At 41.2% G+C, this 144,179-nt stretch overlaps 3 protein-coding genes and 1 non-coding gene across 34 annotated transcripts; 3 read left to right on the top strand and 1 right to left on the bottom strand.

Annotated features, from left to right (window-relative positions):
- Window positions 1-39,684: 39,684 nt before the first annotated feature.
- LOC131231864 (membrane protein of ER body-like protein) lies at window positions 39,685-59,963 on the top strand. 17 transcript variants are annotated; one of them, XM_058228187.1, is made up of 11 exons: window positions 39,689-39,942; window positions 44,199-44,351; window positions 44,712-45,473; window positions 49,429-49,575; window positions 52,405-52,701; window positions 54,078-54,226; window positions 54,287-54,389; window positions 55,865-56,209; window positions 56,384-56,623; window positions 57,616-57,677; window positions 59,211-59,963. In XM_058228187.1, exons 1-11 carry the CDS (start codon window positions 39,795-39,797, stop codon window positions 59,676-59,678), a joined length of 2,874 nt encoding a protein of 957 aa, XP_058084170.1. In that variant the 5' UTR covers window positions 39,689-39,794; the 3' UTR covers window positions 59,679-59,963. The 17 variants fall into 17 exon arrangements, with proteins under 17 accessions (XP_058084180.1, XP_058084179.1, XP_058084178.1 ...); XM_058228196.1 differs by lacking the exon at window positions 55,865-56,209 and having other exon boundaries at window positions 39,688-39,942; window positions 56,387-56,623; XM_058228195.1 differs by lacking the exon at window positions 55,865-56,209 and having other exon boundaries at window positions 39,688-39,942.
- Window positions 59,964-82,229: 22,266 nt separating this feature from the next.
- LOC131230367 (cytochrome P450 709B1-like) lies at window positions 82,230-90,172 on the top strand. Its single transcript, XM_058226256.1, has 5 exons — window positions 82,230-82,536; window positions 85,837-86,060; window positions 87,459-87,709; window positions 88,878-89,265; window positions 89,447-90,172. Exons 1-5 carry the CDS (start codon window positions 82,263-82,265, stop codon window positions 89,876-89,878), a joined length of 1,569 nt encoding a protein of 522 aa, XP_058082239.1. The 5' UTR covers window positions 82,230-82,262; the 3' UTR covers window positions 89,879-90,172.
- A 12,595-nt stretch (window positions 90,173-102,767) lies between these two features.
- LOC131231179 (uncharacterized) lies at window positions 102,768-120,818 on the top strand. 15 transcript variants are annotated; one of them, XR_009164234.1, is made up of 5 exons: window positions 102,774-104,110; window positions 116,752-116,893; window positions 119,235-119,640; window positions 119,815-119,853; window positions 120,383-120,818. XR_009164234.1 is itself a non-coding variant. In XM_058227294.1 (2 exons), the coding sequence occupies exon 1, from the start codon at window positions 103,098-103,100 to the stop codon at window positions 103,827-103,829; it is 732 nt and encodes a 243-aa protein (XP_058083277.1). In that variant the 5' UTR covers window positions 102,768-103,097; the 3' UTR covers window positions 103,830-104,110; window positions 117,380-117,398. The 15 variants fall into 15 exon arrangements, 4 of the variants coding, with proteins under 4 accessions (XP_058083277.1, XP_058083274.1, XP_058083276.1 ...); XR_009164230.1 differs by having other exon boundaries at window positions 102,935-103,166; window positions 103,258-104,110; window positions 119,235-119,853; XR_009164229.1 differs by having other exon boundaries at window positions 102,935-103,166; window positions 103,249-104,110; window positions 119,235-119,853.
- Window positions 120,819-138,796: 17,978 nt separating this feature from the next.
- LOC131232166 (small nucleolar RNA R71) lies at window positions 138,797-138,903 on the bottom strand. The gene has a single exon (XR_009164780.1). It is a non-coding gene; the product is annotated as a small nucleolar RNA R71 (small nucleolar RNA).
- Between the last annotated feature and the right edge of the window lie 5,276 nt (window positions 138,904-144,179).

Here is a 144,179-nt window from a genome sequence, read left to right as displayed (position 1 = left end):
CCCGATCAGACCCAATCCGACCCGATTCGAACAGAACTGATGGTCAGGATCAGGTAACATAATCCAGATCTGAATTATTTTCGGGTCGAATACGGATAGGCCCTGTTCCGAACCGACCCGATCCGGAATCCGATCCGATTAGATCTGATTCGGACCGTCTGCAATTTCTAAGTGCTTATGTATGATCCATCAAACTCCACCAGAGTAAATTTTCTCGTAACTGCAACCCATGCTACAGCGGTTTTGAACAAAACAATGGGTTGAAAAAGCGGTTTTAAGCTTACCGTTTGAAAATTCACACGTATTTGGACTGGTTTAAATTTGCGGGTCCCACTATGATATATATGATGTATCTGTGTTGTCCATTCTAGAAAAACATTATGAGGCATGAGCCAAAAACTGAAGCCGATCTAACACTCGAGTGACCCACACCAAAGGAAAAAGTGGCCCTCAAAAGTTTTTAAAGGTAAGTGTTTGATTTCCTAAATCCTGTGGTGTGGCCCACTTGAGCTTTGGATCTTCCTCATCCTTTTAGACGATGCCTTAATTTCAGTGGGATAATGGATGGACGGTGTGGATAAGACACATATCACCGTGGGCCCCACATGTATTTCACAGCATCATTGGTTTTAGTGCCAGAACAAGCAAGCATCGTAGCAAGCATTTTTACAGTTGTATTTACTATCCATTTCCTGTGAGTTCACCAGTGGTTTGGAGATCAAAGTTATATGGCCCTACAGTGATGTATTTATTATATCTACACCGTTGATTTATATTTAGAGATCATTTTAGAGCATTATCTAAAAAAATGGATCATATCCAAAGATCATCTGGACCACACCACGAATAGCAATAGAGAATGATTTTCAGTGTGGTCCACTTGATAATCAGATCTATGTTATTTTTTGTCTCAAGCCTTAACATGAGCTCGCCAAATGGATGGACGGTTTGGATATAACACATATCCCATACATAACGGCTCAAATGATAACATCAAAGTCATTTTTGTGAGCAACAAGTTACAACAGCTGCGTGTATAGCAGCTGCAGCACCCCGAGCTCCGAGTTATATGAACGACTCAAATGATATCATCTTATATGGGCCCCACAATGATGTATTTATTATATCCATACCGTTTATCCATTTTTCATGATCATTTTAGATCATTTGGGAAAAAAACCCATATATAAAGCTCAAATGGACCACACCGAAAATAGCAATGAGATAATGATTTTCACCATTTTTAACGATCCGAATCGCACTCAATCCGATCTAACTCGGTTTCCCTGATCGAGTCAGGCTCGGTTCGGGTCAGGCCAACCGTGTGCCGGGTCGGATCGAGTCATATGTTCCGGACTCGATCTCGGATCAGATCGGATTCGGGTCAGTTCAGCTAGATTTCGGACCAAATCGGGTTAGCCCCAATCCGATCCGACTCGGTCCAATGCCCACCTCTACCGAGGGTAGTGGGCATAGCTAAGCTGAGTTTGACCCGCTCGTGATTAGGTCCGCTATCAACGCGCCGGGTAGATATTGGCTGACTACTGGCCAGGCGGATAGTGAGGTCTCTTCCACTTGCATGGTTGCACGTCCAGTGGGCGGCGATTATATGTAGAGTGTACTAGACCCTGGTGATGATCTCAGAGATGTTCAGTACTGATACGTGGACTTATTAAGCAAGAGTTGCATGCTCATTCATTCATTCACTATCCACTCGGGCTGGTGGTGCGCAACTATTTGTTACGTATATCTTAGCAATGGTCAGGATTTCGGTTGAGGCGCGCGACTAACCTGAGATCAGGAGTTTACCACATTGAGTCTGACTATCTAAATTTAGGTATGGGACTGGTTTGGATAAAAGTCTATTGTGGTGGACCCCGTAGCCTGCGATACTATGTACTATCATCCCGACTTCACACTCCAGCTTGGTCATTTCATTCGCATCGCATATTGCATTGGATCCTCAGCACATAGCATTTGGTTTACTGTGCTTCTGTATTGCATAACCTAATTAAGGTTGACGGCATTCGTGGACTCAGTATCTGATATTTGGCTTACTATGTCTCCATATTGCATAGCTGATCTACATTGTTTCCTCAGTATATGATATTGGCTTATTATGTTTTTGCATCGCATAACCTGGATAAGGCTGATGATATTTATGAACTTGCCAGCATGTTTTCGTATTACTCTGATATTGTATGATTTATGGATTGCCAGTATTTCCGCTTATTCTGATATTTATATACTTGGCATGTGCATCGCACACACTTTCACCAGCCTCTAAGCTTTATATAAGCTTATGCACGATAGATGTGTGCAGGTGTGTTAGGTCGCAACGGCATTGAGCTTGGAGTGTGCAGTTGTCTTCTGGAGCTTTGATTTTGATATATGTATTTTCCTTTCAGCAATGTATTCAAATAATTATATTAATGGATATGTGATGGTGATGTTGCCTTTATGATTTGGGTAAACTTGTGGTTATGCTTATTACGAGTTAAATGTTAATTGGAAAATCCTCCTTGTAGGATCCCAAGATCGGAATATGGCGTATGAACGCTGGGAGCCGAGAATGGGGTACTACGGAGGCTGTCGGCACCGGATTCGGTGATCGAGAATTTTGTGAGCCCGGTTTCCGAGTTTGGGGCGTGACAAGCTGGCCCATCAATGTGGATTCAGGGTGCCTAAAAGAGAATCCATATCAGCCTCAGAAATCAATGGGAATAGTATCAGGAAAATGAATCTCTCTGCTGTGAATGAAACTGATAATTCAATATCAGCAGAAGAAGATCTTCTAGGAAAGAAAGATGAAAAGGTTAAAGAAGGCCTAGACACCCATTCACCAACCTCGGCTCCTACAATTTCTACACCTCAGAAGAATGCTCTCATGCAACTTTTGGAGGATCAATCAAAACTTGGTGAGAAAATGAAGTCAATGGAAGAAAAGCTCTACTCACTCCAATGGTTAGTGGAACAGATTACGGCACATCTATCATGTTCTGAAGAAAAATACTGCTAATGGATCTTCTTAAATTAACTGTGTATCAAGATTATTTTTGTTTTACAAGTGGAAACTTATTTTGGTATATCGATGCATCAATCTTTCATTTTCCAAGGGAATTATAAGTATCCAATCTTTTGTTTTATAGGTAAATTTATAGTTGATACTTTTGACAAAAGTTTATTTGAAGTTGCATATGAATGTAATAATCCATGTGCATTTAAATGTCATATCTAAAAATATGAAATTTAGTGTTGTATATGCTTCTTCATAAACTTAATATCATTATTTCTACTTAATATTTTTTTGAAATATGATTACAACGCAGCAATTGTTAAAGACAAGGCCAAGGCTCCTACAAGAGGGGAAAATTCCTCCACAAGAAATAATCGCTCATATTCAATTCCGACTGAAATGGCTATGTCAAACAAAGCTGTCCATGACAGAGTAATCAGATCCCTCCTTATTGAACCATATGGGATTGATTTTTATTTAGGATCAATTGGGTGGGATAACCTGCTGTATTTTGGAGGAGAGATCCAATATGATCTCATTCATTAGTTTTTAAACTCCTGTCATGACACAGAGGATGATCCTCCATCAATCAGCCTTAACAACATGAACAAAGTCAATGAGATTACTCCTTCAGTGTTGAGCCAATTATTGCATCTCAGAGTCACACACTCCCTCGACTGATCGTCCTTTGAATCATTTGGGAGTTTGGGAAGAAATAACCCGAGCTTTGTGTGATGGCTCCACAATTCTCCGGAACAAACGGAACTTCCTTTGTTCATCCCATTTGAACTCAACTATGAAAGTAATGCACAACGTTCTGAGTAAAATGCATACCCATGCGAAGTTTTCGGAGATATGATATCTCTTTTTGTTCTTAATATCCTGTATGACATCCTTCAGGGAACTAAGATCTGTCTACCCACTCTTATCCTAAAAAATTAATCCAAGTAGTCAAGGACAATCATTGTACCAACCTTCCTTTCCCTAGTGTCATTTGCAAACTCTCAAAATTTCTTGGGTTGCTACCTACTCATGATACGGTTTATCCTATCGTGTGCTTCACCAAAGAAACTCTACTTCAACTGAATGTGTTTGTAACTACACTTAAGGAAAATCAGGAAAACAGGAGCAGCGATGAAGCTCAAGAAACTCCCATGGCCACTGGCTGGGATTCGTGTTGTACTCTACCTGCACCGAGTCCTCTGTCAGTCAACACAGGACGCCATCTTCGCCAAAACGATCCAATTCGTCTTCTCCTTGACGGAGAGTTGAATATTAAAGCCCGTCTCTGACAATGCAAAAATAGGCTCTCTGGCATTGAACTGCGTCTTAACGCTCTTTAACATACTGGGGAGCATATCATGAAGTTGCTTTTATCTCGACACACTTTTATCCCTCCACATGGAAGTGGATCTTCAAGATGAAGTTATGTTACTATGTTGTTAAAACTGGATAATTTTTTTTTTTTTGGTTTTGGTATGCCCTTAAGGGCTTAACCTTTTTTTGGATGGTGGATGAATCTACCCAAGCTTGGGGTAGTAATTTTGATGAATTTATGAAATTATCCTTTCAACTCATGTTAGATACTCTCTTTATGATCATCTTTTTATCTAACATATGACTTGATTGCTTATGATGATATACTTCCCTACTTAGATGATGATCTTTATGGTTATATCATTATATGATGTATCTATTTTATTCTCTCCCTCTGGATTATCATATTATAAGTTATTGGTTTGTTTCTTGGTAAATCCTTTGCCAATAATTGACAAAAAGGTGGAGAAGAAACCTACCCACCAAAAAAATGTTATTTCTTGCAGAAATTGTTTGTTTCTCTTATTTGCAGGTAAACACTAAGAGGGAGCAGCATGATTTTGTATTACATGTCAAGTCTGGAGTTATAAATTTTATTTTTGATATGTAATCTTTATTGTTTTGGTATGTAATTGGTATGGACCATGACATGGTTATAGGTTAGGTTGTTTTTGTCATACAATTGACAAAGGGAGGGATTGTTAGTGCACTTATTTGTATTCATGTTTGTCAATCACGTGATGAGTTATATCTTATAGTCGGATGAGTTCTTGGCAAATGAAGATTGATGACGCAACTGGAGTTGAAGCAGGAAAACCTACATTGAAGACAAAGAACTGCTTCTGTGATCTTAAAACCTTGCAAATAGATTATCTCAAACCAAATAGGAAAACCCTCATAGGTCATCTATTATAAGAAAAACCCAAATCCATATTTTATATCTCATAGTCTTGGCTTAAACAAGTCCTAAGTTGTTAAACTATTGGAAAAAAACAGAAAAATTTATCCACTGTTGGTAGTAAGAAGGTGTCACCGAATAGCACCTTCGGTACCGCTAAAGATACCTTCGGTGTTACCAAAGGGGCTCAAAACAGTCCAACGAGCTTACAACGATAATTCAGTATCACCAACTGGGTATTTCGGTGACATCGACTGCCACCGACGAACAAAGTTTGGTGCCACTGAAAGAAACTGTTTTCAATCAGCAACTTGGAAAATTTAATTTTGTATTATCGATAGATAATTCGATACTACCGAAGCAAGTTCAGTAGTACCGAAGGTTACTTCAGTAGCATCGAGAACTAGCCATCTTTCTATTCGTTAGAAGCTTTTGCCTATAAAAATGGCTTGTAAGAACTTGCAAAAATTATGGATTAAGGCTATTGAGAGTCACTAGCGCAACCCAAGCTTATCATAAGCCTACCTAGACTCTATCCATATAAGACTCATGTTCTCTTTATTATGATTCAATATCTTAAGAGCATTCAAAGCTCGAACTTATGAAGAACTTGATCGCAAGCCTTCACTAGAGTATTGAGACCAAACCTATAAGCAGATCTTTGACCTCAATCACTCTAGTATATCCATCAGTTGAATTTCTTAGGAAACCTATTCATAACCTTTGCTAGAGATTCAACAAACTCTCATAACCTTAGTCACCTTTATAGGTATATTAAATGCAAGGTTCTAGATCGTGAAAGCTGACCCAACAGGTAAATCCAAGCTACGCAATCAAGGGAGCACTGGGGAGCTGATTTAAGTATGAAAGCTTGAAGATCAAGCAACCCGAGAAGAAACTATAAAAGAAAACTCATCCCGAGCAAATGCTTGTCGAGAAGATGTTTATCATCTTAAGGAAGTACCGGATGAAGTTAAACTCGAGCAAATGCTCCTTCAGAGTAAGCTTGGAAAAGTTCTTTGGCTTCTTAGTCAACCAAAGAGGGATTGAAGTAAATCTCAATAAGATTTAAGCACTTTTAAATATGAGCTTGCCCAGAACTACAAGGAGATTTAGTGTCTCATGGGCAAAGTGGCAGCCCTTAACAAATTCATCTCCCTAGTTATTGACAAGTGTCTTTTGTTCTTCCGATAGCTGAAAGGCAAGACAAAACTAACATGGATCGACGACTACGAGTAGGCCTTTCAACAACTCAAGTAGTATCTAGATCGCCCCCGCCACTTTCCAAACCCGAGCAAGGAGAGTCTTTACTACTCTACCTGGCGGTCTTAACCGCAATAATCAACTCAACGTTGGTACGAGGGATCGGAGGCAAGTAAGTTCCTGTCTACTAAGTAAGCAAGGCACTGGTCCAAGCCGAGACCAGATACCCAGACATCGAGAAGCTCACGCTGGCCTTGATCATGTTTTCACACCGCCTCCGTCCCTACTTCCAGGCCCACACTATTATTGTCTCGACTAATCAACCTCTTCGCCAAGTATTCCAAAAACCTGAAGTATCAAGGAGATTAACAAAGTGGGTGATTGAGCTTGGCAGATTCGATATTGACTATGGACCCTGAACTGTTATCAAAGGCCAAGTAGTGGCTGACTTCATCCCTGAGTTCACCAACACTGAACTCCAGAAAGAACGTGAGGAAACCAAGGAAGAAACCAATGTACGAGCATGGACCCTACATGTTGACGGATCTTCCAACTCTAAAGGTAGTAGGGTAGGGATAATTCTTATAGCACTCAACCATACCTGCACATAATATGCCTTAAGATTTGGATTTCCAACCTCTAACAACATAGTGGAATACGACGCGCTTCTTGCTGAGCTCAAGCTGGCAAAAGCCACAGGAGCTCAAACTTTGAAGATCCACAATGATTTGCAACTCATCGTCAATCAAGTGGCCGACGAGTACCAGGCAAATGGAGAGAAGATGATCACCTACCTTCAGGAGGTGAGAAACCTTCTCAATGAATTCAGTAAATGTGACGTTACCCTGGTTCCCCCAATAGAGAATTACTGAGTCTGGTAAAGCTAGCTATAACGGCCGACGATGACATCGCCAAATCGATCCCAGTTGAGTTCCTGCCCGAGCCCAGCATCGGTCAACCTGAGCCAGCAAAAGTGCTTCCCATGGTCTTGACTCCGAATAGATGGACTTGAACAAAAATTACCTCTGGGAGAACAAATTACTTGACAACAAGCTCGAGGCACGGAGAATTCAGGACAAAGCAGCTCGGTACACGATGGTAGGCAACATCCTTTGTAAGAGGGGATTCTCCTTACCCTATTTGACATGCCTCCGACCCAACGAGGCTGAGTATGTTTTGAGAGAAATCCACGAAGGAATTTATAGTAATCATTCGGGTGGTAGAGCACTCGTCCACAAAATGATCTAACAAGGATATGTGTGGTCGATCATCCAAGAGGATGCCAAGAATTATGCAAGGGAGTATGACAAATGTCAGCGATTTGTTGCAATACCTCAACAACCATCCATGCAGCTGACTCTCATGACCGGTCCTTGGCCATTTGCTCAATGGGGGATCGACATCATAGGGCCACTACCAATGGGCAAAGGTCAGACCAAGTTTATTATCGTGGCAGTAGACTACTTCACCAAGTGGGAAGAGGTTGAGCCATTGGACAAAATAATTGAGTAGAAAGTTATCGACATCATCAAGAAGAATATCATCTACAAATATGGGATTCTACACACTATTATCTCAGACAATGGAAAGCAGTTCAACAATGTACGATTCCGAGCTCTTTATGAAAGGCTTGGGATTCTGAATGCCTTCTCATCACCGTAACACCCCCAGGCCAATGGACAGGTGGAAGTAGTAAACAATATTATAAAAAACTACCTCAAGACCAAGCTCATGAAATCCAAAGGAGCTTAGCTGAGTGTTGAGTGTGAAATATTACATATTTTTTCCTATTTTTACCTTGGTTTTATAAACATGAAAGCACTTGATCGATCTAATTATGCATGTTTTTATGTACGAGGTGATTTCGAGAGCTTGAGGTGAAATTGATGTCAAAAAGAAGATTTATGCTTAAAAGATTACTAAATGAAGATTTAAAAATTTGAAAGTTATTAATGAAGAATTCACATGCCAAATATCCAAGAAAACTAAGTGAGGAATGAAGAGAATCAAAGATTTGAAGTGAAGAAAAGGAATCCTAAAATTGTCTTGAAGACAAACATATTTCTAAAATTGTCCTGAAAAAGCATATTTTAAAACTCTGAGTCTATTTTAGAAAACTATGCAGAGTGCGTAAATTTGAGGTAGTTTAAACTTCGAGTCTATTTTTAAAAACTGCGTAGAGTGTGTAAATTTGAGGCGGTTTTTAGATTTTTCCAACTTTGTGTGAAAGTTAGAGTTCCACAACTATAAATAGAACTCTCTAGGATGCTCCAAAGCATCTTCTAGGGTTTGGAAAGGTCTTAAGGAGCATAGCATAAGGGTAGATCAGTCGCCAAAGAGTTTTTCTTCTTTTCTAGTTTATTTTTCATTCTTTGTTTAAGAGATTTGGTTTCAATCATGTCTATAGTTGGCTAAACATCTTAGCTACGGCTAGGAGGTGAAGCTTGTAGGGTGTTTGGATGATTATCTTGCTTTGATTCTTGTTCTTATTGGACCTCATTGATTTTTAACTTGATATTAAATGAATATTTTCAGTTTTCTATGATTTATTGTGACTCAAATTATAATGGATGTTGTGATAGCTTTGGATATCTTCTTTTCCTGTTTTAAGATTGTGAGATTAGCAAATCTTGTTGTTCACTATCGTCTCTCAGGCATGGTAGGGTGATGGAATCCCTTCCAATCATTACAATTCTCCTCCATTGAGAATTAGGTTAATGAAAAGTTCAGATTTGATTTAAATTGTTTTATCTTCCAATTGGATAGGATGAGACTCCAATTCCAAATATATTCCTTGAATCAATTAAGGTAGCATCTTGATAGTTACAAGTAGATCCTTGACACCCTACTTCCCACCTTTAAATTTATATATTTTAATTAACATTATTCACCATTACTCTCAACTATTCATATTTCAATTTAGATCTTTTTCTAGTTATAGTTCTGGTTATTTTCAGAATATGTATAAGTTTAGTCCCTATGGATTTGACCTTGGTCTTACCGAGTTATTACTACATCACGACCTACACTTGGGGTTGTGAACATCGAAGAGCTACCATAAGTCCTCTGGGCATACCAAAATACTGGTCGAACATTAACAAGGAAGACTCCCTTCTCCTTGGCCTTTGGCGCAAATGCCATGGTACCAGTAGAAATTGGGCTTCTGACTACACACATCAGCTCTTTCAACGAAAGTAAAAATGCCAAGCAGATGGCCCTTGGACTATATCTACTCGAGGAAGAAAGGGACCGAGCAAAATTAAAGATTGCTACCCACCAACAACACGTTGCCAAATACTACAATTCCCAGGTCAAGGTACGAAGATTCCGAGTGGAAGACTTGATCCTCTGCAAAACTTTCCAAAACACCAAGGAACCCGACTACAGGTCTCTAGGACTGAACTAGGAAGGACCTTACAAGATTATGGATATAGCATGATAAGGAGCTTATTGACTTACGGACATGTATGGATAGCCCTTGTAATATCATGGTAGATAGAGCAACCCTGAATTTATACTCTGATCCTTTAGAGATGTGCTTGGCCCACTCCCCTAATTTGGATGATGACATGATTAGGAAGATGAAAGTCATGCTTAATGCTGCACCGGTACTTGGAGTTAATCGTTGGAGGTCATAATTTAAGAAATTGCCTCAAACCAATGTACTGCTTTTATCATCTAGTTTCAAGGCACCGAAGCTTGACTTTAAATCATTACCTACTGATCTTAAACATATTTACTTAGGCCAAGAAGAGACAAGCCTAGTGGTGATTTCATCCCACCTTGAGAAAGAACAAGAGATTATGCTCATTTCTAGTATCGAAGAAGATAAATAAGTCCTTGGGTATATCATCATAGACTTCAATGTGGAAAATGAGCTCCTCTCAACTGAATGCCTAGACTCTTTAGAAGTTTTCTTAGCACACTTTGTAGATTCAAACGATCTTATGATACTAGACATAATGGACGTCTTGCAAGACAATACATTGGTAGTTGATACTGACCGAGGGAATCATTCTTCTGAAGCATCTCCTTTCACAGATCCTGAGTGTTTACCATTAAAGGAGGAGGAGCTGAAAATTGAACCGAAGTCTGAAACTTTAGAATGTGTTGAGACTACACCACAAACTGAGATTTTTTCTGAATTTCATCTACTTGTAATCTCTGATTCACCGTGATATACTAACATTGAAACTTTTTCTGTCATAGGTGAATCATATATATTTTGGATACCTTAGTGGATTAAAAGAAAACTTTTTGCTGAGGTCCATAAATTTCTCTGAACATTCATGCTCCAAGACGTCTAAGCCTACTGCAAAAAAGGACTTTTGGATGATCTTGTTGAGAAACCTACTGAAAAATTTATCAAAATACTGGCCAAAGGAGGAACCTTACTACATGATTAAGTAGTTTTCCATTGTTTTCCTAGTTTAAGATTAGAATTTATTGGCTTTCTTAGGATTAGTTTGCTTTTCGTAGTTTAGTTTAGTCACTAAGAACCACATTTTATTGGAAGATCATATTCACTTCATAAGTACTCTTCATATACTCCCCTTTATTTTCATTGCTCTCAATTTTTCTCTTACTTTTTATGTTTATACATTGACGACAATGTAGATTTTAGATTGGGGGTGTGGACTAGGTAGACGAATCAGTGTTTTCTTATGTTTCGAGCAAAATTTTTGAAAATTTTCAATTTTTCAAGTTAAAAGACTTGTTTAGAAGTGATAGTTTGCGTAATTAAGAATGTTTTAAGTACGATGATAAGATAGAGATTGAACTTTGAATTGTTGGAGTTTGATCAACTGACTAGACTATCACTTGAAGTTCTTTCATTTAATCGATTAAGAGGAAGTTTGAATATCATGTTGATCTAAATCACAAGACACATTCAATGTACTTTCTGTGAATTATACTAGAATTTCTGATTGTTAGTATGTCTATCATTAATAGATGTTGAGAATTAAGTCTAAAATTTTTTACCTACCTTAAAAGATGAAAAGAACCAGTTAAAAAATAGTGGGATCGACAAAAAGGTCATGTATGATGAAAAAGACTAAAATAAATATGAAAAGAATGAATAATCTGAAAAGAATAAAGATGTAAAGTCTGAAAAGAATGAATAAAAAGAGATTGTCGATAAAAAATCAAAACTGGAAAAAGAAGAAAAAGAGGATATGTTTGAAATCAACACTTAACTATTCATTTAATCTTAAAGTGATGATCATGACTAATATTTTGAAATGATAGTATTTTTATGGAAAGTAAGTTGACCTTCACTAAGCACATTGAAAAACTTAATATATGAACTTATGCTCCTAAGTAATTCATATAAAACCTATTTAATTGATTGCTTATGTGATTCGGATCTAGGTTTTCAAAGTTCCACTTTCTCATCTTTATTCTACTAATTTATACTTGATTACACAAAAGATTGTTTTCTAAAAGAGGTTTGCACATTGAAAATTAAGGATATCTTCAGGCATGTTTTGCTCTGAACTAACAAAATGTTGGTTGAGGGGTATGTTGAGTGTGAAATATTGAATATTTTTCTTTATTTATTTATTGATTTTATAAATATGATAGTGCTTAATCGATTTAATTATGCATGTTTTAATGTGCGCGGTGATTTCGAGAGCTTAAGGTGAAATTGATGTCAAAAAGAATATTTATGCTAAAAAAATTACTAAATAAAGATTTTGAGATTTGAAAATCATTAATGAAGAATTCTCATGCCAAAGATCCAAGAAAACCAAAGGACGAATGAAGAAAATCAAAGATTTGAAGTGAAGAAAATAAATCCTGAAATTGTCTTGAAAACAAGCATATTCCTGAAATTGTCTTGAAAAAGCATATTCTGAAACTCCGAGTTTAGTTTGAAAAACTGCACAGAGTGCGTAAATTTGAGGCGGTTTCTAAATTTTTTCAACTTGGTGTGAAGTTTGGAGTTCCATAACTTTAAATAGGACTCCCTAAGATGCTTCAAAGCATCTTCTAGGGTTTAGAAAGGTCTTAAGGAGCATAATATAAGGGTGGATCAGCCGCCAAAGAGTTTTTCTTCTTCCCTAGTTTATTTTTCATGCTTTGTTTAAAAGATTTGATTTTAATCATGTCTATAGTTGGCTAAACCTTTTAGCTGAGGCTAAGAGGTGAAGCTTGTAGTGTGTTTGGATAATTATTTTGCTTTGATTCTTGTTCTTATTGAACCTCATTGATTTCTAGTTTGATATTAAAAAAATATTTTCAGTTTTTTATGATTTATTGTGACTCAAATTACAATAGATGTTGTGATAGCTTTGGATGTTGTAAGGCCTGTATCATAGTCTTTACCATTCCATAGGCTTCCGCGGTTCTCCCGGTCGAATTTCGGCAACTCTCGACCCGTATCCGACGTTTGCGTGCAATCCTAAGCCGAGTCCCGCATATCAAAGTCCGCTCAACTTGAAACTTGTATCTTAGCAACCGCGCCGTCGCCGCGGATCCAACGCCGCGACTTGCACACCGATCAGATACCCAAGCTAGAAGATGTGGGCCCACGTTCATTTCGAGGAAAACACCTCGCGTTGTGAACTTCGAGAGAATTTCTACAACATATCACATCAATCAATTAATCAATCAATCGATGTCAAGTATAAGTCATTCCCCAAGTACATCAACCCATCCCTTCCCATTCCTAAAGTCAACTCTCTCTCTCTCTCTCCACCTATCCCTTTCTTACAACCCCATCACTCCACCCATCACCCATCACACATCACCCCATCCCTTTTCACCCATCACTTCCCTCTCTCTCTCTCTCTCATTCCCTCTCTTCACTCCCAAGCAACAAGGTTCCAACGTCCAACCCTTCCAAGAGCAACAAGTGTGGCCCACTTTCCCACCTTCTCATCTTCCATCTCAACCTTCCAATCACCATCAACCTCCATTAAGTTGAATGCAAGGAGCATATAAGCCTAAGGGAGCAAGGAAGCCAATAGGTGGGTGATCCACCGTTAAATTTCAATTTTTAAGGGTCCACTTGTTGTGGGACCCACTTGATGTATGTGTTGTAATCATGAGGGGCCCCTCCATCATCGTCTCTCTTCTCTCTCTCTCTCTCTCTCTCTCTCTCTCTCTCTCTCTCTCTTCCTCTCCATCTCTCTTGTATGGATAATAATGTGGTTGTGTGTGACCCACCATGAAGTGTATATTTCATCCATGCCATTCACCTTCATGGGACCCACCTAACAAATGTATTGGGTCTACACTATCCAGTCCGTTAGTGGGCCTGGATGGAAGGAAAAATACAAATATCATGTTGATCCAAACAGGTGGGCCACGTCCATGTGGGACCCACCATGATGCTTGTGTGGTCCACACCATCCAGCATCCATGGACGCTGGACATTGCATTACAGTGAAGTGTGAACTAGACAGTGTGGTGTATGATGGCAAAGCAAAAATATTAGCTTTGCTTCAAGCTTTTAGGTGGACCACTCATTTAGGCCCCAGCATGATGTACAAATCAAATCCACGCCGTCCATTCCATTACTCAGCCCATTTTAGGCATTGAGCCAAAAAACGAAGTTAATCTGATTTTTATGGTGGGCTATAGTATAGAAACAAGGATTTCTACCATTCAAATCACCTTGATGTTTTTACCTGCCAAAATATATTGCATATTGGGCTCATTTGGTCCGTCATGAGCCATAGAACCCAACCAGTGGGTTAGATCCTCCTGATGCGGACCCTTCTTGGGTAGAACTATAAAAAAATCAGTTTTCAAAAAAAAAAAAAAAACACAAAACATGCAGCAGCGCCTGCGGCTGCTACTTGTTGCGCCGTGGATGGAAGAGGCAGGGACCCTGGGTCCCAGTCATGGGCCCCACCGTGCTGTGTGTAAACATCAACACCGTGCATTTGGTAGGCCCTCTTTGAGAAGTGGGCCACCCCAAAAATCAGCTATAGGTGGAGCTCAGATGGCCCATGTTACAGGAAATAGTAGGGATTGGACGTTTGCCATTGAAACCCTTTTTGGGTTTTTCACAGAAGTTTTGGTTCATTATGAAATTTGCTTTTGCATCCAGGTCTGTGTGACCTTATTAACAGATTGGACGGTAGATAAACATTATGATGAGCCCCACGTGGGACCCACTGATGTATATATTTCAATCCACACCTTCCATCAGTGTGGTCCCCACCATGAGATATGTGTTTTATCTATGTTGTCCATCCCTATCGGACCCACCATGATGCACGTGTTGCATCCAAGCCGTCCAACCATTTTGAAAGCTCATTTTAAGGCTTGAGACTAAAAATAAGACAGATCTAGGTCAGGTGGGCCACATTTCAGGAAAACAATGGGTTTGAACGTCCACCATTAAAACCCTTAAACTACAGGGTTTGGACCAATATAATATTTATTTTTCCCTCTTAATCCAGGTCTTTAAGACCTTATGATTAGATTAGGTGGAAAATAAACCTTATGGTGGGCCTCTGTGAATTGTTTAAACAGTGAAAATTATCTCCACTGTTACTTGAGGTATGGTCCAAATGATCCTTCAATATGACTCTTTTTGAGTATGTGATAAGGCCCATCTTGATGCATTTGTGGCCCGTTGTTGAGGCCAACCTTGATGTGTATGAGGTACGTTGTTGAGACCCACCTTGATGTGTATGAGGTATGTCGTTGAGGCCCACTTTGATATATATGAGGCCCACGTGATGCGGCCCATTTGATGTATTTGACTCGGCCCATTCAACTCGGCCCATTCGACTTGGCCCAATTGATTGGGCCCATTGTTTCGGCCCATTTGATTAGGCCCGATGTGATGTCTGAGGCCTGATGTTGAGGCCCACCTGGATATATATAATGCCCATGTGAGGCTGCCCATGTGATGTAGTTGGAGCCCTTGGGTCGAGGCCTAATGGGATGTACATAAGGCCCATTGCAATGTGTGATTCCACCATGGTTTATGTAATGATGTTCATGGCAGGCCGTGCCTTGGGAGCAATGATGGTTTAATGCCCACATTGTAAGGATGATGTTGGTTAAATGTCCGCATTATCACTCTCCCTAGGGCCCATTGATAGGCCCATACTTGTAGTGTGTAAGCCGTTCAGGCCCATCTTCGTTATGAACAAAGTCCATCACCATATAACATGTTTAGTATAGATCCATAATTCATGCTCATATGCATCATATGTATTCTTGATATGAGGAGTGACTGATCATAGCATATGCCTTCGGGCAGATTGTTTATGGGCTCCTTAATAGGCGGAGTTACCCTACATGAGAGCATGGTACGTGCTGGATTACTGCATGACTGGTAGTGTGATTCATGCACTTTATATTTGTATGACATGATTATTGCATGCCCTAGTGACATCAGGGTTGTGGCCTCCACAGGCACATCGTAGATGGTAGGATCGGATACCGAAAATACTGTTTCTAGCATCGGGATGCCACAGATGTCCCTGTGTGAAAATCCTTAAACCTGATGGTACCGGAGGATGACTCCAACGTCGAGACCGAGTGGATATATGAGCGCACGAAGGCTGAATACTAGGAGGTCACGTCTCCCACTGTGTCGTGGTCGGTTGGAAAGGGGTGTGGCCTTACTCGCTCGAAGGTAGGGGTATTACTAGGCTGAGTTTGACCAACTCGTGAATGGGTCTGCTATCGACGTGTCGGGTAGATATTGGCAGACTATTAGTCAGGAGGATAGTGAGGTTTCTTACGCTCACTTGGATTGTGCGCCTGGGAAAGGGGTAGTACCATTTAGAGTGTATGAAACCCCGGCGATTATCTAGAATGAGAACTGTACTGATATTTGCTGAGCTGTATAAGGATTTGGATGAAGATTGGCATGCTTGAGTTGCATCTCGCATTGCATGGTCTTGATATGGCCGATAGCATTCGTATCTTGCACTGCATAACCTTGGTATGGCTGATTGTATTTATGTACCCATCTGCATCATTCCACATTACTCTGGCATTGCATTCTAAGCACGTTCATATTATGCACACACTTACATCACTCTCTAAGTTTTCTATAAACTTATGCACGATTGATGCGTGTAGGTGACGTCAGGACGTAGCCATAGCCTCGCCGCAATTGGAATGTGCAGTCGAGCTTTTAAAGTTTCTGTTATTTTCATTATCCTATATTTCCCTTTCATACGCATTGTACTCAAAATTTTTTATCAAAGTGGATTTGTGATAGTATTCTTGTGGTTATTGTTCATGGGTTATGCTTATGGTTATGCTCATTACGAATCAAATCACGTTTGAAATCCTCCTTATAAGATCCTAGGATCGGAACCTGGTGTATGGGTGTCGGGAGCCGAGAATGGGGTACTATGGAGGTTGTCAGCGTCGGATTCGGCGATCGAAAATTTTGTGAGCACGGTTTTCGAATCTGGGGCATGACAGATGTCTTCTTTTCCTGTTTTAAGATTGTGAGATTGGCAAATCCTATTGTTTACCATCATCTCCTGGGCATGGTAGGGTAATGGAATTAATTCCAATCATCATACTTCTCCTTCATTGAGAATTAGGTCGATGAAAAGTTCAGATTTGATTTAAATTGTTTTATCTTCCAATTAGATAGGATGAGACTCCAATTCCAATTGTGTTCCTTGAATCAATTAAGGTAGCATCTTGATAGCTACAAGTAGATCCTTGACACCCTAGTTCCCACCTTTAAATTCATAAGTTTTAATCAACATTATTCACCATTACTCTCAATTGTTTAGATTTCAATTTAGATCTTTTTCTAGTTATAGTTCTAGTTATTTTCAAAATACGTACAAGTTTAGTCCCTATAGATTCGACTTCGATCTTACCGAGTTATTATTACATTACGACCCTACACTTGGAGTTGTGAACACCAAGAGTAAGGCTCGTATCGTACTCCATACCATTCCGTAGGTTCCCGCGATCCTCCCGATCGAATTCCAGCTACCTTCGACCCTTATTCGATGTTTGCGTGCAATCCTAAGCCGAGTCCTATAAACCAGAGTCAGCTCAACCTGAGACTTGTACTCTAGCGATCGCACCGTCGCCGCGGTTCCAATACCACGTCTCGCGCGTCGAGGTGATACCTAGGCCAAGAGATGTGGGCCCGCATTCAGTTTGAGAAAACACCGCGCATTTGCAAGCCCAAGAAAGATTTCAAATCATGTCCCATCAATCCCATCAATCACACCTCATGTCAAGTACACATCACCCCATCCCCAAGCAACCCCTTAAGTCAACACTCTCTTACACAAAGTACACCCATCACTCACCTTTTCACCCATCACACCCATCTCTCTCTCTCTCTTACACCTCTCTCTCTCATCTCTCTCTCATTATTTTCCTCTCAAGCAACCCACGTCCATGGCTCTCCATGGGAGAAGCTTTGTGTGGCCCACTTCTATCTCCCATCTCCACCATCCAAGTTTGATCTCAACCGTTGAAATTGTTCATTTGGAGCTCTAACATGCATTGGCGGAAGAAGGAAAGAGAGATCTTAAGGTGGGTGATTTTATTTGTTGATTTTGATGATTTGAGGACCCACATGTGGTAGGACCCATCTTGATGTATATTTTGTATCAAGGAGGGGCCCATAGTGGCGGGGTCCCTCCATCATCATTTCTTTCTCTCTCTCTTAAATTTTTGTGGCCCACCTAAGGAATGAGTTGTATCCACGTTGTCATGGTGGGGCTCACTTTGCTGTATGTAATTCATTAGTATCGTCCATTTGGACGGTGCCAATTGGAAACCCCATGATATATGTAAATGTCCTAGCCATCCATTGAATGGACGTGGACCCTACCACAACAGCGTGTGGGGCCTACCACGATGGATGTACATCTAGACCGTCCATCAGGTGGGGCCTACCATCAGGTTGTCTGTCCAAAGAGAGGCGCTGGACGTTGACAGCGCTGATAGCCTCACCCTCCCGCACACTCACATATGCATATAATATTATATTACGATGTTATTATATAAATATAATATTTTATATTAAAGGATATAGTGGGCAGCCACTCCCATGTGAGACCCAGGTGAATCGGGACCGTGGATCTGGACGGGCCACCTGATGTGTGCATTTTGTCCAACCGTCCATGCAACTGGACGCTATCATATGTGGGCCCCACCATATGATGTATACATCAAAACCGTCCAAACATGGGGCCTACCATCACGCTGACAGCGCCCAGCGTCTCACTCCCTCTCTCTCACACGTGTATGAGCCCAGCATCTCACTCCCTCTCTCTCACACGTGTATGAGCCCACATCTCACTCCCTCTCTCACGTGCGTGTGTGTGTATATATATATATATATATATATATATATATTTATAATATAATATTATATATTAATAAATATCATGTGGGTCTGGCATGCCATGTACGGCCCCACCATGATGCGTGTGCTGTATCCAACCATCCATCTGTGTGTGGACGTGGGACCCACCTTACTTCATATATACGTGTTATCCACTGTCAGCACGTGTGACAGTGGGACCATCAGACGTGGGGCACACACCGTCCAGCAAGGACGGTGGGATCCACCGTGATGTATGTGTCTCACATCCACGCGGTCTAACAGGCAGTGGGACCTACCCTGATGTACATGTCTCATCCACCATCCAGCAGCAAATTGGGACACTGCTGAATAGCAACGGATTAACACCTACCGTTGGAACCTCCCTGAAGTCATCGTGGACGTCCATGCATGCTATCCACGCTGCCATCCGTTTCTACAGCCCTTAAGGTGGACACGTGTGAAAACTCCACACCGTTCATCCATTTTTTTTCAAATTATTTTAGGGCCTGGACCCAAAGCGGGTCAGCAAGCAGTAAGCAGCTGGCAGCTGGCCCTTGCTGCATGTATTTCATAACCATGCTGTCCAAATACTTGGGGCCCATTGTTAGGTGTGAGGTTCACCACCATGTTGTATGCATTGATCTAGGCCGTCCATCCAATTTTTCCAACTCATCAGGCCGTGGGCCTGGATATGAGCCAGATCCAAATCTCGTTGGACCGCACCACAAATAGTAGGGGTTGACGCCCAACCATTTGGGGCCTCCTTAGGCCCACTGTGATGTTTGTGGGAGGCCCAACGGCCGGCCCACTCCTCTGGGTGGCCCACAACCAGTGGGACTCACAATGATATGTTCTATCCCACCGTTTAGATTGTTGGACCGCCAGTAGGGCCGGGACGCTGTTGGACTATCTGTCTAGCAGTAGGCCGCCCTAATTTCAACCACGTTGTTCACCTGGTGGGGCCCAATGCGATGTGTGAGGCCCAGGGTGATATATGAGCCCATTAGTGCCTGGTGAGGCCCATGTGCAGGGCCCACATGTTATGTATTTAAGGCCCATATGATGGGGCCCACTGTTTGAACCTGAGGTCTATGGGCAAGGCCCATTGTGAGGTATTCGTGGCCTATGTGCAAGGTCCATTGTGATGTATATACGGCCCAGATATGAGGCCCATGTGATGTATTTGAGGCCCATGTGCAGGGCCCACATATTATGTATTTGAGGCACATATACAGGGCCCACCTGTGGTGTATATGAGGCCCATTAGTGCAGCCCATTGATGCAACCCACTTGATGTATATGAGGCCCGATATGATGTATGTGGCCCTTGAGTAAGGCCCATTGATGTATATTAGGCCCTTGTGCGAGGCCATGGGCCCACGATACGTTTGGCTCTATGTTTGCCACTTTTTGGGTGCAATGATGGTTAAATGTCCACATCGATGGGCAATGATGGTTGAACGTCCACATTGTGACCTTTCCTTAGTTCTTGTTAGGCTCGCCCCCATCATTTTCTAGTGGCTTAATGTAACGCCCCGGTTTTCAGGACCCGAGTATATGACCCGTATCCCAAAAACCCGAGTGTTAGCTTTAAAGGATGGTCGAATTCAAGTGTACATTGTTTTTTTTTTCCTTCATCAGAGTAAGCAAATGAGCGTAGTGTGGACAAATCGATATAAAGAAAAATTTCATTATCATTCAAATTTACAAGAAGCTGCCCATAATGACTTATACAAACTAATGTCTCCAAAATTAACAAGTACAAGATTTACAAGAATTTAATACATGAAGAATAGCGGAAAGCATATAAATATAAGCCGTAAGATCACGCAGCTCCTCTAGGTAAATACAGCAATACATCCCTGGCAATTGTACCCTGCTCCTCATCAAGTCTGAACATATATATCACTAAAGCCACCTGTACTACCTGTACGGTTGTATATTTGATGGATGAGTGGCCAACTCAGTGTGAATTCCCCTCAAGATTATACACCGCCACATTAGGTAAGAGATAGTATAAAACATTCAGACAACCAAAACAGAGTAAATGCAGTCTTATTAGGTGCATGGATGCATGAATGCAATCATCGACCCGGGTAAATCATCCGGACGGTCGGTGCCCCAGGAAAAACATCCAGACAGGCAATGGGGTTGTCACCCAAAGATGTGAGTGGTCATCAGCATAACACGCAGTGTAATCGTATGGGCATGAGTGATCCAAGTCATCATCATAAATCGATCGGCTGGTCATTAGCGCAACTCGCAGCGTAATTGTATGAGCATAATGATCCAAGCCGTCGTAGTATGCTATGCATGCATGATTTGCCAGCCCGTTATTAGTCCAATTGTAATCAGCCATTTTAGAATAAGCTCACGGTCACTACGGGGAGCGCAGGGCCCAGCGTAGGCCGACAGCTCGGGCATAATGTCCCATTACCACCATCCCCGGCTCATGAGGCTACCATCTTAGGATGTTTAATGGAAGCCCATCGACTAGTGGCTAATCATATTATAGTATATGGGGCTTACCATCGCATAGTTGCACGGTATAAAACATCGAACCCATATAGAAAAAATACTAAAAATAAAGTTACATAGGGCGATATCAAACAAGCCATATAGGGCAATATCAAACAAGCCACATAGGGCAATTATCAAAATAGGCCTCATAGGGGCGAGTGTCAAAACCATGCGATAAAAGACCATCCTTGAAAACCATTGGACACAACAACCCTGGATGGTAGACCCACATTAATGATCCATTTAGACCACCACTAAATAACCACTAAGTCGAAGGTCCATTTTAATCACAACCAGTCGGGTTACATCCTAAGTATGGGTGTACATTTATAGGTGGGGGTTTTCCACTAATGTACCAGTTTAAAGTCAATAAGCAATACACAAATAATCCACAAGCATGAACAAATATACAGGATGAACATTAAGCAGGCAATATAGCAATTCAATTTTCACCAACTAACACATGTGATTATAAGAGAGAGATATCAATTATAATTTTTAATAAAAACTATAACTTAAGCTAATGAGAAGATGGAAAGCTCAAGGGGAAGAATCGTCACCTTATACTTTGAATCGCCTACTAGTGTCGCTAAGTGCTTGCGCCCTTAGAATCGAATCCTACCACAGATCATAAGCTTACATCATTAGATCCAAGTTCCACGCACTTCCTAGGTTTAAGATCATATCTTAGGGTTTGAGTCATCTATCTTAGGATTTTTAATGTGGAATTAGGGTCTTCATCCTAGAGTTTGGGTTTAGGCTAGATTTTTAAGGTTGAACCCTAATGGTGTGTAATTATTTATAATGTTAATTTAATAGTTATAAAATATTTACTAACATTAGTGTTATAGTTAATATTGGTTAATAATTATTATGATGATAATTATTATAATGATATTCTATCTATGATAAGACAACGCATTAATTTTAATTTCTTGTATATAATAACTATCATTAAAATAGATAATTTACTAATGGTCATGCATCCTAATATTTAATAATCCTATTAATAATGGAAATAGTAACAATGTTAATTTAATAATTAGAAAATAATTGTTAACATTAGTATTATTATTAATATTAGTTAATGTAGTAAAATAATCATTGTAGTGACACTAACGACTGTCCAAAATGAATATTTAGGAATAATAAACAGGATACTAATATTTAATAATTGAAATTTGTTTATAATAACTAGTTTAGCATAATGGTCTACTAATGGCTAATCTTTACTAATATTAATAATCCCAATGACAACAAATGATAATAGTACGTTGAAACATAACTAGAATGGGGGAAAATGTTGACTCACCCATGATGATTCGGTTCGAACCGAGTTGACTCGACTCAACGCAACCGTCCATCAACTCTCTCTCTCCATCTCTTTTATTCTTCCTTCCTACCGCTGGAACCACCCAGCAACGGTTGTCAAACCCGGCCTGACCCAGCCTCAGTTGAGATGAGTTGGTGCGGTGGCTGCATGAAGAGGCAGCGAGTCAGGCTACCGAGTCAGGATTGTGCAGCGAGTTGGTGCAACTCGGCACAACTCAACCCAACTCTCTCTCTCTCTCTCCCTTTATTTATTTATTTATTTATTTTTCTTCTTCTCTGCATTGTCCAGAAACCCTGGATTGAACCTGACTCGAGCACAACCCACCGAGTTGAGTGGTGCAACCTCCCAACCGCACACTCTCTTCTCTCTTTCTCTTTTCTTCCTCCTCTAACCTCCCTGAGCCTCGTCTCATGGGCCATACGAGACTTAGACTAGGTCCCAACTCAGGCCAAACTGGGCCTGGTCAGTGTAGTGCGGCACCCACAGCAAACAGCGTGGTGTTCGCTCCTCCTTCAAACGCTCTCCCTCCTTCTCTCCTTCTTTCGCTTCTCTCTTCTTCTTCCTTTCTCCCATCTTCTTCTCTTTCCTTTCTCACACCCAAGACCCTCATCTGGACTCAGTAGGCTCGACCCAAGCAGACCAGCTGACTAGTGGTGAAATGAGGAAGAAGACTCAGCCGTTAATGGCAGATTCTTCCCCTCAGCTTTCTTCTTCCATTTGACAACATGGGAGGGTCCCTATGGGTGCATTGAAGCTTGGAGGATGGATGGATCGAAGGTTTGAAAGGCTTTCGGTGGTGGGTTCGGGCGTTGAAGGTTGCGGTCGATTTTCGGAGGTAGGGCTGCTAGGGACGGGGCAGTGAACTGTTCATCGTATTTATCCTCTTTTCTTGAAGCCCTAAGCCTCACAACACTGTTGGATGGATGGTGGATGGTCAGGATTACATCCTACAGTCCGGTTTTCGCAAAACTGTGGGAATGAGCTGAAACCGTCCCCGGTTTCACCTGGAACGCCCTAAACAAAATGGATGGCTGTGATAGCACCGGGGTGGACAGCTAAGATTTCGAGAGGAGGGCTCACACGGATCGCCCTCGTGGCAGCAGCGGAATGGGATTTCCATTTTTAGCAATTTGTGTTTGTAGGGCCGATTTGTGCTGTAAACTATGCCCACACACACGCACTTCAACACGTGAGGTGAGTTGGGTTTTGGTGGGGTCCGCTGCCCAAGTCAGATGGACGGTTTGGATCATTGATATGAATGATGAAGGTGGGCCACCTCACATCCCAAACAGACTCTATCCGTCGGCTGTGCAAAACGAAGAGAGAGAGAGAGAGAGAAATCTCTTTTTATGGAAATTGCGGGTAAGACCCGTTTGACTGTGCTGGGCCGACTGGTGCACAGTGGGTGCACGTGAAATGTGCGCATGCAACATTTATGTGGGGTCCACAATGGTGTTTGGATGAAATCCACTCCATTCATTTAGTTTCACAGGTCCAATTAGGACCTTAGGCTGAAGATGAGGTGGATCCAAAGCCCTAGGTGGGCCATACCAAGTGATTCTTGGCCTTAAGTATGGATCCTCGCTGATCCGCTAGTCGGATAATCTTGAATTTGGATGTCAACAGCTAAAAGAGTCCTAGGGACTACTTAAGCTAGAATTTATTTTCAATGCTTTTCATATCATTAATATTATTATTGTTATTATTATTATTATTATTTTTCTAAGTTGTTTATCATTGATTGTGATTTCTACTATCAATGGTTAAAATATCTTAAGGGATCACTTATGTGTCTAAGCACACCATCATATGCTTTTATTCAAATAATATATAAATTTTAATATTAATATATTATCATATACGTGTTATGGATCGCATGTTTATTAGTATATAATTAACAATATATAATATTAATATATATTTAATTAAAATCATCTTTGTATTCCTCAATATTGTTAAGTCATATAAAATCTTATTAAAATATCTAATAAATTTAGTACTCATATTCATAGAAGATATTTAGTACTACATCAGTATTTATAATTCATTCATACATTGTAAAACTATTGTAATGTAATGTTACTTCCATAATATTTATTTACATTAAATATATATACATATCAATACATTTTCATACACTTCTATATGATAAGTAATTTATCAAGATACATCTAAAATTTTCCTTGATCTATGTTTGTGTAAAATATAATAAATAAAATAAATATACTTATTAAATATCATTGGAGCGCCAACGGACAAATGGGTTAACATATGGATGTAAATTGTTTTAACGATTAGATTTAAACTAGGATGCACGTAAATGTTTACATAAGTCTAGCTTATCTTTATACTAAGTTTGGTTATATGGTAACACTCGAGTACTGAAAAGTATGGGGTGTTACACTTAACCCAAACGATTGGGCCCCATTGATATTGCTCGACCCATTATCGGCCGTCCATCTATGAACCCCGCCTTACGTCGAGGCTGATTATCGATCGATTCCATTTGTCGTGACTGATTGACCGATTAGCGATCGAGGTCAATTATCGTGACCGATTTGTCGATTCTGATTATCGATCGATTCCGTTGCCGATTCCGATTGACGTGACCGATTTACCGATTCTGATTATCGATCGATTTTGATTGTCGTGACCGATTGACCGATTAGCGATCGAGGCTGATTATCGTGACCGATTGACCGATTAGCGATCGAGGCCGATTATCGTGACTGATTTGCCGATTCTGATTATCGATCGATTTCGATTGCCGATTCCGATTGACGTGACCGATTTGCCGATTCTGATTATCGATCGATTCTGATTGTCATGACCGATTGACCGATTAGTGATCGAAGCCGATTATCGTGACCAATTTGCCGATTCTGATTATCGATCGATTCCGATTGACATGACTGATTGACCGATTAGCAATTGAGGCCGATTATCGTGACCGATTTGCCGATTCTGATTATCGATCAATTCTGATTGTCGTGGCCGATTACCGATTTTGATTGACGTGACCAATTTACCGATTTCGATTGTTGAGGCCAAGTATCGAGGCCGATTCCGATTTGTCGGGTCGGTTTCAATTGTCGAGGCCGATTGTCCAGACATATAATTATCGATCGATTTCGATTATCATGACCGATTGCCGATTCCGATTGTTATGACTGATTTGCCGATTCAGATTATTGATCGATTTCGATTGTCGTGACCCATTGTCTATTCCGATTGACATGACCGATTTTGCCGATCCTGATTATCGATCGATTCCGATTGTCGAGGCCGATTCCGATTTGTCGGGTCGGTTTCAATTGTCGAGGCCGATTGTCCAGACATATATGATGTACATGCAACCCATAGTTGAGGCCCATTGTGATGTGTATTCGGTCTGTGTAATGTATATGCGGCCTGTGTTTGAGGCCCAATGTGATGTATATGCGGCCCGTATTTGAGGCCCATTGTGATGTGTATTCAGCCCGTGTTTTAAGGACCTAATGTGATGAATATGAAGCTTATGTGATGAGGCCCATTGTGATGCATTGAGGGCTAGGCGATGGAGCCCATTGTGATGTATGTTAGGCCGATGTGAAAAGCCCATCATGATGTGTATTAAGTTCTTGAGTGAGGCCCATGGTGTTGTATAATTGACCCTCGTGTGGAGCCATGGGTACACTATATGTTAGGCTCTATGTGGGCCATTCATTGGGGGCAATGTTGGTTAAATGTCCACATTGTCGAGGTCGATTGCCTATGTCGGTTATTGATACCGATTATGTGATAGCATAACATCATAATACATGCCCATACGCATCATTTGCATGTTTGTTATGAGATGTGGTTGGCCATTGTATATGTCATTGGGCATGTTGTTACAAGACTCCCTGATAGGCGGGGATTGTCTCACATGAGCGCACGGTATGCACATGACTGATGCATGCCTGGATTGTATGACTCATGCATCTTGCATTGTGTGTTGTGATTACTGTACGCCCTAGCGACATCAGGGGCGTAGCCTCCACAGGTATTTCGTGGATGGCTAGATGGGACACCGAAAATTTATTCTACATGGGGTGTTATAGATATCCTTGGGTGAAAGTCCCTAAACCCTCTTGGTTCCAGAGGTTGCTCCAACGTCTAGACCGAGTGGATGCATGAGCGTATAAGGGCCGTATACCGTCAGGCTGCGTCTCCCACTGTGTCGTGGTCGGTTGGAATGGGGTACGACCTTACCTGCCCGAGAGGAGGGGGCAATGCTAGGCTGAGTCTGACCAGCTCGAGGAATGGGTCCGCTATCGACGAGCTGGGCCCGATATTGGCAGGCGGATAGTGAGGTCTCTTCCACTCACCTTGTTGCACGCGATGGGGTGACAATCTGGTTTGTAGTGTAATAGACTCTGGTGATTTCCCAGAGAGTAACCGTACTGATATGTGGACTTATTGAGCAGGAATTACATATTCATTCATTCATTCCTTCACTATCCACCCGGGTTGGTGGTGCGTAACTATTTGTTATATGTACCTTCGCATGACCAGGATTTCGGTTGGGCGCGCGACTAACTTGAGATTAGGAGTTTACCACATTGAGTCCAACTATCCAAATTTAGGTATGGGACTGATTTGGATAGAAGTCCTTTGTGGTGGACCCCGTAGTCTGCGATACTACGTACTATTATCCCGACTTCACACTCCAGCATGGTCATTACATTCGCACCTTATATTACATTGCATCTGTATTACTTAGCATTTTGGGTTACTATGTTTCTGCATTTATATGGCCTAGACGGACTTAGTAGGATTTACATCTTGCATTATACCCTCGGTATCTGATATTTGGCTCTCTTTGATTCCTCATTTATATGGCTGATCTGAATTGCGTACTCTGACATCGTATGACTCATTGGCATACCAGTATAATTCTGCTTACTCTGATATTGTATCTTGTCAGTATTTCTATTTATTCCGCTGTCTGATTCATGGCATTGTATTGTATACTTGGCACTTACCTTGTGCACACACTTTCACCACCCTCTAAGCTTTTTATAAGCTTATGCACGATAGATGCGTGCAGGTGTTATTAGGTTGCAGTAGTGTTGAGCTTGGAGCATGCAGTTGTCTTCTGGAGCTTTGATTTCGATATATGTATTTCCCTTTCAGCATTGTACTTAAATGATTATATTAGTGGATATGTGATGATGATGTTGCCTTTGTGAATTGGGAAATCTTGTGGTTATGCTTATTATGAGTTAAATGCACAAAAAAATCCTCCTTGTAGGATCCCAGGATCGGAATCTGGCGTATGGACGCTAGGAGCCGAGAATGGGGTCTACGGAGGCTGTCGGCACCGGATTCGGTGATCGGGATTCCTGCGAATCCGATTTTCGGGTTTGAGGCGTGACACCGAGGAGCTACCATATGTCCTCTGAGCATACCGAACTATCGGTTGGACATTAATAGGGGAGACTCTCTTCTCCCTGGCCTTTGAAGCAGAGGCCGTGGTACCAGTAGAAATTGGGCTTTCGATTGCATGCATCGACTCTTTCAATGAAAGTAAAAATGCTAAGCAGATGGCCCTTGGACTATATCTGCTCGAGGAAGAAAGGAGACGGGCACAATTAAAGAATGTTGCCCACTAACAACATGTTGCCAAATACTACAATTTCTAGGTCAAGGTACGAAGATTCCGAGTGGAAGACTTGATCATTTGCGAAACTTTTCAAAACACCAAGGAACCCAGCTTCAGGTCTCTAGGACTGAACTGGGAAGGACTTTACAAGATTATGGGCATAGCACGACAAGGAGATTACTGACTTAAGGACATGGATAGACAGCCCTTACCTCACCCATTGAATGCTGAACATTTGAAAATCTATTACTCTTGAGGACTCAAAAAGTCGTCCAACTAGGAGTGCATCGACTGACTGATCTACTCGACTAGAGTGACCTCCCTTCTCAAAGGGGAAAAAAGTGCTCGGGGCATTGCTACCATTTATTTCGACTAGAGCAACCTCCCCTCTCAAAGGGAAAAAGGTGCTTGGAAAGCTACTGTCTTATGTCTACTACTTTTTGCGAATTCTATAATAAAAGAACTTTCCCAAGTCAAGGAAAAAAGTTTCTTTTTATTATCGACTATCCAAACTACGCGGTCGACTGTGGGGGCTTCCCTGGATCCTAGGGAAGAAAGCCCTCCTACTGACTACTCGATCCATTATTAAGTGGTCGGCATACTAGTACTCTACTATAAACTCTACATTGAGAGAACTTCCCCAGGTGAGGAGAAGAGAACTTCTTTCGAATTTTGACTATCGGAGCTATGTAAATCTACCACAAGGACTTCCCTCAATTTGAGGGAAGAAAATCCATCCTACTACTACACTACTATTTTGTGTCACGCCCCAAACCCGAAAATCGGATTCACAGGAATCCCGATCGCCGAATCCGGTGCCGACAGCCTCCGTAGTACCCCATTCTCGGCTCCCAGCGTCCATACGCCAGATTCCGATCCTGAGATCCTACAAGGAGGATTTTTTTTTTTTAAAACTCGCAATAAGCATAGCCATAAGATTACCTAATTCACAAAGGCAACATCATCATCGCATATCCACTAATATAATCAGTTGAGTACAATGCTAGAAGGAAATACATAAATAAAAACTAAGCTCCAGAAGACCGCCGCACACTTCAAGCTCAACATTGCTGCAACCTAACACACCTGCACGCATCTATCGTGCATAAGCTTATAGAAAGCTTAGAGGGTTGTGTAAGTGTGTGCACAAGATAAGTGCCAAGTATTCAATGCAATGCCATCATCATACGGTACTGGAAATACTTGTAATCCATAAATCGTACAATATCGGAATAAACAACTATACTGACAAGATCATGAATTATCAGAGTAAGCAGAAATACTGACAAGCCTTATCTAGGCTATGCGATGCAAAAACATAATAAACCAATACCATATATTGAGGAAGCAATGTAGATCAACTATGTAATTTGGAGACATAGTAAGCCAAATACCATATATTGAGGATGCAATGCAATATGTAAATCTTGATGAGTCCATGAATACCATCAGTTGTATCTAGCCATATAAATGCAAAAATAGAGCAACCCAAAATGCCATATGCCGCGGATATAATACAATATTTAGTGCGAATAAAATGACTAAGCTCGAGTGTAAAGTGGGGATGATAGTACGTAATATCATAGGCTATAGGGTCCATCACAAGGGACTTCTATCCAAACTAGTCCCATACTTAGTTTAGATAGTCAGACTCAATGTGGTAACCTCCTGATCTCAAGTTAGTCGCCTGCCCCAACCGAAATCCTGGCCATTGTGAAAGTATACGTAACAAATAGTTGCGCACCACTAACCCAAGTGGATAGTGAATGAATGAATGAATAAGTATGCAACTCCTGCTTAATAAGTCCACATATCAGTACAATTTCTCTCTGGGATCATCACCGGGGTTTATTACACTCCAAATGGCACTGTCGCTCTCCTAGCCGCACAGTCCAAGTGAGCGTAAGAAACCTCACTATCCGCCTGGCCAATAGTCTGCCAATACCTATCCGGCACGTCGATAGCGAACCCATTCACGAGCTGGTCAAACTCAGCCTAGTATTGCCCCCTACCCTCGGGTGGGTAAGGCCACACCCCCTCCCAACCGACCATGACACAGTGGGAGATGCAGCCTCCTGGTATTCGGCACTCGGGCGCTCATGTATCTACTCGGTCTCGACATTGGGGCGTCTCCTGGCCACGAAGGTTTAAGGATTTTCACCCAGGGACATCTATGGCGCCCGTATGCTAGAACCAAACATTTTCGGTGTCCCATTTGGCCATCCACGATACGCTTGTGGAGGCTACGACCCTTGTGTCGCTAGGGCGTACAGAAATCATAATGCAAGATGCATGAGTCATACAATCTAGTCATGCATCAATCCTACGCATATCGCGTGCTCATGTGAGATAACCTCCGCCTTTCAGGGAGTCTCATAACAACATGCTCAGTGACATATGCAATGATCAACCACATCTCATAACAAACATGCAGATGATGCGTATGGGCATGTATCATGATGCTATGTTGTCACATACTCATAACCAGTATCAACAATCGGCATCGACAATCGACCTCGACAATGTGGATATTTAACCAACATTGCCCCCAAGGAATGGCCCACATAGAGCCAAACATATAATGGGCCCACGGCCCCAAACAAAGGCCTGATATACCACACAGTGGGCCTTACTCAAGGGACACGTATACACAACAGGTGGGCCCTGCTCATGGGCCTCAAATACATGACATGTGAGCCCTATACATGGGTCTTGAATACATCAGATGGGCCATGCATCATGGGCCATGAATACATCACGATGGGCTTTTATCATGGGCCTAACATACATCATAATGGGCTCCATAGCCTGGTCCTCAAATGCATCCCGATGGGCCTCATCGCATAGGCCTCATATACATCATATTAGGCCTTAAACACGGCCTGAATGCACATCACAACGGTCCTCAGATACGGGCCGCATATACATTTCATTGGGCCTCAACAATCGACCTCGATATTCGGCCTCAATACTCGGAATCGGCACTCGATAATCGGTACCGATAATCAACATGTATAAATAAGGCGCGGTCCATAGATGGACAACTAATCAACAATAATGTAAGGATCGGCTTTCGGCCGTGGTTATATCAATCCGACAGCACAGAACCATCTGTCTATGGCGAATGGGGCCCACTTATTTGGGTTAACCCACGAAGAGAATGGGCCTAACAAGACCTAAGGGAAGGTTACAATGAGGACATCTAACCGTCATTGCCCATTAATGTGGACATTTAACCAACATTGCTCCCAAGTAGTGGCCCATGTAGAGTCAAACATAAGGTGGGTCCAAATATCCAACAGGTGGCCTCAAATAGTCATCACAGGTGGGCCTCACACATGCAGCGCGTGGGCCTACGCATCACGGTGGGTCGATACATTGGGCCGCACCATTAGCCTAATATGCACATCACGGTGGGTCGTACCATTGGGCCGCATCAATGGGCGTCACTCCAACAAGTGGGCCGCATCAATGAGCCGCACTAATGGGCCTTATACACATCAGGTGGGTTGCATCAATGAGCCGCACAAATGCGCAATAGGTGGGCCCTGCACATGCAGCAGATGGGCCCCACCAAATGGTTAGTGTGGATATAGAATGTATACATCTAGTGGGTCACATATCCCACGGACGGTGTGAATAAGACATACATCGAGGCTGGTCTTAATGACCTGAAGGTTAGGGTGGAACATATGAGGTGGGCTCTGCTCACGGGTTCCAAATACATTACAATGGGCCCTACCAAATGGGCTTAAATACATCTCAATGGGTCTCAACCCATGGACCCTGATATATATCATAATGGGGTACCTGCCCTGGATGGCGTGGATAAAAATACATCATGGTGCATCCCATCCAAATAGTTGGACAGTATGGATATAAAAACATATATATATTATGTGGAATCCATGTGTACAACGGATGCATCAAGGTGGGCCTCACACAGATGGACTGCATGGAATGAATTCATATGTCACTTGGTTCCACATCCCACGGCCAGAGATTGGGCGGTAAGGATAAATAAATACATCATACTGGCCCACATTATATATGGACGGTATGCTTATTCAACACATATAATAACATATAATAAGGAGGGCCCCACCGTCCAGTAGCTGTTGGACGATGCGAATATAGAGTGCATACATCAAGGTGGGCACCTTGAATGGACCACAAAATACATCAAAGTGGGCCAGACAAATGGGCCACAAAATACATCAAAGTGGGCCCGACAAATGGACCACAAAATACATCAAAGTGGGCCTTCTCATATGATCATTCATACATCAAATGGGCCACACCAATGGCCCCCCATGTATATCTAATGGGCCGCACCCAAATAAAAGTGGTAATAATGATTTCCACCATTTAAGTTCCCAAGGCCCACCATAACATATGTTTTCCATCCAACATGTTCATAAATTAACGTAATGGTAGATGAAGTGGAACAAATATCAGCTTAATAGGAAACTCCCATGGCCCTTGGAAATTATGAACGGTGGACGTCGTTGTCCACTACCTTAAATGGTGGGGTCCTCTTGAACTTCAGATCTGACTTATTGTTAGTCTCAAGCCCGTTAAGACAAGCTTGCCAAATGGTTGGACGGTTTGGATGCAACACATGCATCAAGGGCGGGGTCCACATGAACTATGGATCTGACTCATTATTTATTTCACGCCATGAAATGAGCTTTCAAAATGGATGGACAGCTTAGATACGACACACGCACTATGGTGGGTCCCATGAAAGCCCACCATCATGTATATATTATATAATATAATATAAAACCTATATATATATATATATAATATGTAATATATACAATATAATATATATATATATATATATATATATATATAAATATACACACGCACTCACATCAGCCCCACACGTGGGGTGGTCCCACCGTCCAGGTGTGGACAGTGGCGAGAATAAACACATACGTCATTGGTGGGGTCCACTAGCCGTCACAGTCCCAGGTGGATTTCCACCATTTAATGGAAGTAGGGACACAACTCATAGTGGGGTCCACAGAGTTGACATCTCATAGCAGCTACAGTGATGTATGATCAAATTGGATGGCAAATAAATGCTATGGTGGACCACAGTGATGTACGTGGTATGATCCACACCGTCCGCCTGTTGGAGTGCTGGGCAGCAACCCAGCAGCACAGAGTTGGTGTGCATGACGTCACCAAGAAGTGGGTCCCATGTGGGGCCACCATGTTGTTCATCAGCAATCCAAACCGTTGCTAAGGTCATGCAGACCCTGGATGAAGAGGAAAATAAATTTCGTAATGGTCTAAGGCTGCTGGGACACCAAAAAGGATTTCAATGGCAGACATCAATCACCACTGTTTCCTACCGTGTGGGCCACCTAAGTTTCGGATGAAGCTGATTTTTGGGGTGGCCCACTGCCCCAAGTGAGTCTACCAAATGCACGGTGTGGATTTCCAAAACACCTCATGGTGGGGCCCCATCCTGCCGTCCGTCCGTCCGTCCGTTTTTTTCGCCCGCCAGTAGTGCCTGCGCACGCTGCTGACAGCAGCAGCGCCTGCTGCAGCAGCGTGCCTTACATATTTATTTTTTTTATTTTTGATTTTTCGATGTTTTTCATATGTGGGGCCCGCATTAGGAAAATCCACACCGACTATTGGTCTCCCCGGATCATAACAGAACCAATGAGTCCAATATGTAATATTTTTGACACATGGAAACATCACAGCGAGCCTTAACCATTTAAATCACTTAAAACCAGTGCTTCCTGCATTTATGGCCCGTAAGAGGTTTAGATTGGCTTCAAATTTCGGATCAACGCCTAAAATGAGATGAGAAAAAGGGTGGACGGTGTGGATTGAATCCATACATTAAGGTGGGGCCTACATGAGCAACCCGTCCAAAAAGCATAAAGCAAGCATATATATATATATATATATATATATATTTGCTGCTACACCCACTCTCTGCCCATCTCGCAACGTCCAGCGTCCAGGGACGCTGGACATGAAAGTGTTGATCAAGGTGGGTCCCACGTGTGGGGACACGGCTAGTGGGTCCCATAAGGACGGGCCCACTTGATCAATAGATATTTTGTTTTCCCATCACCGTTAAATAGAGTCTACGTGGCTTGGACAGCCGTGGGGTCTATTTGTTGGATGGTTTGGACATCACATACATTAAGGTGGGGTTTATTTGGGTGGGCCATACGGCCACATCATCATACAACAAAATGAAATAGAGAGGGAGTGAGAGAAAGAAACACTCACCTATCCTTCTTCTTCCTCCCTAGCCTTCCGATGCTCCAAAAATGCTCCTTCAACGGTGGAGATGATAATCCAAGGGTGGAGATGGGAGATAGGGTGGTAGAGAGTGGGCCACACATGGTTCTTCTCATGGAGAGCTTGGACGATTCCTTTCCTTGGGAGTTGCTTGGAAGAGTGAGAAATGAGAGAGAGAGAGAGAGGAGTGGTGATGGAGTGGAAAGGGATGAGTCCTTTTGACTTTTTTGTAAGAAAAGAATGGGTTAAGCATGGGTTGCATGGACTTTGGGTAAGGAGAGGTATGGATGAGTGATGGCTTGTGATGGGATGCACTTGACTTATGATTGATGTGATTGATGGAACATATCGTAGAGATTCCATCGGAATTCGCAAAGTGCGGCGTTTTCCTCGAATTGAACGCAGACCCACATCTCCTGGCTTGGGTATCGGTTCGGTGCGCGAGTCGCGACGTTAGAATCGCGGCGACGGCGCGGTCGCTAAGGTGCAAATTTCGGGTCAAGCCGACTTCGGTATACAGGACTCGGCTTAGGTACACGCGCAAACATCGAATACAGGTCGAGAGTTGCCGGAATCTGACTGGGAGGACCGCGGAAGCTTATAGAATGGTACGGAATAGGACACGGGTCTTACATTTTGAGGCCGACCTATTGATTCTACAATATACGATCTACCACTGTGTAATCAACTTAACTATGTTGCTCGGCCTACTCGCTCTACTACCCTCAACCTACTAAACTATACTCGATCTACTAAAAGTACTCGAGAACATTGTGCATAGGGATCATGACAAAAAATATTCTTTCATTGATAAAAGGATCATTACAAAAAGAAACCCCAAAAATGTTTTCAAATATAAAAGAGGGTGGTAAGGCTCAGTCCACTTGAGGGGGAGGCTGCTTGGCTTCGACCTCGATCGAGACTGGATCTTCAGGGGTTTCCTTGCCCAAACCTTCCAGGTCAAGTTCGGGATATCTTACCTTGGCGTCCTTGAGACACCGTTTGTAACTAAGGCTATAATACATTGCCTCCTCCTTGGCTTGCTCCTTCGAAGCCTTATACTCCTCCGCTGCTGCCACCTGAGCTGACGGGATGGAAGTCTCAACTTCGGCCAGCTCGACTAGGACCTCTTCAGCCTTGGCTTCCACCTCGGCCCGCTCCCCTTCGAACATTGAGAGGCGAGCTCTCAACTCTTTTGACACAACCCATAGACCGGACTCAGTCCTGTGGGCTTCGTCCAGCTGGATCTTCAAAGCTTCTCACTCCTCCCTAGACCTCTGCAGGGCTCCTTGGAGAGCCTTCACTTGGGCCATAACTACATCTCGGGCCGCTATGATGGCCTCAAGCTTGGCAGTTTTGGCCTGAAGGTATGCCTCTGCCTTCTCTCAGTCCTTCCCTACTTGTCAGAATGATCAACGTGTGGCTAAAAGGGCAGGGACGATGTGGGATAAGAAATAAAAGTAGAGGATAATCGGTTAGAATAGTGAAGAAAAACATTAATTCGGAAATGACAAGGAAAGCTAGACTACCTTGTAGAAGGTGGCCAACAAATCAGTTAGTAGGGTCATCAGATGGACGTTCAGAATAGAGGCGATCTCCTGCTCTCGCTCATGTCGAGCTACCCACTAGGTGAGGTGACCCATGTGGTAGCCTGGTGGCATGAGGGCCGACCCGCTAGCCTTAAGGGCCTGATGCTTCAAAGCTCCCTCACTTATAGCAGCTGGAGTCGGCTGTTCAGCTACAGGCCCTTCAGTAGTGGGCTCTGGCCTACCCTCTACAGCGGAGGAGGATCTTGTTCGATGCGAGGATGGAGGAACAATGGCCCTCTTCTTGACCATCATCTTCAGGTTGGCTGGATCAACCCTTAAAGGAAGTTGGATCCTCCTCGCAGGGCAAAGAAGATCAGTCATTTTTGTGCAACACAACACTAAAGTTAGATATGAAAGCATAAGATCCAAGCATAGGAACTTGAAAGGAAATTCTACCATCTACGACTCACCTCTTGGCTCGATCAACGCTAAGCCATATTGGTATAAGGATTAAGGAGTGATCAACGTCCTCCAACTTCTCTTAGTAGCATTTTTCGACTTCATGTGGTTAACTTGGTAAAGTTGTAAGTTAGAGAGTAGGGGTTGATCCCGAGGAAGAGCTACATAGGACATGACTGGTCAGAAAACAAAGCTACAAAACTAGAGAAAAATGAAAAATCTATAATTTGGCTATTTCCGACCCGGATGGGCAAATTTGGTGGGGACCCGAGTCCACAGCCTGGGCACCTAAGCTGCTGGAGCTTCCCATTCTCAAGACACCCAGAACCATTTGTCCTTCCACCCCTTGTTGGAGGACGAGTTCTCAGTGATAAGGGCCTGGCCTTTGTTTTCTCACGTGCTAAAATAATACCAGCCCTGGTGCTTCGGACTGGCCTATGCTCTATACAAGTATATGAATTCATCGGCCAACAACTCGGTAAACCTAAACTAGTACCACATGATATAAGTCCCGAACAAAGCTCTCCAGGCGTTAGGGATGACTTGGCCTGGGGCTAACCTTAGGCGATATGCGACCTCCCAAACGATGTGGTGAATGAAAAGTCGGAGACCACACTGCAATATGACCACATATATGGCCACCTCGCCCTCATGAGGTTGACCAAGGACTTCGCTCAGCTCAGGAGCTCAGAGTACCACAGATTCAAAAATTTGATACTTTGCCCTAACCCGAGCCTGGTCGGAATCGCTCGGCCGTGACCCAAAAGGGAAGATATATAAGGGTTGTTCCACAGTAGGTTGAGCTGCCGCCTTTACAACTGGAGCAGACTCACCCTCATGTCTTTCTGGCAATGGAGATGGTGGTCCGGAAGGAGTGCCCAGCCGGGAATCCACACTCCCCAGCTCAGACTTGTCATGGAACGATCCCGACACTGATACTCTATTAGAAATATTGGACATTCCGATGAAAAGAAACAGAAAATGAAGAGGAGGAAGGGAAGAATGACTGCAGTAGGGGACTCAAAGAAATAGAGCTCGCTAGAGAAGTGGATTCTGACTTACCAAAAATCACTTGGTCTACTGGTCTGGAGGAACAACAAGAGTAGAAAATGCAAATAGAGTGATTTTGGGCTACCCTCCCCCCTTTTTATAGACTCCTTGGATATGAGCATTGATTGCTCGCATTCAATGTCGTAGCCGGAAGAGGCGTTACAACTCAAGCCATCTTCCATGTGGCTGTTGCTGGCTCGCAAGCTGACCCGATTACCGAGGAACAAACATGTGTCTGCACGTTATTAGCCAAGAACAGAAGAGGCGCTTTTTCAACACATGTCTTCTCGAGTGACTTGTCGCGATCGCGATCATTGCCAATCTCCCTCGATCTTCACGTTAACCGCCTTTCTCTCTTCCGCCATAATGATTGACGGGTTCGACCTCTCGACTCCCAATCTCTACCATGCAAGTGTCAGTCCACATCAACTTATTTCCTGAGCTTCCGAAGAGTACTCGGAAGTAGGATGGCTACTGTTATGGGTAAAAATGGACCGACCAGGACAACCAGAATTAGAGAACACAAAGTACAAGTAAAGGAGGTCAATAAGAGCTCGACCCGACAACCGAATATGACCTCCACAAACAACTCGAGCATCAACCACCAGCGGTGGGCTCGGCTCTTGCAGACATCTTGCTATCACGACTAACGAACGGCCATAAGTATCGACCTCACCTACCTCGAATATAGGCACTAACTACGATTGACTGTTCAACTCGGTCTATAGGACCTCAGCCAATCTGACCTGTATGTTGGCCTCGACTATCTATCACAAACTTCTCGGAAGCCGACCACAGATGGATTTCTCTCCTCAGAAGTTGACCACCGAGAGATCTCATTCAAATCAAAAGAAAATCAATCCCTCAAGATATTAGCCGAGGTAGCGCCTTGAATTCTGAGGATGATCCTTTGAATGATACGTAACTACGTGGCAAATTCATTGTCATGTAAGTAAATAGCACCTCACGACTATAAATAAGAATCATGCCTATAGTGAAAGGTAGGCACAAAAACTTTTTTTTTTTCCCCCTCTGGGATAGGCTTAGTTTGCCTGCCCTAACTTTGGTACACAAAGGTTTCTACTATGTCACCATTGTTTGCTTTTGTAAATGTGGAGCAACGTCCGTGGAATCTTCCAGTGAATACTTAAAAAAAAAAAAAAAAAAAAAAAAGCCGCATCAACATTGTACACTATAGCTTTTGATATATTTCAATTTTGGGCTCAGGTAACGAAAAGAAAACTGATGGACAGCGTGGTAGAAAATATTCATCACCGTGGCTTTTGATATATTTCCAATTTTGGGCTCAGGTAACGAAAAGAAAACTGATGGACAGCGTGGTAGAAAATATTCATCACCGTGGGGCCATAGATGCCGGTCATAGACGATGTGGTGGTGTTAGGGAATTCGGATTCGGTAGTGACGCATCCAGTAGGAGGTAGGTACTAGTCGGTCCTGGATAAACTCTATGGGCCTCACCCTGATTTTTTTTTAATTTTATTTTTTCTATCCTTGCCGGCTATTCATATTCCCAGCTCTTATTAAAGCATGTGCCCAAAAATGAAGCAGGGATAATTCTCAAGTCGACCACAGCATAGGAAAGAGTGGTGATTGAGTGCCATCATTAAAAACTTTGCCACAAAAGTTTCGGATGAAACTAATATTTGTGTTTTCACTTCAACCGGATCGTGTGATGTAAATTAATGGACAGGTTGAATGGCAATATACCTTACAGTGGGCCATAAGAAGTTTTTAATGGTGGGCGTTCAATAACCACTGTTTCCTGAGATTTATCTGTCTCATTTTTCGGATCATGCAATAAAATAAGCTGTTCAAATTGACGGACGGAGTGGATAAAACACATGCATGATGGTGGAGCCCACTGCAGTGAAGACGACTGAGATCTCGGTAGTGGAGGGGTCACTACCGAGCCCAAGTCCGTCTTGGGGTCACCGTCATCATCCAATCCGTTTCCGTATAAAATATGGGTGAGTGATGAACTCACATTAATGGGACAAAATTGCAATGTCACGTTTCCACCACTACTATGGGGTAGTCGCAACTCCCAACGACATGCTTTTAATTTATTAATTTATTTATTTCTTTTTATCTTCTTCAACATGTTTTCCCATTTATTGATGTCCTATCGTCTGATGATAAATACCTGTCTCCGCCCACTGCATCGCAACAGAGTTCCTTTCCCGTACATTTCCCACCTTTTCCTTCTGTTTTTCCTTCTCTCGTCTCCTCTGTTTCTTGATTCGAAGAAATGGAAGGAGAGCAGGAATGGGAAGGAGAGGAGTCCGCTCCGACTCTTACACTAAGGACCCGGAAGGGCAAAATGGTAAATCTCGATGCTGCTAGAGTAGAATGGACGGCACAGACTGACCGAAGCGTTTACTTGGATAGAGGTGAAGGTAAGAACAGCACGACAACCGTCCTACTATTTTGAGATTCTAATTTTCTATTTCTTAGTAATGTTAAATGACCCTTTTGCCCTTGCACCACTCCCTGTTTTTTATCCAACCGATCCCGGGGCCACTTTCTGCTTTCAAAAGTTGGGCTTTTGAGTTTCAGCAGTACATATAGATTATAGAAAGGGAAGATTGTAATTCTGTTTATTTATTTATTGGCTGCGTCATGATATTTGGTGCAACCAAACACGTCCTTTTATCTTTTATTGAAATTGCGAAATTCTTCCAAAATGCTAGTAATTTGCTGAGAAATTCATCCGCTTTTAGTTTCTATGGAAATCTAGATCTTTCTTTATTGTTTTTGTTGTTGTTTGTCTCAGACTGAGGATTTTAGCTATAAATTTCAATGGTCTAGGCATTATAGGTTAAAGATCGGTGTTTTTTTATTTTTTATTTTTATTCCCCGGATGTTTTATGGTGCGTTTGGTAAGACCACCAGAAGCTACTTCTGGCAGCTTCTCTTACAAAATAGGAGTTATTCTGAAGTGTAGAATGGCTTCTATTTTGAAATAGAAGCTTCTACCAAACGAACCCTTAGTCTCTGAGGATTATTCAAGTTGTTTCGGTTCTTGAACGGGTCAATTGAGGGTCCGTTTGGATGTGCCAAATATTAGAAACCGATGCCCCTTTTGAGGCCGGATGGGCTGCATTTGGGGCGTCTGTGCTTTTGGGGTAGCAGAGAAAATGGGAATTGTGTCAGGCGTCCTTCCGTTTTCTCTACTCTGGATGGTTATTTGATGAGCTTCTGGTCTGGAGCTTAAATGCATTGAGTATCTGTCTGGTGTTGAAGCATTCCGGTTGCCCTGAATACCAAGTGATACCCAAACAGACCCTCGTTGGAACGCTTGATCCTCTTCGAGAAACAGAGTTATGGGATTATCTTTGAGTCGATATAAATGATTCTGTTTCTTTCTATACTGGGAATAATTACTTATCATTGTGGAGCCCAAGTGGTGGAAACTGAGTCGCAATGATGCTAATGACCGGAGCAGGCAAGTTGACTCCGTTTTGAGCTTATTCATTGTGGTGACATGTTCTAGGTTTCTACTGAATTGTTCATGGATATGGCACTCTCTCATAGGCTTGCACGAGCCATGGATCTATTTGGTCATTGGAGTTTTTGCGGCTATCACACTCCATTGGGTTAATGGATAATCATGCACACACCATTAGTCTATTAATCTGTCAGAAATTTTATTACTGGTTGGAAAACATGAAGGGTCATTTCTTGATCAATATTTATTAATCAGAAAGAGAACAAACACCTGTAGCAGCCCCAGATAAAAAAAGAAAAAGAAAAAAAGAAGAAGCCAAATGTTAAGTTGGGCCACTCAGATCTTCTTTCATTCACAATTAGTCCATGTAATTCCACAGTAACATATATCACAAATCAAACTGTCTTCTTAACTGTAGACTAGTGGGTCCGGTCGTGATTCTTGGGTCTCTCTTTCCAGTATTTGCTCACGAACTCAGCATACCACAAGAATATGGTAGTCTATTAGTGTCTGTTTGAATACCACCCAATAAGTAACTTTTTAACTTATGTTAAGTTAATAAGCGACCTTTTTTCTTTTTTACTTGAGGTAGTTTTGTAAGCACCATTGTAAAAGTAAATGATGAAAGTTACTTATCTTCATAAGTTTGGTTTTTTTTTTTTTTTTGCTTTTCAACTTTTGTTTTTTCTACTTCTTTTCAACATCTGACTTTGCTACTTCTCTCTCTCTATGTGATGGATGGTCTATCTCAAAGGAGGCTCCATATGATGGATGATCAGCATCAAAAGTGGGGCCCACATGGTGGATGGTCCACATCAAAGGTGGGCCCCACATTATGGATGATCCACATCAAGGTGAGCCCACATAATGGATTCTCCACATCAAAGTTAGGCCCCTAAAAATGAATGGTCCACAATTCCACATACAAAGCATGTTCCGCATGATGGATGACCCACATTGAAGGTGAGGCCCAAATGATGGACAATCCATATCAAAGGTGGGCTCCACATGAGGGGAAATGGATGTTGAAGGTGGCCCCACATGATGGACAATAGCATTGAAGGTGGGCCCCATGTGTTGGATGACCCACATTAAGTTGGGCCCCACATAATGGACAATCCGCATCAAAGGTTGACCCCTAATGATAAATTGTCCACCTCCAGGCGGGCCTTGCATGATGGATGGACCACACCATGGATGGTCAACATCAAAGATGGGCCACACATGATGGATGGGCCACACCATGGATGGTCAACATCAAAGATGGGCCCCACATGATAGGTGGTGGAAATTGTAGGAGTGCCACAAATGATGGATGAGCCACATCAAGGTGGGCCCCACATAATGGATAGTCCACATCAAAGGTGTTGTGATGAGTTGCTCACATCCAAGGTGGGCCTTACATGATGGATGACTCACATCGAAGGTGGGGCCCACATGATGGATGATCCACACAAGAGGTGGGCTCTATATGATGGGCGGTGGATATTAAAGGTGGGCCACACATGATGGACAATAACATTGATAGTGGGATTTCCGTGATAGATGATCCATATCAAGGGGGCCCCACTTTAGGACATTCACATCGAAGGTCGGCCCCTAATGATGAACGGCCCACATCCAAGGTGGGCCCCACTTGATGGATGACTCACTTCAAAGTTGGGCGGTCCTCATTATAGATGGGCCCGCATGATGGACGAACCACATCCAGAGTGGGCCCCACATGATGTATTAATGCATGGGCATTTTCACACTGGGCCCGAGTGGGGTCACTTGTTGGATGCAGGGGCACACTTGGGGTGGGTGCGGCCCACGGGGGAGGTCTCGTGTTCGAGACTCCTTACCAGAGGTGATTAATGGGCATTTCACACCGGGCTCGAGTGGGGTAGCCCGTGGGATGCGGGGACACACTCGGGGTGGGTGACCCATGTGATTTTGGGCCCACAAAGGGGGTTCAGCCGAGGTCCTAACCCATGCGATGTGGGGCCTGGGCTATGAGATAAAGGGATTAATTCGCCATACTCTAACAGTTCGAGCTTTTAGAGCAAGTGGTTAATTGTCCTGCATCAAATTGGTATCAGAGTGGGAGGTCTCGTGTTCAAGACTCCTCATTGAGGGTGATTAATGCAGGGGTATTTTCACACTTGGCTTGAGTGGGGTCGCTTATTGGATGCAGGGGCACACTCGGGGTGGGTGCGGCCCACAGGGGAGGTCTCGTGTTCGAGACTCCTTACCAGGGGTAATTAACTTACGATCCAAATGCCCCCTTAGCTTTCTGGATGCATCACGGGGAGATGCATTTTTGTTATTCCGCTTCAGCAAGAGACATGGATCTAGACCCTTCCTCAGTCCTGTTAAGGAGGAAGTGTTGCATGCACAACACTAAGCATCGACTTCCAAATAATTGAAATTTTGAGTGCATGATTTTTTATGGACTGATCTGATTAAAATTGTTTTGGTAACTCTCATTATTCGTTTTCATTGGTATTATATACCCAGCATAATCTCTTTAGTAGCTTCTCTGTAGTCCAGCATAATGAATCACTATTTAATGAGCAATTCCACCTGCAAGCCCTCACCTGCAACCCCTCACCTGCAAATTCTAAAACACAAGCATTCCACACGTGCTAGTGTGGATGTATGCAAACTTGGTTGTTAATTAGGCAGCCACAACAGTAAATCTGCCCAGGCCCAAAACTCATTCTGGTATGCCCTTTCCTGATGGGCCACACATATATGAAGAAATGGATGGTTAAAAAGGGATGACTATTGGTGCACTTTCGACATACATGTGTTGCCCACTTGATGAGTTCACCGGCTTATTTTTACACTGGGGCACATAGACCATGGTTTCCACTGATGTATGGCCTATATATCATGCACATGTGCCATCGGGAGCTTGTGTTTAGCATTTGCAGATGATCTTTGCAAGTAGCTTTCCTTGTGTTTAATTCCAGACCAAGATCAAGTTGGCCTATAGGCTGTCAGTTTTTTTAGATCTGGTCAGTCCTGCATGACATCATCTTTCTTTTATTATTTCCTTGGCTTTTTTTTTTTTTTTTTTTTAAATTTATTGGAGATGATGTCCTTTTAGGTATATATTTGGTGATTGGTTTCTGGTATTTTTCTGATGTAATGAGTTCTATCTCTCCCATTTTGGTATTTGGCGAACGTAAAATTACTTTTGCATTTCTGTGACTGAAGGAATATGGAAGTGTCGCCACTGCACATGGACCTACCGAATGGGAAGTCCTGGCATAGATCATGCTCACAATCATGAAGAGTCTTTCAGAGGGTTGGCGAATGCCAAAACATTATCTCAGCAGGGATCATGTTTTGGTTCACAAAGTCAACAAGGTCAGTAGCTATCGAATTTTCCAAAGCAGAAGATAGCAGTAAACACTAAACAGTTATTACAGCTCAAATGATCCAACTAATTGATCAATATTCTCTACAGATGGCTAAAAATCCATGTGTAATCTTTCATCTTGTTTTTGTTGTTGTTGTTGTTGTTGTTGTATCATAATATGAAAATGGAATTTGCCATCTTCATCGAGTAGAAACTATCATGTCATATTTCTCACTAGTAGTTCCAATGCCATCTCTTGTTTTCCTTTAATCATGAATCACTTCTGGCATGGAAATACACCCATGTTTCTTTCTTGCGGTGCACATAACATAAGAGATGCAAGTGACAAAATGGTTATATGCTTGCAGGTACTGCATCTACTGATGAAAATGGGGGGACAAAATTCAGCACTGTTGGCTTTTCTGCTGGTGAGAAAAACCAAGGGAATGGTGAAGCAGATCTTGAAACAAAGATAAATGGTCTTTCCAATGAAGACAACAATGGAAGTCCAGTGGATATGAGGGCTGAAAACCAGTTAGGTTTTAATGTTAGATACTTGGAAACGGCAAATTTCACTAGCGCCATTGAATCCACTGATAAGAATGTGGCAATGAAATTCCAGACCAACGGCATGTACACTCGTGAGGAAAACCCAGAAACTGATGAATCTGATTTTGCAAAAAAGAAATTTGAAAATCTAGATGGTCTTCCAAATGTAGGCAACCACAAAAGTCCAATGAATATGAAGGCTGAAAGCCAGCTGAATTCAAAATTTATATACTCTAAAGTGTATGGTGAAAATGGAACCACCGGATTTGAGCCTTTTGAGAATGTAATAAGAGCAAGTTCACATGGTAGGCTAGTGCATGGTAGTAAACCAGTAGTAGAAACGGATGTTGAGAGGGTGTTAGAAGAGCAGGATACACACGATTTATACTGTCCTAATTGTAACTCATGTATTACTAAGAGGGTTATTTTACGTAAAAGAAAACGGAGGGGTCAAGATGTCCAGTTTGAGTCAAAGCGTGAAAAAATTGAACCAGTACTTCAACCTGATCTGAATGCTAGTACTGACACAGGGCCTGACGTCTTCAGATGTTTAGCGTGTTTCAGCTTTTTCATTCCAACAGGTATGACTTTGTCTCAAACACTTGTGGCTACTATTTTTATTTATGATTTTATCTTACAGTTTTCGTAGCTGTTTGCTCTTCAATCCTAGAAGTATGGTCTTTTTTGACAGGTGATAAATATCCTTTTGCGGTAATTTATGATATTATTATGACTGAATAGTGCATTACTGCTCAACCGTTCCCATTTGATAATTTAATGCTTCTTGCATATCCTATGGTGTACTAGATTAGAGTGAGAAATGATTGTTTGCGATAGGGCTACATGCTGATATGTTATAGTACCTTAAATTGAAATACATGTACTCACTTATATACGAATGTCACATATGTTTACTTTCAGTCAAGTAGTTTATATTGAAATCCTATATCTTTCAGGACCATTTTCTTGCTAAATAAAGAGAAGTGCAACTTCAGTGGAAGACAATGACTGTGCAGAAAAATTTACAGATTTGCACTTAGTTGCCCAATCCTTCTAAATAGGTGCAGCTCTAACTTTGAATCATACTTCAGACTTGTGCTCCTGCTCCTGTTTCCTACCTATTTAATATTTATACTTAGAAAACATTTTCAAATTAGACACTTCCCCACTCCCGCACATGAACTTGTTGCCGCTTCAGTTCACGCTTCATGCAACTGTAGATTTCCATGAGGAGAATTTGGCTGACATCCATTTAGAAGTCTGTGGGACTAGTTTCCAATGGCATCTCATATTCTCATTTTCTCACAATTTAGTAAATGCAGTGTTGGTAGCTAGCAGATCCTAGATTGTTCAATGATACTATTAGATTGAGTCCAGCACTACCTACTGTACAGAAGACTACAACAACATGGTCTCTTCATAAGAACTGGAGAATCTTTTACATGTGTGTTCACACTAGCCTGTACACACCTCTACATGCGCATGTATACATGTATGTACGCACACAAGTAGAGTGTATACAAAGAGATTCTCAACTATGTTGGCAATGGGTTGGATTCATTCTGGTTGGGCTCAACCTGGGCCTGAATTATTTACTAAACTGGCCAAGAAGTTAACCAGACTCCAACCCCTTTACTAAACGGTCCAAGAATTCAAAGCCAAGCCCAACCCACGAGCCATGAACCACAACACAAACCCAACAAATCTGCTAAGCATATCAATTTAAGCCCATTACTAAACGGTCCAAGAATTCAAAGCCAAGCCCGACCACGAGCCATGAACCACAACACAAGTCCAACCAATCTGCTCAGCAGATCAATTTAAGTCCGTTACTAACTGGTCCAATAATTCAAAGCCAAGCCTGACCCATGAGCCATGAACCACAACACGAGCCCAACCAATCTGTTAAGTAGATCAATTTAAGCCTGTGACCCAACTTGAAACAAATTCTTAGGTCCGTGCCCCACTTAACTCAAAATATTACGTAGTGGGCCTAATTCTCGGGCCCTAGTTTTTAAGAGGTCTATTACTATTTATAAGCTTCTTATGAGCAGATTGGTTCAGGGTCAGCCTGACCCAACCCATTTACTCAATGGGTCTCACTTGGACCAGGTCTAATGCACGCCCTGCCAAATGGGGCCTAAACCCATCTAAGAAGCGGCTTGGGCCAGCTGCCTGTGAGCCAACCTGACCCATAGTCAGCCCTGTGCTCAATCATACTAAAAGAATGCTTGAAAATTCACATTTTTTACCAGTCTCCTTACATTTCAATTTGTAACATCTTTGGGCAGCAATTTGCCCACAAATTGCAGACATCAGCCACTTGTAGACATGGTGAGCAAAGTAAGGGTGCAAACAATGTTTTAAATAGCGGTGATGTGATGCGTAGTGCTCAGCCCTCTATAGCGTGTACCATAAGCTACACGATACTTCTACTTTTTAATTTAAAAATAGGACAAATATAATAAATAGTGAAAAAAAAGGAAAAAAAATATAAAAATGCCTAAAAGATGATTTATTTTATCAATTATAAGCATGTTTAAAAAAGTTATTAGTTATCATTTATCAAAAGCTAATCCACATGTATAAGCCAAATCAAATAATTATCACATCAACAATTTTCTAAGCAAACCACGTTAATTAATAATGTCTAATTGAAACCACAAGTCACAATTATGAAAAGAAATAAAAATCCCATAGGTTAAAAGTATCAAGTACAATACAAGTGTCACATTTCTCAACATTAGAAACAAAGAAAACCTAAAAAAATAATAAAAAACTAAAATAGTAAAAAAATACATTGTAGCTTATGCTATGGACGCTACGCGCAATGTAGCTGTAGCGTACGCCGCAGGGGATTTACGCTATTTGGGATGCTACGTAGCGCTACAGCCACGCTACGCTATGGACGCTATTTGAAACACTGGGTGCAAATTGTGGGTTGGGTCAGGTTGAGGGTCAACTTGAGTCCAACCTGATCTCAAGAGGACCCAACCTGCAACCCGGTCGGACCCGAATTCTAACCTTTGGTGCCCAACCTGATGTCCTCTATACTCAACCCAACCTGATCCGTCCCAAACTCAACGCAACCCAAATACATAGTGATTATTCCCAAGCCCCCCTAACCTGGCTTGAATTTGCTCAACTCGAACCCTTGGGCAGGTTGGTGCGGGTTGAGGGTCGACTCGAGCCCAACCTGACCTCAAGAGGACCGAACCCACAACCCAACTAGACTTGAATTTGAACCCGAGGTGCCTAACCTAAACCCAACCCAAAGTCCACTATGTTGGGCCCGACCCAACCCATCCGGACCTCACCCCAACTGAAATTCATGTGATTATTCCCAACCCAATCTAACCTGGCTGAATTTGCTCAACTCGAACCCAACCTGAATTCAAATCGAGATGGTGTTTTCCAACCTGAACCCAACTCGAGGATCTTGACAACTCAACCCAACCCAACCCAAACTTGGGTTGGGTCAACTAGGTTCTGTTTGACTCAAACCCTAGTTGTATCCCTAGAACAAAATATTTAGAGGATCCATGTGGCAGCAAATGGCTTCTAATGTAACGTCTTCCCAGGAAATATGCACAGGGATCTTATTAAGTTATTTGCTCATGAAACATCGAGTGTGACGTAATTGCAATTCTTGTTCCCAATTTCATGTGTGGAGTTCAGGGTCGGTTTGGAGGTTATGAATGTAGAAATCTCTTGTAGGTTGGTTATAACCATAAGGCGCAATATTCTGGTTTTGTGCTGGATATGGAGGCATCTATCAAATTTTTTTTTTCCCCTCTTCTCGAGAATATGAGAGACGTCTTTCATTAAGCATCTTCTATGACCTCCGATGATAGCATATATGACAAATAAAGACCTCATCGCAATGACACAAAGGTGTGAAGTTGAATATGATTTACAACTGTAAAAGTTTGCAGAAGTCATTCATTGCTGCACTATTTTCATTGGATATGTAGTATCAAGCACTTCATCTTTGATACAATGAATAGAAACACTTGTTCCTCTTCTTTCAAATATTGAAATTACACCAATTTTTGCCCCTTTTCTCTGGATACAATAAATCTGCATCTCTCTCTCTCTCTCTCTCTCTCTCTCTCTCTCCTTATAATCTGCCACACAAATCCCATGACAACTTGTTTAAAAGGAAACTCATTTAGCAAGCTGGAAGATACATGACTTATGAGGCAACTGTGGCTTGCGGTTGAATCAATGCCGTACAATAAGGATTTTGTTCCCTTCACTGGCCTGTAAAAGCGAATTAATCATGTCTGATTTGCTGATTCTCATGAGATCATGCTAGCATCTCTTTACCTGACAAACCACCAACATGAGATTGTGGAATTCTATTTGTAGTTGATTTCTTTTGGATAAATCATGCATCTTATTGTTTGTTATGTTTCGGAGTAACATACATAAATTGGACCCATGTGGTCTATGCATGGAGCATCATCAATTTTGTTATTTTACATGCCTCATTGTATTCTTTTATTGATTAGTTATTCTGGTTTCTCTCAACAGCTAGTGGTTTTAAGTTATTCAGGATTTTTGGAAGAAGTGACGAGGGTGAAAACTTGAACAATCCTCAGCAAATACCTTCTAAGAACTTGAATTGGATCTCCTCTATTCATGAATTTCTTAAGACCAAAAAGGCGAGAAACGAGCCAGGTAATTTACTTGCTGTCATTCTTAATTCATTCTACTCATTTGGGTGCCTTGCATCTATGGGCTTTAAGTATGATTGCATATCCTTCCGCTAATGCTTACGAACCTTAACATGACTTCATCTTCCCTTATTTATTTATTTATTTAAAGGATGTAAATGCATGAATCTACAAACACAGTTTTCTCAGGATATTGATCATAATCTTTCTTCTACAATAATAAAATTTTCTCAGGGATTATGAAGCTTCAACTTCGAAGGAAAAACACAAACGATCAGAAGGATAGTATGAATCCACTTAAGTGATCTAGAAATTAGCAGGCTGTATGATTTCTTGAGTAATCATCAAAGCGTGCATGAAAATAGAAATGTAGAGAATATAGACTAATATAATATGGTTGAGGGAGCAATTTCTTCGTAAAGGTAAAATCATTTTAGAAAAGTGAAATTAGACTTACTTGAAGTTGAAATTTCAACCTTAACACCTCCCAATTGTATGGTGTTGCCCCTTCTCCGCATTCTCTCCCTCACTTTCATAATAGAGAAGCCAAATGTTTTTCCCTACTTGTTTGCCCATACGTAGCATTTGTTTGCTTACAATAGGAAATAAGCTACTCATTTAATAAAAGTTGGTTTGGTAAGCACCTTAACCTTATTAAAAGTACCTTATTAGCTTAAAATTGTTTACAGCCACAAAAAAAAATTGCTTTTTTTACCTCCTACTTCATCTCTCCACGTGATGGATGGTCTATGTCAAAGGTGGCCCCACATGATGGATGACCCACATTGAAGGTGGGGCTCACATGATGGACTGTCCACAACAAAGGTGGGCTTCACATGATGGACAATGGATGTTAAAGGTTAGCCCCAAATTACATGGGTACCGCCTCACACGGGCCGCCCACCCCGAGTGTGTCCCCGCATCCCACAGGCTACCCCTCTCGAGCCCGGTGTGAAATATGCATTAATCACCTCCGGTGAAGAGTTTCGAACACGAGACCTCCCCCGTGGGCCTCGCCCACCCCGAGTGTGCCCTTGCATCCCAGAGGCGACACTCGAGCCCGTTATGAAAATGTCCCTGCATTAATCACCCCCGGTGAAGAGTTTTCGAACACGAGACCTCCCGCTCTGATACCAATTTGATGCAGGACAATTAACTGCTTGCTCTAAAAGCTTGAACTGTTAGAGTATGGTGAATTAATCCCTTTATCTTATAACCCATACCCCACATCTCATGAGTTAGGACCTCGGCCAACCCCCCTAGTGGGCTCCAAATCACATGGGTACCGCCTCACATAGGTTGCCCACCTCGAGCGTGTCCCCGCATCCCACAGGCTACCCCACTTGAGCCCGGTGTGAAATGCGATGCAGGGGCACACTTGGGGTGGGCAGGGCTCACGGAGGAGGACTCGTGTTTGAGACTTCTCACCGGGGGTGATTAATGCGCATTTCACACCAGGCTCGAGTGGGGTAGCCTATGGGATGTGGGGACATACTTGGGGTAGGCGGCCCGTGTGAGGCGGTACCCATGTGATTTAGGGCCCACGAAGGGGGTTCGGCCGAGGTCCTAACCCATGAGATGTGGGGCCTGGGCTATGAGATAATGGGATTAATTCGCCATACTCTAACAGTTTGAGCTTTTAGAGCAAGTGGTTAATTGTCCTACATCACCACATGATGTATGACCCACATCATGATGGGCCCAACATGAAGGATGTTTACATCAAAGGTCGACCACTAATGATGAATGGCCCACATCCAAAGTAGGCTGCGCATGATGGACGACCCGCTTTGAAGGTCGGGCCCACACGATGGATGGTGCACATAAGAGGTGTGTCTACATGATGGGCAGTGAACATTTAAGGTAGGCCCCACATAATGGATGGGCTACATCAAAGGTAGGCCCCACATAATGGATGGTCCACATCAAAGGTAGGCCCTTAATGATGAATAGCTCACATCCAAGCCAGGCCCCGCATGATGGATGGTTAACTTTGAAGTTGGGCCCACATGATGGATGATCCACATATGATGGATAGTACACATCGAGGTGGGCCTACAAGGTCGATGGTCCACATTAAATGTAGGCTCCACACGATGGGTGGTTCATATTGAAGACGGGGTCAAGGTGGGCTAACGTGGGTCCTCACTCATGCCTCAGTGGTAGACTCACAAGAGTTTCAACACGAGGTTATGGGTTCGAATACCCATTGTGGTGAAATCCCATTGTGGTGTGAGTGTGTGTGTGGGGGGTGTGAGTGCCTGTGTAAAAAAAAAGGTGGGCCAACATAATGAACGGTCCAAATCAAGGGTTGGCCCCACATCATGGGACAGTGGATGTTAAAGTTGCACCCCACATAAATAAGTAAAAGTTGCAAAATATTTATATATAAAAAAAACATTAGAAAAGGAGAGGGGAATAAATGGAAGAGATTTAAAAATTACCTATGTGATGTTGGAAACCAAACATACTTTTCTACTTTTTGGTTGTAAGTATGTTGTTTACCAAATAAACTTACTGTTATGGTCATTGTTGCTGTTATTGAGTACCTCTGCCCCCCTCCTAGATTGTATTCTTTTGTGCTTTCCTCTAGGGCAACTTTTGGCTATACCATTAAAAATTTGTTGAGCCCATCATTGGACATTAAATGGTTATAAAGGTTTCTGCATAATAATCCATGAAATTGCTGCATTCTTCTTGCATTTATCATGATTCTTGGTAAGAAACTAGCCTACTCTCCAACTCCGATTATTCCATTACCGCTGTAACATTAAACAGCCCATCCAAGCATTATGGCAATAACTTGACGTTTTTGCTTAATATGTTGATGTAGGGAGTTATGCAGTGCAACATGTTCAAGAAGACAATGTTCAACCATTGGGCCCATCAAAACATTCAAATGGAACTCTATCTGTTCAGGAAAATGAGATTCTTCCATTAATACAGGGAGGTCTGATGCCTGATAAATCTAATGCTACTATTGAACAAAGTGTGGAAGGTGAAATCAGAAAAGCCTTGGGAGATAAAGATGTTATTCTTGCCCTGTCAAGTCAGGAATCTTTGCCACTTGGAGAAACCCAAATTGGTGATGGAGTGAAACTGGATGGTCCAATTAAAATGAATGGTGCAGGTAAAGGACAAGAATATCATGCAAAACATGACTATTAGGATGAACCCAAAGCCACTGTATAGGGTGTAAAAGCCATAATATTTTATGGTCTTGCCTGCAAGTGGTTATGCTGTCTTACATGTAATCGAGGGTGTGGTTGGATGTTCTCCAGATTGGAAGTGGGGCAGATACTTTGGCAGACAGATGGCTGTCCTCCCCGCTGTGTTTGGGACAGCTGGGCTTTCTGGAACCATATGTGGAATTTGATTTTCTGCTGTTTTCTGCCATTGCAAATGTCTCAAGTCCAACCGGAAACTTTCCAGTTATGAATTTTAGAGGAAATCACCCCAAGCCAATGATTGGACCTATTTTTCCTTTAATCACCTTGACTGCTCATTTTGCATATTCTATTGATTGGTTGATTAGGATCGTCTTATGGTTTGATTTTGCACAATGGTCTGTAAAAAGTAGCCTGAGCTAAATGGACAAGTCGGTTAGATGGTTGCCCTGTCCCCTTATCAGATGCACGTAGTTGTACCATAGGCCTAGGATACTAGTAATTTGACGATCTCAACCCAACCCCCTTCCCTATGATTGGTGGCCAACATGGAAATTGCCATTCCTAATGCCTGTTGACAGATCTGTCCTTCCAAAACTGAAGATGGTTGTTGGGCTTTTCCAGACTGCTTGGTCTTTCTGGTAAACCTACTTCACTAAAAGGGGGCATAAGTTGGTTTGTTTATTTATTAATTTTTTATTCATTTATTAGTTGGTTTTTTAATTGGAGAAGTCAAATCTGCATGCAGTGCATTGATTTCCTTATCTTGTGCACTGCACTCAAATTGGACTGACAGAAAAATGGCCCATCTGGTATGTTTGTTAGGTGGGTCCCACAGATCACTTTCTGCTAATCCATGCATTGGACGATCCTACCCATCCAATTGGTGGGATTTTTTCTCTGCAATGTGAACCATTGCCAATATCCTTCTCTATCATCAATTTGTAGGTCAGCTAATCTGATGAGTACCATTGTCAGACCAGTAATATTTTTCTTCTTTGGTCAGTCTACGGTGAGACCCACCCAAAGAATGGTCCAGATCACTGGCCATTGTGTCATGGGTCCAGTTTTTGTGGGAGCTTTCAGTAAGGAGCAGCAATATGTGGCGCACCAAACAGATGACCCCTTACCTATAACAATATGAAATTAGAAAATTACCCGTAGTTTTCGCTGTTTTGCATGGGTTGTATTGGATGCAACAAAATGTCATAAATATCATCATCTCTGTCAGAGAAAGTGCAAATTTGAATGTTCTGTTAATCAGGTGTCTCTAGTCATAGCATGTCTTTCCCTCATGCACAGCTCTTCTGAAGATCACTTACCGATCAAGTTCTGTTAGCTTTATGCATTGATGCAGCGAATAGTATAATACAACGTGTTGAAGATGATCATCCTAACTTGATGGGGCCATCACGACATTCAGAGGAATCATTATCACATGAGATGAATGATAACGATTCATCAATTCAAAGGGCAGGGCTAGCTGAAGTTATTAGTTTCAACAAGGAACAAGTGGACAATCCAGAACTGAAACCTTTGGAAGATGAGAAAAGCATTCCAGTTTCGCCAAAGCCCGGTGCTTTGTTGCATGGAGAAATTGAATCCGACAATGAAGAAAACTTGAAGGGTGTGCCTAAAACAAACATTGCAGGTATGGGACAAGATCCTCAAACAATGCAGTGAAAGGTTTCTATTGGGACCATTTGTTTTCATCTTTTCATGAACCATTGTGGCTTTGTTGGAAGCGCAAGAAATAAATGGCATGTTCTAGTTCTATTATAGAAGCACAATAATTAGGCCATGGAAACTTGAAAGTGCAACTGGGAAGTTTGCTTCTTGAGTTCTTAAAGGAACGTGGAGTGGCTCCTGTCTCATTTCTTGAAGAATTACAGGGTCCTGTTCATCAGCAAATATCGAATTTGCTGATGTGCAGGATTCTGTGCATGTTGGACCATTGTTCAGTGATCCATACTGTTGATTTGATGGGGCCCGCCCTGGATAGGTTATTCCTTTATTCTGGGTTAAAAGATCATCAACCTCTTATCAATAGCTTTAAATAAATGGTTTAGGAGAAGAAGGTACAGCAACTTTCAAATTGCACAGGAACTACTCTGCCAATCTTCCAATCAGGGTGATTTTGGAGGAATCCACCATCCACTGTATCCAATCTCATCAACGGTTTTGGTCATGGAACCATGGTCCCACATGTACGGACTCCTACAAGTCACAAACGTTCATTTGCTTAACTCCATGTCAGGACGATATCTCAATCTAGTTTTGACATTGAGTGTGTTCGAACTTCTCTCTGAAACTGTTCCTCAAATTGTGTTATTCATAAACTGGTATTGGTGCAAATCTTGTTGTTTAAGATTCTTTAGCATTCATGAGTTTATTGTAATTTGGTACCATGCATGTGATCATTCTGTGTATCTTTTGTATTACTAGACATGGGAGAACCCGAAGTGTGACATTAGATTAGTCAAAGAGAAGTCATTCAATTTCGGGGCATGCTCTTGTGGTACTGGTACCACCGTAAGTTTAGGGTGGTACCAGGCATATGTGGGGCCTGAGTGATGTATTAACACCATCCAACCATCTATCAGATGTGTCACCTCAGAAAACCCTTTGCATCTGAAAATCAGCCCAATCCAAAACTTTAGGTGGTCCACAACAAAGGGGGGGAGCTGGCATGGCACGCCTATCCTTGAATTTCACAGGGGCCCTCATAAATTTTCAAAGCAGCCTGAATCTTGGCCTAACCTTTCATCTCGGCTGGATGCAGGGTCTGAATTGCCTTGATTATATATACACAACACGGTGGGCCTCCACACTAATCAACAGTGGGTGTTCCCTCTCTACATGTTCCCTGTTCTGTAGCTCATTTGAGTTTTGGATAAGGCTGATTTTTGGGCGTTGGGGTTTTTGGGAGGCAACGCATCTAATGGACAGGTTGATTCTGTGAATACATCATGGATCCCACATCTTCCTGGTATCACCATAAGCTTATGGTGGTACCGGTACTACTGGAGTGCACCCCTTTGATTTTCGCCTACATCCAGTGTACATCGTGGATGATATATCACAGCTATGTGATCCACATTTTGTTTGTTTGGCATGGTGATGCAGGAGACATTAATATGCAGCTTGTTAAAGAAGATATAGGTCAAGAACCCGTGAACCAACCTCATTACTTAGACAAAATTACGCTAAACAATTGCAACACATTTACTTCGCCAGCACCAGAAACTTCCATGGTAGCAAAAGATCAAAATGGCATTGGAATGCATCGAAAGGATGAATTGTCAAAACCTCAACGAGAGGGGAATAATGCTTTCATTCCATCAATTCCAGGAGTTTCATCGCCTAAAGGAGTTCAGATCGACATTTCAAAACTGGAGGCTGCAGCTAAAAAGACTGATCTTGGTATGAAATGGGCTTTTCTGAAGTCCGTTGTTCACGATTTTGCTATTCGTAAGATGACATATTAAAATTGTATTAAAGCACTTTGATACCATTCTCCCTCTTTATTTTTCTACTGCATAAAACAAGTAGTTTTCTACTGCTTAAGGTTTAGCTTCAGACTTACGAGATTGCTCGATTCGTGCCATCATGTTGCAGAGGATGATACAATACTACCTTTTGTAGCAGGCACCGCTACACCAGCGGGACCGTTGTCATCTCAGAGCAATCAAACTGTTCCTTCTTCAGCAGCACCAGGAGTCTTGCAAGATAGGGAGACCAAAATAGAAATTGTTCAACAGAAGTTTGATGGAGCTAGAACTCATGAATGGGATATCCTAAAAAGCATTGTGTATGGTGGTTTAATCGAGTCAATCACAAGCCTTGGTGTGGTTTCATCTGCAGCTGGCTCTGAGGCTGCCACATGTAAGTGTCTGAGGAAATTTAGTATATTATGACGGTGGGATCTACATTGATTTGTATATATTAGTAAGTAGCCACAAAATCAACTTCTGGTTGAATTTCCATGAATTGCTTTTGTGAAAACTGAAACCCCAATTGCCAGGATGTTGTTTTTCCTTCTCTGCCCCCAAACTAAAGTTAGTTTGTTTCAAGTAGTACTCGAGACAAGAAAAGTTATGTTGGTGGAAATGCTCCAACCATTTGGTTTCAGTCCAAAGGTTTCAGATTAATAGATGTAAAATTCAAGAAACATATAGGATGCAATTTGAACTATGCTATTGACAGAAACAGTGATGCTGAATATGTAAACTCGACCTTCATCTAACCTTATAGGAACATAGTTCAGAAACCATGAAACTCGACTCAACTTGATGTTTATCTAGCTTGGTTTGACTCAAAGACTCAATATTTAATTATTATAAATTGAAAATATTAGGATTGTTAATAGATATTTAACATAAAATCTCATAGAAGTAAATATCTAACTCAAAGCAATAACATTGTTGATACTTCATTTGTTAAGGTCATTGCTTTCTTAGTTGAGGTTAGGGGTTTGAATCTTACTTCCAACATATATTGGTGTCTGCCGGGTCGTGTTGAGTCGACCAAGGCAAGTTATGAGTTTCCCATAGACTCAGCTCAAAATCTCTCTGAGTTGAGTTGACATAGATGAGTTTTGAGTCAAATCTGCGAGTTCTAGAACTATGGTAGGAACTTGGTACTTAGCTCACAATCTTATGCTTCGACATTCTACAGCACATGAATCAGAATGATTTTACTAAAAACTAGGTCATTCTAGTAACTAGTACCCAGAGATAGCTATCTAAGCTTTTGCTTTAATTGATATTGATGTGGTCATTAGGTTCCCTTGCATTTATATTGTTTAGAAAACTGAAGTTTGTTCTTTCTTTCTTGTAGAAAGATCATATACTGTGATTTTTGTTATTCCTTTGCAGTGAATATTGTTGCTTTGGGATTGGCAAATCTGATCGGTGGACTATTCGTGATTTCTCATAATGTGAGTAGCTTTCTATGTACCCATGACTCCAAAATGAATAAAATAAAGGTTCGACAAGTTGACCCAGATTGTTGGACTGGATTAACTGCCTGGCCCAACTGGTTGCACCTATTGACCTGATTGTTCTAACATCGAACAGTTACTTTCCCAAAATGGACTTCAAGACCTGGATTGCTATGGTGCATGTATCCCATCTGGGTTTTGAAACGCTAATTAGTTATCTCTGTTTTAGAGCTTTATCTTCACAGATGTTGAGATTCCTTTCTTGTTTTAGTGATCCAAAAAGTTGATATTGTTTGTGGGTGCTGCTTTGGATGGGCTAAGAACCAAAAATCCCATGGATTGGATTGAATGTCTCTTTGGAAAAATCCCACAAAGAAGAAATGTACAATTAAGAGAGAAAATACAACGATGGTTCACATCCAACCAAGAAAATCCCCAATATTCTACAATTAGGATCTTCCAATATGGGGGATTTTTGTATGTGATTATACGTGATGGGGTATGTGGTATCAATAGTTTGGATCCTTGAACATTGGCCCCACTTGTGCAAACTTACAATTGAAGATCCAGTTTCTATTTCATTTTTGTGTTATCATTTTACATTTATTCTGCAGTGCATTACTTGGATTGCCTTGCCATATGCTTCTTCAATGCCTGAAATTACATAAATAACCTCTGCATTGTTTGTTAGAATCATGGATAGGGGCAGCAACAGTCAGGCCTGGAATTGATTAGGGCCAGAATTTTCAACTGCCCAGGCATTGCCCAGTCAAATTCTGGATTTTGCTGGCCGTTGCCAACCCTAAGCATTGATGGTAGGGAGCTCCAACAATAGAAGAGGAGACTCTGATGATACTTCTGCATGTTATGTTTCTCTGAGCTTCATGAAGCCCACAAGCACCTCTAAGTGCAGCGACACGCTAACCTGGTATCTATGGTCAGTTCTACCATGTAGATTGCCTGGTCCAAGAATCAGGTTGGTCCACTCATCAGGCAGGCGACACATGAACATTGACTGTGGACTTGCGATAATTTTATATTTTATTTTAAAAAAACCATATATGGTTTTTGTACGTCCTACCTTATTATTTGACTGGCCTGATTTTTGGGCCAGCTCATCTAAATGATGTGGCCCATCTGATGCATAGCTTGGATGTGGCTGCATGCTAAGATTTGCATTACCATGTGGCAGACTCTCTTTGGTTAGTTTGTTGCTTCCCAACTCAGTAGTTGTAGCGATGCATCATTACATATGAATTGCACATCTTAGACCTTAGTCACATAATGGCATATTACACATTTCTGGATTTGCTTGGTGTGTTTTGTTGCACCAAATATCACGACTTTTCATGATATTTTAGGATTGCTCATTTTAATTTGGTTTGAAATTTCATGATATTTGGTGCAATGACAAACACTTGTGATCTTGATCCTTTTTTTTTTTTGTTAATACCAAGTTTGAGTTCTTTTGCAAATTTGTATCTTTTCAGAAAATCTGACTTCCATATTCCGATCTACATATGCTTACAGCTTAAGGAGCTGAGAAATGAACAACGTAGTGCCAATGATCAAAATGAACAAAATCTCGATCAGTACCAAGAAATACTTGGGCGGAGAGAAAATTTCTGGCGGCATGTGGTTGTTGCAGTCTTTTCATACATCATATTTGGGCTAATTCCACCTGTGATTTATGGCTTCTCATTCCGAAAGACTGATAACAAGGAGTACAAGCTCATAGCGGTTGCTGCAGCTTCTCTTCTATGCATCGCTTTGCTTGCAATCGGGAAGGCCCATGTCCGAAAGGCGCCAAAGACCTACATCAAAACCTTGTTGTACTATGTTGGCACTGGGATGCTGGCGTCAGGCCTCTCATATGTAGCGGGCCAGCTGATCAAGAAGCTTTTGGAGAAGCTTGGGTGGTTCGACTCCGGTGCAGCTAACCCCATGTCTGTATTTGTGGAAACAAGGTCAATGAGGTCGGGATGGGCATCTTATTGATGGTGGGCTCACTTGGGAGTTGGCTGATCGCAGGACTCAAGGTTGAGGCACAAAATCAAATTGAGTAATGTCTCTGGGCCCATGTCCCTGTCATTGGCAGTTTTAGTCTATGATTTTCACCAACTATTAGGAAATTTCTTTTAATCTGTTCCACAATTTCGTATTTTCTGTTGTATTATTTGGATTTAAAAAAAAAAACCAAATTCGGTGGCAATAGCCTGATATCCTACAATACAGTGGATGTGTGGGAACTTTACACGTTATTTCCTGCCAACAGGTCTCTCACATAGCTGGTTTACAAAAAAGATGTATTGGTTCAAATTCATGTGCTGTGTTTGCGCCTGGCGTGCTGGTTCCAAATGCGGCTCAAATCAAATCAACACTGTACCCCATGTGCCCAAATAAACTAAGAGACCGAAGTTTGTACGGTTTGGCTATTTATTTAGCCATTAATTTTAGAAGATCAGGCCATCTGCGAAGGGGAGGATTTGTCCTTTTAATGAGTTCTTTTTTCCTTCTAGGAAAAAGGACTTTTAGTTAAGTACCGGATAACAATCACAGTTCAACAACAACAATATAAATAGAATGAATAATAATACACGAATTGGAATTACTTTATTAATATTAACAATGACTGGGATCCTTGCTCTTGCTTGGGTGGTAGACTCTCGGGAGTTTCAACACCCGGTCAAGGGTTCGAGTATCCATAGGTGGTGAAAGCCCACTTTGGCGTGAGTGTGTGGGGGTGTGTGTTATTAATTTTTTTTTTTTTTTTTTTTTTTAAAAAAAAAACAATGACTGCTTATAAGCGGATCTTTAACAATTTGTTCGAAAGTCTAGTCGAGAGAACGGACACAGTGAAAAAGTCGGTGAAGGGACAATCTGTTCAAAATCTTGGTTTGGTCAAGAGACTAGACACGTAGTGAGAAAGTTGGTGAGGTGACAATCTGATCAAAATCTTGGCGAGGACTGGGCTCGTGGCAAGATGGTCATAATTCAAGCCATTGCTCTGGCTGTTGGATGGGGACACACCCAGATTGGAAGATCTGAAACCATTGAATGTGGTCTACAAACAGATGGTATGGAGAAACATTTCGACACGAACGGCCTGTGCTGAAGAAAACATAGCACGATAAAAAAAACTGGGCCATGCTAAAGTTGTCGCTAGCCCAACCTGGCCCACCTATTTAGAAGAACTACGATGGATAGAAAGACTCACACCAAGGTTTTTTTTTTTTTTCAGTTGTACATTTCTTTCAAAAACTGTGGCTCACCTGACAAGTGGACCGACCTGATTTCATTTGTTTCGGAAAATTTTAAAATTCTTATTTTATATTAAGTGACTGAGTCACGGAGCCAATTCGATCTGAGTCGAACCGAGTCAATTTCAAGTCGCAGTCTAAGCCGAGCCGAGTCGAGCTTGGGCAAGTTCGGACTCGACTCGAAATATTTTTAAGCTCCAAAAACCAGCTCAACTCGGCCCAGACCCAGTTTCGAACCGAGTTGAGTCGAGTTGAGCGGGCTGACCGAGCTAACTCGGTTCATGTCCAGCTCTAGCTCTATCCAAACCGTTAGTCTGATGGGATTTAAAGTGGATGTGGCATGGACAAATTTACCATTAGAAGACCGTGGTGACCCTTCTAAATTGGTCTTTCTTTGTTAAATGTGAACCATCTGTTCATAGGCCACATTCAAAGGTTTCAGATCTTCCAATCTGGATTTGTCCTCATCCAACAACCAGATCAATGGCTTGGATCACAAAACCATGGGCCCCACAAATCCTGTGCAGCAGCAACCTACAATTTTGTTGATGAGCAGAACCTTATAATCTAACCTCACGTGGGTTGGAGGGAGGGTGATAAGGCTGTTAATGGGCCCTGCCGGCCTAGCTCTAAGCCAAGCCCAATATGGGCCGCTCTCTTATTATTGTTAGGCCCATGGACTGGATTCGGGCCCAAAAATGAAATGATTGGGTACATCTTTAGGTCCACTCACACTATCATGGTCTGGGCTTGGCCAAAATTATAGGCCCATGATCCACAAAGCTGGCCCTAAAATTCAGGCTCAAAATTTGAATAGACCGGGCTTGGACCTGGACCAAATCCAAGCACAGTCCATTCAACAGCCCCACTGATGATGGTATGGAGTAACTTTTCCACGCGAACGGCCCTAGCTGAAGAAAACATAGCCCGATCAAGAAAACGGGCCGTGCTTAGGTTGTCCCTAGCCTGACCTGGCCTACCTATATACAAGCATTTGGATGGATAAAAAGACTAAAACCAGGGTTTTTGTTTTGTTTTGTTTTGGTTATTTATTTATTTATTTTTATTTTTATTTTCAATTGTGTATTTGTTTCAAAAACTGTGGCCCACTTGACAAGTGGACCACCCTGATTCCATTGGTTGGATCTCATATGTTATAGGTAAAAATGGACTGACTAACGAGAAGAGGTCAGCTCGGATATCTCGGCGGAACACGAGGTCGGCCAGCGCCGGTCATGACCAATGAGCTCCTCAATGGCCAAAGAAGAGATGTCGGTCAAAACCACCCCGGCTTCGGCAGCTCGACATACTACCCCCGGGTCAGCTCGGCCTCATCAGGTTTACGATGGTCCCCGCTAGGTCGGATCGGCATCTTCAGGTAGGCTCGGCCTTGTCAGGTTCATGATGCTCCCCGTCAGGTTGGCTCGCCCTCGTCAGGTAGGCTCAGCCTCGTCAGGTTCACGATGGTCCCCGTTAGGTCGGCTCAGCCTCCCCAGCTCAGCTCGGCCTCGTTAGGTTCACGATGGTCCCCATTAGGTCGGCTCAGCCTCCCCAGCTCAGCTCGGCCTCGGCAGGTCGACTCGGCCATAGATCTCAACCTTGACCATTTGCCTTGACTTTATCGGGGGTTCGATCACTTGATCTTATCTTCACCAGAAATCGTGCGAAACGTCCACTGAATGCACGCCTATAATTTAGGAAACGTCTCCACCCACGTAATCAACTCTTGCCTTATAAATAGAGGACCTATCTACAGTAAAAGGTACGCAAAATATGTCGCCCTAAACCTCTCAACATAGCTAGACCTAGATTCCTAGCCTGACTTTGGCATCGGAGGGTCCCCCGTTCTAAAAAGGGTCTCCTTGGTCTTCTTCCTATGTAGGTGCTCGGAGGTCAGGGAAGGGCTGTCCAAATTCTTGCACCAACATTTTGACGCCATTTGTGGGAATGACATCAAAGTTGTTCCTGTTTTACTAGAAAACTATAATGGCGAAAAGAAAAAAGAAAGCTCTAGCTGACATTGCTGCAGTCATCTTAGGTTTTCCTAAATCATATGTTGCAACCATCCTAACTCTTCCCAAATCATCTCCTGCAGTCATTCCAGCTCTTCCTGAATCATTAGCCGAGTAGGGTGCCCAACCTTACCAGCAGCGAGCAGACTCTACTCCTGCAGCGCCCACTCCTTGATCTCGCACCCGAGGCGGTCGATTAGTCTCCTTAGAGAACTGAGTCGAAGCCGTGAATAAAAACATGGATTGACTCATGTAATTCTTGAAGAGACAGAATCTACCCCTCGGTCACTATACAGAGGAGGTTGATGCCACTACATCACCTCAAGTACCAGTCAATTCACAAAGAAACAAGTAACCTTTTGAGCTGCCAGCCCAGGCTCTTTTCCACACTTTGGAGGCAACCACACTTGTAGACTTCGACCTGCGCCCCGTGCTAAAGAGGAAGAGCTATGGAAAAGTTTTCGAAATAGTGGCCTAGAACGAGGGTTCTTGGGAGACAGAGCGCAGGAAACTTCGAGGGTAGATCAACGACATCAGACAAGCCCACCATGTCTGAGTGCCGACCTCAGTTGAGGCAATGTTAGGAGAAACTGAACCACCATTCACCGACGACATTATGACATCTTCACTTTCGCCTAGGTTCCGGATGCCGCAGATGACCCCCTATTCTGGAACCACAGACCTGACTGAGCACATTGAGTCCTTCAGAGTCTGGACGAAGCTTCATGGCGCCTCGGCCCCCGTGATCTGCCAAGCATTCTCCCTGACCTTATTAGTAGCTGCTCAGCACTGGTTCAAGCAGCTGAAGCCGAGGTCCATTAGTTCCTTCTTGCAGCTTAGCAAAGCCTTTTCACACAGTTCATCGGTGGAGGAGATAAAAGGAAGCCGTCAACTCATCTTCTCACGATTAAGCAGAGGGAGGACGAGCTGTTAAGAGACTACCTCATCCATTTCAACGCCGAAGCTGTCCAGGTCGATGCTTATTCTGACTAGATTGCTTTAACCGCCGTGGTGGTCAACCTCAAACAAGGAAAGTTCCTATTCTCTATTGATAAGAACCTACTATCGCCAACCTACTTAATCGAGCTCAAAAATATTCAAATGTTGATGAGCTCTTTAATTCACAAAGAGTTGCTTGAAGAGGAAACAACTTAGTTAAGCATAGGAAGTGAATGAAAGAAGGGGAGCACTCTTCCGTTAACGCCAAAAGAAAGAAAGAAGATCGACCAAGACCAAGACTAACATATCAACCGACTTCCAAAAAGTCACTTTCATTGGTATACTTCCTTGAAAATTAAGTCGAAGTGAATGCTGAAAGAAGTTGAACAGAACAAGGAAACCTGACGACCAAATTGAATAACCAAGCTCAATAATAAGGCTCATCGGCCAACTCTGACCTTGACATCCACTGAAGGATGTATTGACTAAAAGATATGGGAGGCTCCTATCCTGCCCATAGGATGCTGAACGCTTGAAGATCTACTACCCCCAAGTTAGCTCGACCTCGTCAGGTTAGCTCGCGATACTACCAATGTGCTTTCTATTATTCGACGATTTGTACAATAAAAGAACTTTCTCAGGTCAGGGGAAGAGACCTTCTTTCAAAATTTCGACTATCCGAAATGAAAAATCAATTATGAGGACTTCTCTTAGTGCAAGAGAAAAAAGTCTTCTACCATGAATTCTACTATGGAAGAGCTTCCCCAAATTGGGAAGAAAATCTCTCTTTCTACAATCCGAGCTACATGAACTATTAAGGACTTCCTTTAGTACAAGGGAAAAATAGTCCTCAACCAGTTGTCCAACCCTTAACGAAGTGGTCGGGCCACTAATTAGTAACAGTACTTGTACTACGTGATCTACAATAAGAACTTCCCTTAGTATAAGGGAAGAAAGTGCTTTTATCGAGTGCCTGGCCCACTAGCTCTACTCTATCCAACCTCTTTGACATAGGGCATCATACAGTATTAGTCCACGCTACCTTACTTCCCAAGCCCACTGCACGAGCTCAAAAGTAGGGGGGCTTACTGTTATAGGTAAAAATGGACTGACTAAAGAGAAGAGGTCAGCTCGGACATCTCAGCGGGATACGAGGTCGGCCAGTGCCAATCATGACCAATAAGCTCCTCGATGGCCAAGGAAGAGAGGTTGGTTAAAATCACCTCGGCCTCGGCAGCTCGACATACTACCCCAGGTCAGCTCGGCCTTGTCAGGTCGGCTCGGCCTCGTCAAGTAGGCTCGGCTTCGTCAGGTTCATGATGGTCCCCGCCAGGTTGGCTCGGCCTCGTCAGGTTAGCTCGGCTTCGACAAGTCGGCTCGGTCTCGTTAGGTCGGCTTAGCCATAGACCTGAGCCTCGACTTTCTCGGGGTTCAATCACTTGATCTTATCTTCACTCGTGCAAAACGTCCACTGAACGCATGCTTATAATTCTAGAAATGTCTCCACCCACATAATCAACTCTCGCCCTATAAATAAAAGACCTATCTACGGTGAAAGGTACGCAAAATCTTTCACCTTAAAACTCTCAACACAACTAGACCTAGATTCCTAGTCTGACTTTGGCATCGGAGGGTCCCTGCTCTAGACAGGGTCTCCTTGGTCTTCTTCCTGTGCAAGTGCTCGGAGGTTGGGGAAGGGCGGTCCAAATTCTTGCATCAACATCATACAAATGTGCCATGATGGCAGATGCCTTGGGACGTACAGGTGCAACTTGGTACACTACCCCAGCACATACGAAGTATCTTATGGTTTCTAATGATGTACAAGTGGGGCCCATACCGTGGTGATTTAGGCCATTGGTGGGCGTGACTTTGGTGGATCCGGTGGGTGGGATCCCTGAACGTGGGGCCTGCCTTGATGTATGTGCCTTATATCCACATCGTTCATTGGTTTTGAAAACTTGTTTTGGGGCACGATCCCAAAAATGAAGTAGATCCAAATCTTAGGTGGACCATAATACATGAAATAGTGGTAGTTGACCATTAAAAACTTCACATGGGCCACATAAGTTTTGGATCAAGTTTATATTTATATGGTCTCTTCATCTAGGTCTTTGTGACCTTATCAACAGGTTGGATGGAAAATAACCATTATGGTGCCCCATAAAGTATTTAATGGTGGGGATTCATTCATAATTGTTTTCTGTGGTGTGGTCCATGTAAGATTTGGATCTGCTTTATTTTGGGATTTGACGCAAGGATGAATGTGATGAGGTTGATTACCGTCTTCCTCAAGAATAACTACTTTGAATCCACAAAGCATCTCTGGAATCTTCGTAGAGACTTCTCGAATCCACGACTAAAAAACTAAGAAAATAGAAATAATATTCTAAAAAATTCATAAATTGATTGATGAATGAATAAACGAGTTTACACTCCTTTAAATAGGGATACTAAGCCATGGAATAAGTTTTGGAATTAGACTACAACTAAAACTCCTAGAAATCGTGACTTACTATAAATAATAAACTTACAATTTATAGAATTCTTACTAGTGTGCGTGGTTTTCGACCAAAATAATAAGTGTCTTATTTTGCCGAACCATGATGTTCCCCTAGCCATTTTAAGCACTTCTCATGTTGGGCGCAAGTACTCCTAAAGCCTAAAGCCTAACGGATGAAGAGTTATACTAAAACTAAAAATTACTATAAATAGTAAAAATGAAATTAAAATAGGAAATTGATTATCAATATTTCGCAAATTTGGCATGGGCAACCTGTTGGATGGCTAAAGTAGATAGTCCTACCCCATAATCATATATGGTACGTATGATAGCTCATTCCGGTCTACAAGAAACGTCCGTTTTAAGTCTTGACGGTCTGGATTACCTCTATCTTCGATCAGGCCTTTTCTGGTCCATCTTAACCATGAAACTATCCGTGACCCGCTCTACATCAGGATCATACCCTAAAATCAGCCGTTAAAATGGATGGATGGTGTGGATATAAGGCACATACATCACAATGGGCTCCACAGTTGGGTGGATCCGCCCAAACTGCTTCCACTGTTGGGCTAATGCTATTAACATTGGTTGATAATGCCCCTAAATCTACAAAAAGGAAAAACCTAGCCATCATTTCTTTATTATTATTATTATAGATTTTTACCTCAAAATCCCCCAGGAGTCTGTTTCACCAAATAATGCAGTGCTTAATTACAAAAATACTTTCTTTTATTTGTTTTTTTTTAATGATTGGATCTTCTAAAGTTTTGGTTTGTATAATAATAATGTTGATGTGCATCAGTTGGATGGGTTGGATGTAAGATATATACCATGTGGGTCCCACAACTTCGATGCTCTACTTTGCAGTAAAGAAAAAGCAGAGGATAATAGGACAATAATTTAATTTCCCCTCTTAAAAGGTACTGTGCCCCGGAGAAAGAAGATTACAAAAATGCCCATCATCCATTTTTTTAAAAAGTAGTGACAGTTGAGATTTGTGGGTCCATATGGTATGTGTATAAAATCTAAACCATCCTACATATGAGCCCTAGGGGGTGATCGTACCAAAAAAAAATAAATCAGGAGAATCAAATCATTAAATGGGCTACACTTGAATTTGAATGCTTTGAATAATGTAAATTATTTTTTATGAATTGGTTCACCTTGTGATTGTGACTAGATCCTCTATAAGAACTCTATTTAGTGGGCCTTACTGATCAACAGTCTAGATTGTCATTCAGTTGGACAGGATGATTGAGTAGACCAGTGGGCCCACTTTAGGTGATGCGCTATGCAGTTTATCTACGCAGCTTTGCGTATTAGGGCTGGAATGCTATAGCCGCCTTATGCAGACAAAAATTTGAGTTGAAGTAGGATGCTACAATGTGGAGCGCGGGAGAGGGAGAGTTGTGATGAGTTTCAAACTCTCTCTCCACAGACTTTATATAAGAGAACTGGGTCCCCGATCCTATACGATAGTATAATTCGAGTCCCATCTATTGTATTGCAGAGAGGGTATGAAGGAGAGGAAGATCCTAAGCTTTACATGAATTCTGGTATCATGGTATTCTTATCCAGCTTCTATGGCGGCATCTCAGTTAGGTAAACTATCTGACCTCTTGATCACCATGTCCCATGCACAGTTAGATTCGTGGGCCTATTCCGCATATACATTTAAGTCCCACATCTTCATTATATTTGGTTGGTCACTTGGTCATCTATTTTACTGGATCATCTTTGGACATATCTTAAAATTAAAAAAATAAAACCAAAACTCAAATGACATATAGATGACAAGAAATGGTAAAGATTGAATATTGTTCACATTCGTGGTATCACAAAAGTTTTGGATCAGGTTAATATTTTTTGTTTTCAATTCATCCCATTAGTGATAACCTTAAGAAAGGTAGCAAGGTGAACCCTCGAAGGTTTCAACGTTTTTGGCACTTCATTTTTCACTCCTATGGTGAAGCTTACTAGCGAGAGTTTTGGACTTGCTTCATTTTTTGTTCCTAAAATGATCTAGCAAAATGCATGGACGACTGAAGGATTCCTCTGAAGCATCACAGTGCCCTACCTAGCTTAATAAAGTTCCTGCAAAAGGCTTTCTCAGGCCATTGGCGTCTCTATTTCACTGGATCCCTGGTTGCAGGGAATCCGGCTGCCAATTTTGGTCGGTGTACTTTTGGGCGCGCATTAGCTGCTGACAGGCTAAGCAGCGAGACCCGCTACTGAAGTGACGTCACCGAGTTCTGTGGGGCTATTGTATCCACACCGTCCATACATTTGGAGAGATCATTTTAGGTTATGTAGATCTAAGGGACCCCGCCATAGAAAACAGAGATGAGAGTGACGACCACCGTTGAAACCTTCTTAAGGCCCACCATGATGTTTATTTGAGATCCAAACTGTTCATATGTTAACACATACATGGAAGAAGAGAAAACACAAATATCAGGTTGATCGAAAACTTTTGTGGCCCTTAGAACTTTTTAATGGTGGGCATCACTCTCTCCACTATTTTCTGTGGTGGGGTCCACTCGAGCTTTGGATCTGACTCATTCTTTGTATCATGCTTTAATATGATCTATCCAAATGGATGAACCGTATGGATACAAAACATACATCATGGTGGGGCCCACAGAACTTGGTGACGTTACTTCAGCAGCGAGTCTGCTGCTCAACCCGTCAGTAGCTAATCCGCGTCTTGTAATTTTGGATAATATATGCCACGTGTATAGTTTTCATGAGCTTGCGTGTCACTTTGGCATGGTAAGAACTAACGGCTGACCAGTTGCCTCTTCTGGACTCCTTTTTCTTCTCCATTTCTAGAAGACACTAATAAAGACGAGCCAAAGGAGCCTTGTGCCCGTTCTCTTGGCTGTTTGGCTGTCCTTTGGTTTTGTGGTGGACCACAGACATTCAAAGACATATGATCAGTGTGGACAGCTTACTTTTGTACATTTAAATATGTTAGCTGTCAACATCTATATTAGGGTCATTTCTAGAATTACAATGGTAAATAATCAATATTTATTTACAATGAATTACTATGATAATTAAAAACCAAACATTCCCTTAAGGCCATTAATCAAATGGTTAGGATGATATGATCTATTTATATTTTGGACGATTTTACATTTCTAGCTGAGGCAACAACATGAACTGTGCTCAATGCCTGCCGTGTATATAGTGGATAGTGAAAGACTATCCTGCATAGGTTGCCTTGCAGGATTTGATGGTCTACATGATATGGAGACCTTTCGCCCAAAGTCGAAGATGGACGGGTTTACGTTCAATTGGTCTCCTTAATAACTATAAGTAGAGTTGGGCATGGGATGACTCGACTCAACAAACTTGACTCGTTCACATCCGACTCGACCCGAACTGAGTGGGTTGGTAGATCCGAATTGAGTAGATTTCATCCAATCTGAACTCAAACCGAATCGGGTTTGGGTCACCCAGTAACTTGACTCGACTCAACCCAAAATTCAACTCGATACTGACTCGACTTGATCCGAAACACGACTCGTACATATAGACAATAAAAAACCCAAATTCGATGTTTCAGATTTGAGATATTGTATAACTGATGGAGAGGCTGCAATTCTGATAGGTGCACCTAGGTTTTGAGTTGTGATTTCACCCCGTGGATACTTGCTGCACTTGACCCAACTCGGTGCCGACTTGACTTGACTAATTGGGTCGGACTCAGTCCGGATCAGTCCAGGACAAACTCAGACTTGAATCGAGGGTCAGGCATGTTAGACGCAGTATCGAGTTAAGTCGAGTTCGGGTTAGGTCTATTTCAAAACCGGATTGAGTCGGGTCAGTCCTAACTCGGTCCGACTCAACTTAATATCTAGCTCTAAATACAGGGTGTGGAGAAGATCTAATCACTCCTTTAATCCTAAAGATAAGATGGCCCTTGGATTACAGTCAAGGGTTTAGATCATCAAGAAAGCATGCCTAATAGACAAATAGATCATTATTAATTTGCTTCCTATTTTCCTTTTGGAATCCCTTTAGTTGTATGTATCTTATGTGGTATGCCTTTCTTTTTATAACTTCTTAGGGCTCACCATAATGTTTCCGCAATGTTTATTTGTCATCCAGCCTATTGATAAGGTCTCTTAACCTTGGATGATAGGAAAAAAAGAAATGTTAGCTTGATCATGACTTTTATGGTCCATTAATGCTCAGCCACCACTGTTTCCTTTGTGATGCCTAAAAAATCGAGTCTATACAATAACTAGGTATTCGAAGCAAGGGATATCCATGCAAAAAAACTTTTAAAATTTGCATGGTGGCCTACATGATGGTTGGATTGGCCTTATTTTTTAGGTGACTCATTTTCATGGTGGCTTACATGATGGTTGGATTGGCTTTATTTTTGAGGTGTCATGTTTTCATGGTGGGACGACCCTTTTAGAAGGATAATGCTTGATTCTAAGGCACTTAGAAATGGTACACATGGCATGTATTAATTCAAATTAATCCAACTAAACGCAAAACCACCGATCCGAGGAAAAGTATCGCTTTAATACCAACTGACGCAGGGGAGAACATGACGAGGTCGAGCAACGTCTTCCTCGATTGATAAACAACTTGAATCCGTAAGGCAGTCTTGAATCTATAAGAAGTTTCTCGAATTCAAGAGAGAATTAAAAGAACTTCTAAGGAATTTTATTGATAGAATGAATAATAAAAATGAACTAACACCCTTTAGATAACTCTAAACAAATTCTAAAAATGTAATCAAAGAGTCTTAATCAAGCTATAAAATAAATTCAGAAAATTGCATAAATTTCTCGTGTCTGTCGACTGGTTTAGTCGAAAAGTAGAAACAACCAAAAAGTATTCAGAAATTTAAACCGAAAATTTTGTGATTTTTGACCTGTTGACCTAATCTATCGACTTGTCGAATAATATTTCGACCTATCTAAACCGGCAGAAATCAGCCATCAAGTAATCTAGAACAATATTTCAATATTTCGAATAGTATTTCAACTTGTTTAAACTGGCAAAAATCAACCAGCAAGCAATCTGGAATTTGTGGCGGAATTTCAACTTGTTGATCATATTTGTCGACCAATCAAATTATGTTAAATTTTGTCAAATTCTCTTTGGACTTCTTTCGGTCCATATGTGCTAGGAATGTACTTGATCTACCTCCTACATCAGAAATCCACACGGTCATCTATTTTACTAGATCATCTTAAGACAGCCCAAAAATGAAAAAAAAAAAAAAACTCAAATGACATATGCAACAAGAAATCGTGAAGATTAAATATTGTTCACATTCGTAGTTTCATTAAAGTTTTGGATCAGGCTAATATTTTTTGTTTTCAATTTATCCCGCTAGGAATCACCTTAAAAAGGGTAACATGGTGAACCCTAGAAGGTTTCAACGGTAGGCAAATGATCCAACAAAATGGATGGATGGAAGGATATCTCATAAACATCACACTAGCCCTACCTAGCTTCTAGGAAGTTTCTGCAAAAGGCTTTCTCAGGCCATGGGAGTCTATATTTCACTGGATTACTAGTAGAGGTGTACACAAACCGAGCTAGCTCGGTTAGCTCTCTCGACTCGACTCGACTCGAAAAAGCTCGATTCGACTCGGTTCGAAGCCGAGTTGGAGCTGAGTCGAGCTGATTTTTTTAGCTCGATGAGTTCGAGCTGGCCCCAGCTCGACTCGACTCGGATCGAACCTAGCTCGAATCGAAGTCGGATCGAACGAGTTCGGTGACTTGGTTACTTTGATATTGATGTTGCTCACCAATTGTTTGATGAAATGACTCAAAGAAGTGTGGCTTGTAGCAAGGAAGGTATGAATATGAAACCAACATCCTTTTTTTCTTGATTTTTATGTTGCTTAGAAGGTGTTTGATAAAATACATGTAAAACCATTGATGCTGTTTCAAATACAATGAGATTTTGAAGGTGTAGTCCAGGTATTTATGAAAATACTGCAATGGTAAACTCGGCTCGAACTGCTGATTGAACCGAGCCAAGCTGACCAGTCAAACTCGAGGACCCAGCTGAGGTCAGATTGTGGCCGAGCCGAGGCCAGCCCGACTCGGTTCAACTCGACGTGCACCCTTAATTACTCATTGGTTGCAGGGAATCCGCCTACCAAATTGGTCGGTGTAACTTTGGATAATATATGCCACGTGTACAGTTTTTATGAGCTTGCGTGTCACTTAAGCATGGTAGTTGCCATGTCCGCTCATCTGGGCTCCTTTTTCTTCTCCTTTTCTAGAAGACACTAATAAAGACAAGCCAAAGTAGTCGTGTGCATGCATGTCTTAGCTGTTTGGCTGTCCTTTGGTTTTGTGGTGGACCAAAGACATTCATCCACGTATCAGTGTGGACACAATCAAGACATTTGTTAACGTGCCATGTGTGGATGTGACAGTTTCACGTCGTTGAATTTATGGTGATGGACTGTAGTGGATTTAACTTGATCCGGACAATTAGATAACATGGTTATATATTCATGAACCAGGACATGTTTTTAGAGTAAAATGTAATTGATATCTAGAAAATGGACAGTTGAACATTTTTATTTCAAAACCATGATTTAAATGCTGAGATGGTCTGTTTGGCCAGTGAAACTTTCATGTGATCAATCTGTTCTTTTATCAGGCACAATGACTCATTTTCGCTGTGGAATTCAAAAATCATGATTATCTAAAATTTAGGTAGGTCACACCATAGGAGAAAAAAAAGAATAGCAGGTCCACTAATAGTTTTATTAAGGCCCACCATGATGTTTGTTTAGTACCATCCAATCCATTCATTTAGTGTGCTTCATTAAGATTAAGGATTACCCAATAATCCTAATATTCATTGAGTGTGCTTCATTAAGATTAAGGATTACCCAATAATCGTAATATTCGAAAACTCGGGTGAACCATACCCTCAGAATTTAGCGGTTTTTGTATAATTGTAAACTGAGCGAGTGTTGAATCTGCCTGATTTTTTGAGTTTAGGGTCAAACAACTGGTGGTCTACCAGATGGACGGAGTGGATTTTATGCACGTTAAATCGTTTCACCATGATAGAGAAAGTTATATGCAGCTTACTCCAGTTATTTTGATAAGCAAAAGAGACTCTATCCAGCTCGGATTTGATAGTGACCCCTTTCGTGCCCAGCTGGGTACCGGAAAAAAACGCCATGGGTCCCACCATGATGTATGCGCTTTATCCATGCCATCCATCCATTTGTCATATCATTTTAACACATGAGCTCAAAAATGAAGCAGATTCACATGTCATGTGGACCACATCGTAAGAAATAGTGATGTTTAATTACCCACCATTAAAAACTTCTTAAGGGCCACAAAAGTTTTGGATGAAGCTGATATTTTTGTTTTCCCTTCGTCCAAGTCTACATGACCCAATCAAAAAAGGTTGGATGGCAAATAAACTTAGGCTCTCAAATAAATTTTGACGGTAGGCATTCAAGCACCACTATTTAATATGGTGTGGTCCACCTGAGACTTGGATCGATCTCATTTTTGAGACCATTCCCTAAAATGATCTGTAAAAAAAAATGGATGGATGGCATGGATAGGACAAATAGATCATGGTGAGGTCCACAAAGCTTTTCCAGTACCGAGCTGGGCACTAGATGCATCACTATACCCCACATGCATAGGTGTACTTTGACAATTAATAGTCATGACAATTAAAAATTAAGCTAATAAATGTTCTAAGTTGTGTCGTCCAAACCCTAAATGCTATCTATACAAGCTCACCCCAATCATATGCAGAGGCCAAGTTCAACAAGGAACTTCCTCTTTCATAACTTTGTTTTGTCGATTGGGGTCCATGATTGCTCTATCAAAGTCATAGCTTGACATCACATCATTGATGGAACATTTTTGGAATATCCTCTTAGTTGGTCAACTCTAAGCTTATGATTACTGGCTGTAAATTAATTAAATTGCATAGTAAAAATGGAAACAACTATGCCTTGGGCAAGCGAATCAAAATAACCAAAATTGGTTACCTATACGGTAAGTCACTGGAGAATTGCTGAACTAAATCTTTCACATGTTACACCCTTAAAAGAAGATAAGAGATGAAAAGAATTATAGGTTCAGGACATAACCTATTTGTATCGGTGTGCGATGTATAAGAGTTTAAAACCCATCAAAACTCCTCATCTCTTATGCATCATATGTAGAAACGTTTTCAAATCTATACAAAATATTGTTTGTATATCATATAGTCTAAGTTCACCACCCATTGCACAATTTGAAATGATCACAATTTTAGAGAGGCCCACTAGTATACCTGATCATACCATCCAATCTTTATGTAGATCCAAACCATTGATCAAGTAGCCCCACCTTATAGAAGTTTTACATTGGCATCCAAATACATGGTTAAAAAGAAATGCAAGAACAAACTACATTTAACGAGGAAAGTCCACAGGTTTAATGACTAAGATCATTCAATTTAGGAGAATGGTACTCTATCCATGATGGGGCCCAAAGATTTTAGGAGAATAGTCCCTCCATAAATGCTTGGATAGAGCATTTATGGCCCCACATCCACAAAGGAAAAGGGTTTCTTTTTAAGGAACAAGGTTAACAAATAAGGAACTCATCCCCTCATAAGCATAGTAATCATAAAATAACCATCTCCCATAAATGCTATCCACATAGCTAGCTATGACCATAAGTATTTTAGGAGAATAGTCCATCCAAGATAGGGGCCATCTGATTAGTGGCTTGGATAGACTAACTATGGCCCTATACTACAAAGGGAGTTCCAAACAGAAATGTTTCCTTTTTTAACAAACGAGGAACTCAACTTCTCACAAGCATGTTTATTTGTAGACACCCCATCTAAAATAAGAATTAGCTACTCTTCAAGCTTTAGCTTGATTTCAATAAAATAGTTTTCTATTGATTTAGAAATCATTGAAAATTTAAATGGCTCAAATAGAGAATATCCTTGGCACATCTTGGAGACAACCACCGGACCTGATCGACCAGTGCATAATCTAATAAAGATGTGGTCACGGTTGCACATCCAAACTATGGAACCTTAAGAACTTTCTGTACGTAACAACTAATGTGTGAAAAATAATAAAATTAATCCTCTCTATCCAATGATCACTCTCCTTAGTACTTAGTCACTTTTGGATAATGCGCGCGATATTAAGGTGTGAAAAATTGCATCTCCAAGATTGAGATTAGTATAGTTGTTCTTATTAGAATGTGATCGTGATGTTACAAAAAGTAAATTTTAAGACCAAATGATCTCTGATCAAGGTGATTTATGATTTATTGAAAATGTGGTCAAATGATCTTTCCAATTAGCTTAAGTTTTTCTCCAATCCAAGTTATGATGAGAAAAATCTGGTCTATTGGCTAAAATTGCATATTATCGATCGAATGGATAAAACTGTAATAACTCTGGCTGCCATTTTGACAAGTTAAACGAGGTTTGGATGAAGTTGAAGTGATTTTAGTATTATTTAAAAGTTTATCAGAAGACCTTTCTAACAAACCCAATATTATAATACGAACATATGAAGATAAATATGAGAGCATTCGGTCAAATTGCAAGTGGTCAATTTCGTACACCGAATGACTGTCATTTTGTACATGTACAAGCTAATAGATGTTCTAAGTTGTGCCGTCCAAACCCTAATTGCTATGTATACAAGCTCACCTCAATAGGTAGTGTCATTGCCAATCATGAAGTATTTTGTCATCATAAGGGGCCAAGTTGAACAAGGAACTTCCTTGTTCAGAACTTAGTTCTGAAGATTGGGGTCCATGATTGCTCTATCAAAGCCATTGCTGTAACATCACATCATTGATGGAACGTTTTTCAGATCTCCTTTTAATTGGTCAACTCTAATCTTCTGATTGTTAGCCATAAGTTAAATTACTAAGTAGAAAGGAACTATGCCTTGAATAGGAGAATTATTGAATTAAATCCTCTACACTTTACATTTTAGAAAAAGTTAAGAGATGGAAAAATTGCTTTTAAATTCATACCTAGGTTTAAGACCTAGAAGTTTAAAACTCCCTCTCCAGCAAATCACTCCCTGCGTGATCGTTTAGGAAATTTGGAAAGCCCGTAATGTAGCCAGGTTTGAGGGCATCAAGCCCTCTTCATCCTCCATCTACTCAAGTATATCTCGATGGCTTTCCACGCTTGCTTCCCATTTCCTGGCACTTCTCCACCCTTCGCCCTCTCGATCGTTCATGGCTGATTTGGGCCTTCGCCCCAACTTAGGTTACTCCAAACCTCCTCTAGTAGTCAGGTGGCAGCGACCAGATCAAGGATGGGTCAAGCTCAACGTGAATGGATCTGCATAAGGAAATCCGGGCCCTTCAGGTGAAGGTGGGATTTGTAGAGACGATAAGGGACTGTTCATTTTTGCTTTCTCCTCGGCTTTCGGTCTGGCTTCTAACGTAAACGTAGAACTTAGGTCAATCCACGATGGCCTCGATCATTACATTCAGCTGGGCCTTACTTAGATTATTGTGGAATCAGACTCAAGGCTGGTCATTGGTTTTTTGAACGGGTCAATCACTCCCAGTTGGAAATGGAACTATTAAATTTCACAGATTTCTAGATTCAACTCCTCGGCCCGGATCATTTTCTCCCATATCTTCCGGGAAGGCAATGGGTCGGCTGATGGCATGGCAAAATTGGCTAGCACCTCTTAGTTAAACTCTCTAATCATGCAGTACGTGCTCCTCCCTGTCAATGTAAGGGGTAGCCTCTTCTTGGATAAGGTTGGTCTTGGGGCTATCCGGCTCGGTTCCTAGATCTCAGGCCAGTTTCGTTTGTTCTTCTCTCCTTTCTCATTTTCCTGATTCTTCTTGTATCAATTCTAAGTTCCTCTTCCACTCACATGATAGGTGAGGCCTGTCCTTTTTGTAGGGTCCCACCCGAAGGTATGTAAAGTTTTGAAAGTAATGAAAGCATGGCATCAGCCCTCTTCCTTTAAAAAAAAAAAAAAAGAAGTTTAAAACTCATCAAAACTCTTCTTACCTATTATTCCATTTGTTGAAAGGCTTGCATGTCCGTACAAAACTCTACTTGTGTATATCAATCTAAGTGCACCACCCCTTACACAATTTGAAATGATCACAATTCTAGTGGGGCCCACTAGTATACCTAATCACACCATCAACTTTTAGGTAGATCCAAATAATTAATAAAGTTGCCCCCACCTTATACAGAAGTCTTACATTGGCATGCAAATACATGGTTAAAAAGAAATGCAAGAACAAATCACATTTAATGAGGAAAGTCCAAAGGTTTGATGGCCAGGATCTTTCAATTTAGGAGAATGGTCTATCCATGATGGGAGCCAAAGATTTTAGGAGAATAGTGCCTCCATGATGGGGGGCCATCAGATCAGTGGCTTGGATAGAGCAACTATAGCCCCACATCTATATAAAGGAAATTGTTTTTTTTTTTTTTTTTTGTAAGTAACAAGTAACAGATAAGGAACTCAGCCTCTCACAAGCATAGTAAACAAAATAACCATTTCCCATAAATGGGATCCACACAGCAGAGTATTCTCAGTAGCTAACATTCAAATTAAGAAATCAATTGTCAAGATCATTTTCGAAGTTTATTTTTTTTTACACACACCACGACAGATACTTGAACCTATGACCTCAATGTTGAAATTCAAAGAGTATACCACGGAATGATGAGTTAGGACCCATCAAAGAGTGGTTATTGAAAGATTTCTCCATTATGGTAGCAACAAGAAGATGAACCCTTCAAGTTGTTGGACCATCCCTTAAGGGCCGGATAGGCTCACTTTTAGGGAGTGTTTGATATTCGGTGAATTCATGTAAATAGTTATAAGTCATAATAATGACTTCTAGTACCATATGCTTGGAAGAGGGATGACCGTAAGTAATTTCACCCCCATTTTTTATAAAGCATGCAATGAAATCATCATGTTTGAGCAGCATTTTATTGTATAGACCCCATCGTGTATGCATCTTATCCATGCCGTCCATCCATTTTACCATCTCATCTTAGGGCATGAATCAAAAGATGAGACTTTAAGCTCAAGTGAACCTGTACACCACATGAAATGGCGGTCCTAATGGCGCTGACTATTTAAAGTTGAAACTTTCCTACTGCCTACACTGATGTTTATTTGTCATTCAACGTACTCATAAAAATATATGGACATTGATAAAGGTAAATTAGAAGAGTCGAGATCCTCTGTTATTGGTCAACAGGGATTTCCTGTTATCCTAATGGTTTGGCGTCCGAAGCTTTTTTATTATTTTTATTATTTTTTCAGTGAGTGGTGACGTGGACCAATGAGGACTAGGGTATGAGGAATTCTCTGTTGACCAGGTAACAGAGGATCCGGACTCAAATTAGAAATATCAGCTTGATCCAAAACTCATTGAGACTGAAACTTCCATGAACCCGAAGATGTTTTAATGGTAAGTATTCAATTCCCACTATTTTCTGTGGTCCACTTGAGCTTTAGATCTGCATATTTTTAGGCCAATGCTCTAAAATAAGTTAGCTAAGTTGGGGGAATAGATGGGCGACATGGACAAGGCACACACATTCACGGTGCGCCCTACAATTTTTGTGCACTACACTGTTCACCTTTATACATTTAGGTTGGTTAGCTGTCAACATCTACATTAATGGTCACCACCACTGTTTCGGAAACGGATTGGATACTCCCCCTGCCACCATCCCCGTGGCTGGTCGTCGGTGCTCTGTGGGCCCCACCATGATGTATGTGTTTCATCCATTCCGTTCATCCATTTTTACAGGTCATTTTAAATATTTACCATTTAAATCCTCCTAAGGCCCACTGTACTGTTTATTTGACATCTAATATGTTGATTAGGTCATATAGGCCCAGATGGAGGGAAAAAACAAAGATCCTCTTGATCCAAAACTTTTATAGCCCCCAAAACGATTTTAATGGTCATGTTCAATCAACACTATTTCCTATAATGTGTTCCACTTGAGATTTTGATATCCCTCATTTTTTGTCTCACACCATATAATGACCTATAAAAATAGATGAAACACATACATCATAGTGGGCCCAGAGAGCACTGACCACCAGCCCCACTGTTTCCTATGAATATCAGCTTAATCAAAACTTTTTACAGCTCCGAAGAAGTTTTTAACGGTGGGTGCTCAATCCCCATCGTGTGGTCCACTTGAGCCATCAATGTTTCGAGCTCATTCCTGAAAATGATCTCATCTGATAACATGGATGGACCGTGTGGATAAAATCTACACATCATCGGTAGTTACTGCTTACACGGATTGCCTAAAACACCGTGTCCCACAAATTTCCTATGGTTAGAAGGTAGGTGGGGTCCACCATGATGTCGGTGAGAAATATCCAGTCCGTTCATCCGTTTTTCAGATTATGAAGAATCTCCTCATCAACATTTTCCTGCCGTCCAGCTTACTTTGAGCTTTGCACCTAGCTACCTCGTTTTTTATTTTTATGTTTTTTTAATTCAGGCCCTATCATGAGCCGGCAAAATGGATATAGGGAGTGAATTCCGCCAGCGGCGTGTGGGTGAATCCGAAGTCGGTGGATCCCTGTGGAGCCCACTGCGATGTATTTGCGTTACATCCATACCGTCTATCCATTTTGAAATAATCAATTACCACAGTTTCTTATATTATGGTCCACTTAAGATTTGGATCTGCTTTACATGCTTAAAATCAATTTTCAAAATAAATGGACGGTGTGATATAAGACAAATACATCATGGTGAGCACACGGTCAGGGATCCCACCAAAGCCATTCCCAAATTTCTCACAAATATCTCAGTGGGCCCCACCACTAACCATGGCGTCTTTTTCTACTCTTTCTAGAAGGACACTAGGGACAAGGTAGTCTGTGTGTGTTATCTTTGCCATTTATCTGCCCTTTCATTTTCTCTTGACACGTGTCAGACATTCGTCGGCATGCCAGTGTGGACACAACTCTAGATATTTGTGGACGCAAGACGGTTCCTTGAAATTCCACAGTAAAACAAAAAAGAAACGAGGACCAATCACAATCAGATCACGTGGCTACATTCAAGACTCCACGTAGTTGATAATCTAGAAAATGGTCCACTTTCCTTTTTAATTGTGACCGTTAATCATTCTTTTTAAGGCCACGGCTTACAATGTAAACGCTGATAAGGTTTGATGATCTGTATGACTGTATCGTTCCGGCTACGATAAGGAATTCGCATAACCCTGATTGATCTAACAATCAATGGGACTGTTTGGCATCTGTCTTTTTGTTGGGGCTCGTCCGAGTGGTTGTAAATCCGTTCGATTCAATAAAATGCAGGTGGTAAGTGTCCACCTTTCCTATAAAAAATAAAAAAATAAAAAAATACGTTTCCCCACCTTGCGTTGGATGGGATGCGAATTGTGGGGTGAGCCGGCCACATAGCATTCGAGTTTCTCAACGGAAGAACTTTCAAACATGCTTCGGCTTAAGCTCTTATCCCTCGGATGTAGGTTGAATAATGTGTCTGCTTGTGTCGAAGTCAGTAGACGCATAATATAGTCAGAATTAATTGAACACGGCTACTATTAGGGATGGAGCCGGTATAAAACATTTTTTAAAGTTGTCTATTTGATTACTTGACTAGGCACAATGTCTTATTGTCTAATTAAATTTTATCACATCATGCCTTTGTCGTACATATACAAGGGCAACATCTAATCTGCATCCCTATTTTTGACAACAACCGGCCATCCAATCAAATCTCACGGCATCATATCTCAACTTCCGTACGAGCAATCTGTCTCCCTGAAATGGAGTCCACACAAATTATGTTTAAAAGTTGGATAGAATAGTTCCACCTTTGGTTATGAATGTAGGGCATTGGAAAGGACGACGTTCTCAGTTGCTTACATTTGAATCAAGAAATCAAAGGCCAGGATCATTTATGAAGAGTGGTCATTGAAACATATGTTGGTAGCACTTGCAAGATGAAGCGTGCAAAGCGTTTGACCATCTTTGATGTTCCCCTTAATGAGCAGCGCATGCCCAGACAGGCTCGTTTGAAGGCTATACTCATTGAATGGTAGGAAGGTTTGATCCATTTGAATTTTGGACAATTTTCTGAGCACGGTTTGGGTGGATCCCGGTATATCCACTGGGGTCGGTGGATCCCTAATTGTGGGGTCCACTGTGATGTATATACCTTACATCCACACCGTCCATGCATTCTAACAGCTCATTTTAAAGCATGAACTTAAAAATGAAGCAGATCCAAATCTTACCTGGACCATACCACAGGAAAAAGTCTTGATTGAATCCCCACCATTAAAAACTTCATGGGGGGGGGACCGAAATGTTTATATGCCATCCAACCTGTTGATAAGGTCACGAGGACCTGGATGAATAGACGACACAAATATCGGCTTGATCCAAAACTTTTATGGCCCACGAAAAATTTTCAATGGTTGATTACCACTGTTTCCTGTATAATGGTTCAGCTGAGATTTGGATTTTTTAGATCACGAACTAAAATGACTTTTCAAAACGGATGGATGGCCATAAGTCATTAATCAGTCCATTGTATCTCTCTCTCTCTCTCTCTCTCTCTCTCTCTCAAACATCCGTATCAACCTACGCATCTGCTTACGTCACCACTGTCCAAGCCATGCATGAGCTTCAACACATAAGTACTGCCAAACCTCCTCCACATCCTCTCTCTCTCTCTCTCTCTCTCAAACATCCGTATCAACCTACGCATCTGCTTACGTCACCACTGTCCAAGCCATGCATGAGCTTCAACACATAAGTACTGCCAAACCTCCTCCACATCCTCTCTCTCTCTCTCTCTCTCTCTCATGCTCATGGACATGCTTTGGGTGACTTTGATAGTGCTTGCACTGCTCTCAGGCATTTGGAAGCTCTTCCAAAATCTTGTATGGAGGCCTCATGCCTTGACAAGATGGTTTGAGAAACAAGGGATAACAGGCCCATCTTACACTTTCATATCAGGCTCTCTTAAAGAAATCCAGGGCCTAAAGAAGCTTGCAAATGAGAAGGTTCTGGACACACACTCACATGACATCATCCCAAGGGTCATGCCTCACTACTACAAATGGTTCTCACTGCATGGTGACTTTCTTCTCCCTTCTCTTCTCTAACTCATCATCCTTGCTCCTTGCACAAGGCCCATGGGTGCCTCTATCCAGGCCATCCAAATCGTAGGATACATTGTAGATGGAGCATAGCTAAAATATTACAATGACCATGCAAACCTAACCGTCCAATCGTCTGTTAAGTGTGGTTTTGGATTATGCTCTATCCTTAACCCAGTTGGCGATTTGGATGGTCTGGATGATCGTACAACCATATATCATCTACACGGTGGATGTCGGCACCATTTCAAAAATGGTGCTGAAATTAATGTCTTACTTACTGTATGAGCTATGATGCATTGCAAACATTTCGTACCTTATTCACGTGCAATAGATGGGAGCCAAGTGGCCCACCAATATCAACAAATCTATTGGATATGAGGAATGAACCCTGGATTGCATGAAATTTTGGACGGTAAATGTGTCTAACTGCCCTTCTTGTGAGCAGTTATTTAAAATTTGAATGACGGTGATCATCTGATTAGATTGATATTGGGCCATCTGCAACCCATGGTAAACCACTCCGATCCAATTGGTATAATAGCCTGTATTAATTTCTAAGTAGGGAACAGATAGCAAAAATGCCAAATGTTTTGGATGCAGATAGCAAGATTACCGCCCATCGCCATGGTGGCTGGACTATGTGTGGCTCTCCACATTGTATGTGTGTTATCTACACTGTCCATATGTTTGGCAAGCCCATTTTACCATTAGCCTAAAATTAAAGCATACCTGAAGCTCAAGTATAGATAAAATCATATAAAAATGCCATGGGCCCACTTGCCAACTGATTGGACATGCAACGAGTTACGTGTGAGCATTTTCAGTTGATATATATCATACTAATTTATAACAATCATTACATCTTCAGATGTAAAAAGTAGCCAATATCATGTCATGCTAATTTATAAGATTCATTGAATCTTCAGTGGACAAAAGTTGTCAAACCAAACAAGTATTTAAAAATCATTACTCGAAAGTGTAGATCCTTATGTTCCCCACTCCGTTCATCCGTTTTTACTGATCGTTTTAAAGCATGAACTCTAAAATTAAGTAGATCCAAATCTAAGATGACCCTTCCATAGGAAACGATTCTAATTGACCATTAAAAACTTTGTGAGCAATAGGTTGGATAGAAAATAAACATTACAAAAACACTACGGATGGTACCTAGGCTTGGGACCTTTAATCATTCACGTTAATAGGATTGTTTGCAGGTATTAGCAAGAGAGTCTCATCATACCTAGACTTGAAGATACTTATGGTTATACTAGCTCCTTCAAATACTTAGATATAAAGATGTGCAGATAGAGAGACTATGATTAGTAATTCTTTAGCTCACTATATGAGGCTACCTTGAAGTCAGGGTTGTCAAAGTCCACACTATTTGACAAAGGATACACTTAGTTTGTTTGAGACATTAGTATATGGCTTTAATTAACTTGGAGTTTAGACCATCCATCAAGTATTTTAAATGCTAATTAGTATTTCTATATTTTTTTATTAGTTAATAGGGTTTTCAATTGTTAACTTTAAATTGTAATAATTAATTTGTTTTAAATCATACTTGATGGATATCAAGTGTCTAAGATCGAATGAACCAAATCTTAAAGTGGCATGGGATCCCTAACAGTGGAGCCTGACTATGATGTATTCTACTTACATCCACACCGTCCATCCATTGTGAAAGATCATTTTAAGGCATGATCTAAAAAATGGATCCGATCCAAATCTTAAATGGACCATACAAACATTAAACAGTAGTGATTAAATCCCCACCATTAAAAACTTCATGGGGGCCATCAGGATGTTTATTTGCCATCCAACCTGTTGATAAGGCCACAAAGAACAAGATGAAGAGGCTACACAAATATCAGCTTGATCCAAAACTTGCCCCATGAGAAGATTTTAATGTTCTATTATCACTGCTTCCTGTATTATGGTCTACCTGAGATTTAGATCTGCTTCATTTTTTTTGGGTCATGCCTAAAATAAGTTCTCAAAATGCATGGATGGCACGGATATAAGACACATACATTACAGTGAACCCCACGGTAAGGGATCCTACCCACCCAGGTTGATCCCTGATGTATCCACTGAAGCGGTACCTTCGTAGATGCAGGCCGATACAGTCCAATATGCACATATCACGTTGGTTTTTGGGTTAGGTCAATATATTTTCAAAGGGATATTTAAAACTTTGGTGATAATAAACTGAAAAGACACTTATGAGCCCATTTAATCAACTAGGATACAAAATATATTAAAGCAAGAACAGTGAAAGTAGGCCTTTTCTTTTAAAGGTTTGAGGGCCGGGGAGACCTACCTAACATTTATTAAAAGAGAAAAAAGAGTTACAAAAATATTGAGGGGCTGACACAGGGATGAACGTGATGAGGTTGATCACCGTCTTCCTCAAGAGGATAACTACTCTGAATCTACGGAGCTTCTCTGCACTCCTCACAGAGACTTCTCGAATCAACGAGGAAAGAAAACAGAAAATAGAAATAAATTCTAATAAATTCAAAATTGATTAATGAATACCAATAAACGAGTTTACAACCTTTTAAATAGGGATACCAAACAATGGGAGAGCAATCAAAAGCAAACTACAACTAAAACTCCTAAAATTCGCAACTTACTATAAATAGTAAACTTACTATTTATAGATAGTTGTGATGTCTACTAATGCGTAAGGTTTTCAGCCAAAAATAATAAGTGTCTTATTTGGCTTTACCATACTGTTCTCCTAATTATTCTAAGTTCTTTTCCCGTTGGACGCAACTCCTAAAGCCTGACGGATGAAGAGTTATAATCAAACTAAAACTAACTATTTATAATAAAAACGAAATTAAAACAGGGAAACTACCGTCGATCTAAGAGTATTTCACAAATCCGGCCTGCGCAACCCGGCATAGCGGGGTTGGTTGGCTAAAGTAACTCGTTCTACCCTAAAATCATATATTTTACGCCCGATAACTCATTACGCATTGTGAGATACACCCGATCTAAGGTCCGACGGCCTGGATTACTTCTATCGTCGACCGGGCCTTTTCTGAGCCATCTTGGCCATGAAACTGTCCACGATCCACTCTACATCAGGGGCCAATCCTGAAATAAGCAATGATTTATATGAATTATATAAAATCTTATATACTGTAAGGAATTAACATTTCATTTCATTTTGAACTTCTGCCAACTTTTTATATTAATATTATTTTTATATAATGATGCTGCTTTTGTAAACGACTGTAATGTGATGTGATGGGGTGAACAGGAGATATGTTCCTGTATTGGTTTGGGACCCGGCCCCGGGTGTGCATAACCGAGCCAGAGTTAGCCAAGGAAGTGTTATCAAACAAGTCCGGTTTCTACACCAAGGCAAAGGCTCGCCCTTCCTTAGCTGCCATTCTAGGCAAGGGTTTGGTTCTGGTGGAGGGTGATGATTGGGTCAGGCATCGGAAGGTTGTCAACCCAGCTTTCCATATGGAGAAGCTCAAGGTACGTACCCACTTTTTTTCTAATCCCAGCCATTCATCAGGTGGTCCACGTCATGCATGAGCTGTGGCCTGAAAATCGGGACGACGATGCTGTGAAAAAATGGGTAGTTGGAAAAAATTCCAATAGTCCATTTTATCGTATATGTGTGGCCCACTTGATGTGCTGTACTATCTTGATTTTTGTTATTCCAGAGTCTCCCCAGCCTGATTAATTAGTTGTCCGGATCTGTGAGATATATCCCATCCACCAGGATCTCTGAAGACTTGTAGGATATCAGACAAAGTGGACCCCATTGTGGAAGATCACCTGGCAAAAAAATCAGGCTAATGCACTCATCAAAGCTTATAGATGGACGATTGTCGAAATGTATGGTCCACATGATGAGTGAATCAGCCCAATTTTTATGCAATGGGATCCACCTATTGTAGGGCTTGGATGGTCAACAGGCGTGGATTTGGTCTGGGGTAACACCAAGTTCGGTCAGGCCGTGATCCTGGGCCCACGTTGGTGTATTTGTTGTGAATCCACGCTGTCCATCAGTTTTGCCAGCTTATTTTGTGGCATGGTCCCAAAAATAATATTTGAATCCGCTTCATTTGTGGGACAATATCTTAATTTCAACTTTCAAAATGGATAGACGGATTGGATGTACAACACATACATCAAGGTGGGCCCCACAGTCACGGCCTGACTGAACTCTGTGTTACCCCGACCTGACCAAATCCATTCCCTTAAAAAAAAGAAAAAAGAAAAAAAGCCCAAGAACGAAGGCCTATTCTAAATTGATGGCGAGGGTATCATTTGAATGGTAATGATCATCCAATCAAACTGAGAATGGGCCTTTTGCAATCGACAGATGACCCCTCCAACCATGATCTCACCTGAAGCCCACCTAAAAATGCACTCTATAAAGTCGTGAAAGTTCATCCCAGTCCGGCCTGATTTATCCAAACTGTTAGACTAGTAGGCCCAAACAATCCTCGGCCCTATTTCTTGGTAGAAGATGCAAGATGGGCCGGGCTTGTAAATGGGTCCTCAGCTGATGGGTCAGACCCGGACATGGATTAGTTCCATGCCAAAAATGACAAAAATTAGTGATGTTGCATTATACTCAACTAATAAATTGCAATTCAATTCGATAATGAATCCAAACATACACTAGGACATTGGGCATATCGTTCCATGACCGTTCAGATGTCAAACAGATATCTACTTTGATATGACGGAATTATCCTAAGAACGGAGAACACTGAATGTGCATATATATATATATGTGTGTGTGTGTGTGTGTGTGTGTGTGTGTGTGTGTGTGTATGTTGTTTCAATTCTTGTATTGTTTTGTTTAAGGCATACTCGCATTAAAATCAACTTCTTATCCATGGCATTGGATTTCGAAAGGTGATGACAAAGACAATGGCAGCTTGCACACTATCCAAGCTTGATCAATGGCAAGAGCAAGCTATTCAAACCAAGGAGAAGTATAAAGAAATAGATATGAGTGAAGAATTTCAACAGCTTACTGCAGATGTAATTTCCCAAACTGCTTTTGGAAGTAGTTTCATTGAAGGGAAAGAAGTCTTTGAAGTTCAAAAGGAGCTTTTGCAACGGGCGGCAGCTTCCAGTAACAATATCTTCATCCCCGGCAGCCAGTAATTACCTCACTTCGAATCTCTTTTAGTTAATTAAAATCTCTCTTTTTTCGAACAACTTGAAATGAAACAACCATCGTGGTGTCATAAACCTCTCAGGAAACCAATATTGCAGATTGCGCCATTGAAATGGGAGAGTCCATGTCATGTGTAATAGGGTTTTCCTCCTTAGGTCAGAGGAGATGAGGAGCGGTTCGGATGCCACAAACAGTGGAATCCCTGCGCTACTCGACTAGTCCTACAGCCTGCTCAACCGGTCAAGTGAATAGTGCTCGACCAGTCCTGGGTCACTCGACTCAAAGTCCAGCGAGCTTTTTGAACAATGCTCGACCAATCGAGTGAACAGTACTTGACCAGTCCTGCAGCACACACGACCAGTCCTAGTTACTTAGATTTGAGTCCGATTTTGTACATGATTCGGAATTTTGAGGCGGCTTTCGCAAGGGTGCGAAAGAGAGTTTCCTAAACTATAAATAGAAGGTCCCTAGGATTTTCTAAGGTATGCAAGATGGTAATGCAAGAGGGTTTTCTAAAGCTTTGCAAGGGTTTGCTAAAGGGTTTAGGGTTATCAAATGTGTGAGAAAAAGAGAGAGAAAGAGAGAGAGGAAGCTTGTGGAAGGGATACTATACTCGTGGAGATAATTTACCATATCTCAGCGCTTCTACGTCCTCGTAATCGGTGAGATCTTTTCGTTTTCTTTGTTTCTCTTATTCTTTATCGACTCCTGCGTGAGTGAAGAAGGCCGTAATGTTCTACTTCATAGTGGATTGTTGATCTGGACGAGGTCCCGTGGTTTTTACCTCTTTGAGGGTTTTTCACGTAAAAATCTCTTCTGTGGTGTGGTTTGTGCTTTGATTTATTTCATTGCTTTATTATCCTATAATTCTAGTTTGTTCTGGGAGGCTAGACCCTAAGGTTTTGTGTAAGGCCCCCAACAATGTGAAATTTTGAAATACCTAAATCGATATTTGGTTGAATCGTCAGGTAGAATCAAGATATTTTAAACTTCATAAGTGTTTGGGGCTGCATGGATAATAAACCTAATTGGGTGGATTATCATGTTTCTCTTCTTCTTCTTTTTCTCTTTTTGGTCTTGAATGACCCATTCTGCTAGGTTTTAGAAGAATGTTTCATATATTTCTGATATGTATATATTTTTATTTGTAGATATATTCCTACTAGGTGGAATGTTCAAACATGGAAACTCAACAGAAGAGCAAAGAATACTCTTAAGCGTATCATAGAGAGTAAACTGAATTCAGAGGACGAAAGACACTCAGATTCCAGATATGGAGATGACCTACTTGGATTGTTGTTGGGAACGTTGATGGCCGAATCTGGCAGAAAGCAAGGCATTCAGCTGGACATGGATGAGATAATAGATGAGTGCAAGACGTTCTTCTTCGCAGGCCATGAGACCACATCTCACTTACTAACTTGGACTATGTTTGCATTAAGCTTACACAGTGAGTGGCAGGAAAGCCTCAGAGAAGAAGTGTTGAGGGAATGTGGCACGGAAATCCCGGATTCTGACAAGCTCAGCAAGCTGAAATTGGTAAGGACCTATCAGTTTCTTCCTCTACTTTTTAATATTCAGTTTCTTCCTCACATACAATTCTCTTTTCTTTCATATCAAAGAACAAATGAATGAAGACTAATATCTATATAATTCACAAATTACATACTTTGGATGATGCTTTTATTTTGCATTAAGAACAACGGTGAATATTTTTTAGGTGAACATGGTTCTTCTAGAAACCTTGAGGTTGTATCCCCCAGCAATCTTATTGACGAGAATGGCTTCTAGAGATACAAAGTTGGGGGATGTTTCGATCCCAAAGGACAGCGAAATAGCAATTCCAGTGCTGATGATTCAGAGGAGCAAGAAGTTCTGGGGCGAGGATGCAAACGAGTTCAAACCAAAAAGATTTGCAGATGGGATCGCAAGGGCAGCGAAGCATCCGAATGCTCTGCTGGCATTCTCTGTAGGCCCAAGAGCATGCATCGGGCAGAACTTTGCAATGATGGAAGCAAAGATGGTGGTTGCCATGATCCTTCAGAGGTTTACTTTCACCCTCTCTCCTCAATATCAGCATGCGCCAGTGGAAAAACTTACTCTGCAGCCACAGTTTGGCCTTCCCATCTTCCTACAACCTCTTCGTGAGTAAAACAAATATGTATGTTTCTGAGAGTATTACGTTAATCTCCAATCAATAAGGCGGGCTTCTGTTCATGTTAATGGTTGTTATTACAGTCTTTACTGTATGTAAGTTGCGATATATTTAAGTGTAAGAGTGCATATTTATGTAGTGGTCATATGGAGCACCATGTCCTCGGAGATAATAGTGAATATTATTTTATTTTATTTTATTGAGTGAGGATATAATCACTTGTCGCTAATTATCAATATAAATAAAAGATTGTAGAGGAGAAGAAAATATACATGTTATCCTCTTCTTTTCTTTATTTTTACATGATATCAAAATGTGGTGGCTGATTTTTCTTTTAATTGTGTAATATGTTTTTCATTACAAACTATGCCCGGCTATTATGGCGTTTGATAAATCTTGGGGGTATTTCTCATTGAGATGACCACTCATGGATGCTATGTGCAATTGCACCAACATGTAATGTAGATGATGAATATATAAATGCAAATGTGGAGTGGGATAACGATTCAGTGGCCTTATTTGTCCCAAAAGGAGCTCAACAATCTCGCAGCTAAAGACTATGCATCTGATTTTAGTTTCTTTTCATGCTGAGAGACCTTAGTAGTTGTTTTTCAACATTTTGTTAGTTTGAGTTCTTCAGTTTGTATAAACCCTATGGGCAATATTTGGACATGTTTGGATGTTTAGTTTGGATATTTACTCAATGCATGGATTAATATTGTGGTGCCTACTTAATTATGAATGTTACATGAGATTACTGTTGGGATTTAGTCTGCAGAATCACACAGATTTGGATCTAGAAGAGCAATCCAAGAGCACCAAGCAAATACAAGAGAATACAAATATTTAACGTGGAAAACCTTTCGGAAAAAACCACGACACAAAGCAACAGATCTTCAATATGAAAATAGAAATTATAAAGAGAGAGGACTTACCCGATTCGAACAACCTCGAATCAAACCCTTGCTACACCCTTTGAAAACCTTATAACCCTTTTAGAAACCTTTGGAATACCTTTAGGAAGCCTTAAAATATATTAGAAAGGCCCTAGGGACCCCTATTTATACTTTAGGAAACCCCACTTATGCACCGACTTTGGAATAGTCCGAAAACTGCCTCAATTTTATGTAGTCCGCACGCAGTCTGCGTAACCTTCGACTAGTTGAAGCGGGGCTTCGACCAGTGGTTAAGCATCGCGGACCGAGTTTTAAGACATCTTTTTTAACAACAATATCCACTATGTCTTCAATCTTCAAATGTGTATCTTCTTACCCTCTTCTCTTATCTCTGCGTCGCATCGTAGCTTCAATCAATGCTTCTCGTATACACTGGTCGTGGAAAGAGTCATCACAGACTGAAGCTTCGATATCCAAGTAATTGCTCCACCTGTTAGTACAAATGAGTATCTTAAAGTAGACTTTCTGGAATCCACACTACCTGCGTAGTCTGAATCCACATACCTGACCAACTTTGCCCCTGTCTTCTCAAAAGTTAAGACGTAGTCTTTTTGATGTAGAGCAGGTCGCGGACAGTTACATGGCCAAGATGGATCAGAAAAGGCCCGGTCGACGACAGAAGTGATCCGGACCATCGAACCTTAAATCGGGCGTATCTTGCAATCCGGAATGAGTTATCTGACGTAAAATATATGATTTTGGGGTAGAACGAGCTACTGAAGCCAACCAACCCTGCTACGCCGGGTTGCGCAGCCCGGAATTGCGAAAAACCCCTGGATCGATGGTCGTTTCCCCGTTTTAATTTCGCTTTTACTATAAATAGTAAGTTTTAGTTTGATTATAACTCTTCATCCGTCGGGCTTTAGGAGTTGCGCCCAACGTGAAAAGAGCTTAGAATAATTAGGAGAACGGTTTGGTGAAGCCAAATAGGACACTTACTATTTTTGGCCGAAAACCTTGCGCACTAGTAGACATCACGACCGTCTATAAATAGTAAGTTTACTATTTATAGTAAGTCGCGGATTCTAAGAGTTTGAGTTGTAGTTTGATTCTGATTTCTTTCCCATTGCTTGGTACCCCTATTTAAAGGGTTGTGAACTCGTTTTTATTCATCAATTAATCAATTTCGAATTTATTAGAATTTATTTCTATTTTCTGCTTTCTTTCCTCGTGGATTCGAGAAATCTCTGTGAGGAGTCCAGAGAAGCTCCGTGGATTCGGAGTAGTTATCCTCATCACGTTCATCCCTGCGTCAATTGGTATCAAAGCGAGGATTCCCCTCGGGCCGATGGCAAACAACGAAGGTATGAATCAAAATCCTGTGGACGGTGATCCAGGGATTCGTTATCTTTCGGAAAGAATGGAAGCTTTCCACCGGGAGAGTCAGTTGACCATGCAAGGGCTGCAGGCAACTCTCGACCGTCTTGCGGATGCGCTACTTCCGCCCCGAGCCCTAGGCGGTGCTCCACCACCCGTGGTGGCTCCACCACCCATGGTCGCGGTACGACACAACCCCGATTTTCGTAGAGCACTACCAGTGGCAAACCGTAGGGCTACACCAGATGATTCAAGTTCTAGCGACGAGGACCTTAATGAGGGTTTTGCGCGACGACCAATCCATGGAGGTGATCGTCTAGATCGTGCTGAAAGAGACTATCGAGGTAAGGCTGAACTTCCTAGTTTTAACGGTTTATTTCGTATAGAAGATTTTCTCGATTGGCTACAAGTAGAGAGATATTTTGATTACATGGACGTGCGGATCATAAAAGGGTAAAATTGGTAGCGTTTAAATTAAAATCGGGTGTTCCGCATGGTGGGAACAATTACAACTCTCACGAGCTCGCGAACAAGGCGCCCATCTCATCATGGCCCGGATGAGACGTCTTCTTCGATCTCGATTTCTCCCGGTGATTATGAGCAGATATTATTCCAAACAATATCAAAATTGCAGCAAGGAAATCGAACAGTCACAGATTACACAATGGCTGGCTACACGAAACGATCTGTCAGAATCTGAGTCACAGAAGGTGGCACGATTTATAGGTGGGTTGCGACCGACAATTCAGGACCAAGTTCAGATGTACCCAGTCGGGACTGTGGATGAAGCAGTTCAATTGGCGGGTAGGGCAGAAACACAACTTGCAAGAGCTCCTGCTCGTCCATATCCTTCAACTCGACCCCCATGACGGGTCCCACGCAGGATCCAGTGCTGCCACGAGGAAAAGACCCAGTACCTCAACTTCCTACAACTGTAAACCGTGATACTGGGAGCGACTCATCCAGACCTCAACGTGCAGCACCCACAACAGCGGGTCTGAGTAGGATTCCAAATCCTTATGCTCGGCCAAGGTCGAATAATTGTTACCGCTGTGGCCAACCAGGCCACTTATCAAACACTTGTCCTCAACGTCCCGCAGCACACTTGACTATAAACGAAGGGGGCACTGAAGATGAGGCCGTAGAAGAAGACCATCGCTTTGATGAACATGAACAAATCACTAAAGAAATAGCAGGTGGCGATGAAATGACGGGCAAGGAACATGGTAAATTTCTAGTTGTGAGGCGATTACTGTATGCCCCACAAAAGTAATTACATCCACAACGACACAATATATTTCGTACTCTGTGCACCATCAATGGAAAGGTCTGTGATGTAATCATAGACAGTGGTAGTAGCGAGAACATCGTCTCGAGAGTGATGGTGGACAAGTTGCGGCTACCGATGATGAAACATCCTTCTCCGTACTCAATTGATTGGATAAAAAAGGTGAATGAGACCAAGGTAACTGAACAATGCACTATCTCATTTTCAATTGGCAAAAATTATAAGGATAAAATACTTTGTAACGTGGTCGATATGGAAGCTTGTCATATGTTACTCGGTCGACCCTGACAGTCGGACTGTAATACGACCTATTGGGGACGAGATAATGTTTACGTATTCGTCAAGGATAGTCGAAAAATAATCATTGCCCTTATGGCACCAGAGAACCACCTTGAAGCCTCTAAAGTGGAGGAGAGTTTCCTCTTGACCATTCGATATTTTATAGAGGAATCCAAGGAAACCGGCGAGGTATACGCTGTAGTGGTGAAGGGCGAGGAAGAGGAACCCTCAAACATCCCTCCAAGTTTAAGACTTAAACGAATTCAAAGAAGTCCGGCCTGAGTTTACTCGATGGATTGCCCCCATGAGGGACATCCAACATCACATAGACCTCGTCCTGGAAGTCCGCCCAATCGCCCTCATTATCGAATGAGTCCGAAGGAGTGTGAGATACTTCAGGGGCAAGTGGAGGAATTGATCCGTAAGGGTCTCTTGAGAGAGAGCATGAGCCCATGTGTCGTACCACCATTATTAATGCTAAAAAAAGATGGAAGCTGGAGCATGTGTGTCGATAGCCGGGCAATCAACAAAATTACTATCAAGTATCGTTTCCCAATACCACGGTTGGACGACATGCTCGATATGCTAGAAGGGGCCAAGGTGTTCTCTAAACTAGATCTAAGGAGCGGGTACCATCAGATTCGTATTCGACCGGGTGATGAGTAAAAAACGGCATTCAAGACTAAGGAAGGGTTGTATGAGTGGCTGGTCATGCCCTTCGGCCTATCGAACGCACCAAGTACTTTTATGCGTTTGATGAATTAAGTTCTAAAACCGTTCACTGACCGATTTGTGGTAGTATATTTTGATGACATATTGATATATAGCCAGGATGAGGCGGAGCATAGGAAACATCTCAGGCAGGTGCTGTAGGTCCTACAAATTAACAAGTTGTACCTTAACTTGAAGAAGTGTAATTTTTTAACTGATAGCCTATTGTTTCTAGGATTTGTTGTAATGTCCACAGGTATTCGTGTGGACAATGAAACGGTGCGAGCTATTAGGGAATGACCAATCCCGACAAACATTCATGAGGTGAGGAGTTTTCACAGGTTGGCGACTTTCGATTGTCGATTTGTGCGAGATTTTAGCACCATAATCGCGCCTATAACAGATTGCATGAAAAAAGGACCGTTCTAGTGGACCGATAAAGCTAACAAGAGCTTTCATGAGATCAAGCATCGTTTGTCTACAACACCGGTCTTGGTGCTTCCTAATTTTGACAAATTGTTTGAGGTTGAGTGTGACGCTTCATATGTCGGAATTGGAGGAGTATTATCACAGGAAGGTAGACTGGTAGCCTTCTACAGATCATCAAAGCCCGAAAGAAGTGGTCGACTTATGAGCTTGAGTTGTCCGTAGTTTTCAGGCACCGCGACATTGGCGGCATTATCTCGATTCAAAGAGAGTTTGTTTTGTACATCGACCATCAAGCATTAAAGTTTATTAATAGTCGGACTAACGTGAATCGTGTGCATGCTTTAGATGGGTTGCGTTTTTACAGAATTCACATTCGTTACAAGCACAAGTCGAGCGTGAGAATAAGGTGGTGATGCACTTAGCCGTCATGCATCACTACTAGTAACAATGAGCAACGAGGTAGTCGGCCTCTGTCTCAAGGAGTGTATGCCGAGGATGAGGACTTCAAAGATTCTTGGATGAAGTGTCAAGAAGGTCACCCGGTGACCTACATATGCGAGACGATTTTCTCTTCAAAGGGAATCGATTGTGCATCCCCCAAAGTTCTCTCGAGGGAGCAGATTATTCAGAGCTACATGGAGGTGGCCTTGGTGGACACACGGGCGAGACAAGACGCGAGCTCTTGTGGAAGAGCGGTATTACTGGCCGCGGTTAGTACGTGATGTGGGAAAAATCGTACAACGTTGTCATGTTCGTCAGACCTCTAAGGGGCAATCTTAGAATACGAGCCTCTACACCCCGTTACCTGTGCCTGACGGTCCTTGGGAGGATTTATCAATGGACTTCGTGCTTGGTCTCCCACGAACACAACGCGGCATGTATTCGGTGTTCGTGGTGGTAGATCGTTTCTCAAAGATGGTGCACTTTATCCCCTGCAAGAAGACCTTCGATGCAACACACGTGGCGAATTTATTTTTCAGGGAGGTCGTTCGGCTACACGGGGTCCCCAAGACCATTACTTTCAATCGTGACACGAAATTCATTAGCCACTTTTGGCGGACTTTATGGAATCGATTCGATACACGACTTCAATTTAACAGTGCTTACTACCCACAGACTGATGGGCAGACCAAAGTTGTGAATCACACATTGGGAAACCTCTTTCTCTGTCTTTCAGGGAAAAAACCGAAGTAGTGGGATTTGTCCTTGTCTCAAGCAGAGTTTTGCATTCAACAACATGGTGAATTGCTCGACAGGGAGATCACCATTCCAGATTATCTACGGACGAGTGCCTCGCCACATACTTGACTTGGTCCTCTGCACCCAAGCACCTGTGCACGAGCATTGCAGCAGTGCCCATATGGCGACAAGATCATGGGCATCCATGCGTAAGTGCGGACCAAGTTACATGCCTCGAACGAGAAGTACAAGGAACAAGCGGACAAGCATCGGCGACAAAAAGTGTTCGAGGTAGGCGACCGCGTTATGGTCCATTTGCGCAAAGAGAGATTTCCGACCGGGACGTACAACAAGTTGAAAAATAAGAAGATTGGATCGGTACCAATCATCCGAAAGATCAATGACAACGCTTATGTTGTTGATCTCCCAGATGACATGGCCATCTCACGGACTTTTAATGTCATGGACCTAACCGAGTATCATGAACCAGAGCATGACGAGAACTCGAGGACGAGTTCTTTTGAAGTGGAGGAGACTGATGTAGAGCAGGTCGCGACGATTACATGGCCAAGATGGATCGAAAAAGGCCGTCGACGACCGAAGTGATCCGGACCATCGAACCTTAAATCGGGCGTATCTTGCAATCCTAATGAGTTATCGACGTAAAATATATGATTTTGGGGTAGAACGAGCCACTCTGAAGCCAACCAACCCTGCTACGCCGGGTTGCGCAGCCCGGAATTGCGAAAAACCCCTGGATCGATGGTCGTTTCCCCGTTTTAATTTCGCTTTTACTATAAATAGTAAGTTTTAGTTTGATTGTAACTCTTCATCCGTCGGGCTTTAGGAGTTGCGCCCAACGTGAAAAGAGCTTAGAATAATTAGGAGAACGGTTTGGTGAAGCCAAATAGGACACTTACTATTTTTGGCCGAAAACCTTGCGCACTAGTAGACATCACGACCGTCTATAAATAGTAAGTTTACTATTTATAGTAAGTCGCGGATTCTAAGAGTTTGAGTTGTAGTTTGATTCTGATTTCTTTCCCATTGCTTGGTACCCCTATTTAAAGGGTTGTGAACTCGTTTTTATTCATCAATTAATCAATTTCGAATTTATTAGAATTTATTTCTATTTTCTGCTTTCTTTCCTCGTGGATTCGAGAAATCTCTGTGAGGAGTCCAGAGAAGCTCCGTGGATTTGGAGTAGTTATCCTCATCATGTTCATCCCTGCGTCACTTTTGTACTTCGAATGTATCGAAATAGCCGTTTCACCGCTTCCCAATGTTGTTTATCGGGGTTTGACATGTATTTGCTCACAACACCGACTGCTTGTAAAATATCTGGTCTTATACAGACCATGACATACATTAAACTGCCAACCGCATTCGAATAAGGCACATGAGACATAACTTGTTTTTTCTCATTTGATTTAGACATTGTTTTGAGGAAAGCTTGAAGTGAGCCGGATAGAGAACGAGCTCACCGACTTTGCTTGATCCATCTCATACTTGATCAATACCTTTTCAAGGTATTCTCCCTGTGATAACCAAAGCCTGTTCCTCTTCCTGTCTTTATGAATATCTATGCCGAGAACCCTCTTTGTAGCCCTCAGATCTTTCATCTCGAATATCCCTGATAACTGAGTCTTCAGTACGTTGATTTTAGACATATAATGACTGGCGATCAACATATCATTAATATATAATATTAAGATGATGAATCCGCCATCATTCAGTGTCTTATAATAGACACTGTGATCGTATTCACTCCGAGTAAATTTCTAACTCAACATAAAAGAATCAAATTTTTTATACCATTGCCTAGGCGACTGTTTCAGACCATACGACGACCTCATTAACCTGCAAAATTTATTTTTTGCCCCTTTAATTTTGTAGCCCTCTGGTTGCTTCATGTAGATCTACTCTTCTAACTCCCCGTGCAGGAACACAGTCTTGACATCCATTTGTTCCAGCTCGAGATCATATTAGGCAATTAGCGCTAACACAAATCTAATAGACACCTACTTAACCACCGGCGCAAATATATCTGTGAAGTCGATTCATTCTCTCTGAGCATAGCCCTTCGTTACCAATTTAGCTTTGTATCTATCCTATTTTCTTTTGAATAATCACTTGCATTCGTTCATTTTTGGACCTACTGGAAGCTCCACCAGCTCTCACGTGTGATTTTTGTGCAATGAGTCAAACTTATCGTTCATAGCCACCTTCCACTTTTCTGCATCAGGCTCACTGAGAGCCTCTTAAATAGTAAACGAGTCCCCCTCATCTGTAACGAGGGCATATGTAATATTAGAGTCGTCCTTATATCTTGCTTATAACCTGTGATTACGTGGTGGGTTTGTTCTCACAGGTAGCTGCTCCACTTAATCCTATACCTTTATCTGCGCATCTGTCTCTGCCTGAATATCATCTGTGTCAATCTGGATATCTATGATCAACCTTTTCGGTTCCTCTTGCTTCTCTTAATCATTCTTGTAGAATAGAGAGCTTTCATCGAATCTGATGTCACGGCTAGTGATGACCTTGTGTATGATCTTGTCGAATAACTTGTAATCTTTCACACCAACACCATAGTTAACAAAAATATACTTTTTGACTTTAGGGTCTAGCTTATCTCTCTCAACTGACAGTACATAAGAGTAAGCTTCATAACCAAATATGCGCAAATCTGAGTAGTCGACCTTATGACCACTCCATACTTTCTCTGAAATTTTAAATTTAATTGATGTAAAAGGAGACCAGTTCACCAAATAGTAAGCTGTGTTAACGGCTTTGTTCACTTCCCAAGTATAGGGTTATGATGTAGTAATAAACGCGGTGAGACCGAGGTCGAATCCTAAGGGACTGGAACCTGTACGTAATCTGTCACGCCCCAAACTCGAAGACTAGGCTCATAAAATTTCGATCGTTGAATTCGATGCCGACAGCATTTGTAGTACCCCATTCTCGGCTCCTAGAGTCCATACGCCAGATGCTGATCCTAGGATCATACAAGGAGGATTTTCCAATGTACATTTAACTTGTAATAAGTATACCCACAAGTATACCCAAATCACAAAAGCAACAATATCATCACATATCCACTAACATAAACATTTGAATACAATGTTGATAGGGAAATACATATGTCAAAATTAATGCTCCAGAAGTCAACTACATGCTCCAAGCTCCACGCTGTTACAACCTAACATCACCGCACGCATCTATCATGCATAAGCTTATAGAAAGCTTAGAGAGTGGTGTAAGTGTGTGTATAAGATAAGTACCAAGTATTCAATACAATACTATAATCATATAATATTGGAAATACTGGTAAGATCACGAATCATACGATATTAGAGTAAGCGAAAATACTGACAAGTCCATAAATCAAACAATATCAGAGTATGCAATACAGATCAGCTATACAAATGAGGAGTCATAAAGAGAGCCAAATATCAAATGCCTAGGGTATAATGTAATATGTAAATCTTGCTAAATTCGTCTAGGCTATATAAGTGCAGAAACATAACAATCGCAAAATGCCATATGCGTGCGGATGTAATGCAATATGCGATGCGAATGAAATGACCAAGTTGGAGTGTGAAGTCGGAATGATAGTACGTAGTATCACAGGCTACGGGGTCCATTACAAGGGACTTCTATCCAAACCAGTCCCACACCTAAATTTGGATAGTCAGACTCAATGTGGTAAACTCCTGATCTTAGGTTAGTCGCACGCCACAACCGAAATCCTAGCCATTGTGAAGATACATGTAACAAATGGTTGCGCACCACCAGTTCAAGTGGATAGTGAATTAATGAATGAATGAGCATGCAACTCCTACCCAATAAGTCTACATATTAGTACTGTTCATCTCTAAGATCATTACCGGGGTCCATTACACTCTATGCCAGTTTGCTACCCCTATCCAAGTGCATAACTGGGTAAGTGGAAGAGACCTCACTATCCACCTGCCAATATCGGGCCCGGCTCGTCAATAGTAGACCCATTCCTCAAGTTGGTCAAACTTAACCTAAATATTGCCCCCTCACTCAGGCGGGTAATGTCACACCCCCTCCCAACCGACCACGACACAATGAAAAATGTGGCCTACTGGTATGCACCCCTCATGTGCTCATATATATCCACTCGGTCTCGACGTTGGGGCATTCTCTGGTACCAAAAGGGTTTATGAATTTTCACCTAGGGCCATCTATGGTAGTCCGATGCTAGTAACAGATTTTTGGTGTCCCATCTGGCCATCCACGACATGCCTGTGGAGGCTACGACCCTGATGTTGCTAGGGTGTATAGTAATCACAACACACAATGTAAGATGTATGAGTCATATAATCCATTCATGCATCAATCCTGCGCATACCATGCGCTCATGTGAGATAACCTCCGCCTATCAGGGAGTCTCATAACAACCTACCCAATGACATATACAATGGTCAACCACATCTCATAACAAACATGTAGATGATACATATGAATCATGATGCTATACTCATAATCGGTATCGACAACTGACACTGATAATTGACATCGATAATCAGCCTATACAATCGGCCTCGACAATCGAAATCAATCTCGACAATCGGAATCGGCCTCGATAATTAGCTTCGGCAATCGGAATCGACCTCGATAATCAGAATCGGCCTCGACAATAGGAATCGGTCTCAGCAATAAGAATCAACCTCGATAATTGGAATCGGCCTCGATAATCGGTCTTGACAATCGTCCTTGACAATCAGCCTCGATAATCGGTCTCGACAATCGAAATCGGCCTTCATAATTAGAATCGGTCTCGATAAACGGAATCAGCCTCGACAATCAGCCTTGATGATCGGCCGAACAAGGCCTGAGGGAAGGTCACAATGTGGACATTAAACCATCATTGCCCAATAAAATGGCTATTTAACCAACATTGCTCCCAAGGAGTGGCCCTTGTAGGGCCAAACATATCGTGGGCTCATGGCCTCACACAAGGGCCTATTACACATTGCTATGGGCTGCTCAAATGGGCCTGATACACATCACTATGGGCTGCTCAAATGGGCCTAATACATATCACTATGGGCCACATCACATGGGCCTCAAATATATCATAATGGGCCGCATTACAGGGCTATATATACATCACATTGGGCCTCACTCATGGGCCATAATGTATGGGCCAAAAAATACATCAATGGGCCTTAACATATGGGCCTCAAACATGGGCTAAAATACATCACATCAGGCCTTGCCCATGGGCCTCGAGTATATCACAATGGGCCACAACCCATGGGCTTCAAATACACAATAGGTGAGCCCTACACATGGGCTTTATACACATCAAGTGGGCTACATCAATGGGCCGCTCTAATGGGCTTCAAATACACAACAGGTGGGCTATATCAATGGGCCACACTAATGGGCCTCATACACACACTACAAGAAAGTAGGCCTTTAGCCTAAAATTTTTAGCCTCGGTTCAAAAAAAGGAGGCTAAATGTGATTTTTAGCCTTGGTTGTAAAGTAATTGAGGTTAAAAATTCATTTTTTGCCTCGGTTGGTGAGAAATTGAGGCCAAAAGTTTGCCCTTTTGCCTCGATTGGTGAGAAACTGAGGCCAAAAGTCTACCCTTTTACCTCGGTTATTGAGAACTGAGGCCAAAAGTCTACCCTTTTGCCTCAGTTGATGAGAAATTGAGGCCAAAAGTCTACCCTTTTGCCTCGGTTGGTGAGAAACTAAGGCCAAAAGTCTGCCTTTTCGCCTCGATTGTTGAGAACTGAAGTCAAGCCCTTTTACCTCAGTTGGTGAGAAACTGAGGCCAAAAGTCGGCCCTTTTGCCTTGGTGAGCAATTGAGGCTAAAAGTTTGCCCTTTTTCCTCGGTTGGTGAGAAACTGAGGCCAAAAGTCTGTCCTTTTGCCTCGATTGTTGAGAATTGAGGCCAAAAGTTTGCCCTTTTGCCTCAGTTGATGAGCAATTGAAGCTAAAAGTTTGTCCTTTTACCTCAGTTGGTGAGAAACTAAGGTCAAAAGGCTGCCCTTTTACCTCGGTTGTTAAGAACTGAGGCCAAAAGTCTGCCCTTTTACCTCGGTTGGTGAGAAACTGAGGCTAAAAGTTTGCCCTTTTGCCTCAGTTGGTGAGCAACTGAGGCTAAAAGTTTGCCCTTTTGCCTCGGTTGGTGAGAAACTGAAGCCAAAAGTCCGTCCTTTTGCCTCGGTTGGTGAGAACTGAGGCCAAAAGTCTGCCCTTTTGCCTCCGTTAGTGAATAATTGAGGCTACAAGTCTGCCTTTTTGCCTCGGTTGGTGAGCAACTAAGGCTAAAAGTCTGCCCTTTTACCTCGGTTTGTGAGCAACTGAAGCCAAAAGTCTACCCTTTTACCCCAGTTGTTGAGAACTGAGGCCAAAAGTCTGCCCTTTTGCCTTAGTTGGTAAGAAACTGAGGCCAAAAGTCTACCCTTTTGCCTCAGTTGGTGAGAAACTGAGGCTAAAAGTCTACCTTTTTACCTCAATTGGTGAGAAACTGAGGCAAAAAATCTACCCTTTTACGAGCCATATATCACAGTGGCCACTCAAAGCTGCTGCTCGTTCCCAACTCGAGAAGGGCCGCGGTGGGACGCAATCTGCGTCCAAAGGGTCATGAATGATATGCAAACACTTAATTATAATACATGAAATACAAGTAATTAAAATTAAACGGTCTAAACCATTTACGAAATTTCAGGTGTATCATCAACCAAAAATTAAGCTTATTCTATTATCCAAGTATTATATTGGTGGACATTTATTGGATGGTTAAGAATGAAAAATATCCAAGGGCCCTGTTTCAACAAATAAGTGTCCAAGAATCTGAGGTCAGGATTGTTCAAACTCAACTGTGACCTAGTGTTACTGATCTCTATGATTTAGATGGTTTGATTTGAGTTAATGTATGCTCAGTGTACAGTTTTTGAATGCATGCGTATCAAGCGTCGTATGCAACCGGAGCATAAAATAAAACTCCCATGTATAAATTCCTCTATTCATTTTCTCACTCTCTGAAACTTTCGCGCCCAAAAGATGAAGACTTCAACTGTCCAAACCCCTCAGAAAGCTGCCATCCGTCGATCAAAGGAGAAATCCCACAAGGTGCGTTTGAAATCTCTCTCTCTCTCTCTCTCTCTCATTTCCCTTTACCATTCGAAGATCATCGCAAAATCCCTAAATCCAGCTTTCTTAGTTGCATCCGAAGCCGATCCGATCGATACCCTTTCATCTCAGATCCCATCTCCGCAAAATCCCTCTCTAAAAGTATGTTTCAGATCCCAATTCTCCAAAATATGTGTTGAAATCCATGCAATCTCTCACGTTCGTATGTCCCGTCTGCAGAGCAGTCCAAAACCCTCATTTTCATCTCCGTCGAATGCATCTAACCCCACCAATGCATTAGAATCCTTCCCTACATCGTCGATTATTGACGGGAATCAAGGATTTGGCGGATCAGAGGTTTTCAAGATGGAGAATGTGGACATTCAGGTGGCTGTCGATTTATTGCTCGCCGCTCGTTTCCAGGTCATGAATTCTCCCAATATTGATCTCCGATCGAAGAAGCCTCTGGATTGCCTGATCAAGAGCGTAATCGAGCTGTTGGATCGGCTGCCAGAAGAGCAGGACAGGTTTTACGGGCTTCTCCAAGCAAAGGTATGGATCGGATTACTCTGTGTTTTCATGTGGATCGTTTCGGTGTCAATCGTCATGGATCGAGATGCCCGAACTAGGACAGGATTTCCTGGCATGCCGCCTCCTACATGACGGTTTCTAGGGACGACACGTGTGTTGCATGTGAGACGGAGGCCGAAATGAGATGATGCAGCGGAAAAAAAAAGGGGTTCCCTTGTGGTTTGGAATACTGAGGGGTTTTGAGGACTTTTAAAGATGGATAGCGTGGGATGAATGTTTGACTGCAGCAGCCATAGAATTAATGGGAAAATCCTATATAGCAGAAAAGAAGAGATGCTCTTACAGTCTGTTGATAAGGGATTCTAAAATTTGATGATGGGAGTGTAAAATCTCAGATCATGGATCATTTGTTGGTATGTTACCCTTACCTATAATTTCATGTTTTTGACTTTATTATAGACAAGATCTTGTAAAACTCGGTATGTTACCCATCTGATTGCCGTCAAGCTACCTTCTAATTGTTTGTTGCATGTAAAATGACTTTACTTGGTTATGCTTCTCTTCACAACTATTTCTTTGCAGGTGTACTATATATGTCTATGGTTTTATGTTACTAGTTTTCCTGATTCTCATAATTGTCATCGTATGTGTGACTATTGTGGGTATGTATTTCTCGCTGAATGCTGAGAACTATCATTAAAAACAACAAGACTCAAACTATGCAAATAATGCATAAAAAAAGTTAATAAAAAATAAAATAAAATAAAAAATAAAAAATGTACGAATATCACAACCATCCAAAACTCCACTGAACCAGTATTAGGGACAAGGCATCATACTCGCCATGCAGGCAATGCCTCACTTCAGTTAAAAAAAATTAAAAAAAAAAAACAAACCAAAAACAAAACAAAAACAAATAGGATGACAGCTAGAAAAGAGCTAACCATTCTGATGCCCTCTCAATCAGATAGTTTCCTCCAGCTTGATTAAACAGCCAAAAGAGGAAAGACTGCTTTGCATGCCCCATCTATAGGTCCAAGACAGGGGAGAACAGAGGACTCATCACTGACTAGCAAAGCCCTCCAAAAACCAACTCAACTTTGTCCGAATTTAGTTTCAAGTCGAGGCGAGTCGAGTGAGCTGACCGAGCTAACTCGACTCATGTGGGGCTAGGAAACCTCCAACCTATGGAGAAAATTTTTAGTTTTACTTTCGATGGTCTTTATTTGTTTGTCCTTTTTATATGATTGTGGTCCACATGAATGTGGTCTTTATTTGTTTGTCCTTTTTATTTGTTTGTCCTTTTTACATGATTTGGAGCTGTTTGTCCTTTTTATTTGTTTGTCCTTTACTTTCGAAGGTGTATCAAGACTGATGTAGAGCGGGTCACGGACAGTTACATGGCCAAGATGGATTAGAAAAGGCCCGGTCGACGACAGAAGTGATCTAGACTATCGAACCTTAAATCGGGCGTATCTTGCAATCCGGAATGAGTTATCTGACGTAAAATATATGATTTTGGGGTAGAACAAGCTACTGAAGCCAACCAACCTAGCTATGCTGGGTTACGCAGCCCGAAATTATGAAAAACCCCTGGATCGACGGTCGTTTCCCTGTTTTAATTTCGTTTTTACTATAAATAGTAAGTTTTAGTTTGATTATAACTCTTCATCTGTCAGGATTTAGGAGTTGCCCCCAACGTGAAAAGAGCTTAGAATAATTAGAGAACAGTTTGGTGAAGCTAAATAGGACACTTACTATTTTTGGCCGAAAACCTTGCGCACTAGTAGACATCACGACCGTCTATAAATAGTAAGTTTACTATTTATAGTAAGTCGCGGATTCTAGGAGTTTGAGTTGTAGTTTGATTTTGATTTCTTTCTCATTGCTTGGTACCCCTATTTAAAGGGTTGTGAACTCGTTTTTATTCATCAATTAATTAATTTCAAATTTCTTAGAATTTATTTCTATTTTCTGCTTTCTTTTCCTCGTGGATTCGAGAAGTCTCTGTGAGGAGTTCAAAGAAGCTCCGTGGATTTGGAGTAGTTATCCTCATCACGTTCATCCCTGCATCAATTGGTATCAGAGCGAGGTTTCCCCTCGGGAAGATGGCAAACAATGAAGGTATGAATCAAAATCTTGTGGATAGCGATCTAAGGATTCGTTATCTTTCGGAAAGAATGGAAGCTTTCCACCGGGAGATTTCTACCGGGAGAGTCAGTTGACCATGTAAGGACTGCAGGCAACTCTCGACCGTCTTGCGGATGCGCTACTCCAGCCCCGAGCCCTAGGCGGTGCTCCACCACCTTTGGTTGCTCCCCCACCCATGGTGGCTCCACCACCCATGGTTGTTGTATGACGCAACCCCGATTTTCATAGAGCACTATCAGTGGCAAACCGTAGGGCTACACCAGATGATTCAAGTTCTAGCGACGAGGACCTTAATGAGGATTTTGCTCGACAACCAATCCATGGAGGTGATCATCTAGATCATGCTGAAAGAGACTATCAAGGTAAGGCTGAACTTCCTAGTTTTAACGGTTTATTACGTATAGAAGATTTTCTCGATTGGCTAGCCGAAGTAGAGAGATATTTTGATTACATGGACGTGCCAGATCATAAAAGGGTAAAATTGGTAGCGTTTACATTAAAATCTGGTGCTTCTGCATGGTGGGAACAATTACAACTCTCACGAGCCCGCCAGAACAAGGTGCCCATCTCATCATGGCCACGGATGAGACGTCTTCTTTGATCTCGATTTCTCCCCAGTGATTATGAGCAGATATTATTCTAGCAATTTCAAAATTGCAGATAAGAAAATCGAACAGTCACAGATTACACTGAAGAATTCCAACGGCTGGCTACACGAAACGATCTGTCAGAATCTGAGTCACAGAAGGTGGCACGATTTATAGGTGGGTTGCGACCAACAATTCAGGACCGAGTTCAGATGTACCCAGTTGGGACTGTGGATGAAGCAGTTCAATTGGCAGGTAGGGCAGAAACACAACTTACAAGAGCTCCTGCTCGTCCATATCCTTCAACTCGACCCTCCATGATGGGTCCCACGCAGGATCCAATGCTTCTACGAGGAAAAGACCCAGTACCTCAACTTTCTACAACCGCAAACCATGATACGGGGAGCAGCTCATCCAGACCTCAACGTGCAGCACCCACAACAGCGGGTTTGAGTAGGATTCCAAATCCTTATGCTCGGCCAAGGTAGAATAATTGTTACCGCTGTGGCCAACCAGGCCACTTATCAAACACTTGTTCTCAAAGTCCAACAACACACTTGACTATAAACGAAGGGAGCACTGAAGATGAGGCCGTAGAAGAAGACCATCGCTTTGATGAACATGAAAAAATCACTGAAGAAATAGCAGGTGGTGATGAAATGACGGGCAAGGATCGTGGTGAATTTCTAGTTGTGAGGCGATTATTGTATGCCCCACGAAAGGAATTACATCCACAACGACACAATATATTTCGTACTCGGTGCACCGTCAACGGAAAGGTCTGTGATGTGATCATAGATAGTGGTAGTAGCGAGAATATCATCTCGAGAGTGATGGTGGACAAGTTGCGGCTACCAACGATGAAACATCCTTCCTCGTACTCTATCGGCTGGATAAAAAAGGTGAATGAGACCAAGGTAATTGAATAATGCACTATCTCGTTTTCAATTGGCAAAAATTATAAGGATCAAATACTTTGTGACGTGGTCGATATGGAAGCTTGTCATATGTTAATCGGTCGACCCTGGCAGTCGGACCGTGATGTGACCCATAGGGGACGAGATAATGTTTACGTATTCGTCAAGGATAGTCGAAAAATAATCCTTACCCCTATGGCACCAGAGAACCACCCTGAAGCCTCTAAAGTGGAGGGGAGTTCCCTCTTGACCATTGAGAATTTTATGGAGGAATCCAAAGAAACCGGCGAGGTATACGCTGTAGTGGTGAAGGGCGAGGAAGAGGAACCCTCAAACATCTCCCCAAGTTTAAGACTATTGTTAAACGAATTCAAAAAAGTCTGGCATGAGGATTTAATTAGTGGATTGCCCCCCATGAGGGACATCCAACATCACATAGACCTCGTCCCTGGGGCTAGCCTGCCCAATCGCCCTCATTATCAGATGAGTCCGAAGGAGTGCGAGATACTTCAGGGGTAAGTGGAGGAATTGATCCGTAAGGGTCTCTTGAGAGAGTGCATGAGCCCATGTACCGTACCAGCATTATTAACGCCAAAAAAAGATGAAAGTTGGAGCATGTGTGTCGACAGTCGGGCAATCAACAAAATTACCATCAAATATCGGTTCCCAATACCACGGTTGGACGACATGCTCGATATGTTAGAAGGGGCCAAGGTGTTCTCTAAACTAGATCTAAGGAGCGGGTACCATCAGATTCGTATTCGACCCAGTGATGAGTGAAAAACGGCATTTAAGACCAAGGAAGTGTTGTATGAGTGGCTGGTCATGCCCTTCGGCCTATCGAACACACCAAGTACTTTTATGTGTTTGATGAATCAAATTCTAAAACCGTTCACTGGCCGATTTGTGGTAGTATATTTTGATGACATATTAATATATAGCCAGGATGAGGTGAAGCATAGGAAACATCTCAGGCAGGTACTGCAGGTCCTACAAACTAACAAGTTGTACCTCAACTTGAAGAAGTGTAGTTTTTTAACTGACAGCCTGTTGTTTCTAGGATTTATTGTAACATCCACAGGCATTCGTATGGACGATGAAAAGGTGCGAGCTATTAGGGAATGACTGATCCCGATAAATATTCATGAGGTGAGGAGTTTTCACGGGTTGGCGACTTTCTATCGTCGATTTGTGCGAGATTTTAGCACTATAGTCGTGCCTATAACAGATTGCATGAAAAAAGGACCGTTCCAGTGGACCGATAAAGCTAACAAGAGCTTTCATGAGATCAAGCATCGTTTGTCTACAATACCAGTTTTGGTGCTTCCTAATTTTGAAAAATTATTTGAAGTTGAGTGTGACGCTTTGTACGTCGGAATTGAAGGAGTATTATCACAGGAAGGCAGGCCAGTAGCCTTCTAAAGCGAGAAACTCAGCAAAACCCGAAAGAAGTGGTCGACTTATGAGCTTGAGTTGTTCGCGTTGTTCAGGCGCTACGACATTGGCTGCATTATCTGATACAAAGAGAGTTTATTTTGTACACTGACCATCAAGCATTAAAGTTTATTAATAGTCAGACTAACGTGAATCGTGTGCATGGTAGATGAGTTACGTTTTTACAGGAATTCACGTTTGTTCTGAAGCACAAGTCAGGGCAGCAGAACAAGGTGGCTGATGCACTTAGCCGTCGTGCATCACTACTTGTTACGATGAGCAACGAGGTGGTCGGCTTCGACTGTCTCAAGGAGTTGTATGCCGAGGATGAGGACTTCAAAGATTCTTGGATGAAGTGCCAAGAAGGTCACCCCAGTGACCTTCATATACAGGACAATTTTCTCTTCAAAGGGAATCGATTGTGCATCCCCCAAAGTTCTCTGAGGGAGCAGATTATTCAGGAGCTACATGGAGGTGGCCTCGGTGGACGCCTGGGGCGAGACAAGACGTGAGCTCTTGTGGAAGAAGGTATTACTGGCCGCAATTAGTACGCGATGTGTGAAAAGCCGTACAACATTGCCATGTTTGTCAGACCTCCAAGGGGTAATCTCAGAATACGGGCCTTTACACTCCGTTACCTGTGCCTAATGGTCCTTGGGAGGATTTATCAATGGACTTCATGCTTGGTCTCCCACGAACACAACGTGGCATGGATTCGATGTTCGTGGTGGTAGATTGTTTTTCCAAGATGACGCACTTTATCCAATGCAAGAAGACCCTCGATGCAACACACGTGGCGAATTTATTTTTCAGGGAGGTCGTACGGCTACATGGAGTCCCCAAGACCATTACTTCCGATCGTGACACGAAGTTCATTAGCCACTTTTGGCAGACTTTAAGGAATCGATTCTATACACGACTTTAATTCGACAGTGCTTACCACCCACAGACTGATGGGCAGACCGAAGTTGTGAATCACACGTTGGGAAACCTCCTTCGCTGTATTTCAAGAGAAAAATCGAAGTAGTGAGATTTGGCTTTGTCTCAAGCAGAGTTTGCATTCAACAACATGGTGAACCGCTCGATAAGGAGATCATCGTTCCAGATTATCTACGGAGGAGTGCGTCGCCACACACTTGACTTGGTCCCTCTGCCCAAGCACCCAGACACGAGCATTGCAGCAGAACATATGGTAGATAAGATCATGGGCATCCATGCAAAAGTGTAGACCAAGCTACATGCCTCGAACGAGAAGTACAAGGAACAAGCGGACAAGCATCGGCGACAAAAAGTGTTCGAGGTGGGCGACCGCGTTATGGTCCATCTGCGCAAAGAGAGATTTTCTGTCGGGACGTACAACAAGTTGAAAAATAAGAAGATTGGACCGGTACCAATCATCCGAAAGATTAATGACAACGCTTATGTTGTTGATCTTCCAGCTGACATGACAATCTCACAGACTTTCAATGTCGCGGACCTGACCGAGTATCATGAATCAGAGCATGACGAGAACTCGAGGACGAGTTCTTTTGAAGTAGAGGAGACTGATGTAGAACAGGTCGCGGACAGTTACATGGCCAAGATGGATTAGAAAAGGCCCGGTCGACGACAGAAGTGATCCAGACCATCGAAACTTAAATCGGGCGTATCTTGCAATCCGAAATGAGTTATCTAACGTAAAATATATGATTTTGGGGTAAAACGAGCTACTGAAGCCAACCAACCCAGCAACGCTAGGTTGCGCAGCCCAGAATTGCGAAAAACCCCTGGATCGATGGTCGTTTCCCTATTTTAATTTCGTTTTTACTATAAATAGTAAGTTTTAGTTTGATTATAACTCTTCATCTGTCGGGATTTAGGAGTTGCGCCCAACGTGAAAAGAGCTTAGAATAATTAGGAGAACGGTTTAGTGAAGCCAAATAGGACACTTACTATTTTTGGCCAAAAACCTTGCGCACTAGTAGACATCATGATCGTCTATAAATAGTAAGTTTACTATTTATAGTAAGTCATGGATTCTAGGAGTTTGAGTTGTAGTTTGATTCTGATTTCTTTCCCATTGCTTGGTACCCCTATTTAAAGGGTTGTGAACTCGTTTTTATTCATCAATTAATCAATTTCGAATTTCTTAGAATTTATTTTTATTTTCTGCTTTCTTTTCCTCGTGGATTCGAGAAGTCTCTGTGAGGAGTCCAGAGAAGCTCCGTGGATTCGGAGTAGTTATCCTCATCACGTTCATCCCTGAGTCAAAGACCCATAAAAAGCTTGAATGAGGGCCAACGAAGAGAGCTTGTTTGATATCTTGGGGACCCAATTGTTTGTATATTTGATCATTTCCCAGCAGTTACAATCTCTGTATAACCATAAGAAATGCGTGCCGATGGGGAACACCGTTTCATGTCCTGGTCTTAGGATTTTTCATTCGAGCAACTTCTGACAAAATTCAGCTGGTTAATGCTTTGTGGATATGATAAAAGAGACTTTTTTGGTACATTGTAGTACTAAATTAAACGACATGTCCATGAAACCATGAAAAAAGAAGAAGATAGTGGATGATAGATCGGGATGGCCCAGATCTTTCTCTTAACGTGGTTTTATCCAAAATCAGATATGGTTGAGGGGAAAGCTTCAGAAAATGGGAAGATTATTAGCAATCAACAGGATAACAAGTTTATTCACCGTGAATGACATTGTTTTATATGGGAATGATTTGTGTGAGAACACCCATATCAAATATTTGTTGTAAGTGAATATTCTCCATTTTTTTTCCTTTTGATTGGTTGGTGAGGGTGTGTCCCATTTGTTTCTACTTCTTAAAAGCATCCGGGGATCAAATGGGACCCATTTCTCATCACTCTTAGATTTTTGTCCTTATGGCTGTAAGATTCACCTACAACAAAGCTCTGTCGCTATTAGCGCTTCTTTTGCCATCATTTCCATTATGGAACATTCTAAGTTGATGCTTACCAGTCAAAGATTGGATTATGGTATTCTTGCTAATGGATCCTTGTGGGACATGATCCTCCCACGTAAGCTCATCAGCATGGCCTGATCAGATGTGAGGGTATAACACCTCGTACTTTCTAGTACTCAGGTGTTACCGTATAACCAAGCTTAACATAAATATAAGCCAGACCTAAGTAAGCACTTACGTTCATCCTAGTTTAAATCTGACCGTTGAAAAAGTCTGCACCTATATATTTAATGTACATAAAGTATTATAAAAATAATATTATATTAACTAAGTATGATGGATAATAATTTTATGATGTATAATTGAATTATAAATATCAACGTAGTATTAAATATTTTAGACAAAAATTATGAGATATTTTAATAAGATGGTATATTATTTAACAATGAGATTTTAAAAGAGATATTGTACAATTTTCAATCCATACATATGTGTAATAGGATATTGTATGTTGGGGAATTATATATTAATAAATACGTGATTAATAGCATGTAAATAGTAGCATGTTAATATTAGAAATTGTATTTATATATGTATGAGTTTTTAATTATTTTAATTACAAGAAAATCCATATTAACATTGGTATTAGTTAACAATGCCTGATGAAAGCCTTAAATGGACCCTTAAACCCTTTTAACCGCTTATGTTCGAACTCGAACTGATCCGACCAACAGATCAGCGAGAAACCATCCTACGACTATGAATTGAGTTGTGGGCCCCACTTATACCTTAGATCAGCCTGATCATTGGCCCAAAATCCTTTGGTAGAGCCTCTAAAGTGGAATGGATGGAGTGAATTTCCCACAAACATCACGGTGGACCCCACACAGCCGTTGCTCGTGCACCAGGGGTGGTGCACTCGCTGTGCACCGGACCGGAGGGCTCGGTCAAGAGGTGCTGACCCGCCATTTCCAAATAAAGAGAGTTTCCTCTCTCTCTCTCTCTCTGGTTTACGCAGCGGACGGACAGGCGTCCGTCTATTTTGATTGGTGGCCCACCATATGGCCCCGTTTGGACGATCCGAACCGTCCATCTGACAGAGGACACACGCACAATCAAAATCCCACTGTTGTATCTAGTTTTCCGGTACACGTTTACACACGAGAACTGACACAAATGGTCCCAAAAATACAAAGTTCCCAGAAATAGAAACCTACTGTGTTGTAGGCAGGGCGATCCATGTAACGTCCCACCTTTGCATCTCCATCATTCAAGACAAGGGAATCCTAGCCATCCATGAAACTGGTTTAGGGCTCCCTCAATACCAGAGAGAGGAAACCACGCCTGGTTTTCTGTTGCCAGCGGTTTAGGGGAGCTGTTGTAAAATAAATCAAATCCCGACCGCTCTCTCTCAATCCAATGGCTCTGGGATTTGTTAGGGCAACTCTAGGAAAGGGACTAAAGCCACCACAACGCCCTCCTTTCATTACTTGCAGTAGCTCGAGAGAAAAATAGACCGCCACCTTTAAACCTTGAACCCACCATGAAAACCTCCCTGGAGCTTCACTCCAATCATCCTCCAAGCTCCTCTGAGCTCATACACACCACCTAACCACTTCGAAGAGATAAACCCCCGTTTGCAAGCTACCATTATCGGAGCTCTTCTTCCTTGCTGAAGTGCACCAGTCATTGAGCCCAATCCGATCACCAGTCGCACATCCAGGACGTCCATTTTGTAACTCATGTGATGGTATTCAATCCCTGTTAATCCATCATGATCCAGTCAGCATGTTGGAGTCAACGACTTCCTCAAAAATTCTCCGAAACAGATCGAGTCGGGTCTTTTTCCTTGTTTGAAGATGAGCCACACCACCATGGCCGACCCGTCTGAGCTATGGGTGGAGTCTAGTGAGTCGGAGCTGAGTCCTAACTCGTTCCAGCCACCCTAGAATGAAGAAAAGGGAGGGAGAGAAGTAGGAAGGAGAAAGCAGAGAAGGAAGGAAAGAAAGAAAAGAAAGGGATCCGTTGCCGGTGCGAGCTGTGTATGTCGGATCAGCTCGACTCATTGAGTCGAGCTCCTAGCTATCAGGTCACAGCAGCGGTTGCAGCCACTGAGTTGCCCATGCACCCTTCGTAGACTCAGCACAGGTGAGTTCAGCTTAGCAATAGAGATATTACTCGTCATGAAGAATCCAATGTTAGTTAAGCTCTGAACCTAGTCTAATGCATTCATAACTCTAGATATCCATGTAATGTCATATGTAGGTCCACACACCACACAACAATAATATATATTTGCAGAGATGGATCACACTCGTTGAGGCAAGATGAATATACCAAATGGAAATAATTAACCAGGTTCAACCCATGTGCACCATATCATGTCAGTCACTTGTATTAGGTATGGGAATGGTCTGATCATTGATCTGAATTGTGATTCTGATATGCCACCATGGAAGCCTATCACCAAATCAACAATCCAAACCATCAAAACAGTGGTTTGCAGTCAGATGGTTATAACAAATGTGAATATTGACTATTGTTGTTCTAACCGCCCAGTTGAGTGCTACCAATTGGATAGTTAAGGCCAATGCATTAAAGTGGTTTCTTTATAAATAGGCAATTCAAGGAGGGGCCCATCAGGCAACGGTGCAGATTGATTATTGGACCATTAATGTGTCTAAAATGTGGGCTGAATGCAACCCCAAAACTGGGCTGAAATGTGGGTTGAATGCAGCCTCAGTTGAGCCCAATTTCATGGGTTGAGTAAATCCCAATAAGCCTACCTCATTGTGGTTAACTGTTAGTAGATTGATTTTGCTAATATTAGTTAATATGAATACTTATATTAACAAATATCGTTATTAATGTTATTCTTATGTAGCCATTAGTAGATCATTATGCTAGAACTAGTTATTATAAGCAAATTTCAATTATTAAATGGTAATATTTTATTTATCATCCTAAATATTTATTTTGGATAGTAGATGGTACTAATCATAATGACTATCATTGCCACAATTAGCAAACGTTAATTCTATCATTAATATTAATAATCATGTTATAGTTATAAATTAACATGATAATTGACTTTACATAAATTAGCATTCGAATCCTAGAATCTAAAGCTTTTCACTAAACCTTAGGATGAAATCCTAAGTTCTACATCAAAACCCTAAAAAACGAGCAATCCAAACCCTAGGTTGTATTGGTGTTGACCATAGGTACTTGGTAGAACATTGATCTCACATATAACTTCACCATTCATGGTAGGATTCAGTTCTAAGGGTGCACGTGCTCACTAACAACATCAGTTGGTGATTCAAAGTGTAAGGTGATGATTCTTCCCCTTAAGCTTTCCATTTTCCCATTAGCTTAAGTTATAGTTTTTATTTCAATTTATCATTGATATGTCCATTTTATTAGCACATGTGTTAATTGTTGAAATTAAATTTCTATATTACATGCTTAATGTTCATCCTGTATATTTGTTCATTATTTGTGTATTGCTTATGGACTTTAAACTAGTACATTAGTAGAAAACCCCCACCTATAAATATACACCCATACTTGGGATGTAACCCAACTGGTTGTGATTAAAATGGACCTTTGGCTTAGTGGTTAGTGAGTGATGGTCTAAATGGATTATGGATGTGGGCCTACCACCCAGGGTTGTTGTGTCCAATAGTTTTTAAGGATGGTCTTTTATCGCATAGTTTTGATACTCGCCCTATGAGGCCTATTTTAAAAATTGCCTTATGTGGCTTGTTTGATATCGCCCTATGTGGCTTTGTTCTAGTATTTTTCCTATATAGGTTCGATGTTTTATACCGTACAACCATGCGATGGTAAGCCGCATATACCATAATATGATTGGCCACTTGTCGGGGTTTCCATTAAACATCCTAAGATGGTAGACTCATGGGCAGAGATGGTTGTAATGGGACACTATGCCCAAGCTGTCGGCCTACGCTAGGCCATGTGCTCCACGTAGTGACCTTTGAGCTTATCTAAATTGACTGGTTGTAAATGGACTAATAATGACTTGGCTAATCATACATGTATGGTATATTACGATGGCTTTGATCACTCTGCCCTACGATTACGCTAAATGTTGCGCTTATGACCAGCCATTCGATTTATGATGATGACTTGGATCTTCATGCCTATGCGATTACGCCGAGTGTTGCGCTGATGACCAGTCACATCCTTGGGTGACGACCCCAATGCCCGTTCAGATGTTTTTCCCAGGGCACAGACCGTCTGGATGTTTTACCGGGGTCCATGATTGCATTCATGCATCCATGCATCTAATAAGACTGCATTTACTCTGTTTTGGTTGTCTGGTTGTTTTATAACTATTCTTACCTAATGCGACGGTGTGTAATCTTGAGGGAGAATTCACACTGAGTTGGCCACTTATCCATCAAATATACAACTGTACAGGTAGTACAGGTGGCTTTAATGATATGTATGTTCAGACTTGATGAAGAGCAGGGTATGATCGCTAAGAATGCATGACTGTATTTGCCTGGAGGAGCTGTGTGATCTTACGGCTTATATTTATATGCTTTCTGCTATTCTTCATGTATTAAATTCTTGTAATCTTGTACTTGTTAAATTCAGAGACATTGGTTTGTATAAGTCATTATGGGCAGCTTTTTGTATATTTGAATGGTAATGAAATTTTCCTTTATGCTGATTTATCCACTCTACGCTCATCTGCTTACTCTGATAAAAGAAAAATATTATATCTGACTATCCTTTAAGGTTAACACTCGGGTTTTTGGGGCACGGGTCATAGTCGGGTCCTGAAAAGTCGAGGCATTACAGAGGGCTATCCTGGCAGAATCATCCACAGCTTCTCTAGCAGATGGCAGCCACACCTGATCATCTGATCATCATAAAAAAATGGCAATGAAATATATGTAGCATATGCCCTATACTTATAATTTTCTGATCTTAATCATAATTTTCTCATTGTTTTCTTAATTTTCAAAATCTATCTTCTAGTGACAGCCAATTCTCTCTGAATTTTCATTTTGAACTAGTTCCACATCTCTTATATTTGCAAGAGTAATAGACAAGCCCCTCAAGAACAGTGACGATTTTGTCTGGGCAATCGAGACTCCACTTGCAGGGAAATTCATCATCAACGTTGAGTTTCTCAATTCGAAGATTGCAGATCCAGTAGTATGTTCGTCTGTCCTTCCTTGTTTTCTTACTTCCAGTATCCATAATTAAGCACGTGGCCAATAAGCAGCCACATGTCGATGGATTTAAATAGGTAGGACGTTGGACCCCATATTCAGATATGTGGGCTCCACTGCTTATTTATACCAATCAAATATTCGTGTGCTTAACAAAACTCATTTACTTAATCCACGTTTGAAGAAACAGAAACCATGAAAATTCAGAACCTTGCAGAAGACTACTACTATACAATCTGAGCTCTGAAATAGCTTATAGCAAATAGGCTGATGAAATACTATACAATCTAGTCTAAAAAGCATTAAGATACTACAAACAACATATCACTGTTTTTTTTTTGTTTTTTTTGTTTTTTTTCCAATGGTTCATGAATATAGTTTTTTTAAGTCTCTAATTGCAATGTATTTAAATTGTCTTTAATTGCAACACACGCTTCATAAATAAGCAGTTTATTGTTTTAAAATGCAGACAAGTTTGGGAATCCTCCTTTGTGGGAGGTTGTCAAGGCCGGGCATGATAAAGTTGCAACTCTCCTTTCAAAAAATGGCACTACAAGAAAACTCACTTTTACTGACGAAAGTTTTTGTCGCTAAATCCAAACTTTTCGTAGGTAAAAAGTTTTACTGAGAAAAATTTTCGTCGGTAAAACACCGATGTAAAAGGCTATTACTGACGAAAAAAGTTTTCGTCGGCAAAGGTAAGACTTTTACCGATGAATTCTTTTCGTCGGTAAAAATCAGTGAAAAACTTTTACCGACACTTTTTCGTAGGTAAACATATTTACAAAACAAAAACTTTTACCTACGAAAAGTTTCGTAGGTAAAAGTCTCTTTCTTCATCCATGTTTTTTACCTAAGAAAATTCTCACCCACGTTTTTTACCTACGAAACTATTCATAGGTAAAAGTATTGTGAAATATTTTTACCTACGAAAGAATTCGTCGTTAAAACTCTTACTGCAAAACTTTTCAAGGCAGCTGGAAAACTTCCAAAGTCAAAGTTTAAATTATTATTCCTTATGAATGTTTTCATCGGTAAAGATGGCTTTTACCTACGAAATTATATTTCGCAGATAAAAGTAAACTTTTCGATTTTTTGTTTTTTCAAAAATTCAAAACACCCTTTACCTACGAAACTTTTCATCAGAAAAGATGGCTTTTACCTACGAAAGTATAAAAGTAAACTTTTCGATTTTTTATTTTTTCAAAAATTCAAAACCCTTTACCTATGAAACTTTTCGTCGGTAAAGATGGCTTTTACCTACGAAATCATATTTTGTAGGTAAAAGTAAACTTTTCGATTTTTTTAATTTTTTCAAAAATTCAAAACACCATTTACCTATGAACATTTTCGTCGGTAAAGATGGCTTTTACCTACGAAATTATAGGTAAAAGGAAACTTTTCGATTTTTTGTTTTTTCAAAAATTCAAAACACCTTTTACCTATGAAAATTTTCATCGGTAAAGATGGCTTTTACCTACAAAATTATATGTCGTAGGTAAAAGTAAACTTTTCGATTTTTTGATTGTTCAAAAATTCAAAAAACCCTTTACCTATGAAAATTTTCTTCGGTAAAGATGGCTTTTACCTACGAAATTAAAAGTAAACTTTTTGATTTTTGTTTTTTCAAAAATTTAAAATACCCTTTACCGATGAAAATGTTCATCGGTAAAGATGACTTTTACCTATGAAATTATATTTCGTCGGTAAAAGTAAACTTTTCGTATGAGAAATTCAAAACACCCTTTACCAACGAAAATTTTCATCAGTAAAGATGACTTATACCTACGAAATTATATTTCGTCGGTAAAAGTAATCTTAAGTCCTTTTTACCGATGTAAAAAAATTTCGTCGGTAAAGGTTTCATTAGTAAAAACCATATTTCTTGGAGTGTGGTGCAATTTTGAACTTGGAAGATGTCGGAAGCTATCTTTATAGAGTTGTAACGGAGAGTAATGTCAACCTTTTGAAATGGTTGTTGAAAATGGTGTTGATCCAAAGTCAAAAAATTACGATGAACAGATGCCTCTACATGTTGCAGCTGCAGAAGGTTTGCACCTTGTGGCAAATATTCTGATCAAGTTTCCTTGAATAGATTTATACCTCTACAAACAACATCTTTTCCAAATCTCATCAATTTGATCAGACGACATGCACTAACAATGGCCCAAAGGTAGGATGTTGTTACAATTTTACAACTAGTAAACTATATATGCTATTAGTGTTTATAGATAACAACTTTGAATTCAATTCTTGGCTTTTGTGAGTGAGTATGCTGTGACCCAAAAAGATGTTGACACTAGAAGTCTTTTGATCATTGAAAGGTGTCCCAGATCCGAAGGATAAAAAGCCTCAACTTATCATACGTGTGTGTTCTTGAAGAATTGGTATTTAACCTTGGTGGTACACCAAACAAATATATTCCTTTATTGGAGGAATTGCTATAAAATTCCCTTTAAGATGACATTTTATTGTTTGAACACTCTTCTGATTTTGCTGAAGCAATGGCAGTTTCTTATCATATTGTACCCAATGGATTTTGATGTATGGTTGCATGTATCTTCTTTCATACCCTGCATATGGTTTCATTTGCTATGATATTGTTGACTTAGAGAAACTAAGCACTGGGATGGTTCCTCCATGTGGGTGCTTTGCACGTGACCTTTTCTCTGTGTTGATGTTTGCTTGCCTTGAAATTGCCCCTCCATGACCTTTTTTATGAATTCCTAGGTGAGAATTTGGGGTAGAAATATTGCTTCTTCTGCTAAAGACTTGGTTACAAATCCTTTCTTAAAAAGCTAGGCAGTTCATATGAACTTAGAATCTTTGTTTTTATGAAAGAATTTTTATTTTCTTTTTAGTTGAAGTCATCAGCCTGATCTTTTTAATTGGTTTGATTATTAGAATCCCCTCAAATGGAGTTCAAAATAGCAACATATCAAGGTATGTCCCTTTCTTAGTTTTTGTTATGTCATAGTTTAATTACATGAACTGTAATTTGTAATGAATTCCCACCTATTGAGTTTTCTCTTTGATAGAGTGAAGAAGAAGAGTGTGGATTTCATTTTCCATTGTTCTTTATACTTGGAAGTTGTGTTTAATATTGCTATGGTCATTAGGGTATAACCCATGTATGGAGGATTTCGTGTTTCCATGCTCGGGCCGCCAACCAAAAACAGAGTTCTCAACCTGTAGCTGGTCATGATGTGAGCTTTTCTGTTATTTAGATGGCAAAGAACCATCAATTCGACAAAACAATTGTTAACATTTTTTATAGTTGTTGTTGTTCTTGTTGTTATTGGGGCATGTTGATGAATAGTTTTGATTGTTTTTCATTTTTGATAGTTAATTTCTTCATCACATACCATTAATATCATAATGTTAAGTCAGGAAAATGACTAGAAATTCTTTTTTTTTTCTTTGCTAAAATTATTTGACATGTTTTTAATTGTTGTGTTTCAAATGGTTGCAGGGGAAAGGAAGTGTGTTTTGTGCTGGTGGTGATGTTCTAAATATGACCCATTTCATAATCACCAGTAGATGTCTCTTTTCTAGCCTGTGACAAATCCTTTAATGACAAGATATAATACATTGCAATAGATATTTTTTTTGGTGATATTAAGTCAATGTACCGAACGTTCTATAAAACTCAATTTTAGATCTTTGTTTGATGATTTTTACTCAATTGCTATGGACTACTTTCATTTTTTGGAGAATTGAACATTGTTAATGACAATTGTAATGTTTGGTTTTTTAATTAATCAAATCATGGGAGTTAATGATTCAAGATGTTTATCAGGCAGGCTAAATCCATTTTTAGTCTCAGTTTTGCCTCAGTTACCTAAACTGACACTACAACTCCCGTGGCTAAAGGCTTTAGCCTCAGTTGTTGAGAACCAAGGTTAAAAATAGATCAATTGGAGGCAACTGAAGCTAAAATTTGGATTTAGTCTCAGTTAGAAACAATGAAGGCTAAAATTTTGATTTAGCCTCATTTCGAGAAAACTAAAGCTAAAAAGGTTCTTTTAACTTCACTTGAAGAACCGAGGCTAAAAGTCATTTCAGCCTCGGTTGCTAAAACTGAGGCTAAAGCCTTTAGCCACGGGGGTTTCAACCTCGGTTTGGATAACTGAGGCAAAAATGAGGCTAAAGGCTTTAGCCTCAGTTTTTAACCTTTTTAACCACAGTTTTGAATCGAGGCTAAAGCCCCCTTTTCTTGTAGTGACATCTAGTGGGCTACATCAATAGGCCACACTAATGAGCCTCATATACACAACAGGTGGGCCCTGCACATGGGCCTCAAATACATAACATGTGGACCTCGAATACACAGCAAATGGGCCTTATAGATGGGCTACAAATATATCAAGGTAGGCCTCACAGATAGGCCATAAGCGGGAGCTTGGATTACATCTAAAATCACTTCAATAGTTGCAGGTGCAACATGTGTATCACTGTACACTATCATTCCATAGGGCACATGGCCCACTAATGATGATCAGCACTGTCCAAACATTGTCCTGGTAAATCAGCACCATCTAAACATTATCTATGTAAATCAGTACCATTCAAACATTGTCTATGTAAATCTGTACCGTTCAAACATTAGACAGCACCGTCCAAACATGTGGACGGTGTGGATGAAATATATACAACATGGTAGGGTCCCACAGAACCTGCTGACATCAATCACACCATCATTTGCTAGTGTGAGGTACACCAGCCAATCCGCTTCCCACCATCTCATGGATTGGATGGTGAGGATGAAATACATCATTACAAGGTGGGCCCCACACGCTGCCATGGTGGGGTACACGTCCAATAGATGGACTTTAGGGATATAACATATACCTCATGTGGGTCCCACAAATGCAATAGTATGCCTACATGGCACCGTCCAGATGGAAGGTGCTATGTAAAATACATGCATTAAAGGTGGGTCCCACGTGGGCCCACTAGATATAATATCTAATATTATATATATATATATATATATATATATATATATATATAATGTATTATATACAATATATAATATGTATACACACTAGCGCCGTCCAGGCCCAGGACGACCTGGATACAATACATACTCCAGGTGGTCCCGTTCAAAAGGACAGATGTCACAGGGTGGGTTGGCCCATCGTCCAAATGATGGACGGCGTAGATTGAACAAATACATCACGATGGCCCCTGCATAGCACCGTCCAACAGTGGACGGTGCAGATAAAGATAAATCAGGTGGGCTCCACCATCCCAGCTGGACGGCTAGATGAACACGTTGATCATGGTGGCTCCCACGTGCTGGGTTGCAACACGTCAGCAAGAGGGTCCCATGTGGTGGACAGATGGACGGTCATGGATAAATAATACATGGCCCTACATAACTTGATGACGTCAATGGTAGCAGCCTAGCTGTTGGGACTTGCAGATATAAGGTGGGTCCACATGTGTGGGACCCACTAGCTTGTAAGATCGAGCTGCTACTTATGTTTTCTTTTCATGCAAGTGGCCTCCCGCAAACAGTCTAGGCAGCATTGCTGCTTAACGTCTGTAAGGTAGGCCCCACAATGGGTAGCGTGGGTATAAAAATACATACACCATGGCGGGCCGCTGCCCTAGGCAGACGATGTGGATCAAGTATCTAGGTGGGCCGCAAAAAAAAGGGGAAAAAGAGGGAGAGAGATAAACAGCATAGTGGAGGGACCCCGCCATTATGGGCCCCTCCTAGATCATAACACATAAATCAAAGTGGGTCCCATCATAAGTGCGCCCTACATCAAAGATCACATTCTAGAGCTACGAACACCCACCTTAGATCCCTTCTTCCTTCTTCCGCCAATGCATGATAGAGCTCCAAAGGTACAATTTCAACGGTTGAGATTGGTTCTACAGGGTGAGATTGGGTGGTAGGGAGTGGGCCACACCTAGCTTCTCTCATGGAAGCTTGGACTTCCACCTCTCATGGGGGTTGCTTGAAAAAATGGAGAGAGAGAATGAGAGAAAGGGATGTGATGGGAAGAGGGATGGTAAGTGATGGAGTGATGTGTACTTGACATGTAAGGGAGAGAGTTGACTTTAGGGATGGGTGTTGGTACTTGGGGATGGGATGTTGTACTTGACATGTGAGGTGATTGATGGGATTGATTGATGGCACATTTCTCTTGGGTTTTGTAAAACGCAGCATTTTCCTCAAACTGAACACGGGCCCACATCTCCTGGCCCAAGTATTACATAGGCGTGCGAGACGCGGCGTCGGAATCACAATAACGATGCGGTCGCAAAGGTACAAGTCTCGGGTCGAGCTAACTCTTGAATACGGGACATGACTCAGGATCACGTGCAACCTCTGATAACAGATCGCGGGTCGCCGGAATTCGATCGGAAGCACTGCGGAGGCATACGGAATGGTACGGGCTAGGATACAGGTCTCACATAATCTGAACTAAATAGAACTAGAACTAGGCTAAGATGTAATCTAAATCAAATGTAATTGAGGGAATAATGATGAAATATTTATCTAAAACTTAGAGAATTTAGAGGAAGAAAACTAGGGATTCAGAGGATCCACTTGTAGAGATTAGGAAAATCTTATGCCTGTTTCAAGAACTCAATTGGACTTAGTCCCATCTTCATCCAGTTGAAAGGTGTAACCATGAAAATCAAAACTGAACTTCCTTTGATCTAGTTTTCAAGAAATGAAAGCTATAAGAATTAGAATGGATTCTGTCACCAAACCATGCCCAGGAGACAAAGTAAACAACTGAATTTAACTAATTAACAATCAATCAACAGATATATGAAAGTTAGGAAGGTTCTGTCATCCAACCATGCCCAGTAGACGATGGTGAATTGAACAACAGGACCTCCTGACATCATTATCATACAAAGGAAAAGAACATGCACAAAGCTATCACAGACCCATTGTAATTTTAGTCACAAAAACTAAAAACATTCCCTTAATTAAATCAAAATCAACATCAGTTCAGTCTAAACAAAAGTCATAAGCAAAAAGTCTCCCATTACGCTACAAGCTTCACCTCTTAGCCCTAGCTAAGAGGTTTAGCCAGACATGTTTATGATTAGGTTAAATCTCAAATAAACATAACCGGCAATTAAGAAAAAGAGAAGAAAAAGAACTCTTTAGAGCTCGCCAGTACTCCACCCTTTCTCGGCTCCACGTTCACGTTCCAGATTGGATATCATTCTCCCTTCTCTTCTCTCTTTATAGCTTCTGAAGACAGTGGATGGGAGGCAATTTCTGCACAAATCGAGGCGGTGGAAGTTGGTCAGTTTCGTGCGTAAAGCCTTACACAGCAACAGAGATTTAAGCAGCACCAACTTGCATTTTCCAGTGTTGTTGGCCCATGGCCGTCTCATATGCAAGATCCGAGCCATTCAGGCTCCTTGAGCTTGGTCGGTGGTCCCCTGGGTTGGATTTGGATGGTCAGAATCGTCGGACTGATCCTGTCCATGGTCGTAGAATGACCCAGATCGTTCCGGTCTCTCCGGACGGGCGTCAATACGTAAAGCATATGAAAAATGGATGTTTCTGTGATCAGTGGGGCCCATGAACGGGTTTTTCCAAGAAATCCACTCTGTCCATTGTGCCGTCTTTGAAAAACCGTTTGGATATGGATGGTTTTAAATTTTCATTGACGCGGCCCACCTGATTGATTTTGCGGCAAAGACTCTGCCATTCAGTACATTTGCAATCTCTGTCTAGCATATTTCAGACTAAGAACCATCAGATCTTGGTTAGGACCGTCATATACATCAAATGGATGGCTCAGATTGAGTTGATGGGTCCACATAGTGGCCCACAAAGATCGTGCGAAGGTCTTTGTTCGCAGCAGGGGATTGGGTATCCCAATCCAATTGAAACCATGCGAGTCAAACTGTGTTTGACTGGTCTGGTGGTGCGGTATGCTGCACGAGTACCTCTTTTTTATGCTCTGGCTCCCTCTTGATGATCCAGAGGGATCTGCTCCAGAGGGATCTGCTCCATTCTTCCGATTTTTCAGCTCATTTAATGGGTTGAGACCAAAAGTGAAGCATATCCAGATATCAGGTGGGCCCCGGATTGCTGATATGGAGGATGATCTCTCTGTTGGGTCACTTCCAGAGGGATCCGATGGTTCAAATTTGACGTGTACAGTTCATTTATAGTCCTCAGGCCATGTATAAAGTTTCGAGCCGAACAGATAGTGGAAACCCTGTGATCTTTCATTCTAGCTGACTTTCAGGCCACTTGAGCTTCAGTTTCTCGATTCTTTCAGATCTCTGGCATGTAAATCCGTCGATCTTGGTCCCCGACTTGGTGACTTCAGAGCATCAATTCCATGCTTTTAGTACTCTTTTTTAGTCCAGACTCTTAAATTCACATTTTATCATAAACACGATTAAATAGGGCATTAACCGGTATCATGTTCGTAAAATCAGGTAATAACTGGGGTCTAATATGCCATATTTAACCCTCAACAGGCTTTAGTCCATAAGTCCTTCCCCAACACAGTATTACTTAACATGCATCGAGTCTTCTCCAAGAGAGTCTGATTCATTCGCTAAGCCACACCGTTTTGTTCTGGTGTGTACTACACTGTGTTGTGCCTAATAATCCCTTCATCTTTACAATATTCATTAAATTCAGTAGAAGTAAATTCTCCATAATTGTCAGTCCTTAAAACCTTTATTTTTCGCCTTGATTGTGTTTCTACCATTGCCTTCCATTGTTTGAATATGGTGAAAACTTCAGATTTACATTTCATGAAGTAAACCCAAACTTTTCTAGAGTAGTCGTCAATGGATGAAACAAACCATGATGACCTTCCAACGAAAATCTCTGACGATGACCCCCATACGTCAGAGTGCACATAATCAAGCACTCCCTTTCATACACGTTTTTTATTTTTAAAAGATAATCTAGATTGTTTACCATATATACAATGCTCGCATATATCTAAATCAGAATTTTTAAAAGCTAGAATTAAACAACGATCAGATAGTACCTTCATGCCTCGCTCGCTCATGTGGCCTAGATGAGCATTTCACATATGTAGAGACATGAAATTTGCAATAGCTGCTCCCGCTCCACCTGCTGAAGTGCTCCTAATTAACTTGTAAAAGTTTTCGTACCTTTGCGCTCTCATAATCACAAGTGCCCCTTTTAAAACTTTAAAGACACCATTAATACCAGTGAACTTGCACCCTATAACCTCGAGTGCACTGAGGGAAATTAAATTTTTTTTCATATCAGGAATGTGCCTGACATCAGTCATGGTATGCTCCATCCCATCAAACATCTTGATGCTCACCGTACTAATAGCCATAACATTACAGGTATTGTCATTACTCATAAAGACCTGTCCACTGTCGTATTCTCTATAACTGGTGAACCAACTCCGATGATGAGTCATGTGATATGACGCTCCTGTGTCGAGGATCCACTCATCTCCATTGTCGTGCAAGTGTCCGATCATGGAGACAGACAATACATCACCACCACTTGTATTTTCATCAGATGTGACAACATTGGCCTCCTTAGAAGAAGCCGCTAATTTTTCTTTCTTCGCTTTAGGATTGATACAATCTTTCTTCATGTGTCCAGATATCCTACAGTTCCAGCACTTTAGTTTTCCTTTGCCCTCGCCCTTAGATTTGGATCTATTAGATCTTGAAGATTTTATACCTCGCTCAGAATTCTTGCCTCTCATAATCAGTGCATCGGAAGATGTCCCCATATCGCCATTTAGTTTTCTCATGGCTTTCCCTTGAAGGGCTGAGATAACGGTGTCGACACTCAGGATTTTATTTATGGTACACATTATGTCCTTGAATGACTCATACGATGCCGAAAGAGAATTCAACAACATACATGTTTGTTCCTTATCTTTGATCACTTCCTCCATACCTAATAATTTGTAAACTAATATATTAAAGTTGCTGATGTGGGCATTCAGATCTCCATCCTTTGCCATCTTAAAGTTATACCACTGCTGCTTCAAGTGTAGGCAATTTTCAAAGAATTTTTTCGCATAGATATCCTCTAACTTTGCCCGTAAACTATCCGTAGTTTTCTCCCTCAAAACATTATAGAGAGCCTCATCCGTGAGACATAAACGGATTGAGGATAATGCCTTCTTATCAAAGGTATTCCATTCATCATCAGTCATAATAGATTTTTTTGCATCAAGAGCACCATCCTCGCCTTACTTGGTTAAGGAACTGATCATCTTGATCTTCCATAACTCAAAGTTATTTTTCTCCGATTACTTCTCAATATTATACCTAGGACTTCCCATTATTGCTAATCCTTCATATTCAAATCTGTGCCCTAACGATTGCCTTGATACCACTTGTTGGGATTTGGTCTGCGGAATCACATAAATTTGGATCTAGGATAGCAATCCAAGAGCACCAAGCAAACACAAGAGAACACAAAGATTTAACGTGGAAAACCCTTTCGGAAAAAAAACCACGGCACAAAGCGACAGATCTTCACTATGAAAATAGAAATTACAAAAAGAGAGGACTTACCCGATTCGAACAACCTCGCATCTAACCCTTTCTACACCCTTTGAAAACCATATAACCCTTTTAGAAACCCTTGGAGTACTTTTAGGAAGCCTTAGAATACATTAGAAAGGCTCTAGGGACGCCTATTTATAGTTTAGGAAACCCCACTTACGCACTAACTTTGGAATAGTCTGAAAATCGCCTCAAATTTATGTAGTCCGCGCGCAATTTGCATAACCTTCGACTAGTCGAGCAAATCCCTCAACTGGTTGAGCATTGCGGACCAAGATTTAAGACATCCTTTTTAACAACAATTATATGCAATGAAAGTTTTGGCTATGAAATCCAAGGCGTTACAATCTTCGTTAAGAATTTAGGTAGAGCTCTATAATATTAATGAGTAATCCACTCTATCCATCCATTTTACCACATCACAATAAGGACATAAGCCCAAGAATGAGGCAAATTTAAAATGCAATTGGGCCACATGATAGAAAACAATAAGGATTGAATGTTCACTATTGAAACATTTGGGGCACCAACAAAGTTTCAGATCAGGCTAATATTTTGTGTTTCAGTTCATCACAATAAGAATGACCTTATCAATGGTTTGGGTGGTATGTAAATATCACCGCGATTCCAAGGAAGTTTCAATGGTAGGCATTTCCCCACCCACATTTTTCTATTCGGGGCTCACTTGAGTTTTGGATATGTCTCATATTTGGGTTCATGTCCTAACATGAGCTAGCAAAATGAATGAACAGAGTAAATTTCTTACAAACATCATAGTGAGAACTTCTTAGGATGCAATTGTGTCAAAGCTTTATGGCTCTACCATGGTGTACGTATTATATCAACGCTGTCCATCCATTTTTTCTAACCCATTTTAGTACATAAGCCATTAAAAAAAAAAAAGAAAAAAAAAAAAAAGGCAAATCCAAGGCTAAATTGAACCATATCATAGAAAACAATGGGATTGAACATTTGCAGCATGCTGATATCCACTTCTTCAATTCATTTAGGTCCATGTGACCTTGTGAATAAGTTGGATAACAAATAAACATTCGGGTAGCCCTAAGAATGTTTTAATAGTAAATGTTATTATCTCCATGGCTTCTAAAAGTCTGTGATGCAGTTCATCTGAGCTTTGGATTTATCTCAAATTTTTTTTTTTCCATCAAATGTAATTCACTTGAACTTTTGATCCATCTTATTTTTTCCCCTCGTGCAATGTTAGAGTCACAGCCAAACTATGTCCTTTGTCTTGTCCATCGGTACGTTGGATGTAGCAAGCAACATGCAGCCACTTTCGTTTTCTTCACGTACGTCGGGCCTTATTTTCCTTCTCTTTCTATAAGGACACTGGTACAAATGGGAAGCGGATTGGCTGGTGTACCACACACCAACCACTTAGTTGATGGGTTGACATAACCAACGTACGTGAGTTCCATCATGAGTTGTACTATATTCAAACTGTCCATTCATTCATTTATTTGGCGAGCTTTTCTTAAAGTTTGATGAGATAAATAAGACAGGCCAGAGATCACGTGTACCACACTGCAAAAGCAGTGGGAGACTGAAACGTCTGTTATTGAAATGCTTTTGGCGTCACGATAGTTTTGGATCATATCAATATGATGTTTGTTTTTGCTCTTCATCCTCATCTGTATGACCACGTGGATAAATTGGATGGAAAATAACCAATATGATAGACCTACGAGAGAATCATTCTCTCCACTATTATTTATGGTGTAATTCACCTTTTATTTTTCAAAAGGATTTTCATTGATTCGGGCAGCCCGATCAATAAAAAAGGAAAGGTCCCTTATAATAAGAAAGAAAAAAAAAACGAAAGTACCTAAACCAGCCGGGTTAGTGGGGTGTGGTAGAGGAGCTAATCCGCTTCCCACAAGCCAAGACAAGACAAGATAGTCTGTCAGTTATCTTATCCCTTTGTCTGCCCTTTTATTTTCTACATACACATGTGAGACATTAATCCACATGTACGTGGACACAACTTTAAGTATCCGTACATGCGAGACAGTCCTTCGAAATTCCACAGGAAACAACAAAGAAGAAATGACGACCAGTCACAATCAGATCACGTGATTACATTCAAGAACTGGGCCATGTCTCTAGACTCCCTAAATAACTGATAATTTAGAAAATGGTTCACTTTCCTGCATTGATTGGGGGCGTTAATCAATTTGTTAAGACCATGGCTCGTAAATACTAATATAGTTTGATGATCTGAATCGTTCTTAACTACGGTAAGGAGCTTACATAGCCCTGTAACAATCAATCGACCCATTTGGGAACTGTCACGGGACTACTTTCTTTCTATGTGAACTCAACTACCGTATCTTGCTGCGGGCAGGACGCGGATTGCCTGATGACCGTGCCACCACTGAGCGGATTAGGAGGCTCACTGTTATTTACGTATGTGTTTTGTTGATGCCATGCTTCCATTCTTTCTGGCCGTTTTACTATATAAGCCAAAAAAATGAGGCAGATCTAAGGATCAAGTGGAACACACCATAGGAAGCAAGGGCGATGATAATGACAACCACACTAAACCTTCTTAGGGCCCATGATGATGTTGATTTTCCATCCAACCTATTAACAAGGTCACATAGCCTGGATGATGGAAAAACATAAATATCAGCTTGATCAAAACTTCTACAGCTATGAAGAAGTTTTTAACGGTGGCATTCAATCTCTATTGCGAGAAGAAATTGGATCTCTCTTATTTTGGGATTCATACCCTAAAATCATCTAACAAAACGGATGGATGGTATAGATTAAAAAAATACATTATCATGGGTGCCACAGAGACCCTGCATGGATTGAGTATGTCTAATCAAGGGCAGGACACAATCCGAACACAATCCAAATCCTCACCGACCTCTGTGATGGCAGGAATTTTCGAGGCCTACCCTCATATATATATATATATATATGTGTGTGTGTGTGTGTGTGTGTGTATTTTATCCATATCATCCATTAGTTTTTTAAGCTCATTTTAGGCCATGGGCAAGATTTCAAGCATATCCAAAGGTCAAGTACACCACACCACAAGAAAAAGTGAGAATAAAGATGTCCACCACCGGCACCTTCCTGAAGCCTCCAGTGATGTTTATTTGTCTTCTAACCTACTCATAACGTAGTACAGACTTTGGATAAAGGAACAATAAAACTATCAACTTGTTTCAAAACTTCCCGTGGCCCTAAAGAAGTTTTCATTGCAATCCCGTTTGTTTCCTATAATATGGTCTACTCAAGATTTTCATATGTTTCAATTTTAAGTTCATGGCTTAAAATAAATTGGAAAAACAAATAAATAACATGGATAAAAAGTAGAGTAAGGCGAGTCGAGTCACCTCATGCCTTACTCGACGTGCAAGTAGGCATGGAAGATTTGTGACCTTCTTTGATGTTTCTTTTTGTTTTGTTCTTTTCATGTTTTGAGTCTCCATTTAGGTGAGATGATGGTAGTGCTGCTCTCCATCGAAATAAAAAGTTGACCTGCTTTGATGTTTCTTTTTGTTTTATTTTTTTCATTTTATGAGTCTCAATTTAGGTGAGATGATGTTGGTGCTACTCTCCATTCAAATAATTTTTTTATTATTATTATGAAATACAATGCTAAACTTTTTATTTGACTTCTTTACATGTTTGTTCTCTTAAACTTGTAGATGGAGACTTAGGTAGTGATCGTCGCAAATGGGTACCAACACTGCTTGGTTGAGATGATGTATGGACAAAGAGCCTAGGGATAGTTAGCTGTATTGGCCAAAGGTAGGAGTGGACCAAATGGAGGATATTTTTTTTAATGTATTCATATAATTTTCAACTTATTGCTGTAAATATTATATATTTTTATTGTAAAGTCATATAATATTTGGTTAAATATTCATTGTTAATTATACTACAACATTCTTTAGGTCTCAAATATTAAAGAAAAATACAAGTTCTAATCGAAAAAAAATTACTGCCTTTTGCTAGTGGTTGTACAATTTTTACCGGTGCTTCCTAAGTAAGGGTTTAAAATTGTTCAAGGGTTCAAAACCACCGTCCCAAAATTTTTCATCCTTAATTTTTATAGAACTGAAATTGCTGTTTGTAAAATTTGCGATGGTTTTGTTCCTAAGTTTTTGCAATGGTTTTAAACTGTCCCTAATTTTTTGCGACGCCCTATTTACAAACGGTTGAAAACCATTCCTAAATAGGGATTTAGGTGTAGTGACACTAAACGAAACAATTAGGATAGGTCATGTATCCACTAATAGTTTTGTGTAGGGCCTACTTTTATGTTTATATGCCATCTAATCCATTCATCTAGTTGTGCTTCATTGAGATTGAAGGATTATCTAATAATACAAGTATTTGAAAACTCAAGTGGACCATACATAAGAATTTAATGGTTTTTGTATAATTTTAAACTTAGTGTTGAATTAACCCCATTTTTTTATATCAAGGCCAAATACGTGGTGGTTTGCCTGATGGATGAGGTGGCACAACATATCTTTTCACCATGTTAGAGAAAGTTATCCCCATAAGCAAGAGAGGCAGATTGGATAATACTCAAGTTTAGCTGACATCTGTACAAGCATGACATAACAGGATTTGATTAGATGGCATGCCACAGTTAAAGTTGGGTGGTCATTAAAGGATGGTCATTGAAATATATATTTCTCTATTGTGTAGTAGCATTTACGAGATGACATGTTCAAATCATTGGACCATCTTAGATGTTCTCCTTATGGGGCAATGCATATCGAAATAGGCTCACTTTGAAGGCCACTAATCGACCGAACGGTTAGGAAAATTTGATCAATTTGTATTTTGGATGATTTTCCATCTCTGACTAGGTGACGAATGAGAGGATGTGATGAGGTTGATCATTCTTCCATGATTGATTAATACCTTAAATCCATAAGGTTATCTTGAATACACAAAAGCTTTCTCGAATACACCATAGAAATAAGAAATTTAACACCCTTTAAATAACCCTAAATAAACCCTAAAAACGTAATTAAAGAGTACTAATCAAACTATGAAATTCAGAAAATCATGTAAATTTTCCACATTCGTAGACCTATCGTCAACCAGTCGAGTTAACAGGTCGAAACAACAAAAAAGTGACCAGAGATTTAAACAAGAAATTTTGTGATTCTCGACCCGCTGACCTGATCTATCGACCCGTCGAATGGATTTTGACCGGTCGATTAGATCTTGGCAACCTATCAATATAGGCAAAAAACGTACGTCCAGTGAAAATTCTGGAAATTTCGATGGAACGTCAACCTGTTAACCACAATGGTTTACTAGTCAAACTATGTTGATTGTGCTTGATCCTTCTTGATATCTTTTCTTCGGTCCATCTTAGCCTTGAATGAATTTGCAACCTGTTCTACATCAGTCCCCTTTACTTCAAAAAAACTCATCCCCGAGTTATTCTTCAGATGCGGTTCATGATACTCATATAGGTTCATAACATGCAAAGTATGCAAGATCTCCATGTCATCCAGAAGACCAATAACATAAGTGTTGTCATTAATCTTTCGAACGATCAGTACTGGTGCAATCTTCTTATTCTTCAACTTATTGCAAGTCCCGATAGTAAATCTCTCCTTGCGTAGATGAATCATAACATTGTCACCTACCTCGAACACATTTTGTCGCCGATGCTTGTTGGGTTACTTCTTATACCTGTCGTTTGAAGCTTGCAACTTGGCTTGCACATCTGCATGAATGCACATTATTCGGGCCACCATATGTTATATTGCAATACTCATGCTTGAGAATTTGGGCAAAGGGACCAAATCAAGTATGGCAGGGCACTCGACCATAAACAAATTGGAACGGAGACTTCCCTATCGAGCGGTTCACTATATTGTTGAATTCAAACTTCACTTGAGACAAGGGCCAAATCCCACTACTTCAGCTTGAAGCCTGAAATACACCGAATGAGGTTTCCCAATGTACAATTCAAAACTTCAGTCTGCCCATTGGTCTGCAAGTAGTAGGCACTACTGAGCTGAAGTTGCATACCGAACCAATTTCATAAAGTTAGCCAGAAGCGGCTAATGAACTTCATGTCACGGTCATAAGTAATGGTTTTGAAAACCCCGTGTAGCTGTATGACCTCTCTTAAGAATAGATTCACTACATGTGTGTCGATGTTCTTCTTACATGGGATAAAGTGCAATATCTTTAAGAAACGATCTACTACCACTAACACCAAATCCATGCTACGTTGTGTTCATAGGAGACTAAGCACAAAGTCCATAAATAAATCCTCCCAATGGCCATTAGGCAAAGGTAACGGGGTATAGAGGCCCATATTCTTAGGCTGCCCCTTGGATGTATGACAAATATGACAGCAATGCACTGCTTTACCCATGTCACGTATCAATTATAACCAATAATATTATTCCTCAATAAGAGCCTGCGTCTTGTCTTGCCCAAGGTGTCTACCAAGGCCACCTCCGTGTAGCTCTTGGATAATATGTACCCTCGGATAAGTTTATGGTATGCACAGTTGATTGCCTTTGAAGAGGAAACCATCTTGCATATATAGGTTAGTGGGATGACCCTCTTGATACCTCATCTATACATCATTGAAGTCTTCATCCTCGGCAAATAACTTTTTGATATAGTTAAAGCTGACCACCTCATATTACTCATCATAACTAGTAGTGATGCACAACGGTTAAGTGCATCATCCAGCTTGTTCTGCTGCCCTAACTCGTGCTTCAGAACGAACATGAATTCTTACAAAAATATGACCCATTTATCATGTACACGGTTCAAGTTAGCCTGACTATTAGTAAACTTTACATTTGATGGTCAGTGTAGAGAACAAACTCTCTCTAAGTTAGATAATGCCGCCAATATCGCAATGCTTAAACAACTACATACAACTCAAGTTGATACTTGACCGTTTCTTTCGGGCTTCACTGAGCTTATTGTTGTAGAAGGCTACCGACTTTTCTTCCTATGATAAAACTCTTGATGCAAGGATGAATGTGGTGAGGTCGATCACCGTTTTCCTTAAAGATAACTACTTCAAATCCACAAAGATTCTCTTAACTCCTCACAGAGACTTCTCGAGTCCACGATGAAAAAGCAAGAAAATAAAAATAATATTCTAGAAAATTCGTAAATTGATTGATGTCTAATATGTATGTCTATTACACCTTTAATATAGAAAAAAAAAATCGTAATTATCAAAACTAGTAAAATTCTAACTCTAATAAAAATCCTAATTCTAATAAAACTCTTTTAAAACCTAATTTCTAAAAATAAAAATTACAAATAAACTTTTGCTAGAAGAGTCTTAGTATGATTACAAGTTGTTTCTAAAAAAGAAAAAAAATCTAAAACTCTAAAAGTAAGAAAATATTAAAAAAATTCAAAACTACTAAAAATAGTAAATTTTCCTTAAAATTTTACTTTTAAGCTAAAAGTGTGCATTTTCTGATGAAACGAACAGACATACTTTGTTATGATCAATTCGTGGGTTTCTAACGTAACGATTCTCAGATCAAAAGTTATGATCAATTTACGATCCACCTTCTTTTGGTCCAACCATGCTAAGAATGTATATGTGTCATGTTCTACATCACTCTTACAATCCAACAAATGAAGCGTCACACTTAACCTCAAACAACTAGTCAAAATTGGGAAGAAACAAAACCGGTGTTGTCACGCCCCAAACTCGGAAACCGGGCTCACAAAATTTTCGATCGCCGAATCCGGCGCCGACAGCCTCCGTAGTGCCCCATTCTCGGATTCCGGCACTTATATATCAGATTCCGATTCTGGGATCCTAAAAGGAGAATTTTCCAACGTACATTTGTCTCATAAGAAGCATAACCACAAGTATACCCAAATCATAAAGGCAAAGATTTACATGCATGATACCGCTTAATGGCCTGATTAATCGTGTTTGTAATGCAGAGTGTATGTACGAGCCTGGATCGAAAAGGGTGCTTAAAGCATGAACTTAACGCTCTAATGACACCAAAGCATGGGACGGACTCCAGAGATCCAAGATCAACAAGATTACACATCGGGGACCCGAAAAAATCGAGAAACCGAAGCTCAAACGGCCTGAAAGTCAGCCAGAATGCAAGATCACAGGGTTCCTACCATCCGTTCGATTCGAAACTTCACATATGGCCTAAAAACCAAAAACTAACCGTACATGTCAAATTTCAGCCATTGGATCCCCCTGGAAGTGGCACAATGGACAGATCAGCCCATAAATAGTGATTTTGGGCCCGCCTGGTGTCTGAAAGTGCTTCAATCTTGGGTTCAACGGTTAAAATGAGATAAAGAAACGGATGGATGGATTGGATTAAGTATAGACATCGTGGTGGGGCCCATTTTACACGGCCCGTGCGAGACAGCAGTGTACACCGCCGCAGCAACAGCAGTCGGTCAACAACGGAGACTCGTCTCCCTCTCCTTCTCGATCACGCACGAACGGACGGACGTCCGTCCGTTTTTCAACAGTAGGGCCCACTCGCTCTCCAGATGGAAAATCTGGACCATTCATCCTATTCCCAAGGTCCATGTTACCATGGCCTAGGTGGAGAAAATTCGAGATACATCGGAAATCAATTTTCGAGCGTTAAAACGGAAGATGGACGGTGGACTGAACCAGCTTGTGGGCCACACTGAAATCTAACCAAAACCATCCCTTCCTAAACAGTTTTTCGTCCTGAATCTAATGGACTGGATTTCCCAGAAAAGCAGTGAAGTGGGCTCCACCATTGTCACAGCGCCAAAGGACGCTACTCTGTTTTTGCGTCCGGAAAACTCGGGTTTTCCGTGCGGTTCTGGCCCACCATAGTTGATCAGAGGCTTGATCCAAACCATCCATCGTGTATCTCGTCCAGAGATCTCCCAAGGGACGTCATCGATTTGGAAAGAATGGGATGGAAGTGGAAGTTTTCCCTTCCATTTTCTTGGCTGCAAAACGCCCCTACGCTCCAACCTTGCGTAAATACATCCTCCGCAGCCTATTCCTTCTCGGACTCAGCCTCTCCACGGCCATACGCACCTGCCTATAAGGGAGGAGGGGAAGGAAGAAAGGGGTGGTGAAAAAAAAACGTGAGAGAGTACAGGGAGGAGCAAGGACGTGAGGATTGAAGACAGTGCTCGGTTTTGGTTATCAGCGTGAGGGAACGGGAGACAGGTGTGGCTTTTCCTACGGCTGGAACGTGAGGATTAAAGAAAAAAAAAAGGGACGTGAAGAGGGTGCTGCTGTAGAGCTTGATAGGGAAGGAAAAAGAATTTTGGATGCTGCTGCACGTAGGGGGAGAAAACAGAAGAAAAGGAGAAAAAGCTAAGGAGATAGGAAGAAAGAGGTTTCTTTTTTTTCTTTTCCTTTGGTTCTAGCATAATCATGCTGGGTGAACCTCTTAGCTAGGGCTAAGAGGAGAAGCTTGTATTGAGATGGGAGACTTTATTTAATTATTTCATTGTGAAGTAAACTTGATTGTAGTTTGATTATTAAATGAATATTTTTCTTAGTCTTTAATGGTCTGTGTGACTGAAATTACAATGGATTTGCAATGGCTTTGAATATTTCTTTTTCCCTTTTTATGTTTATGAAGTCAGGAAGTCCTGTTGTTCATCATTGTCCCATGGGCATGGTACGATGACAGTATCCTTCTTGATCTTCATACATTGTTGATTAGTTGGTAATTAGTTTAATCCTGTTGTTTGCTTTGTCTCCTGGGCATGGTTAGATGATGGAATCCATTCTAATTCATACACCTTTCATCTCTTGAAAACCAGATCAAGAAAGTTCAGTTTGAATTCCATAATCCTTGATGCAGGCATAAGATCTCCCTGATCTCTACAAGTGGATCCTCTGAATCCCTAGTTTCCTTCGTCTGAATTCCTTAAAGTTTTAGATAATTATTCCGCAATTATTCCCTAAATTCTATTTGCTTTAGATCGCATCTTAGACTAGTTCTATTTCTACCTAGTTTCAGGGAACGTACAAGTTTCAGTCCCTGTGGATTCGACCTCGGTCTTACCGAGTTTATTACTACATCACAACCCTATCCTTGGGGAGTGAACAAGTTTTTGCGCCGTTATGATTCTTTGAAATTAATTAGTTTTAGAATTAGTTTGAGATTAGGATTTTATTAACTTTAGTTTTAGATTTTTATTTCTATTTGATTTTTAGAACTAACTTGTTTCCTGTTTTGTAGGATCCTGACATAAACTTCTAAATTGGTAATTCTTTCCTAAATTCTTTACTTTTTCTACCTTTTAGAATTAATGTTTAAATCTTAGAAATTTTTTAATTCTAGTATCCTCTCATCTGTAGGAAATAGAAACTAGGTTATTTCTTATTTAACTTTCTACTTTTATTTTTAGTAACTTTCTAATCCTAGAATCTAATTTGTTTCCTAATTTATTTTAGAATTTTTGTTTAGAAACTAACCTTCCTATTTTGTAGGCCTTTAAGATAGAAATCTCTAATTCGGTACACTCCTTCTCTACTTTCTATTTTTCAGTTCTCTTTTAGTAATTTACTTTCTAGTATAGGACTTTCCTAGTTTATTTTAGAAGTTTCCACTTTTTTTTAGAAATTAATTTACTACTACCTTTATTTTAAAGGATTGTTCCTCTTTTAGAATCTAACTTATTTTATTTTTATTTTGTAGGTCCTTAACTTAGGGGCATCAATTTGGTAATTTCTTTCCAACTCTTTCTCTCTTTCTTTTTAGATTTTCTTTTTCTTTCTTAGGATTAGACTTTGAATTTGATTGAGGGCTGCGAGTGTTTCATGCCCAAGTGGGCCCGTGACAACACTCGACATCTCTTGACTGAAGGAGGATTGGTTGAGGGGTTGACTATCCATCGCAGGATTAGACACCGCTCGAAATCCCCTGAGTTAACTGAGGTTATGGCTGAAGACCAACCTCCTCTACTTCCACCAAGGGTGGAGGATACCCAAGATGAGAATGAGGTGCAACAGGCACCCCCGCCTCGTACTTTACGAGATTATCTACAACCGGCGGGAGTAAGTATGCCCTCATGCATGATTTTTCCTGAAAACACAGGACAAATGGACATCAAGCCAGGAGTTATCCAACTCCTTCCCAAATTCCATGGACTTGAATCAGAAAGTCCATATTTACATTTGAAAGAGTTCGATGAGATTATAGCTACATTATGTTTTCCTAATGTATCTGAGGATACAATTAGGCTGAAACTCTTTCCTTTTTCCTTAAAAGAGAAAGCTAAGACGTGGTTACATTCACTGCGTCCTAGATCCATTGGCACATGGAACGACATGCAGAGGGAATTCATAAAAAAATTCTTCCCACATCATAAAATGATTACCCTCAGAAAAGCGATCATGAACTTTGCCCAAAAGGAAGATGAAACATTCTTCCAATGTTGGGAAAGGTTCAAAGATTTGGTCAGTTCATGCCCACAACATGGATTTGAAACGTGGCGCATTACAAATTTTTTCTATGATGGATTGACATCTTCCATGCGCCAAATGGTCGAGACAATGTGTAATGGAGAGTTCATCAACAAAGATGTTGACGAGGTATGGGATTACCTCGATAGTCTCGCTGAAAAAACACAATCATGGGACTATTACCCAAATTCGAATACCCCGTCTGGGCCGACTCAATTAAAGGAGAAAGGTGGATTATATCTCTTGAAAGAAGAGGATGATCTCAAGTGTAAAGTGACTACGCTCATAAGGAAAGTTGAGGCCATGGAAGGAAAGAAGGATAAGGTCAATGAAATTGTTTGCGGCATCTGTGATTGCAACATTCACACAACTGAAAACTATCCTACAATACCCGCCTTTCGAGGAGTGTTGAATGAACAAGCCAATGCCGTAAACAACTATCAAAGACCTTTTACTGGACCTAACTCCAACACATACAATCCTGGCTGGAAAAATCATCCAAACTTTAGTTGGAGGAATGGACAAACGGCGACTCCTCCAGGTTTCTTCAATCAAAATCCAAATCACGTGAAACCTCAAGAGGAACCGGTTCAAAATCCCATACAAGAGCTGGCTCAGGCAATGCGGGGAATTACAGATTTTATGCAAAAGATAGATTCTCGTATGACGGTTATAGAGAAGGGGATGCTTCCTGCACAACCTCTCCTCAATCCTAAACCGTAGTACGAGAATAATGATCCCAGCTCTTCAAATCAGATGGGGCATGTTAAATCCATCACCACTCTTAGGAGTGGGAAGATCATTGATAAAACTCTTCCGGTTAGGCCCGAAAAGCCTCAAGAACCAGAAGAGGACAACAATGATGGATCTAGTGATGCCCCACAAAAAGTAGAACCGGAACTTCTAGAGAAGCCAGTTGCTCCATTCCCCCAACGGTTGGTTTCACCAAAACCTCTCTCTAACTCTCAGGATATCCTAGAGGTGTTGAAACAGGTGAAAGTCAACATTCCTCTACTTGATGTCGTTAAACAGATACCTTCATATGCCAAATTTCGAAAGACTTATGCATGACTAAAAGACGGAAAATTATTCAAAAGAAAATTTTCTTGATTGAGAAAGTGAGTGCCATCCTAAAGCAAGACGTGCCACAAAAATTTAAAGATCCCGGTAGCCCAACCATATCATGTGTAATCAGAGACCATCGAATTGATCATGTACTTCTTGACTTAGGAGTGAGCGTCAATCTGATTCCCTACTCGGTACACAGACAGTTAGGTTTGGGTGAATTAAAACCCACCCGAACCACACTACAACTTACTGATCGCTCTGTTCGTGTACCAAGAGGGATAATTGAGGATGTGTTGTCCAAGTTGATAGATTTTACTACCCTATAGATTTTATCATCCTGGACACCAAACCCATCAATAACATGAACACTCAGATTCCCGTCATTCTTGGTCACCCATTCCTTGCCACTTCAAACGCAATTATCAATTGCAGGAATTGTGTCATGACTATGTCTTTTGGAAATATGACATTGGAGTTAAACATCTTTTCAATAACGGCAGCAACTCAGAGGATGATGACGATTTCCACGAAGATACGACACCTCTGACCTTATCCTCTGACTCTCTAGAGACGTGCCTGGCCCACTCCCATGATTTTGATGATGACATGATTAGGGAGACGTGTGCCTTGCTTGATACTGCACCGGTACTTGAAGTTAACCGGTGGAGGCCACAATTTGAAGAATTGCCACAAACCGATGTAGTGCCTCTACCGTCTAACCTCAAGCCGCCGAAGCTTGACCTAAGACCTTTGCCCTCGATTTGAAATATGCCTATTTAGGTCAAGAAGAGACATACCCGATGGTGATTTCTTCCTACCCTAAGAAAGAACAAGAGAGTATGCTCATATATACTCTCATTGAGCATAAGGGAGCCCTTGGATGGATGATTGCGGACCTCAAAGGAAGTGATCCCTCGATTTGTACCCACCGCATTTATCTTGAGGATAACGCGAAGATCGCTCGGCAATCACAACGTAGACTAAATCCAAACATGAAAGAAGTGGTTAAGGCCGAGGTTCTTAAACTATTGGATATGGGTATCATATACCCTATATCCGATAGTCAATGGGTGAGTCCAATTTAAGTGGTTCCTAAGAAGTCCGGAATCACCATCGTAGCCAATGCTAATAATGAACTCGTGCCAACTAGAGTTACTACTTATTGGAGAATATGCATTATAGAAAGTGGAATATTATCACGAGGAAGGACCACTTTTCTTTACCCTTCATTGATCAGATCTTGGAAAGGTTAGTTGGTCATTCCTATTACCGTTTCCTTGACGGGTATTTAGGCTACAATCAAATAGAGATAGCCCCTGAAGATCAGGAAAAGACCACATTTACATGTCCCTATGGCACCTTTGCTTACCAAAGGATGTCATTTGGACTATGAAATGCCCCTGCCACCTTTCAACAACGTATGATGAGTATCTTTTCTGACATGGTGGGACAATATTTAGAGGTCTTCATGGATGATTTCTGTCTTCGGTCCATCTTTCAGCGAGTGCTTAGAAAGTCTTAAATGTGTGCTGAAAAGATGTGAAGAAAAGAACTTGGTACTTCATTGAGAGAAGTGTCATTTCATGGTTCATAAGGAAATCATCCTTGGACATATTATCTCATCTAAAGGAATCGAGGTGGATAAGGTAAAAAATGATCTTATCTATAACCTACCACCACCCAAGAACATACGGGACGTGCTATCCTTCTTAAGACACGCAGGATTTTACAAGCGATTCATAAATGACTTTAGTCTCCTCTCTCGTCCTTTATGTAATCTTCTTCAAAAGGATGCTCCGTACGAGTGGACTGAGCAATGCCAGGAAGCTTTCACCAAGCTTAAGGGCACGTTAACCACTGCACCTATCATGCAGCCTCCCGACTGGAGCCTTCCTTTTGAGCTTATGTGCGACGCTTCTGATTATGCTCTTGGGGCGGTCCTAGGCCAGAGAAAAGATAAGAGGCCCCACGTCATTCATTACGCAAGTAGAACTTTAAATTCTGCCCAGGTGAACTACTCGACTACGGAAAAGGAACTCTTAGCTGTAGTGTTCGCCTTGGACAAATTTAGGTCCTACTTGATCGGATCCAAGATCATTATCTACACAGATCATGCGGCACTTAAGTATCTTCTTTCGAAGAATGATTCTAAGCCCCGTTTGATACGATGGATCCTTCTACTCCAAGAATTTGATTTGAAAATTAAAGATAAAAAGGGAGTAGAGAACGTAGTGGCCGATCACCTTTCTCGCCTTAATACCTCTGATTCCCTTGAGGTGACTCATATAAACGACATGTTCCCTGATGAAAAACTGTTCCGAGTCTCCCATTCACCTTGGTTCGCTGATATTGCTAATTATCTTGCTACAGGTGTCATACCGGCAGATGCGCAAGATAAGAAGAAATTTTTCACCGAGGTGCGCAACTTTTTCTGGGATGATCCTTATTTATTTAAATATTGCCCAGACCAAATCCTAAGGAGATGTGTACCAGACGATGAGCATCAGAGCGTCATCTCCTTCTGTCACTCACAGGCCTGTGGTGGTCACTTTTCTGCTAAAAAGACCACGGCCAAGATTCTGCAGTGTAGCTTTTACTGGCCCACTATGTTTAGGGACACTCATGAGTTTTGCAAAGCTTGTGAGCGTTGTTAGAAATTGGGAGCATTGTCCCATCGAAATATGATGCCTTTGAATCCCATCCTTATCATTGAAGCATTTGATTGCTGGGGCATCGATTTCATGGGACCATTCCCCCAATCGTTTGGAAATCTGTATATTTTGCTCGCCGTGGATTATGTCACTAAATGGGTTGAAGCGATTCCGTGTCGAAAGAATGACCATCGCACGGTCATTAAATTCCTAAAAGAAAACATCCTTTCTCGATTCGGAACGCCTCGAGCCATCATTAGTGATGGGGGCTCACACTTTTGTAATAGACCATTCGAGAGCTTAATGAAGAAATACGGTATCTCTCATAAGGTGAGCACCCCATACCATCCACAGACAAGTGGACAAGCTGAGATTTCTAATAGGGAAATTAAACACATTTTGGAGAAAATGGTTAACCCTGATCGTAAGGATTGGTCAATCCGATTGACCGATGCTTTATGGGCATACCGTACTGCCTTTAAAACCCCTATTGGGATGTCTCCCTTCAGACTTGTCTATGAGAAGGCTTGTCACTTGCCTGTGGAGCTGGAACATAAAGCGTACTGGGCGATCAAAAATCTTAATTTCAATCTAGACAACGCTGGCTCGCTACGCAAACTTCAATTGAATGAACTTGAGGAAATCCGGAATGATGCGTACGATAATTCGAGAATTTACAAGGACAAGATGAAAGCATTTCATGACCAACACATTTTGCGAAAATCATTCACACCTGGTCAGAAGGTCCTTTTGTACAATTCTCGATTACATCTCTTTCCGGGTAAGCTTCGATCTCGTTGGACCGGCCCTTACATTGTTGTCACTGTTTTTCCGCATGGGGCCGTTGAGATAAGAGATCCCGACAATGGCAAGGAGTTTAAAGTCAATGGACATCGATTGAAACCATTTGTCGAGAAATTTGATTCAGAGGACATGTCCATGCCTCTGACTGATCCTGTTTACCAGGATTGATCTCCTAGTCTGATGGAGGTATAGGTAGGTTTCCTATTTTCTTAGGACTAGGGTAGTTGCTTTATTTGTCTGGCTGAAGACAGTAAACGTAGCGCTCCTGGGAGGCAGCCCAACTCTTCATTTCATTTCGTTTATATCATTAGTTAGTTCAATGTTTGTGGGTAACATTACTGCAAACCCTCACGAGACTACAACTCGTCCACTAGGGGTAACCTAGGGGTTTAAAGGCTTGTTGCATACGCTAAATGCAATCGAGAGCACCTACGAAAGTGGTATAGGTAGGATTTTATTTTTATTTTAGCTTACTTTTGTTGGTTTCTCTCTTGTGCTGACCCGCTCTTACATAGATATCTTTGGAAAGCCTCTTGATTCTTTCGTCCAGGTACTATCTTTCCATCACTCCTCTTATATTTCCGTTGTCCCATGTGCATCGCATGTTTATTTCTTTTACATTGAGGACAATGTAGCTTTTAGGTTGGGGGTGGGAGATTAGGTTACCTAATCAGTGTTTTCTTCATCTTGAGCAAAAATTGTGAAAATTTTTAAAATTTTTCTGAACATTCTTGTGAATTCGAAGTGATTTTGATGGCCATCTTGGATTTAGA

The sequence above is a fragment of the Magnolia sinica genome, chromosome 17 (assembly GCF_029962835.1).
Source record: "Magnolia sinica isolate HGM2019 chromosome 17, MsV1, whole genome shotgun sequence".
NCBI lineage: Eukaryota > Viridiplantae > Streptophyta > Magnoliopsida > Magnoliales > Magnoliaceae > Magnolia > Magnolia sinica.
Note: the sequence above shows the minus strand (reverse complement) of the source record. Positions and strands in the feature narration are given on the sequence as shown.

Excerpts from the sequence above, each read along its gene's own strand:
- LOC131231864 (XM_058228180.1), top strand. The coding sequence starts at position 39,795 with ATGGAAGGAGAGCAGGAATGGGAAGGAGAGGAGTCCGCTCCGACTCTT. Across the intron at positions 45,474-49,428 it reads CAGCTTTTTCATTCCAACAG|CTAGTGGTTTTAAGTTATTC; the intron begins GTATGACTTTGT and ends TTCTCTCAACAG. Across the intron at positions 52,702-54,077 it reads AATTAAAATGAATGGTGCAG|CTTTATGCATTGATGCAGCG; the intron begins GTAAAGGACAAG and ends AAGTTCTGTTAG.
- LOC131230367 (XM_058226256.1), top strand. The coding sequence starts at position 82,263 with ATGCTCATGGACATGCTTTGGGTGACTTTGATAGTGCTTGCACTGCTC. Across the intron at positions 86,061-87,458 it reads TCCATATGGAGAAGCTCAAG|GTGATGACAAAGACAATGGC; the intron begins GTACGTACCCAC and ends GGATTTCGAAAG. Across the intron at positions 89,266-89,446 it reads AGCTCAGCAAGCTGAAATTG|GTGAACATGGTTCTTCTAGA; the intron begins GTAAGGACCTAT and ends AATATTTTTTAG.
- LOC131231179 (XM_058227294.1), top strand. The coding sequence starts at position 103,098 with ATGAAGACTTCAACTGTCCAAACCCCTCAGAAAGCTGCCATCCGTCGA.